At 38.7% G+C, this 144,179-nt stretch overlaps 1 protein-coding gene and 1 long non-coding RNA gene across 3 annotated transcripts; one reads left to right on the forward strand and one right to left on the reverse strand.

Annotated features, from left to right (window-relative positions):
* Window positions 1-21,219: 21,219 nt before the first annotated feature.
* On the reverse strand, window positions 21,220-38,305 carry LOC108698698. 2 transcript variants are annotated; one of them, XR_005963418.1, is made up of 3 exons: window positions 38,207-38,305; window positions 24,721-25,599; window positions 21,220-23,140 (listed from the first exon to the last, which is right to left on the reverse strand). It is a non-coding gene; the product is annotated as an uncharacterized LOC108698698 (long non-coding RNA). The 2 variants fall into 2 exon arrangements; XR_005963417.1 differs by lacking the exon at window positions 21,220-23,140 and having other exon boundaries at window positions 24,172-25,599.
* Window positions 38,306-38,879: 574 nt separating this feature from the next.
* On the forward strand, window positions 38,880-83,718 carry flrt2.L (fibronectin leucine rich transmembrane protein 2 L homeolog). Its single transcript, XM_018230387.2, has 2 exons — window positions 38,880-39,615; window positions 81,014-83,718. Exon 2 carries the CDS (start codon window positions 81,410-81,412, stop codon window positions 83,408-83,410), a length of 2,001 nt encoding a protein of 666 aa, XP_018085876.1. The 5' UTR covers window positions 38,880-39,615; window positions 81,014-81,409; the 3' UTR covers window positions 83,411-83,718.
* The last annotated feature ends 60,461 nt before the right edge of the window (window positions 83,719-144,179 follow it).

The raw sequence follows: 144,179 nt of genomic DNA on the forward strand, positions 1-144,179 counted from the left end.
TGACAATTGTATTAGAAGTCACTAAGGAATTCTGTGTCCAAATAAAACCATAAGACCACAGTACCTGTAACCAGTCAACATTTTCAAGTAAACGCTATTTCTTATAGTACTGAAAAGGGCAGATTTGGACCAATGGACTATGGGGCAGATTTACTAACCGGTGAAAAGTCGCCAGCAACCGATTCGCACCCATCACTACATTTTGCCAGGCGAAAATTTGCTCAGACAATGCTCATTCACTAAAATGCGGAATTTCATCATGGGCACCGAACGCTGGCGACTTTTCGCTATCATTACTTCAGCAATGCGAGCAATTGAAAGCGAAGATGCGCTAGTATTCATTGCTGCTTAGCACAAATTCGCTAGAGGGCTTGAGCTCAGGTTAATTTGCATACGGCTGGAAATTTAAAGTTGAATGGACATCTTTATGTTATATGTTGCAGCAAATACATTACATTTCCACTGTTAATTCAACATGTCCAGGGAACCTTAATAAATAGAGTTGTTATAATGCCTGCACATGAGCCAACTGTATAGTGAATGTTCCATATGGGGAAACTGATTACCCCAAAAAAATATTTAAGGACTTTTGCAGGCTATCAGCGTTTTTTGAACTTTGATGCTTTTTCCACTCACAGAATATGACGTAAGTAACAGAAGATTGAGGAAGATCTATGTACTCCAGTGCACTTCTCCTGGTCTGAGCTGGTGAAGGCAAGTCTGGCGAAAGAGGTAATGTTCAGTAAAATCCGCATTTTAGTGAATTTGCGGAGTAATGTCCATTTGCCAGCATCATAAATTTATACAGGTCATGCAATTCTGAGAAGATATCACTAATGCCCAGATTGCAACTATCTAGCTGTAGCAGAACTTGAATTCTGAGCATCTTAAAATGTGTTAGGCTGTGTGTTTGCATTTTAGTTTGAGGCTATATTATTATGTACAATGGTCACCACCAAATGTATAGTCCAGCAACAGCTGGAATAGTACCCACTCATGTCCCATATTTGGTCTTAAAGGAACAGTTCAGTGTGAAAATAAAAACTGTGTAAATAGATAGGCTGTGCAAAATAAAAAATGTTTCTAATATAGTTAGTTAGCCAAAAATGTAATATATAAAGGCTGGAGAGAACAGATGTCTAATAAAACAGCCAGAATCCAACTTCCTGCTTTTCAGCTCTATAACTCTGAGTTAGTCAGCGACTTGAAGGGGGGCCACATGGTACATTTCTGTTCAGTGAGTTTGTAATTGATTCTCAGCATTCAGCTCAGATTCAAAAGCAACAGATATGACCCATGTGGCCCACCCTCAAGTCTCTGATTGGTTACTGCCTGGTAGCCAGGGTAACCAGTCAGTGTAAACCAAGAGAGCTGAAAAGCAGGAAGTAGTGACATGTTACACATCAAATCACTCCAGCCTTTATACATTACATATTTGGCTAACTAACTATATTAGAAACACTTTTTATTTTGCACAGCCTATCTATTTACCCAGTTTTTATTTTTACACTGAACAATTCCTTTAAATACATCCATTTGTCATGACTTATATTATAATAAGCAAGTGATGTCTCTACCATGTGCAAGAGAGAAGATTGCATAAAACTGAGGAAAATGTAATATAAAGAATGGTATGCCTGCATTCAGATGTAATGTTATATGTAGAAGAAGGCTGGACATATCTTATTGGTACAGGGGCTACAACTGTAATGGGCTTTATAGCTGAAGTTGTTGAAAATAAATATCTTGAGTACCCCATAGGATGTTTCAAAATTCCTTGTTCTACAGGAGAGTGTCATTGGGCAAATTGTGTTTGCAAGTCAAAATGCAGATAAATAAATTATGTAATTCAATCCTGGGCTGGTAGAACCAAAGAAATACATTCAAAATGCCTGCCATAATATAAGAGGAGAGATATATGGTGGCTCAAGAGTATCATCTTATTACCCAATTACTGGTTAATAAATACTGTGCTATAAATATACCAGAGAGAGAGAGAGACTAAGTTTTTAATAACGTTTGTTATTGGGTCAGTTGCACTGGTACCATGCTTTCAGCTGTGACTCTTTCAGATGTCACTCAGAAACATTTCATGCTTCTCTCTAGGGAGCAATAGATTCTTTATGTGTTTACATTCCTGTCAGATCATGTGCAAACCGTGCCTTAGATATACTGCAGCTATGATTCCCCCTCATATCTAGATAAGTCTACCACAAGTTGCAATTAACAGCTTTATTCTCAATCAAAAAGAACCCAGTTTTTTTATGAAGATGGATATTTGTTAATGCCTGCTGAGACTACAAAGGATCACTTGGGAGTTTTCACAAATATAACCAGTTCTGAGGGTTGAACACCTATTTACTATCTGTGTTCTTTCCCAGGATGAAGTTACTTTTATGCAATAGTATAGTACTGTATAGCCTGGAATGGGGCCTTCCAGTCTGTCCCACTGACCTCCCTTATTATTATTTTGTGTTCACTGATGACCAGTCCTTGTGGACAGTAAATAAAATTAGAAGAATATTTTCATTGCCTGAGGCAAAAGGACATAAATGATCTAATTAAAGTCAAAAGAAGAAGATACAATCATTAGCATGTAAGATTGATTGAACACACATCAGTGAGTTGGAGTATCAGTCATTTGGCCCACAATAGAGAAGTATGACTCACCCACACCCAATTTGTATTGGATTATAATAATTTCAACTGTGTGGGGGTCCCATGCTGACTGCTTTGTGTGTTGCCTACTTACTGAGTCTTAAAAACGTATTGCCTAATTTAACCTGCTCCTCCTTTGTTGCCATGTCATTACAGCCCCTTACCCCACATTATACAGAAGATAACTAATTGGTCTTCCGACCTTTCTATTTCCTCCTGTATACCCCAAGTTGAACTTTCTATTTGCTCCTGTACAATCAAACTTGTTAAGCATGTTTTTGCTTGAAAAAAAAAACCATGAGGAAGCCCCAAGTGTGCTGTGATATAATAAATTGTTGATTATATAATGGTGACATAATGGTAACATTTTCAGCAATACAAATAAAGCAAATTTATTTAAAAAAAAGGATTGCAGTGTTTTCCCAAAAGTTTTAGGAAACAAGGAAAAAGGAATTTGTGGGTAATCTGTGAATGGGGGCAACAAAGGCAATGGAGACAAGAGTATAGCACTGGAAGAAGTACTCTGTTAATGTAAAACACCAGAAAAATAAAAAAAACACTGACAGAACGATTTGCTAACATAGGTGCTAAAGTGCCCATGGTCAGTTGCCCATAGCAACTAATCAGCAATTGGCTTTGAGCAGTCTATTATAAATCACAAAAAAGATTCCACTGTTGATGTTCAACCCCTGTGCTTGCAACCCAGCCCAACTGAATGCATTGTATGTAAGAAAATGTATTCTTTAAAAAGAAAAATACACTTTTACCCATGTATTATATATTGCAAACTGTGATGTTTTATTCTTTCATGACTTTTATTACATCCCCCCCATGGGTGCCTTATACTGTATATCCTGTCATTTTCACCTTGTTCAGCTGGGCACCATTAGCTTTATAAATTATATGGGAGGCATGATTTTGGGTTTTAACCTAAAACTGGATTCCTATTTTCTTTTGAGCCTTAGGATTATAGACTTATCCTGCCAGTGACACTGTTATTTTAGGTTTAGCTTGTGAAACAGCAGAGAAAAAAGCTTTTGGAACATCACTAAAACATTCATTTCTTTTATAAATTTAGCTATAGGGTTTGCAGAAACTTGCAGAAACTTGAATTTTTGAACTAGAATTTTTAAGCCCCAAAGTCATTTTTGTTGAGGGGACTGCAGAGAACATCTTCCTCCACTGCCTAAAGTTGTTTTAAATATAACCCCCCCCCCACACACACACACACACACACACTGCCCGAAATGGACTGCACTTCACACTTTCTAGATCAGTTGAAATCATTTTCCCTATGTGTGGATGCTGGGAGCTGTAGTCGATGAGGCACACCATGCTTAAACCTTTCCAAATATTTTATGCTTTGCTAACGGACAAAAATGGTTTAAGGAACGTTGTATATGTTTGGACTTGATTCTGGAAAAAAAAGGGGAAAACAAAGAAGTCTGTTTAGCTCACTCTGTTTCTAACAGTTGCAAGGTTAAATTTATCTTATTTGTAATTTGGCACCAGATCCAATCCTGCTGTTTTAATGTTTCATTATCTGTTTACACAGACGCTGTATGCATACAGAAGTGCAGTCCGGATCTAAAGCAGACATTCAGTAATAGAGTCAAATATTAAGAGAGCGGGTTATATTTGAAAGGATTCATGGGGGGATCTGAAATGGGATACAGTCCATCTGCATCTGGCCTGAATTAGGTGCAATATTCCAGGGATTATCTCAAGAGCTGGCAATGTCCATAAATTGTTAGTTGCCGAAAAAGATGAAGGTTCTGCAAATCTTCCTCCATCCACTGGAAATTCCACTCCTTTCTTATTATCGGAATGCCTCATTGATGGATGTAAAGATGATGAAGTGCCCTGCCTGTAGCCGTAGTACAGAGTCTCATTCACGAGTACAAATGTCTGGGCGCTCTTATTTCCTATCTTGATGCATTCAACTTTAGGAGTAAAATAGATTGCTTAAGAAAATTGCAAACAGGCAGTTGAGAGTAAACAGAGTCTACTCCATATAAAACTCGTACAGGGCAAATTTCAGGGCATTTTTTCCAAACTATAAAGGAAATCAGATCCAATAGCCTCCTTCATGAATATATTACATGTATTGTGATTATTAAACTCCAATTTAAATTCTGATTGTGTGAAGTAGGGTCACTCTTGCATCACATGACAATTCTCTGCATTCTATGTTTCAAAACATAGACAATTTTGCAGCATATTTATAAATGTCTGCAAAAAAAACACCAATATATATATGCCAAATTATTTTGTTGAATAAAAATGATTACATTTTGTTGAAAAGGCTTCTGTACCTCAGGAGTGAAACACTAGCCTGCTGGTACGGTATATAAAATACTATTTAAAGTTTTATTCTAAATCTTTAATAAACTCATTATCCATTCATTTAACAATTATGTGTAGATATTTAGGTATCAGTGAATCAGTGTCAATTCATCAAATATTCATCCACATTATCAACCTGCTTGTCTTAAAAATGGTATGGGAATGGAATGTGTTTGGTACATTAATGTATGCAAATTGTTCCAATAAAATTATACTACTGTAACGATGCGTGTCATTGAGTCATTGCCTTAACCCATTAACTCGTCAGTAAATAGATCCTGATGTTGCAGTTGCATTTCACTTGTGAAACTTGAGGCAAGCTGGAGAGCAGTTAGCAGATGAGCTCCAGGAATACAAGACTAGGTTATGTTTTTGTGGTGTGGTTGGTGATTCTATATACAGCAAGTCACACAGATCTAGATGAGGGGCCAGCAAGTGATGCTGCTAATGATCATTTTTACACATCACTCAAGTCAACAAAGGGTGGGTACTCCAGGCAAGACTGTATAAATGAATTCTGTAATTTGGCACAGGAAAGAATAGCCCACTATATACAGATCTTCTTCTATAATAAATCCATAAATGAGAGTTGCCATATTCCTTATGTTGTCACTGCTGTCACCAAGATCATGGCCTCTCTCTGTAATGATGAATTGCCATTACAGTGACATTACAGTGCACATCACACTCACCACCCCTGAAGATCTTACAAACTAGGGCACAGATTCTATACCTCCCTTCAAACTTCAAAATTCCACTTACTAAACACAATATTCAAATTATAACAAAAGAGCTAAGGTATCGACTAACATTTGGATTTCCTTTGTTTTTTACAAATCATATTTTTTTCTCAAAAAATTCGAAACTTCTCCAAGTAAAAGCAGTCAAGGTCCCATAGAAGTCAATGGGAGCTGCACTGATCCTAACTGGACCTTTTTTAACCATTTTTTAGAGGTTTTCATAATCACGAAATTGATCTTATAGTTTTATTAAACCAAGTTCCCATCTACAAATTTTATCTTATTTATCAATAAAATAACCTGAAAAGTCGCGTTGGGATAAAACTTGATAAAATCAAGAGAAAATCTTACAAATTTTTCACATTTTATGTTTAAATCGCTCATTTTTTTCAAGTTATCACCCGAAAACCCCACATTTTTTAGATTATCAGATGAAACCCAGATCAGATCACAATGTCTTCACATTGTAAAATGTCTCCTATTGATTTATACATGACCTTGACAGGTTTGAGATGGATTTTCAGAATTTTGCCTTTTTGCAGTTTTGGGGTATAATAAATGTCGGAAAATAGGATTAGTGTTTTTTCCATGTTTTTACCCCAAAACCCCAACCAGGAAAAATCAAGGTTTAGTAGATATATGTGTATAACATATTAGACTGAAATTAAGCACCAATAAAAAAGATTCAACATGGTTTTTATTTTTTGCTTTATTTTTTTATTATAAAGTTGTTCTGGTTCATTATAAAGTTCACAAGGTGGCTAATGTGCTAAAACAGACACAGCACTTCCCATTTTGGATGATTTAGAAAGACTTCAGGCAAATACAAATAATTTCTCATGTATTTGTCAGAACTGCAAATGTATTACTGGCAGGCATGCTGTCTGGAATGACAAGGCTTCTGTAGGTCACAAGAGATCAGTAATGTGATGGGGCAATGTTCTGGACAGTGTCTGCTTGTGCCTTGCTCATAATTTTTCCACACGTTTGTCCTCCCCTGCAGGACACATCATCACATTCACCTCATTAAAATATCTCTTCTGCAGCAGCATAAATCACATTTGGATGGGAAGCTTATCTTAAAGTTCCAAAGCTTAGCTAGGATGACGATGCTTGACGGTCACTTCGTTCTCCCAAGCTCTGCAGTAGTGCTTAGAGGACACAAAGACAGTTCATAGGTGCTGAAAATAATTACATTTAATAAGGTCACCCACAGGATATTCAGGACATATTTCAGTTCTAGGGACAAAATGAATACAATTCATTTTACAAATAAATATATAAAGAACAAGTAATAAAAGGTCATATGATTACTGTAAATAATGACAAATAAATTAATAAGTTAATAGGGCTAATGCTTGTGCTCTGCATCACTTTTTACCTGTATGTATGTGCAGAGAGAAACAGAGAGAACAATGTATAATAGTGCACTCAACAGGTCAAAACAAATTTATTTGTTGAATATATAGGCTCCTGTGTTGCCAATTTCTTAAAAATATGTCTGTGATTTTTGACCTTTGGTATGTTGGTAATGCTATCTACTACTACACTCAGTAATTCTACTGCTGTTTAACCAAAAAAGTGCCATCTACAGTTTATTTATTACTAGATTACACAGGCACAACCATAAATCCGACCATCAACAGATAATCTGGGTGCTCAAATCCCAATTGCTCAAATTCCATTGCTTAATGTGGAAAAAGAAGGGAGCCTAGTATTATTCGTGACTTTTTTGTCTATCGCGCAACATTGCCAAGCGACTTGGCATTGCATTCGAAACCCTCTACATGGCAAATATTTGGAGCCATTTCACAAAACCTTTCGCCAACATAGAAATTCACTATGAAACCATACATGGCAAAAAAATTTGCTCATCACTACAATTCACATCAGTACCTGCGCCTCATTCATTATTGGTCTGTATTATTTAAATATACATTAAGCTGCATTGCAAATAGGTCCCTCTCAAGCCTGTCTGTTTAAACTTTGTATTGTTTTTATGTGGGGTATTTTTAACAATTGGTTCAATAAATTATATGTTTTAATTGATATAACTCTTGTTTGATATATACTATATTCCTTTTTCATTTTGTGTTAGTGTGTCAGCTAAGGAATTGCCTTGCTAATACAGGTATGGGATCAGTTATCTGGAAACCCTTTATCCAGAAAGCTCTGATTTACAGAATGGCCATCTCCCATTGACTCTGTAGCCAAATCATCCAAATTTTGAAAATGATTTTCCTTTTCTCTGTAAAAATAAAACAGTACCCCAAGTAAGACATAATTAATCCTTATTGGCAGCAAAACCAGCCTATTGGGTTTATTTATTGTTTAAAGGGTTTTCTAGTTGACTTAAGGTATGAAGATCCAAATTGTAGAAAGATCCGTTATCTGGAGGACCCCAGGTCCCAGGCATTCTGCATAACAGGTCCCATACCAGTAATCAGTTTTTAGCAATACTCCCTAACAATATCTATACAACATCCACGCAATATGATTCAAATCCTTATTACGTATGTAGTATATATATATATATATATGTACTATGTAATTAATTATTGGGTAATTCATCTAACCAACCTAAACTGCATATCAGTATGATTCACCTGTCCAAAGACCATTGATGAACTAAATGGATCATTTCCCTGTAGTTTTATAAGTAAATGCTGAACATGTTACCAGACACACCCTTGTTGTTTCCTGTTTTGAAAACTAAATCAGATACAAAATGAATCATAGGGAATTTATTTCTCATTATTAGCATATGTATTTGTGTGATTCTGTCACATGAGCACAGCAAGGAAACGTAAGACAGGTTACTCAACCATGAAATTCCCTGTTCACACAGTCACTGAGAATCACAATACAAACAGGAACACAGATGAGAATACCTATTCCTTATTATGTGTAACATGACCACAGCATTAGGAGCAGACAGAAAGTAGATATAGCATTTAGAAACATGCAAGGACAGTGCTAAGGTAATTAGTGAGATTCAATATGAGTTTAGGAATTATAAATACAGAGTATGTGAAAAATTAGTCTGTTCCAACCTAGAAATGAATAAGAAATTAACTGTGTTTGCATTCACTAATGTATTGATATTGTGTGATAAAATCAAATAGCATCATTAACATGAAATATACATACTGTCAAAATAAATTATCAAAATAATTATCTCACAAAATGTTGTAATTGTTTGGCAAGGGAAGATTCACAAATTGCTGGCTGTATTAGGAATAAAGTACAATGTTGTTGCCTGTACATTTGTGTTGTTTACTGCACATTTGCTGCCATCACAAATATCTTGAGATATAATTAATTCCTTTGTGTGACCTTGAAACACACTTTATACTCAGGGCAACGTTCTCACAGAGATTAAGAATCACAAGAACAAATCTAAAGCAACACCCCTGTGTAAAGCTAAGTTTATGAGTGAGTAACAACTACAATTTTTATTGGAAAATTATCTGAATTTGTTAAGCAGAGCTCATCAAAATATGATCTGGCTATACTCAGAGCAGAATGGTAGAAATGTTTGTTAGTTTTCTGGTGAATTGTTCAACTATTAGTTTGCTTTGGGGCCTACAGAAAGGGGATTTTCATTATAGTCTGTAGAAAGAAAATCCAGGTAGATAATGCCTCCCACTGATACATAACAGATGTCACAGACGTCCCCCAAAAGCAACATAAGCCACGACTACTACTGGTTTACAATGAGGTGACATTGGTACTGTTAGAGGCACATTTATCAAGATTTGAATTTCGAATTAGTTTTTTTAACTTACATGAATTCAATTTTACTCAAAATGTTATTGGGGGAAATATATTAAAAAATTTAATATTTCAAACTCAAACTAATTTTACAGACCTAAAAACTCAAATCTAATTCGACTAATCTCGATTCAAGTGTTTTCTCCGAAAAAAACTTGAATGTCAGGAAGGCTGCAAATATCTCCAAATTGGTTACTGGACCTATCCCATTGACTTCTACAGTAATTCGGCAAGTTTTAGATGGTGAACAGTCGAATTTGAATTCTTAAATGGCCAGAGTATGAAAAATCTCGAAAATCGAATTCAATTTTTTTTTTAGAAAAATTTTAATCAAGTTTGGATAATTCCCTAGTTGAATCTGACATTTTTGGCCATACAAAAGAAATGAACATTTGAATTCAAATTTGAATTTTTAATTCAACCCTTAATAAATCTACTCTTAGTGAGCCTCGCCAGGAAACTTTGGGTGACTTTGGAAAATGAAGCTCTCTGTAAGCATTTTGGGGAGGTAGGGCAGATTTAACTGCTGACAACAAACCTCCTTGTGTGCCAGTACCCTTAGGCTACACACATCATAAGAAGACCAGCCTGGGTGGAGTCAGTTTTTCAAGTGAAATTTCAAGGTAAATTAATTAGTTATTAATTAGTCATTAGACCTACTAGGTTGTCTATGATAATAAATCAGCTTAGATTATCACTTCCATTTGGTCTCATATGGAAAATGGAGAATATATAAGAATACCTACACTCTCATACCCATACGCTGACATACAGTAAATGATAAATACATTGACATTTCCTTTTCCAGGAACTGCATTAAATAATGAATGGCTTGTGTGCAATTTCATTTTTTGTAGTTATTTAGGATAAAGAGGTGCATTTATGTCATTCTGGCCACTTTTATAGACAATGCATTGGATTAGAGGACTATGGAATTTCAGCTATGGAAATCTTTGTGCAACCAGTGGGTATAGGAAGCAACAAGATGTCAATTCAGATGAGGCTCCTCATAAAATAGGTGTGTTTAGACCTCACTCATACCATGAAAGAAAGTGAAACAGAATGATGTCAAACCAGTTTCCTACAAATAGCCATATAGAATACATCATTGTAATAGATGGTTTGTGTGTCTGCCAAACTCATATCTAAAATCCTTTTATCTTTTTTAGAAGCAGACCTGCCATGTGCTGAATCTTTCATAGTCCCAAAATACTAAACCATTGTCACTGTAATCTCTGCATGTGTGAAATCAAGGAGGTCTTCGTTGTAATTACTCAACCAACGAGGGTTATTTGTGTATTAAACTACATGTACAATAACAAAAACATACCGTATTTGTATATTATACCACATCTTTATTAGTGAACTTTTCTACCTTTTGCAGACAGAAATCCGAAAAAAACAAAGATAATAGAAGCAGCCCTTCAGTACAGACAAGCCCTGCCACACAAACATTTGTTGGTGGCACATTCCTGCTAGGAATCTATACTTGTGTGCATTCAGCTGAAATTGCTTCAAGCCCACACCCTGTGACAGTGATATCCTGCAGCCTGCGCTCAATTTTAAACTTTCACAGCTTTTAAAACTTGTAAAATATATTTAATTATCGATGTGCTTGTAGCTTCCTGGTTCAACACCAGTACAGTTTGAGGTGTGATCTATATAAAAATGACAGTAATTTATGACGTTTATGATTTGATGTTTGAACCCTGTGCGTTTCAGAAAAGCTAACCCTTTTTATCTGCAGTACAATAAGCACAGAGCGAAGACAAAACAAATTCCGACACATCCCCCTGGCAATACCTGGATGAATTGTCAGTTACCTGAGTCATGATATACTGTTTGCTTATTTTGCTTGTTGTAAATGGTGGGAAGGCTTCTTTTTATAGCTCATTTGTGCCAGGAAGTCTCTATAATGTAAAACCACTGTAAAAGCAACTGGCCTGAAGCTTTCTACTGGCAATAAAATCTCCTAATTGTGGACAGTTGATGGATGGGTGCCGAACATTTCCACAAAATCCAGAGCTTAGTGGGTTTTTCTTGAGCTGTGGTTTAACTACAAATCACAGTCAGAGGATGGCAGGCTACAGGATTTTGGGAGTTGGCTTCAGTAACAACATGGCTAAGTGTAGGTATTTCCTGGTTAGAGTAAAGAAAATCAACATATGTTAAAGAGCTTTATTAATGAATTTATTTTGTTTATAAACATAATACATTTAAAACAGGGTAGAACTCCTGCTACTAATTAAGTAGCTGTGATTCACGAAATCAAGAAATTGTCCGCCCCTGTTGAACAGCAGTACTAAAGGCTCAATTTTGGCATCTAATATAAAAGCTTAATGAATGGCCCATGAATCATGATGCTGTATCTAGCAACAACATTATTGTAAACATGCATTTGCGTTTCCTGTGTAGATTGTGAAATCTGCTCTACCAACAGATTATTCTTTACATTTATAATAGAGGTTTGGTTTGGTTCGACCTTTTTATGCACAATTTATAATATACTAGTCACGCCAATCCCAGCTACTTGATTTTTAGGTAGCAAATACAGGTAATATACCATCCCAATCTCATCTCCCCACCTAACAGTGTGTCCTCCCCCTTCCCTTTTGGCTGTGCAGTTTATTCCAAAAGCCAATAACTTAAAATAATAGTTTAACACATTTGTGTGCCTTTCACGTCTAACGAACGAAAAATAGTTGACCTGAGGTGAAACTGAAAATAGGAAGAAAAGTATCAGGACTCTTGCACTTACAGTTCTCATTAACTATAATAAGTATCTAGCCCGGCAATAATGTCCAATGCTGAGTAGATTTAATTCCCTCCCCATCAGCATGGGACATAATAGTGTATAAAACTGAAACACACTGTTGATACAAACAGAATCCTGCTGCAAACTCTTCTAATTACTAGCTACTGATATACATATTTAATCACTAGCTACTGATATACATATTTAATCACTAGCTACTGATATACTGATATACAAATAACAAGCTCACTATAAAATCAATCACAGACTGGAGCCAGGGGGTCAATTTTCAAAGATGTTGGGCAAATTAGTGCTGAGAGCATCACGATAACAAAGATATAGGTATGGGATCCATTATCCGGAAACCCGTTATCCAGAAAGCTTCGAATTACAGAATGGCACTATTCTATCCAAATATTCCATATTTTTAAAAATTATTTTCTTTTTTCTCTGTAATAATTGAACAGTACTTTATACTTGATCCCAACTAAGATATAATTAATGCTTACTGGGAGCAAAACCAGCCTATTGGGTTATTGATTGTTTACAATATTTTCTAGTAGACTTAAGGTATGAAGATCCATTATCCCAAAACCCCAGGTCCCAAGCATTCTGGATAACAGGTCCCATACCTGTACTAGGAAAGCTTCACTGCTGCCCTTCCCCTGCAGCTATGTTACTTCTTCAGCTGGCACTGGCAATGGTACAGAAATAAATTCTCCATGTGCAGGCCCTACATAGCACAATTTTGTACCCCTTATTATGTCGGGACATTAGTAAATGAACCCTGTTGACGGTGTGTGTTTGGTATATCCTAGTACAGTAGGGGGCATTGCTGTGTGTGAGGGTGGGATATATCTCATTACACTATTCTGCGTTTTACACGAATCACTACTATAAATCATTTCTAAGTGCAAGGCGTCAGTTTGTTACATGTACACATAAATCAAGTGACTTTACATTGTACAAACCAGACAATTATTGGATTTCTGAATATGTAATGTAGTGTTCTGCTGTGTGAGTAACTGATCATCTCCTCTTGGAGGACTTGCTGTGTCCTATTCCTCCAATAGAGAGTCAGCTCAATAGAACAGGCCCAGAGCTGAGTAGCGCCATCATTCAGGTAACTGAAATCATTACATGAGAATATCGTATACATAGTGAGTCTCACTATGTCACTTACTAACTGTCATCTTAACTGTCAGCCTGATTGATATGGCTTATGTGACTAAGGGTCTGACTTCTTTCTGTTGTAGGAGTTGCTACAAGTTGTTTATTATCTGGAGCTCATATATCGAAAGGATAAAACTAAAATGGGAAAGGACCTTATGGTAAGCTACAATAGATGATCCTTATAAACAATCAGACCGATTATCAGTGTGTTACTGTGTAATCATCTCATCTCTTTCTCTACTTTAATGTAGGACTTTTTCTTACAAGACATGCTCATCCCCATTATACAGGAGCACTTCTTATCATACTTGTACAAGAAATGGAGGGGCAGGAATGACAGAGATGCCCCTGCTGTTTGAGAGTGTAAAGGGGAACATTGTGCTGCTGAAGCTGAAGAAAAAGATGAGCAAGTGAAACCATTAGGGATGCACAGAATCCACTATTTGGGATTCGGCCGAATCCCCGAATTCATCTTGGAAAATTTGTCTGAATACCGAACCAAATCTGAATCCTTATTTACATATGCAAATTAGGTCCAGGAAAGGAAAAAGTGGAAAAAAAATTGTTTTACTTCCTTGTTTTGTAACAAAAAGTCACTTGAAATCCTGCCCTCCCCACAATTTGCATATGCAAATTAGGATTCAGATTCGGTTCAGACCGGCAAAAGGATTCGGCCGAATCCGAATCCTGCTGAAAAAGGCAGAATCTTGGCCAAATCCCGAACCGAATCCTGGATTCGGTGCATCCCTAGAAACCATTAAATGTGAGAGGAGGCCGAAAGAGGAAGCCTAGAGGATCAACATCATCTCCTCACACAGACCAAAAAAGTCTGAGCATTAATGTTAGAAAAGGTTTCTACCAAAGAGAAATGGAGAAGAGAAGGAGTGAGTGTAGCTCTTATAGTTCATCTGCCAGTGCTTGGCAAGAGATTTCTAAGGAAAAGACCTGCCTTGTATCTGGTTAATAGATTGAAAGTCAATATCTGCACAAATACTTGTTGTCAAAAGAACCCAAATAAGTGAACAGAAGTGGGTGGGAGGGTGGATTTAAACTTCTCCAGATTGTTCTTATATCTATATTTTGGAATAAAATATTAAGAATAAAAATTCAGATCTGAGTTTCTTTCTTCATCTCTTTGTGAAAATATTTCTGCAAGAGAATCACTGACAGGCATAATGCTGTGGGTTTCATTCTGAAATTGAATGATTGTTTTTTTTGTTGTTGTCTGTTGGTTGTTTGGATGCGGATAATATAGGTTTGATTACACAATTTAGCATAGGGTGAGCTGGGGGAGGCACACCAGAGCAGGGCCACCATTAGAAATCACAGGGCCACGTACAACAAAATCTTCAGGGCCCCCTAGGCCCCTCCCACCCCGGCCCCCAAGCCCCACCCCAGATCCCGCCCACTCCACACTACAGTTAAAAGACCACATAGACATCAGTGCTAAAAAAGGTAACCCCCCCACACACACAAATTATAAAAAGCTATTGATAGTTAGGCCCCCTCATAAATTACAAAAAAACTGTGGTGCCAGGGCCCCCCCAAATTTTTTTTTACAAAAATTGGTGATCAGGGCCCCCTACAAGTTAAAAAAAATAATTGGTGATCAGGGCCCCCCTATAAGTTAAAAAAAAACTTGTGGCCAGGGCCCCCCAATAAAAGTTTTTTTTAAAAAACATGGGTGGTAGGGCCCCCCTGCAAGTAAAAAAAATGCTTAACTTACTTGATTAGCCGGGCCCCCCTGCTTTCAGTGTGCTGCACAACAGCTCTTTAAACTGTCAGCTTTTCTTCTTTTAAGATTTCCTGTAACCTCGTGGTCCTTTAAGAATAAGTCCCGGTAAAGCTGTTCAGGGATTGGATAAGGGGATCCAATCCCGATGCAGATTTACCGGGACTTATTCTTAAAGGACCAATGAGGGAATCTTAATAGAAGAAAAGCTTCAGGGCACAGAGCTGTTGTGCAGCACGGTTGAAATAGGCGGCCCGGCTAATCAAGTAAGTGAAGCATGGCCACCCCCCACTTAGACACCAAACCCTGCGGGCCCGGGACAACTGTCACCCTGTGACCCCCTGATGGCGGCCCTGCATCAGAGCATCTTTGAAATAAGTGAGTTTGGGAGCACCAATGGGCATAAAGACCAATAGGGTCTTGTACTTAGCACCTTGACATAGGGTATGCTCCAGGCACAGGTGCTGTGTAAGTGAGCTCTAAGGTAAGTGATTGTGCTCCTTTAGAGCTCTAGTACATGCACTAGGGCTTTAAGAAAGGCACCTTAAAAGCAAATGAGGGAGAGGGGCAGAAGAGACATGTAAGATTGTGTTTTTGTGAGTGTGCTACAGAGAAAGAGGGAGCTATGTGTATGTGAGTGTTATTGTGTTAAAGAATGTACAACTGTGACACCGTGCATCTGTATTTGGACCATATATAAATGTGGCTTAGGGACAACTTCCAACTGGTCAAACACATCATCTTTCATCTTCCCATATCTTAGCCAGAAAATTGCCTCAAACTAGGGTTACTAGGGTTATTAATGTGCGACAGATGACCATAATGACTTATGTCTATGTTACATAAGCTATTTCAAAGGGGTTGCTAAAGACTATAGAACAATTATCAGTACTTAAATTCAGCCTGTGTGAATCCCTTTAAATACATTTTACAAAAATTGAGGTATTAGTACAGGTATGGGACCTGTTATCCAGAATGCTTTCTGGATAAAGGGTCTTTCTGTAATTTGACTCTCCATACTTTGTCTACTAAAAAAAATATTTAAACATTAAATAAACCCAATTGGCTGGTTTTGTCTCCAACTGGGATTAATTATATCTTAGTTTGGATCAATTGCAAAGTACTATTTTATTATTATAGAGAAAAAGGAAATCATTTTTAAAAATGTGATTTTTTTTTCATTATAATGGAGTCCATGCGAGGTCTTTTCATAATTCTGAGCTTTCTGGATAATGGGTTTCTGGATAATGGATCCTAAACCTGTACCACATTTTGGCCAAAATATGTAAACTCACATGCCATATCAAAGCTCCTCCTTTAATGAGTCTTCACTGCCTGCTGTGTACAATGTGGCTGATTATTATGGGGTTCCAGAAGAAAACAAAATCAATGTGTTTTTTTATGTTTTCTGTACTAGGAATGACAGAACCAGAAAGGTTTGAGGTAAGTCCCTTATTCTGTTAGTGATGAGTTGTTGAATATACATAAAACAAACAGATGTATCATTTATTTAATCTAATGCCAACTAAATGTTGAATTACAGGAAATACAATTTGTTGAATTAAGAATTTGGGCTGGTTCACAAAACTGGTATGTCTGGTGTTTGACCTCCAAGTTCATCTTGAGCTTTCAACAATTCAATGGGGGAAAGCACGCCTTCTCTTTATTGTGAAATACCTGTTGCATGGTGAAATAGTTTTGTGATTACTATTTGTTTTTACAATAATGGAATATTTAAGTAAACAAGAAATGAAAGTATTCCTTAGTCTTCATATCAGTGTCTGGTGCACACCTCAAGTTTTGATGACAACATGACACCTCAAACTAAAAGCATTGGTGTGATAGCACCATGGATTTAGGAAAAAACTACTCCCAAACAACCATGTAGTATCCCTTACAGTGTTATCCTCTTCATTGCCTTCTATAAACTAAAGTTGTGCACTAGGATCAAGTTTCAATCTATATGCAATGCATTATACAATGTATAAATAGTTTAGAAATGCAAGAAAATGTAAATAACGTACTTCATCTGGAACTAAAAAGTCATTGTTTTCCCCATAGGGAACAATCTGTGTTTTAAAGGCTTTGTGATTTCAGCATTTTAAATTATCTACAACTGAGAACAAAATTATTTTTTTCAGCAAATTAAGAAAATGAGTGCAGTTGCCACAATCCCATCAACAATACTGAACTGTTTAAAGCAGAGGAACAGATTTTTTTGTACTTGGTCAAAACTGTGGTTTTGCAACAAACAGCTTCCAGAACAGCCTTAAAGTGCTTAAGTAGTTTTACAATATCTGAACAATTACTAATTTGAGTCCACTGTTTTAGATTAGTCAACTCAGAAATCAGATAATTATGAGCTCCCTCCGTTTATCATCATTTAAACATAAAACTGGACTGAAATGTAGGAACTTTAAGGTGTGTGACATGACATGTTCTAAGATGTCTCCATTTGCAGTTAGTGGTAAATGCTGCATGAACAGTACAAAGACATGAACATCATGCATAAGTGAGGATGGGCTTGTTCCAGGTAGGCCGTACAAAACATAATTCCCATTAACTACAATTGGAAGTCATCTTATACAATTACCTAGAAATTTATAAACACCCATGACATGACATGACATTAGTTTTAGAATTAGACCCTTTAAGGTCGGGGTTCCCAACTTTTTTTCAACTTTTTATTTATTTTTCAACAATCCATTCATATGGTTCAAATTGTACAAAAAAAAATACATAAAAAATAGTAAATACAATTTGAGACATTGTGAGAAAACAGTCACATTCCGTTTGCAGGTAAGTTTGAAGGAACTCGCAAGTTCGTCTCACACCAAAGTACCCATGGGGTCCAAATTGCATTGTAGTTGTCCATGTTATGTTGGATCATTGCTGTAAGTTTTTCCATAGAGGACACCCACCATATTTTGTGTTTAATTTCCGGGATTGTGGGGATACTCCCTTTCCATTTACGAGCAATAGCACATCTGGTAGCCAAGCATATATGGGAGCAGAGCTTAAAGGGATACTGTCATGGGAAAACATTTTTTTTTCAAAATGAATCAGTTAATATTGCTGCTCCAGCAGAATTCTGCACTGAAATCCATTTCTCAAAAGAGCAAACAGATTTTTATATATTCAATTTTGAAATCTGACATGGGGCTAGACATATTGTCAATTTACCAGCTGTCCAAAGTCATGTGACTTGTGCTCTTTACTGCTGTACTGCAAGTTGGAGTGATATCAGCCCCCTTTTTCCCCAAACAAAAGAACAATGGGAAGGTAACCAGATAACAGCTTCCTAACACAAGATAACAGCTGCCTGGTAGATCTAAGAACAGCACTCAATAGTAAAAACTCATGTCCCACTGAGACACATTCAGTTACATTGAGAAGGAAAAGCAGCAGCCTGCCAGAAAGCATTTCTCTCCTAAAGTGCAGGTACAAGTCACATGACCAGGGGCAGCTGGGAAATTGACAAAATGTCTAGCCCCATGTCAGATTTCAAAATTGAATATAAAAAAATTCTGTTTGCTCTTTTGAGAAATGGATTTCAGTACAGAATTCTGCTGGGGTAGCACTATTAACTGATGTGTTTTGAAAAAAACATGTTTTCCGATGATAAACACCGAGTGAGACCCTGCTGTTCCTCAATGCCTTGCCTGGCAGTAACGACAGCTGTTTGAGACAAAACATGTCCTCACTATCAGCTGTTTAGGACACGTCATATTGCTGCAAATGAAGTCCCATGCTAATCTCTGGCTCTGCTTCCCACTGACAATCAGTATAATAGCATAGCAACATGATTATTCTGAACAGGAGGCCTATTTATTCATAAAAGGAGGAGCTGTCTACAGTTTTATTTTTGTCAGAGCTATGAGATTAAGCCTTACTCCACTTCACATACTGTAATTTGCCATTCCAAAGTGCCTGAAATATCAGTATTCCTTGATGAGATTATCCTGGAATTCATGAAAATAAACAAATTAATACTAATGCCAAAGTAGTTTTTGCAGATGGAATGGTCAAGGGGTCTGCTATATAGATTCACTTTAAACTTCCCCCCTGCCAAAAAATGAGAGCAGGTCTGGACTGGTAGTCAAAATAGCCCCTGACATTCCAAGTGCACAGAGAGCCAAACAGGCCCTACCAGCCTAATAAATATTGGCTTTTTATGTCCTCATATAGCAGTCCCTCTGGCACTTGCCAGAACCTAGAACCTAGAACCTAGATTGCCATTCCAGGCCTGATTTTTATTTCTGCTAGTAACAAAACTGGTATAGTATGGGTGCACTAGTTTTGTAGAGGGGAGGGAGGCCTTTCCAAGGTTACCTTTTATCTATACCTTTGGTTCCCCGTTAAAATAATTGTTACACACAAATGCAGTTTGCCATATGCATATTTACCATTATCATGCTGAATAGTAAATACATTTAGGTGAATATTGCATATTTGCTTAGTATTTAAAGCTGGCTATATATGCACAGATAAATGTTGCCAGTTCAGAAACCCCAGACCAAGTCAGCATCTTATTGGCCAGCTTATGGGGCCCTCTGAAGTACCTTGCCAACAGATAATTGCCAAAAAATTGGTATTATATTTATCAGGTACATTGATGTGGTCCTTGGCTAACCAATGGGCAGATTTACTAAAGGGCGAAGTGACTAAGGCTAGCAAAAAAACGCTGGCGTATTTTCCTTTTCTAGAGTGATAGCCTGCAAAAGTCCGTAAAAATTTTTGTTGGTTAACCAGGTTCCCCCATACATTTTCTAACATATGGAACAGAATCTATACAGTGGGCTCATGTGTAGGGCATTATAGCAACTCGATTTTATTTATTAAGGTTCCCTGGACTTGTGTAATATAATGTATTTGCTGTAACATATACGTGCATGCAGCTATAATTTCCCGCCATATGCAAATTAGCCAACGCTAGTGCAACTTCGCTTTGGTTGCCAAAGTAACGCTAGCAAAACTTCACCAGCGTTCGGCACCACTTTGCATTTTAGTAAATTTGCATTGTCATAGCGAATTCATGCCTAGTGAAGAGTTGCGATCACTGCAAAGCCGTCGCTGGTGAATTTTCGACAGTAAGGGGCACATTTACTATGGGTTGAATATCGAGGGTTAATTAACCCTCGATATTCGACCATCGAAGTTAAATCCTTCAACTTCATTCGAAGGATTACCGCAATTCATTCGAACGAAAAATCATTCGATCGAACGATTTTAATCCATCGATCTAACGATTTATCTTCGATCACAAATTGCTAGGAAAGCCTATAGGGACCTTCCCCAAATTCCTGGGGAATTGGTGCTCGGTAGGTTTTAGGTGGCGAAGTAGGTGGTCGAAGTTTTTTTTAAAGAGACAGTACTTTGACTATCGAATGGTCGAATAGTCGAACGATTTTTAGTTTGAATCGTTCGATTCAAAGTCGTAGTCGAAGTAGCCAAAAAAATACTTCGAAATTCAAAGTATTTTTCCTTCTAAACCTTCATTCGAGCTAAGTAAATGTGCCCCTTAGTGAATTTTCCCCCTAGTGTGACCAATACTTGACTCAAGGGTCAACAATTGGATCAGCTCAAAATGTCCTGGTCTGAGGGTGGCCTAACTGTACAAAGATCTGCTTGTTTGGCAATCTCACCCAATGAGGGGATATATGGCCAGCTTTATCCAATCTATAGTAGAATCTGTTTGAATTGCTAAGTAGCCATGTATCATGATAATTCTATCAATGTTATGTCTTTACAGGTTAACTGAAATGTCTAATGCCAAATGGTTATTTATGAGAATCTAAACAGCTTTGCTTTCATAGGAAGCTGTGCAGTGTTTTACATGTAAAATATTAAATAAATGTATTAAAAACTCCATGTACAGATTTTTTAATATGGTTAAAAAATGTATGTCTTCCAAGACATTCTGCAGCAGCTTCTGAAATGTTTTGCTACTAAGTCACTTACCATGTCTGATCAAACTGTTACACCCCCACCCCAGGTCAACCTGACCCCACAGAGTGGTGAACATATTGCAAACAGGAGAAGATGGATAACAGATTATTTTTACTCCTTCCGTTATTCCATATTGCTAAAGTGTTGTTTATATAACTGAAGTTGTTTCATGAAACACAATGGGATAATTCAGCAGTAACGCTATGCACAGGAATTTAGGTTTATTTTCAATGCTGGAGGAAATCATAGTTTTGTGGCTTTTTCAGTAATGCAAAAATAGAGATGAATAGAATGGGGTCTGCTAAGAATAGAACAAGCATACGAAGATTGCTCCAGGAAACCCAGCCACACACAGCTCTACAAAGAGAAAGAAATCCAGAAAAATGCAGCTTTGAAACGCCAGATAACACAATCCAGATGGCAGCCATGTTGGCACATGATAATGCAATTCCCAAAACAAGTAGTCTTATCTAGCAACTCTGATGCATTTAGATTTGTTTCTAAGATAATCCCATTAAACATTTTGCTGAGGAACTACTGATATAAATCAGTTAACAGAAACTTATAGGTGATTGTAAGATTTATGGATTACAATGCAAAATGGAGGACAAATGTCATGCTACAGATATATGGAAAGAAAAATAACTGACCCTAGTAATGCAGATTATCTTTGAGATAAAATGAAAAACGCATATAAAATGTTTACCTCTAGGTCTATGAGCTCACTATTACGAAGTTAATGCAAAAAGGTTGGGCAATTAAATAAAAACTGACTGATAAATGCTCAGTTACTATGACCTATTTTACTTTTATACATAAAAGGAGAAGTAGCAAGTCTTTATAAAGAAAAGGGGCAATATGAAGTTATTATTTTTTTGTAGAAGAACTGTGAAAAAGTGCACCAATCATAAGGCATATATTTTCTTATGTTTAGCCCCTTTGGCCTTTAGAGATGGGCTAATGATACTGATTTAGACCTGGCTTCCTTTGTTCATCATTAACACTTGCATGGTCCTAGCACTTGTGTTAGGGTCAGGGCACACAGGAAGATTCAGGGAGATTAGTCCGGCAACAAATCTCCTCTTCTTCGGGGCCACTAATCTCCCCTGAACTGCCTGGCTAAAATGCAAATTGTCGGTGGGTTGGCACTCGGCGCAATTCATTTTCCAAAGTCACTGGAAGTTACCTCAAGAGGAAACTTTAGGCGACTTCGGAAAATGAATCGCGCTGAATGCAATACGATCAGCGATTTACATTTTAGCTGACGAGAAGGCAGGGGAGGCAATTCGGGGAGATTAGTCACCTGAAGAAGCGGAAAAAAAAGAATTTTGTTGCACAGAAAAGATACATTTTACTATCAACAAAAATGGCAGCAGCAGCAGAAGTAAAAATTACTGTAGTTTGGTCCTGACCTAAACACATACCACCCATGTAAGTGCACAAATAGTGATTAATAGCTTTCAGGTAATAAACCCTTAGTACCTCAGTGAAATGCTACTGGTGGAAGTCCAGTCCTGAAACACAGTTACTTTATCTACTAGTAGAAATAAGCATATCGGCTGCTTTTTGCATACATATGTGCAAACCATAAAAACTACTTGTGAAACATATGATATAAGAAGATCTGTTCCACTTTTAACATAAAAAAGGAGTATAAATGTGGAGAAAGAGTCATAGATTACTCTTCCATAACAATATACAATTTTAGGGTATGCTAGACAAACTGTAAAGGCACCGATTAAAGTATTTTCCTTGATTGTTTCTTTTCAGATTCATTGTTTATCAAGATGTATTCTGTGTGACTGATGACAGTGAAAAGAAAAATTGTAATTGTGCACAATGGAAATGCGACTAGCACTGATTCCCTTCAGTTTTAGGATTAAACAACATTTACTCTGATGGGTACAATTTTCTCAGCAGGGTTGCAGGTAAGGAATATTTTTCCGTTAAAGCTAATGTAGCCCTTTTCTCGTGCTTTTTTTCATATGTGGATACGCGTACACTGCAAATCTCCTGGAATAAAAAGAAAAATCTAAATGATAGATAAATCAGTACAATAAACATTTAACACTGTACTTCTTTATGAAATCATACATGAAATGCTTGTACGTATTTATTTTGTTATTGTTTTTTGGGGGATGGAATAAATGTTTAGCCTTTCAAAAACAGTAGTTCAAATAGTTATACAGTCATTTCTCAAGCTCTCCACCATGTAATCACTCTGATTAGTAGAACCCCAAAATCCTATTCATGTATGGCAGGGGTTCCCAACTTTTTTTTACCTGTGAGCCACATTCAAATGTAAAAAGAGATGCGAGCAACACAAGCTTCCTGGAGAAGCCAAATAAGGGCTGTGATCAGTTATCTGGTAGCCTCTATGTGGACTGGCAGCCTACTGGAAGCTATGTTTGGCAATACACCTGATTTTTATGCAAGTTGCTTCTAAGCATGGAATTCAAAAATAAGCACCTGCTCTGAGGCCACTAGGAGCAACATCCAAGAAGCTGGTGAGAAATATGTTGCTTGTGAGCCATTGGTTAGGGAACACTGATCTATGGCATCACTAGAGATGTGCCCAGGGTAGTCCTAAATGTATAGCTGGAGACAAATGAATAAAGCTGGCCATAGACACAAAGATCGAGGATTTGTACGATTTTCAGACCAAGTGTGGAGAGTCCTGACATTTTTCATCCCATGGAGATCGGTTGTTTGGTCGATCGCCAGGTTAAAAGATTTCTGTCGGCTGCCGATAATATCTCTGCATGTATTTTCAGTGGGAGACTGTCTGTCACCCGCTTTGTAGGAGATATAAACTATCGTACGATTGCTGTTACAGGGAGAACATCGGCTGATCTGTTCTTTTACTACTTTATTTAAACTGAAGGTTAGTGGCAGGTCGGGAGATGGGGAAGTCCGATCATTCGAGGATTCGAACGATTGGATCTTTGCATCTATGGCCAGCTTTAGGCTGTGTAATATCCAGCCAATCTGATCTGATGGACCACCATTTAGGCAGAATATTCTTATCACTTGGGAAGTGCAAGCCAGATGTTGGTTGGAAATATAGACATAAACTCTTACAAATTAGATACAAAGTGATTAATGTGTAAGATAAGGATCATGTGTGCCTTTAAGAGACATGATTATGGTTATTAACTGGAAGAGTAGAGGCAGAGTATGCTTTGGAACTGGTTAATTCGGAAATATAGTTACTTGCACTTTCAATTTTTTTTCAATTTGCTGCCAAAGACTAAGATATGGCTCTAGAACTATATTGTCTTAGAGTAGGCCTGTAAAGCATCGTTTGCATTTTTCATGGGGTGTTTAATATCAGTCAGACTAAAAATTCTTCGTACAGCACCTTGTAGTTTATAAATACCTTTATTCACAATTTCATGGCAAACCTGGTCAGCAACGTTTCAGGCCGATGTGGCCTTTTATCAAGCTTACTTAACACTGGCCAATTTGGCCTTTTCGAGACAGCACTACGCCACCTACTGGTTACAAATTGTTACAATAATTTATATACAAAATGTTAAACTTGTCAATCCAGTAATGTTACAATATCAATAAGGAAAATAGAAACTGTTTACTTTGTACAGGTTAACCCCGATCATTTTGTCCACAAAGGTCTGGAAGACATAATACAATAAAAACAATTAAAAAATAATTAAAACCAAAGTTAGCGAAAAATAGCTTGGAGATCATATTCTCTATTCAGCCCCTGTGGAGCTAATGTATCTAATTTTCTAATCCAAATAGCCTCTTTTCTCAAAAGTAACTTCACTCGGTCTCCCCCACGTAGGTACATGATCAACTACTTGATATTTAAGTTGATGTATACCATGGCCAACTTCAATAACATGGGCAGCAACTAGTGTTTAATATCAGTTGCACACCAGCTTACCAGACTCAGATTGATCACAAGCAAAGGGTGTGCAAAAGAATGCAAAGAGCCTTCCTTTTCAGATAATACATGCCTGGGATAAAAGGAGCCAAGGTACCCAAAAGGGTCGCGTGCATAAAAAGAAGATTTAGTGGCATGTATTTCATTTGTAATGTAGCATTATATGTTGAGTTCCCTGTAAAGAATGCATACAGCTCAGTATAATGTGCTTGAATTGTTCAAGAACACGCTGTTTAATTCTATTTTATCAAGTTATCATTGATAGAGTGCCAACATATTGTGTGCAGCTAAACAACAGGGTACAAGAATACAAAGCAAGACATTGATACTTACTGTTTCACTGCATGAAAATACATGCTGCAAGCGTGTCGGCTTACCAATATGATGAGCGTTATTTACAGTATTTTTAAACTCGTGGGTGGTGCAGATCTAAGCTATGGCTGTTTCCTAAGCAGATCACCTCTATGTAATCTTCTTTAGAAGCAATATGCATTGATGCATCCTGGTATTCTGTTTCTGTCTTAGAAGATTATTCAACAACTGTACATCTTGTGACCCACAAGACCTTTAAAAAAACAAGAGTATATGTTCAGCAATTACTACAATAGCCCAATTTTACACCATGAAAAAGGCAGTAGGGTTATGGGACCTGTTATCCAGAATGCTTGGGACATGGCGTTTTCCAGATAGCAAATCTTTCAATAATTTGGATCTTCATACCTTAAATCTACTAGAAAATCATGTAAACATTAAAAAAAAAAAGACTTGTTTTGCTTTCAATAAGTATTCATTGGGGAAAGAGTGAAGTTAAAGATCGGCACAGTTCTCTAGAGTGAAATTCCGCCACTCTCCATTAATTTTTATGAGATTTTGAAAGGCGTATTTATCAATGGATGAACTTTCACTTTCACCCACTGATAAATACTCCTTTAAAAATCCCATAGAAATGAATGAGTGTCGGAATTTCACTCTAGAGAACTGTGTCCATCTTTGATTAATATCCCCCATTATGTCTTGGTTTGTATTAAGTACAAGATACGTTTTATTATTACATAGAAAAATCATTTTTACAAATTTTGGTTATTTAGATAAAATAGAGTCTAAGGGAGACAGTGTCTCTGTAATTCGGAGCTTTCTGGATAACATGTTTCCAGATAATGGACCACATACCTGTAGTTGCTTTGCTTGAAGTTTTATTTAATAATGAATTTTAGACTATAAGTTAAAATTCTATAAAAGTCTAAAATATAGAGTTAAAAGGCCAATAACTCAACCCAACAAAATGTTTAATTTGCATTACAATATAAGTAATATAAATAAACTCATCTGTTGATGAAAGTTAAGGCAGACTTGTTGGGTCTAATAGGACTGTTGGGTTTTTCATAGGCAATAGTATGTATGTTATTTAGAATATAATGGTGGTAAAGTCCTGTAAAAAAGGCAATAAATCATGTCAGATCTTATATTGACTATAAAGTTTAATTGCAGATGTTGTTCAATCAGATAAGCTATGAACAACATGTATAAAGCTGCGTGCTATTTGGTGTTACTGACATTTTAAAATGTATTTTGTAGCATTTACAAATATTTTGGTCCATGTCTGCTATTATAGATCAGTAAATAGAGCTAAATACACCATCTGACTGCCAAACACAGATAGTGAAGGACCATATAGAAAGAACTGGAGCGTGTTAACATAAGTCTGTATTTTATTTTCTACAGTGTAACTGCAATCGTATGATACACCCAGCAAAAAGGCATTGAACATGTTTATTCAACTATAATGGATTGCAATGAATAGAAAAAACCCTGGATGATGTATGTGTGTTTGTGAGTCTATTGTTTTTATGCTTCAGCTGAATACATTTATTCCTTTTTGCATACTTGATAATTCCACTTTCATTCTGGTTTGAGAATATTATATATATATATATATATATATATATATATATATATATATATATATATATATATATATATATATATATATATATATATATATAATATATAATATATAATATATATATATATATATATATATATATATATATATATATATATATATATATATAATTTTTTTTTTTTTCCCTTAAAATGTCCATGAGTCCCGGGGGAGTTAACGTCCCCCTACCAAGGGTAACATATTTAATAAGGAGATTTCTAGGCTCAATAATCACTTTATAAAGGAGATTCCTAGGCTCAATAATCACTTAAAGGAGAATAAAAGTGCTTTTATACTTGGTCCTTTTATAGTTTTACACTTAGTCCTTTTATATTTATAAATGTGATCACTTGGGGTGCCAAACTTTTGCCACCCCTAAGTAAAAAGGACTTTCCTTCTCCTTTAATTTTGCAGGGGTAAGCACTGATCAAATATAGGTGAATAGTTGTTATTACATTATATACTGGTTACAAGTGATGGGTGAATTTGTCATGTTCCCGTGAAATTCACGAACGCATTGAAGTCAATGGGAGTCAAAAATATTTTGACGCGCGTCAATTTCGATGGCCCAACAATTGTTATATTCCGCGCCTATTTTGGGCATTCACATGCATTCAAATCAATGTCTGTCTGAATTATTTTGACACGTGAAAATGTTTATGCGTGCAAATTTTTGCCACAGTTTCACAAATGTATTCAATGGCGCGAAACATAGAAATTTACGCAAATTTGCGCCAAATTTATTCGCCCACCAATACTGGTTACCCTACTGAGGGAATGCAAGGCCCAGCCTGAATAAAGCTAACATAACAGGGAACATTGCGATTCTCAGTCAATAACCATCCATGCTTCTTAAAGAGTATTCTGGGAACGGATTGGCAGCATATATCTGTGTTTTATTTGCTGTGATTTTTATAAAGCTAGTGTGCCAGACTGTAAATGACCTGCTTTCTCATTGTATACTTCAAGTGTAAAATAGGACAAGCAAAACATTTCAGTAGTTAAAGATTGCACATTGTTCACATAATATCTGCTTTCCATGAAAAAAGAACATTTAACGTTGACCTGTTTCCAAATATAATAAACATATACAGCCCCATACTATGAAACAGCAGTAAAGCACTGATCTTCACATTACAAACATTTTACCTAAAAATAAAAATCTGCATTATTACACTAACTAATCCAGGCACACTGCCTACACCAAAACTACTTAATTTCACAGAGCCAACAGCCAGAAACTCAAACCCATGCTAGTCCTGGATCAGTAATAACTCAAATTTTATTTTTTCCCTTAAAGCCACAAATATACAAAAACATGAAGGGTGTACCAAAAAACGTTCAATTTTAAATAAATTGGTAGTTGGTGGGGCCAAAAAGTACACTTTTGGGGAAAAACTGTTTACAATAAAATTTTGCCAAATAATGTTATGCATCATTTGTATAAATAATGGTCATGAGGGCATCATGTACAAATATAATGTACATAGCTTAAATGGTATATATTAAGAATTTGCACCACCTGTAAATTTGAATCAGTTGTTAGGAACAAGGTGCATTTTGCACCTACCCATGGTGCCCTTTGCAAATTGTTCATGAATACAAAATCTTTGTACCAAAGAAATCTTGTGCAAGTGAGGGGCAAATAATCTTACACCCATGGCCAGTGGCACAATTCATAAGGCAAAGATTGCTGCATTATGGGGCACAACTGGCAATTTGATCCTATGTACAGTAAGCCTCTACTGTAAGTTCTTTGTGAGATGCCATGTTTTAAAGGAGAAAAAAAGCTTAAGTAGGCTACAAATGCTGTACGTTAGGTTTTGGGCTTCTGTACCAGCCTAAGGCAACCATAGCCCTTTAGCAGTAAAGTTCTGTGCCTCCAAAGATGCCCCAGTAACTCCCCATCTTCTTTTCTGCTGATTCACTGCACATGCTCTGTGCTGCTGTCACTTACTGAGTTAAGGGACTGAGTCACAATATACAGTACACAGAAAATACAAATGTAATATAAGGCCGATTGGTAATTAATACAGATAAATACTACATGGCAGCGCAGAAAGCAGTGCAACTAGCATCATCTTATATTACAGGCCAGCCGAATTTTCTGCTTGATGATTTGCAACAACCCCTAAACTCAGTTTCTTAACAGCTGCTCAAAGTCCCCGAGCATGTGAGTGTTGCAGATGTTTCCAAGATGGTGACCCACTGTGACAGGTTTCAAATCCTGGATCACTGATGCTTTTGAGAAGCTGAAACTTTAGTCTTAAGCTGCCATAGACGCAAAGATCCGATCGTGCAAATCAACGTACGATCGGACTTTCCCATCTCCCGACCCGCCACTAACCATTCAGATCAAAGTCTTATCATTCAGATCAAATAAAGTAGTAAAAGAACAGATCAGCCGATCATGGGGGTCCACAGAGGGGGGCAAGAGGGACTGGGACTGTGCACATAAGTTTCCACCTGTTCGTGCATTGGCCCCAGCTTACTGTGGTTTCTGTCGCGATCCCTCGAAGATTTTTCTTCTGTGCAGCAAAGTTTTCTTTTAGCTCCTTCCCTAGGTGCTCGCTCCCCCCTCCCTTGTCACGGTGCTGCCAGATCATATTACTTCAGCTGTGACAGAGAGAGAGAGCAGCCAGGGAGCATCTGATTGGCCAGTAGCACAGATTGCAGCGCGGGAGAAAACGAAGGAAGGAAAGCCCTATCTATTGCAGTCTGCAGCCTTGTACTTGTGAGTTCTGGGGGTATTTATACAATTACTTGCCCCTGTACCATCTGTTTGTGAGTTCTGGGGGTATTTATACATGTACTTGCCCCTGTGCCATCTGTTTGTGAGTTCTGGGGGTATTTATACATGTACTTGCCCCTGTGCCATCTGTTTGTGAGTTCTGGGGGTATTTATACATGAACTTGCCACTTTGCCATCTTTGTGTGAAATAGGGTTGCCACTTGTCAGACAACCAGTATTTTGAAGGGTTGCCTGGGTCAAAACTTCCTGGATGGTTTTTCAAATTAGGGAAACTGTGCAGGATTCCCTTGATTGACCAGGCGATCGGCTGATCGCCGTGGCATAGCTCCACCCCCTGATGGCAGTGACACACCCACCTATCTCCCCAGGCGATCGGCTGATCGCCGTGGCATAGCTCCACCCCCTGATGGCAGTGACACACCCACCTATCTCACAGGCCCGCCCACAGATGCCTCCTTGCCCCACCCTGTAAAATTTTCTGCGGACACCCATGCATCCGATGTTCTGCCCCTGACAGCAATCATATGAAAGTTATGTCTGATAAAGCTGGTGACAGTCTCCCAATGAAAATCGTACGATTGGCAATACATGCAGAGATATTATCGGCAGCCGACAGAAATTTTATAACCTGTCCGATCGACCAAACGACCGATCTCCAACGGACGAAAAATGTCGGGACTCTCGACACAGTCTGAAAATCGTACGAATCCACGATTGGTACAATCGGATCGTTTCGTCTATGGCCAGCTTTATGCAATAACTTCAGTATATAAAATATGGCAATTTTAGCTATATTCATTTTTAGGGTTCAATTCTACTTTAAATGATGCCCCAGGTAAAATAGGGCCCACTGACCCTTATGGTCCTATACCCATGAAAATGATTATTTACATGGTAAATTTAGGGACATCTAATAAGGATACTTAACAGCCCCACCTTAAAGGCAAACTTAATTTAGTTTTATAGCCGTATGCATTCATAAAAGTACTAGTTCAAACCGAGTGAGGAAGAAATTAAATAAATATCGTTCACATGGAGGTCCGAGCCTCTCCTCCATTCTCAAGTGAAACTTGATAAATCCATTGCTAGCAATCCCTTTGTTTTCTCCATAACTTGATGAGCCTGTAAAAGCTTATCTTATCTAAACAGTCTCCAGGTGGAAGGCTCAGAGCAGCGCAGACAACAAAGTTATCTATTCAGTAGCTTGTTAAACACGTTTATTACCCAGGCTGAAGTGAGGGTTTGTTTGGATACTTTCACACAGTAAGATGTTGTGTTTGTGGCATTGTTAGCATTTATATGCTATGTTCTTAGCCTAATTATCATGACCACATCTAATTGACAAACTGACTGTCCTGGGGCAGTATTTCTTAGTCTCCCAGTTTTGCAAGAACTAAAATAGCAGCACCAGCAGCACAGTCCTTGCTCACGAAAGTCAGTGGGACCCTGTGGAACAAAGGAGCTCTTTTTTTTTTTTTTTAACTGTTTCTGAGCCAGACTGGAAAAGATAAGGAAATACTGATTTTAGAATATGGGTGGAATAAAGGACAGAAATAAAAAAAAGAATAATTGTTTCTCTAAAATACTGTGGTATACATTATCCAGGGGTACATATTTAACAAAGGGGAAACATTTTTAATAAATGCTAAACAGAATCTTGAATGATAGACATATGGTTCACCAGGGCAGAATGTTTCTGTCCCTATGTTTAAATAAATTTGTTTTTTTATTTTTTTCAGAAAGCAAACAACACTGCTGTGTGCAAAGGAAGAAACAGTTAATTGTTAAAGTGCTTTACTGTAATGATGCACTTCTGAACAATTCACAGGTAGAAGTGTTTCTCCAACGTACTTAATAGAACAATGCTTCCAGAAAGCATTTAGTCCTCATTTTTTAATTTACTGTCATAAACTCGATTTACTAAATGCACATTCAGAAGAAAGTCTGCTTAAAAATATAGTATGTACTCACTGGAGTAACAAAGTGCAAAATATCACACTCTGTTTGATCAAGAATATATATATATATATCTATATATATATATATATCTATATATATATATATATATCTATATATATATATATATCTATATATATATCTATATATATATATATATCTATATATATATCTATATATCTATCTATATATCTATATATATATCTATATATCTATATATCTATATATATATCTATCTATATATCTATATATCTATATATCTATATATCTATATATATATATATATATATATATATATATATATATATATATATATATATATATATATATATATATATATATATATATATATTGTGGGGAAATAGCTCAAAGCAGCCGGTAGGGCTCAGGTAAAACAGTTCTTACAGAGGAGACAGGAGGCTTAGGTTTGCAACAAAAAATGAAACAGGCTCCTGCCTGGGGTTTTATTGTTCAAACCGGACAACTTAAACAGGCACAAGTTCCGTGCTATAAGTCAATAATAAGGAAAACCTCACAAGTTTGCAGTGTTACAGTTTACAGGAAAATTCCTTGCTGCGGTCACAAACAGTCGCTCTTTTTAAGCTGCAGTCAAATACACAGTTTGTTCAAATAACTCCCCATTCTATTGTTAGGACTAATTGGGTTACCAACAAGCTGCTCTCAAGCCCAGTAGTTGAATTTATCAGACACCTATAAAACCTCAGACTCTTGAATCAGATTCTGAGTTTCTGTAATGTGAAGCACATTTCCCAGCATTTCCAGACAAACACCATGTGCCGTAACAACTAGTATAATGAAATAGATCCACTGCACACCCGGAAATCAGTCACTCTGCAGTAGTGGTGCTGGTTCTCCGCCGACCCGGGATGGTCCCTCAGCAACAGCAACTCTATATTCACGGATCCCCACTTCAGAAATTTGTTTGTGTGCGGATCCGTGAATATAGAGTTGTCGTAATAACTTTACCACATATTTTACCATGACAAATGAGAGAAATCGTTAAGGATGCTTACCAACAAAAACCTTCCATTTATCCTGCTGAGAGAATTGATGCTTTAGCTGTACAAAGACTTTGGCTACAAGATATGCATTCTTTGTGGTTCGTGAACTTTCATGCTGTTGTTATAACTGCTGTTTTATATTGGAGGAAATGAGAAGCCTCCTACTCACATTGCTCCCAGGTTATTTATGTTATGTATTTGTGTCACATACCTAAACTAAGGTGTAGAATGGGAAATTCTATGTGCTACATTGTGATAAGCATGCCAGATTTTAAGGGACAGTAACAGAAGCTCCTAGCAAAGTTTATCCACTGATTTCTTGGGTAGTAGCAGGGAATAGTTTGGTTCACTAGCTTGTGTCTTTGCTTAATTCCTTTAAGGGCAACATGGTCAGTGCTTTACTGTAACAGTATGCATGGCTGCTGCTTGACATGAATACCCCTTAGTATGGCTGCTGCGTTACATTAATATCACTTTCACGGGTGAACAAGAGACACAGCAGACCCCAATAGCTATAGCATCTTTAATCAGCATAGGACTGGGGGACCCAGCAGTGAAGTCTCCCCCCCCCCCAGTACCAGGGTCGCCATCAGGGGGGCACAGGAAGTACGGGTGTACCGGGCTCAGTCCTGAAGTGGGGCCCGGCAGTGCTGAACTTTTTAAAGAGCGAAGTTCCCCTTGCACTGCCGAAGCCTGAAGCAGCGCCGCCTCCTTCCGAAGTCCTGAATGCGGAAGTGGCGAAAAGCCTAAGTCCCGAATGCGGAAGTGCCAAAAAGCTGAACAGCTGAAGTCCTGAAGGGACGAAAAATAGCCAAAGCCGCAAAAATAGCCGAAGTCCCAAAGTGGTGAAAAGACCCAAAGTCATGAAAATAGCCAATGCCGAAGTCTTGAAGCGGCAAAAAGACCCGAAGACACGAAAACAGACGAAATTGAAGTCCTGAAGCGGCAAAAAAGACCCGAAGTCACGAAAGGAGGCGAAGTTGAAGTCCTGAAGCCACGAGTTCAATTACTCTGAACACATGTATGTGTTTTTTTTTTTAAATCCCCTGGCCACCAATGTTTTATTTTAATATTCTACAGGCCCCTGACACCAATGTTTTTTCAAAAAATATTCTTTGGGGCCCCAGTTTTTTTTTAACTTGTAAGGGAGGCCCTGGCGCCAATGTTTTTTTTTAAAAAAAAATATTCTTTGGGGCCCCAATTTTTTTTTTTAACTTGTAAGGGGGGCCCTGACGCCAATGTTTTTTTTTTTTAAATTTATAGGGTGCCCTGGTCACCAATAACTTTTTATAACTTGTGTGTGTATATAACCTTGTTTAGCACTGATGTCTGTGTGGTCTTTTAACTGTGATGTAGAGTTGGCGGGAGCTGGGGCAGGGCTTTGGGGGTGGGTGGTGCCCAGGGGGCCCCAAAAATGTTGTTGTACCCGTGATTTTTAATGGCGGCCCTGCCTTTATCTGTTGCGTTAGGAGGAACTCCACAATGCGGCTGGAGCTGACACGTCCCCATGTGATGAAACGCATTCATGAACATAACAGGAAGTGAAGGAGAAATTGCAGGTAAGAACTACATGTATCTGACTGTCGGATGAAAACATAGCATGCTCCAGCCGCATCGTGGAGTTCCTCTGTGTAGAATTCCACAGGAGATTTTGGCGCGATCTGACATGCTGCGCAAAACCGCAGGCGTCAAGTCGGATGCGACGGAAGTAAGGAAAGAGATGGAAATGTCGGATGAAGTTGCAGCGTTCATCCGACGCATCACGACTGTCGGATGCAGATGCTGCACTCTGTGTCTGCATCCAACAGTGGTGTTACGTCGGACGAACGCTGCGTCACCATCCGTTTTTGCGCAGAGCGTCGGATCGCACCGAAACCGTCCGTGGAGTTCTACCCTTAGGGACGCGGCCAGGTTCAGGGAGGGAGGTGAAGAGGAATCATCCAGGGAGCGGGTCTGCCAGGTTTTTTCCAGGTGTCCCGCTGGCCCAGTCCGACCCTGCCCTTAATGCAGTTCATCAGATTTTGCTGTGAAACCAAGTAACAGTTTCATCCACTATAGGATCTCCACAGTTTTCCTAATCAAACATGACTAACTGCAAGGCTGACGTGCACTGTATACACTGTATATGTATATGTTTGGTGAGTTTTACTTTGCCTTGCACAGGCTGCCTGATTGTTGAAGTAGCAGATTCACTGAAATAAAAGTAACCTGAAGAAATTGGTCAGACGGTACCCCCGGCATCTCTTGTTTCCACACACGTTTTCCAGAAGCATGAACAGGTTAATGCGCTGCACTAATAAAACCAGACGGACCAGAAATCAATTAGTTGAAAACAAACTCAGAACAAATACGAGCAGGGAAGCGACTGGGAAGCACAATGGAAATTCACTCCCATCGCCGATCGCAATCCCTGTGCTGCAGCGCCACCTGTGGCAAACATGAGGTACTGGCCCATTCCCTGCCCTATTAATCTTCTCTAATCCCTGAGAGAAACTCCTGCGCTGAACTGGGGATTAGCTGGAGAAGTTGCTGTGTGCTGGTGTCATGCAGTGTGAGTTTAGCGCTTGTTCCACCGCATCAGTCAGAGTTCATTTCAGACGGGTTTAATGATCGTATCATTTCCTTTTGGAGAGAGTAATTAAGATGCTCCGGATAGCTTGCACTCTAATTGTACGGAGGGTGGGGCTGGCCAGGAGTGATGACAGTTAGACACGAGTGTCAGTCACTGGTCTGTGCTGCTGCTGTCATTATTCAGCTGTGACTTGTCTCATTGTCAACCCTGACTGATTCATTCAGAGAGATAAGATCATTCATTTCTCTGGAATCTTTAGAAAACCCTTTTAAAACCCATTATTTGCCTCGTCAAGGACATCACTCCACCGCTAGGCAACTCCAGCAGCCTCTTTCTATTGACTGATCTGTCCCCAATATCTGCCCCATTAGCAGGGGAATGTGGCCCCAAAGGCTCTAATCCACTGCCAAAGCATTTACTAGAAGTGAAACAACAGTACAGACAAGACTGACAGAGAGAGAGTGAGTGTGTGTGTGTGTGTAAGGGGTTTTGGGACGAGTGTGTGACACACCAGACAACACTAGTGCATTGCTCTAAACGACACTTTACACGAGGGTATTTCAATGCATTCGTTGCGGTGAAATGCTCATGTTATATAGATGTGTATTTTCACGGCCCATTTCCCCAATAAAAGCACATTTTATTCTCATATGGGAACTTCTGTTCTCGAGTGCGAAGTCTGAGTTAATTATAGATGCAGCGCTGCGCTGTCACAATGAGCCTACGGATAGTATCGTATTACACGTGCGTGTGCCTCGTTCAATTGGCACTTTAATTACAGCTAATGTTCAACACATTTCTCATATATATTTATCACCTAGTACGTCATCACATGCCTATTGCAGTCGGTGGCCGTGCGTCTGTCTGCCCGTTGTCTGTGCTCATGTTGGAGCTGTCCCTTACTTACACAAGCCGAGTTTAGTGTCTCTGCGGGTTCTGAACTGTCCCTTACATCATCTGTAGGGTTCTTGCCTGTCCCTTACACAAGTCTAGTGTCTCTGAGCGCTCTGAGCTCTCCCTTACACGTCTAGAGTGTCTGGGGATTTTGAGCTGTCCCTTGCACAAGCCCAGTGTCTGTAGAGGTTCTTAGCTGTCCCTTACACAAGTCTAGTGTATCTGGGGTTCTAACACAGGTCTAGTGTATCTGGGGTTCTTCTTACACAAGTCTAGTGTATCTGGAGTTCTAACACAAGTCTAGTGTATCTGGAGTTCTTACACAAGTCTAGTGTATCTGGGGTTCTTACACAAGTCTAGTGTACCTGGTTCTTACACAAGTCTAGTGTATCTGGGGTTCTTACACAAGTCTAGTGTACCTGGTTCTTACACAAGTCTAGTGTATCTGGGGTTCTTACACAAGTCTAGTGTATCTGGTTCTTACACAAGTCTAGTGTATCTGGGGTTCTAACACAGGTCTAGTGTGTCTGGGGTTCTTACACAGGTCTAGTGTATCTGGAGTTCTTACACAATTCTAGTGTATCTGGGGTTCTAACACAGGTCTAGTGTATCTGGAGTTCTTACAAAAGTCTAGTGTATCTGGAGTTCTTACACAAGTCTAGTTCATCTGGGGTTCTTACACAAGTCTAGTGTATCTGGGGTTCAACACAAGTATAGTGTATCTGGTTCTTACACAAGTCTAGTGTATCTGGGGTTCTTACACAAGTCTAGTGTATCTGGTTCTAACACAGGTCTAGTGTATCTGGGGTTCTTACACAAGTCTAGTGTATCTGGAGTCCTTACACAAGTCTAGTGTATCTGGAGTCCTTACACAAGTCTAGTGTATCTGGAGTCCTTACACAAGTCTAGTGTATCTGGGGTTCTTACACAAGTCTAGTGTATCTGGGGTTCTTACACAAGTCTAGTGTATCTGGAGTTCTTACACAAGTCTAGTGTATCTGGGGTTCTCAGGTGTCCTGAACACAAGTCGAATGTCTCTGAGGGTTTTGGAGCTATCCCTACTGTACACAAGTGTAGTGTCTCTGGGGAGTTCGGAGCTGTCTCTTTTGCAATATTTTAGCGTCTCCGGTGGTGCTGAGAATTCCGTAACAAAAGCCTTGTGTCTTTGGTTCGGCGCTGTCACTTGTCCCCCTCTGTAAAGGTGACTGTCTAACACTTTATGTCTCTGGGGGTTGGGAGCTGTCCTTTACACAAACCAGCTGTCTATTGGGGTTCATGGCACCCACCTATGGCTTCTCTTCTGCATCAGACTGTTGGCTACTAAATCACCTTCCTAATGCTCATGTCTTCTCCCTCATCGCGACAACATTCATCTCTCTGTTTGCATTGTCGGGCAGATAAGCCCAGAGCCGTCTCATATATACGTAAGGTTGGCTGGGAGTCTGTCACACCCCTTGGGACTCTCCGGAATTCGATTGTGTCTCTGTGCATTGGCTGTGGATGGCCAGAGGTTAGCGATAGCAGCACTCAGTAATTACTCTGTAGCCCAAATAGAACGTGTCAATCTAGTGAGTGTTTCTTCTGGAGCAGGGTGGTCTTCTCATCAATACAATTGTCCAAGAAAGCTCCTAATTAGCAACTTAATTACCAACCTGTGGCCATCCAACTGTTTAGTCCAGCTTCCATTTTCAGTCTGTGCGCAAGGCTGGCTACAGGCAACAGCACTGTGACTTAGGGCTATTCCACACGGGGAGATCGGCAGGCGTTTGCGGTCGCGGCGACAAAGCGCAGCGCCAGTCGCCGCGACCGGCGCAGGCGACAGTTTTGTATGGGCGCCTATGTAAAAACGCCTGTGCTAACCACACGAGGCGATGCGCTTTTCAACAGTCGCCTGAAAATGCCTCGCCAGGCTTTAATCGCACACAAACGCGCAGCAGCAGCGCATAGTCGCCCTCTCATACATACAAACAATAACAGCGTATAACCAGATACACAATTCCCAGCAAATATTCACTCAGGACTTAATTCACTTACCTAACATTTGCGATAAAGTGCAGAGATCCCTCACGTGGCGCAAGGCGATCCTTCTAACGCAAACTTGCACCGAGCGCTTCTTTCTTCCAGTGGCTGCCTGAGCTGCCTCATACTGAGAGCGAGAGAAGGGAAGGGCTTACACTAGGGGGTTAATGCTGTCGGGACAAAATGAGTTAAACGACTTGCAGAACTTTGCAAAAGTCAATTTGTTCCTTATTGGATCGCACCCTTTGCCCGCTGCTGCAGGTGGTGCCTAGAATGGCTGGAGAAGTGAGAGGGTGACAGATTGGCCATGAGAGTGAGGGATTGGGGGAGCAATATATATGACGATGGAGGGAGAGAGTAATGTATATGAGGATGAGGGAGAGAGTAATCTACATGAGGTTTGAGGGAGAGAGTAATGTATATGAGGATGAGGGAGAGAGTAATCTACATGAGGATGGAGGGAGAGAGTAATGTATATGAGGATGGAGGGAGAGAGTAATGTATATGAGGATGGAGGGCGGTACTGGTGTCCCTGTTGGATCCAGTGACAAGTGTGAGACGCGGTGGGAGAGCAGCAGCAGCAGCGGCAGCAGGTAGAGCCGTACATCAGACAGATAGCAGGCGTCGCTCACTGCCGGGTCAGCCAGAATTTAAAGAAGTGACACATTCCATGTGCTCATTTGCATAGCCACGCCCCGAACCTTTTAATGTCTGCAGTGGTGAGCGCGGCGGGGATTTGGGAGGCAGGACCAGGGAGCGGGAGGCAGTGTGAGGCTGGGCTAATCTGTGCTGCGATCACACGACTTGTTGGGACAGACACACGATCGTCTCCGTCAGTGCAGTGCGAGCAGCAGCCAGAGAGCAGCTCCTTGAGAGCGCCCAGAGGGATTAGGGGCACCTACACTTTCTGAACGGAGCCTCCTAGCAGGGAGCTGGACTGGGATCCAGTAAGTTCTCTTTGTGGACACAGTGGGATCCATTGAATTGCTCTGGGTAAAAGTAGATCTGGGATCCAGGAATCTCTAACCTTTGGGATTAAAACCAACAGGCGACCTGGTTACCCCGTGTGTGTGTCATTGCGTGGATCAGGGGCGCGGATATGTCCCACTCGTGTCTGTTGAGGCGGACGAGAGGCGGCGAGCAAGATGCCCCCCTGTGCTAGGGCTTTGGGGCTGCATCTGGTCACCCCCCGCGGGAAACAACACGAGCCTGCGGGGGTGAACGCTCTGACTCCCGGCTGCCTGGGATGCGATCAACCGGGCGCTCTTCTTCTTCTTCTTACATCTGGATAGCGCCCATGAAAAACAACTCAAGGACCTTCAAAGTTTTATTGGAATTTCAATTCATGTATTTTGGTTGTTTGGTGAGAGGATCCGAATTGGGGATTATGCTGAAAGCAGAAGAGGAAAGAGAGCCCCAGTCAGGTACGGAATGACATATGTCTCTCTGGGTGCAATTCTGCGCAACTGTGGGAACACTAGTGGGGTTCATTGGCAGAAGGTGGGAATAAACCATTGGAGGGAAGAATCTTTGGCAGGGCTGGGGAGAATGTACCACCTGGGAGTTTCATTTGACGCCCATGGGAAATGTGCCATAGATGATAGATAGGAGATATACTTTGTTCTTCTGAAAGAATATGTCTTTCTGGGTAGGACAATGTTGCCTTTGGGAATGTACCACTGGTGTGTACATGTTTGACATACAAGCATACAAGCCATGGTGGAGTGGGGAGCCTTGAACCCTAAACCAATTAATATCTTGGTGAGAATGGGCCATTGGCAAGTGTGAGTGGACACTATTGTGTTGTGGTCCTCGGTCTTATGTACCACTGGAAAGTAGAATCTTGGCTACTGGACAATCATGTACCACTGGGGTTCTTAAATAGTCCCAGTTAGGGAGAACTACATAATCAGTGTCAGTGGGGAGAATGTATTGATGTTATGCATCAACAATGTGGGGTGTGAGCCAAAGGGGTGGTTAAATAGTGGCAGTTAATTGGGTTCATAAAAAGAGTCACTAGGGAGATTATGCCCATAGAACATGAATAGTATGACCAGGGGAGAATTTGTCACTGGGGGTGCATTAACAGTTTCACTAGGGGAGAGTGTGCTAGTTGGGTGCGTAATCATTACCAGTGGAACATGTTAATGGGAGAGAATGGACTGATGGAGCGCATAAGCTGCATAAACTTTGTGTGAATGGATAATTGAGGTTCATAAGTAGTATTACTGGGGGCCATGGGCCTTTAGATTACATAATTAATGTAACTGGGGGTGCAAGCCTGGTCCAGTGGGGGTGGATGACCATTAAGCATGAATGTGTGATTTCAGTACTTAATCAGTGTAACTAGGTGAAAATGGGCCGGTGGGATACATAACAGGAGGGAAATGGGTCAGTGGGTGCATTAACAGTGTCAGTTGGGAGATGGGGTGAAGAAATGCTATTACTGAAGACAAGGATAGTTGCAGTTTCCTTTTGGAGAAAATACATGGGTTGGGAGGCAACTAATATAAAACTGCTCACATAAGAATAAGAGTAACATAGAGGAATATAGATGCTGAAGCAAGATTTCTATGTGGAGGGTACAAAATGTGGAGGATTTCAAGGGTATGAGAGAGCACAGGGCTTTTAGAAAATATAACTAAGTAATGTCAAGCATGTCTGGTGAATAAGAATGTTATTGTATCTGGGAGGGAGGAATTGCTTAGTGAAGTTGTGTTGTTTGTTCAGTGTGGAACAGTGTGAGGAGTACATATGATTCGCAGTAGGGGAGCAGTCTGGGCAACAACAACTCTTCTCTTCAGAACACAGTGATTGCTAATGTTAAAGGGGTGCAGTGATCTTTCTGAAGGAGATCAGTGTGTGAAAGTGGCAGATTATTAGGGAGGGAGATGGTTGGACTACATGATTAGGATGTAGGTACATCAACATAGTATGATGATCAGTTGATCCTGGGCTGTAGGAATACATTAATAGCATGCTATCTCGAAAGTATGGCATGCAACACATACAATCACACAGCTGTTACCTTTTACATTACTTATTCATCTTAATATTCTTATTGTAAAGGGGGGACATATGGGGGACAGTGTCCTGCTAGCAACAAACATATATTTAAATACAGAATAAATACTAATTGCTGTGTCATAATGAGAATTGTGGTTAAAAAGGTAGAGCTATATATATATATATAGAGGAACAGTGTTTAAACACACTCCATTTTAATTATTTAAAGATTTTATTTAGCACATTAGCAAAAACAGTACATCAAAGTTTCGGTTTATAGTCTAAAACCTTTGCCAAGATGTATATAATATATATATATATATATATATATATATATATATACACACACACGCACAAAGAAATACAATAGCACAAACCAGCTTTTCATTTATGCAGAACAGATCCAAATATTACCAATAACACAAGCCAAGACTTGTGTAAAATGCTCTTTTCACCTCTCCAGCACTGGGCTGATTTATTCGACTGTCTCAGAGCTCTCAATACAGATTCTATTGAAAGGCTGCCTTAACTCACACCGTGCCTGCTTATCTGTTGGCAAGCAAAGCTTTTCTGTTGAATGCCTGGCAAAGAAACCCTTTGGAGCCTGTCCTGTTTAATTAGCCATCTTTAGCTATATCCTTAGTAAAACATAAATATAGACTCTTGTAACTTCACGCCCGCACACTCTCATTTGCATGTGTCAGAGTAGTGCATGCAGTAGTGGCCTGTGTATGAGCCCATCTCACCATAGAGTGTACCTTGGCTGCTGGATTCTCAGGGGACATTTAACAAGGTCTCTGGCCACTGTTTGCATGTTTTCACATTTTACAAAGCAATTCTTCTTGAATAAAACACGTCACTGATCTAATTTTAAAGACCGCCAGCAGAGTGTTCTCCAAATGGCAACTTTTACATTGCCAGTGAAGCATTTTTACTACTGGAGAAATCTTCTGCATAATCTGAGTTGCACAAGGTCTAACTTCCTTCTGTTGCCCAGCAAACGGCCGTATAATTGAACGCCATATGGGTCATTATCGCCTTAACTGTATCCAGCGGTAGCAAAATTCTTGCATTCTCCATTTAAGGCTGATATTCACATTATATTTAAGTAGTACAAATTGAAGAGATTACAGTATTATGGGTTATGAGGCAGAGGGCCGTCTTCTCCCTGTCTGAAGCTGGGAAGCGATTTACTGCTGTTAACCCCTGTGTGCAGACAGAGTGCTGCATTCATTCACATACAGATGAGGCATTTCAGTATTTCCTTTGGTTATAGAGAGATGTGGGAGAGGACTGCAGTACAAATATTCAGCTAGGGAGGTTATAATGCAGAAAAACTTGAATCCGTCTAAAGGTGATTTTCAACAACATTAAGGGGCAGATTTATCAAAATGGGAGTTTAGATTTTAATAAATAAAAACTCACCCACTTTCTATTCATTCCTATGGGATTGTTAGGATTGTATTTATCAATGAATGAAAGTTAGAACTCACCATTTGATACCGTTCTATAAATCCCATAGGAATGAATAGAATGTGGGTGAGCTTTATAGAAAATGAGCATTTATGTTGAATGCCACAAAATCCCACTGAGATGCATAATTGATCTTCATGTTCTCTTGGAAGGGAGTCGGGGGTTTACAAAACTGATCTCCGTCAATGGCAAATGCTTTGCATGCCAGTCAACTTTGGTAAAGGGTATCATTAACATTCAGTTACATTTCAGCCTTTCTGTGGCATCTTAACAACAGGACTTGGTATCTGAAAAGCCTTAGTTTGGAAGAATGTATAAAATAATCATGAACGTATTTTTAATATGATGGATGGGCTGTTGGTTTAGGGCATGTGACTTATACCCTTAAATCTCTGACTCCAGTAGGTTCAGTAACCTCGGTGTCAGAGGCCTATAAATTTCACAATTTTTATAGTTTTCTGTGAAAGGTGTATGTGCCTTATAAGGATGGCGTAGTTTTGTATTATGTTTGTCATAAAAACGAGAAGCCAGATCTTAAGTGTGTTTGAAATATGCTTTTGTGTAAGAATAGCTTTTGTCTTGCCTAGCTTGTATTGGAGAATACCAATCTTCTGTCCTCCCTCCTCCATTTTTCTTTTCTTCTTTTTGGGGAGGTGGGATGGTTTTAAATGGAATCAATTTCCGTTTATGATACCTAGAACAGAAAAAAAAACTGGGTGGAGTCATTACGCTTGCAAAGTTTAAGCAAACTCTTAAATGGTGGTCACTTCCCAATAAAATGTAGTCTGGTGTGAGAAGTTCTGAGCATCCTGCCTTCATCTCTGGAGAAGAGGCCAATACTTTTATCCAACACTCAGGCAAGTGCATGGATCAAAATGCGAGTGCAGCTGCCTAGAGAATGAAGATATATTACATATGTATATATAAATATATTCAACTAATCATATATGAGCAGATATAGATTTCTTTTGTGGGTTTATAGGTAGCTTTTCAAGTGGTTTATGGGTATGTGTGTGTCTGAGTGTTTATATAGTGGCAGAAGCTGAATTATTTGCATACATTTGTGCATTTACTAACAGTGTGCTATGGAAATTATGCAGACACAGGGCCCAAGAGAGAATCAGAAAGCCGAAACGAAATAAATTAGCCTTAATGGCACATCCTTGTTGTGTTTACCAATAACATTCGGGGTTGTGTGAATGCAAGATCCAGTCCTGCTGCTGCCAAGACTCCCCATTGTTAGTTTTAGAACATGAAAGGTTTCTGAAAAATGAAAATGATAAAATACATTTCAGTCGCATTATCCTCAAGGCACTAACAAAACCTGTACACTTAGATGTAAATCCATGATAAGGTTCATTGTCTTAAAAACTCACTTATTTAAGATATGTGTGCAAAGTTCAGTTAGTTCAGCTGGTTAGTAGAAAAGATTATTCTTTGAGTTAACTGCACATATTTTTTTTGTTCACTTTGAAGAGCTGGAACAGTTTATGCAAGTGATCAAAAAAAGACTAAATTTGATTTTCATAATCCCATTTTTGCCCAACTGGGAAGCAGAAATATATTTCTCCAGCTCTTGTGTTTCTCTCTTGCAAAGCTAGTTAAAGCTGTTTCTTGACTGAGCAGTTTGTACTGAGTTGATTCAAATTCAGTCCATTACTGACCTCTATCTGCAAGGACTGTGCACTCATTGTTTTTCAGGGCTATGGAAAAATGCACTTAAGAGACGCCAAGTTCTCGCTTGGTAACCAGAATTTGTATGTTTTTTTATTAATCCTGGACAAATTACACATTCTACTCTCTCTTTCTTCCTCTCTCTATATTTATATGGTTTAAAAACAGTCTATATATTGCCTTAAAATGAAAGCACTTAATTTCAAGATTCAAATCTATGTGAAATCGGAATACATTATTTACTAGGTTGTATAGATTTGTCTTAGGTTTTAAAGCTATTATCAATTGGTTTAGACATTAGATTAGTCTATTGTGTTTTTTATCACTAGAGTTGCATTTGGCATTACTGTGACAGAGACATTAGTTGCACTTAGCACAAAATTATAACAGGGGGGGGGTAGTCAGTGCCCAGGGTGCAACTGAGTGGGGGGTAAGCACAGAGCGGCCTAACGGCTGCACATTTAGCACAGTAGTGTCATGATATAACAGTTTGGTCAAGGCATCAGTACATCCAAGAACAATAGACATTGCTTGTTGTTTGACCAGGGCAAAACATGACGTTTCTTTCTTGGGCCCCAAAACATATTAAACAGATTGAACTCTGAGGCAGAGAATGTTATTTGTACAGCGTCAACTTATACTTCTCAGGAAAGTGTGTTGTAAACCCTTGAAGGGAAATGACACAACTTGGGGCTAATTTATCAACACTGGGCAAATTTGCCCATGGGCAGTTACCTATAGCAACCAATCTGTGGTTAGCTTTTTAAAGCCAGCTGCAAGTAGAATAATGAATGCAGCAATTTGATTGGTTGCCATGGGTTACTGCCCATGGGCAAATTTGCCCAGTGTTGATAAATGACCCCCAGTGTCAGGAGAAAATCCTGGAAAGCAATTATTGTTTTCTGCTTTTATGGGAGTGTGTTTTCTAATGATACATATTGGCAATAGCTTCATGTTTTTCAAAATAGGTTTTTCCCTTGTCACCTCTATGTGGAATCCCAAAGATTTGCCTATTGACACCAGAAACATACAGACTAGAGTAAACGAGAAACAAGTGAACAGGGACAACTCCACTAGCTACAATATGTCTATTTTTTTCTTAACGTGCATTATTTATAAATAGAAAAATGCATTATTTTATTTACATTTATTTAGATCACAGAGAACATATCAGGTCCAGGAAATAAAGAGATCCTGACACCAGAAATTAAATCTTTTATTACATCTTTCATAATATTGGCTCTGCATGCTACGTATAATTTTGCCATCAAAGTGTTTGCCTGATGTGTTTACATTACCTATCTGATCCCCCTTGTTCCTGTGTAAGAAAATGTAGCTGTTCAAGGAGGTAGCAAGTTTATTGCAGGCTCCTACAAGGATCTAACGCCCTAATTTGGTGTAAAAGAGGTGTTTTATTTGAATGAGCGGTAACAGAAATACTGTATATTATCGCATGGAATAGGCTTTGTGATAGTTTACCTTGCATTGCTTTGTTAGAGAAATACATTAAATATAATTATTGCAGAGTGCCAAGTGAGCAGAGTTAAAAAAGGGGGCATGGCCTTAAACTGTTAATAAACTAAAACGCTTAGCATCCACAGTAGTCAAAGGATGCTGGGAGTTGTAACTGAACAATACACGGAAGGCCGCAAGTTGGTCTTTCTCTGAGTTGAAGGGTGGAAGGGCGCTATTTAATTGAATAAATAGTAAATGTACATTTTTTGTTGCATTGATCTAAGTTTTACAGCTTTATAGAATTTAAAAAATACAGTTGGTCAAATTCAATTTGCGGAGAAAAATTCTCTCTCTTAATTCTAGACTTCCTCATACATTTTCATGACAATAGTTCTTCTCATTACATTGGATTTGGCTCAGTATGTGAAACCCATATGCTGTTTAAATTGGTTGAGCATGAAAAGTCTTCTATCTTGTCATATAAGCAGCAAACAATGCACTGTTATCCTATAGAGAAGGTGAACATTTGTAGAATTCTTTCAAGTTTACAGAAATATTCCCTCAGTTATAAGCAGCACAACTACTAAAAGTACACTCTCTTGTCTAACCAGTTCTTTGACTTTTCACTTAAGTATGGGTGAAAGTAAGTACTCTTAATGCTTTACTGTTACTTTAATTTTAAAAATACTTGATATAGTAAAAATCTTTTCATATTCATTAGCACTTGCAAAAAACAAATATATGTAAATGCACTTGCTAGGGGGGAAATGTGTCTAATATATTTCAGCTTTGTAGCAGCCTGAAATTGTGTTTTTGGGATTGCTAAAAGAAAAATATACATTATTTAATATAAAATATTAAATCCATATGGATTTTACCTCTAGTTTCCATTTTAAAGATGGCATCGATTGTCCTGAGTTTGAAGGGAATTTGTGTTTTAGATCCATTTTATGTAAGTGCAGTGCATTCTAAAGGCTGATTATGAGGACTGCGGGAAAGAAAAACTGCCGAGCAAAGGTCATGTCAGGGACTTTGAAATGTAGCTTTTGTTGGAAAAGTGTAATCTGGTTAATAGAGTTCTTATGAAGCCCAATGTAAATGACAGGCTGCCTTTCGGCTGGATTCATAACTCCTTCTAATAAAGAGTGTGCTAGCTCAGACACTTCCTTTTGTACTACAAAGTAGCAAGTTTGCTGTTCCTCTGCAGCTTCTTCTCTCACTTTCAATAGTGGGGCATGTGATCTCTGTCCTGCAGTTTCCTGGCCTCTGGGATCTAAGTACTACATAGTGATGGTGAGTTTATTTCTCATATATTTACTGGTATATCTTTTTTAAGATGCAAGTCACATTTTTATGAAAATATCATTATTTTTGCCCCTCAATAACTACGACTATATAAATGCATATTTATATATAAATATATTTTATATATAATTTATATATATTTATATATAGATCTATAATTATAGCTCTATCCAGGGTATGTGAAAGAAAGCTGCAGAAGGTTATGGTAGCTGTACAGAATTTAATAGATTTCTGAATCAGGCCAGGAAGTATTCATTCAGCTGTAGATGTGTTTTGGCTCCCAGTCATTTTCCTGGCCCATTTATATTGCTCTGCAGAACAATGTGAGAGGAAAAGTGAAAAGCCAAAGAGAGAACTATGGCTATAGGGGGAGAAAGTGATACAAACAGAATTGTCAGAGCTTAATGTAGCTATACAGAGTTTTGATTTAATACAAGATTGCATGTGTACAATGTACACCTAATTTGGAGCACTTACCTTGATTAGAGTTTTATATTGGAGCAGATTATCCATGGGGGGGGGGTTGCACTATAACTGCATGTGATTTATGACCCAATTTTTTTTTGGACAAAATTGCAAGCTTTTAGCTACCATTTGCTAAGATATTAAAGAAAAAAAAATCTTGAAAGTCTGGAATTTTAAACCCGCAGTAGCTGGAGGGCCACAAGTTAGACATCTTAAATTTATATGTTGCCTTTATTGGAGAGACAGGGGCCTTTATTACCTGAAGGACTGATTGTTCTGTACAGAACATTGTCAGCTCCTTTCAGTTCCATTTAACATTTCTTCCACTCTGTGCTTTAATTTTCTCCTTCCAGAGCTTCACATTTTATCTTATACAGGCAGCCGATTTGTCCTCATTATATGTTAGGATTCCTAATGCATCATAAATTTGGAAGGAAGGGATGAGCACAGAGCAGATCCAGTAGCAATGTGTATATTAATCAGAGCTAACTGCATAGAGGGCCATCACTGCATTTCCATCAAGGGAAATTTCATTAGGAGGGAAAAGACTGAAAAACATAACAATAATCTAATAATTAGGATTTTTTTTTATTTCTGTCTTAACAATCATCTTAAATCCCTCTTCAGTAATAAATATTTATTCAGCTTCATGTTCGATGTTCAAAATTTTACCAATATTTTAACGACATCCAGTCACTCTGGGAATTAGATGGCAGATCAGAAATATGATTTTGCCCTGTGAGGAAGGTAAATAGGATAATACATGAGCCCTTCAAAAAGTCTGTCCATATTTGTTTCCACAAGTTGGACGAAGGTGCGATTCTTACTCAAACGCATGACTTGGCTTGTACTGAAATGATCGCTATATGGTTGTCAAATACGTTGATTCTTATACATAACAAAAAGAGTATGTTCACTGTGATTTTTCCCTCCATTTTAAAAGGTCAGCTTTGCTGTAAGCCTAAAAGTTTTATTTTACAGAATTGGCATTACTGAAACAACTGCACTAAGTCATTTATTTAGAGACTATAGCTATTTTGTCAATATATAGGAACAGGCAAAATTGATGTGCCAATTCTTATTATATATATACACACACACACACATATATATATATATATTTATATTTACAACAAACCAGGTCATCCATATGGATCCAGCCCTGGCATTTATAAGATATTGCCCCACTGTTTGGACAGTTAAAGGCTTTGCAAAAGACTGATTGAATCAGTTGCAAAGAGCAGTTCATATTTTTTTTATTTACAGAAATGCAATTGCAATTTAATGGTTACCACAGCAAATATTTGTACAGCCCTAATAATAAATCCCAAACCTTGGAAAAGATGAGATGTCCGTTATACTCTCGCAAGTCAGGGCCTTAACTGGCTCGTTAATCATATATCCTGCAATATATATTGCCAATTTTTACCTTTTAAGAAAAAGCTTCTCTTGCACGTTTAGTCTAATAATGAAATTAGAAATAAAAGAGAGAAAGCATAGGGGGCATTATAGACTAAATGAAACAAAGATTTAATGGATCTTTTTGTTTAAACAACTGTCAGTGGGATGTGTTGCTAAGGATACATCTGTGATTAGCTTCAGTGCGATAAACTCTGAACAAATCTGGAATCTATTAGGCACCATAAAATACTTCTAGAGGGACTGGATTACAATTTATCAGTAATTGAGGGTTTATCTCATGGACCTCAAAGCGATCAGTGGTAATGAGTTACAGGTAGGGATGTAGCGAACGTCGGAAAAAAAGTTCGCGAACATATTCGCGAACTTGCGCAAAAATGCGAGCGGTTCGCGAACGGTTCGCGAACCCCATAGACTTCAATGGGAAGGCGAACTTTAACATCTAGAAAAGACATTTCTGGCCAGAAAAATGATTTTAAAGTTGTTTAAAGGGTGCAACGACCTGGACAGTGGCATGCCAGAGGGGGATCAAGGGCAAAAATGTATCTGAAAAATCTGCCTGTGTGTGCTTGGAAGAGATAGTGTAGGGGGAGAGCTGTTAGTGATTTCAGGGACACCAGTCCCACTCCCCAACACTGCTAGACTAATAGCACTGGGCTCTTATAGTAGTAGTAGTAGTAGTAGTAGTAGTAGTAGTAGTAGTAGTAAAACAACAAAAAAATAAATAAAAGCAGTCCTTACAAGGACTACTGTTATTGCAGCAGTCAGCAGATGAGATCTGAAGCAGGACAGCTGCCCACTGCAGCTACATACAGAGCACTGCAGTAGAAGGTAGATTACTAGCCAGCAAAGCTACCTAAGCTTAAATGTCCCTCAAACCCCTGCAGACTTCTGTCCCTACAATAACAGAGCAGTATCAAAACGATTACTAGCCAGCAAACTTTCAACTGTCCCTGAAATCACTAACAGGCAGCAGCTCTCTCCCTACACTATCTCTTCAGCACACACAGGCAGAGTGAAAAAACGCTGCAGGGCTTCGGTTTTTATAGGGAAGGGGAGTGGTCCAGGGGAGAGCTTCCTGATTGGCTGCCATGTACCTGCTGGTCTGGGGTGAGAGGGCAAAAAAAAGCGCCAACAATGGCGAACCCAAAATGGCGAACGTCGCGCGACGTTCGCGAACTTCCGGCGAGCGCGAACACCCGATGTTCGCGCGAACAAGTTCGCCGGCGAACAGTTCGCGACATCTCTAGTTACAGGCCTTCAAGGGTTAACCCTTTAGAGAGGCATGCCAGGGTTCATCAGCTCCAATAGTTATTTTAAAGATCATTAGGGATGTAGCGAACTGTTCGCCGGCGAACTTGTTCGCGCGAACTTCGACCGTTCGCGTCCGCCGAATGTTCGCGAACGTCGCGCGACGTTCGCATTTTGAGTTCGCGTTCGATTCGAATACAAATCGTTCGACCATTCGACCATTCGAATTCCTTCGACCGCTAAAAATCGAACGATTTCCATTCGTTCGAACGATTGTAAGCATTCGATCGAATGAAAAGCATTCGATCGAATGCTTCGATCGTTCGATTCGAACGATTTTAGCGGGTGTTCGAAGTTCGCGAACTGTTCGAGAACGTTCTCATTTTTTGCCGGTGTTCGCGAACGGCGTTCGCGAACACCAAATCGGCAGTTCGCTACATCCCTAAAGATCATTGCTTGAGAGTGCAGGAATGCAAACAGTTCACCATTGTGGCTTAGTTTATAGGGCCACTCCTGGGTGTGAGTGGTACAAAAGTCTCATCTAAAGGTGGCCATACACGGGCAGATTAAAGCTGCCCATACCGGTCCATAAAACCGATTTGGATTCACCTAATCTCTCAGCCATTAGTGGGCATATTGGGTTAAGATTCGCTAGTTTGGTGACTTTGCCAAACAAGCGGATGTAATATTGTATGGGCACCTTTAGGCAGTGGATGCTGGCAATGTCAACACAGTGGAGAGCTGTCTGTTGGTGGTGGTGGGTGGTGGTGAGGGGTGGGGGGTTGTTGGTGTAGTACATGCAGAGAGGAGGTTTAAGTAAATTTATGTCATAACTTGCATGTGAGTGAAGCTTAGCGAGAACAACAGGGTTGCAATATTTCTGATTTTAATAACAATGTACAGTAAAACAAAGCAGTCAAAGTTGCTTAACCACATCCTGCATTTTAGCCTGTAAATTGTATTTGCTAAGACTGTGCTTTCTGATGTTAAAATAATTTTAATGCGAATGAAAGCCGCGTGTAGTATGTATAGTGAATAAAGTACCCCCTTTTGTAAATTATAAGGATATTAGAAATTACCAAGGAGTTTCATGACCATATAAAACCACGAGGCCTAAGGCCGAGTGTTTTTATACAGGTCATGGAACTCCGAGGTAACTTCTAATATCCTCATATTTTGCAACTGGGGGGTACTTTATTTATTATAATACACAAGTTTCAGTGAATCATGTGACAGAAATGACATCAGAACTCAACGTTTATAACTGATGACATCAGAACTCACCGTTTATAAGGATATCATTTACAAGATATTCATAGCTTTTGTGTATTATATACACACACACATTACCCCTGGTCATTTTTTTAAGTGTTGGCTTCTAATTGTGCCTCTGCTGTTCTGCCTATGAAAAATGACCAGATGGTAATGTATCTTAGGAGCTGTAGTCTTTCTCAGGCTAGAATTCTTCAGCTCACATGATTGTTAAAGGTGGCCATACATGGAGAGATCCGCTCGTTTGGCAATGTCGGCAAACGAGCGGATCTCTCTCCGATATGCCCACCTAGGGCCCAACGATCGGATCCTAACGAACGGGAACGGGCGGTCGGATCGTGGGACCGCATCAACGAACATATGCGGCCGCGATCCGACAGGATTTTTTGTCCCATCCAATCAGCCAGATCTCGATCGGGGAGGCCCGTCGGGGGACCCCATACACGGCCCGTGTATGGCCACCTTTAAGAGTACGTATAGAATATTTGACAGACTAAACTGCTGTGGCTAATTGAATCTAACACCAGAGAAGTTGCAAGCAATTTCCATTTGGATAGCAGTCAATGCAGCAAGTACAAATGCACACACATGTTTTTTATTATGAGAGAAAATGTAACAATGAGCTACTTTCCAGTATACTTAAATTAAAAATTAACAGTGGATTAAATGTTATTTGTATATGTATTTACAAAAATGCATGTAACTGTATAGTATATATTTAAATAATTTATGTTGGAAAGGTGTTAGAATTTTATTTTCTTTCATTAGGCAAGCGTTTATTTTAGGGTTTGTATTCCCTTTAATATAATACATTATAGATGGGATTTTATATATTGGTTCTAACTCGAATGAGATGAGAAACTGTATATCACTTTATTTTATTTGCAAGGATATTGAAAATGACCTCAGTTCCATTACCTGTATTAATGCTCTCAGCCTTCAGCTTTGGAACTGACTGGGCTGAGAACTTCTCAATGACTAATTGTAGTAAATTACAGTAAAGTATGGTAGTTGTCACATTGTCCCATGTAAAGTTCTGCTAAAAGATGGTGCATACCTGTGAAGGTTACAGCATGTTCTTTTCAGGCCAACTTGTCTGTTAATGTAACAATTTCCCTTTGCAGAATTCGAATTTCTCCTTTGGTTTCTCAGTTCACCAGCTCCCCCTGTTGCTCCGTTCATGAAATATCTTCTCCTCATGAAAGCGATCATTGTAAAAGCAGCGTTCTGTACTCTTGCCTGCAAATGTTTTTTCATTTTGTGCTGAACAAAGACCAAGCCCTGCTGTAATTTTAACATTACCCTGGTGCTATTAATCTTTCTTCGCTTTCATTTTTATCAGCTAATGCCAGGAAAAATGATTTTGACCAGGGTCAGTGATATTTTCCAGCCACGTGTTTGTCTGGCAGAAAGTAACGTCACAGAAAATAAATGATAAAGGGTAGTATGTGGTGTTTGGTGAGGGAAAAACCTTTCTGCTGGCTAAAGAAATTATTACTTTTTTTGTGCAGTGTGAAGGTTGGTGGGTGTTGGAAATCCTGACAGATGCAGCAAAAGGCAATTATGGGCTGAAAATGAAATATAAGGTTAGATCATGTTCTAAAGCAAAAATTGAAGCAGGGAATTAGGCTTCTAAGAAATAGAATGAAGGGTTCTTTGATTGGGCCAAGCTTTCAGTTTTAATGTTGTTCTGAGATTGTACTGATGCGCTGGAAAACCAGAGTTGTTCTGGAGCTTTTATTTGTTCCAGTTGCCTTTTGAATTATTTACCAATAATTTATCTTGTTCTGCTGCTGTAAGCAGAACTAACTGTTAATGCGGCCTAAACACAGGCTCCCAGCTGCTGAGCCAGAGGGGAAGACTTTGATTAAAATATAGAGAAAAGGCAATTTCTGCTTTCATCCTGAAAGACAACCGCCTGCCCTCCAAAAAATATGCAAGCAGAATGGGACAATTTCCCTGTTTTTCTGTGCTTTATAAATGTAATTTTTTATTACTTTTTTAAAGTATTTTTTGCTAGATTTTGAAATGGATCTTGAAATGGCAGACTAGTAAAGTAATATATAGCTGAATTCTCTGTTTTCCTTTATTTCTTACCCACTAGCTTATAACTGCTCCTGATTTCCGGTTGTAAAAGTATTGTATAGTGCAGGAGAACTTCAGTCATTAAATTATCAGTGAAAAAAAAAAAAAAAAGGACTAATCCGTTTAGAAAGGCAAGCTGTAGACAGATATGATTCATAATGCAGCAGTTATGTAAAATACATGTAGACCAGCTAAGGAATGGTCAAGCTGTACAACAAAATCTTTCGTAAGTGGAATAGTCAAAATGAATAACAATACCGTGTGCAGTTCCCCTATGCTATATATAACTTGCTGGCCGCCTCCATGTGTTACGTCTATGGGAGGATTTGTGCTGCAGTACAGTTATTTGTGTGCAGGCTGAATGTGCAGGATTCATTATGATATTTTTGTAACCCAGCTCTCAGTAATATCAGTGAAGGGAATTTCATGCTGCGAGGGAATGAGGTATAAAGCAAAAATAAGCAACACAGAGAGGAATGTCTCCTGACCCTGCCTATTAGCTTACACTGGAAATAGAGTCTTCTTACTTCACTGCCATTCTTTTAGTGGGCCAGTGCCACTAAGCATCCAGGACCTTGTGGGTTAAATTACGTTTGGTTTCTGAGTTCTGTTTGTTCTGTGCTAAAGAGCTGTGACATTTTCCAATGCTCTTAGCAGGAATAATGAGCCTTGCTTTGTGCATATGAAAGTATGAGGTGAACTCTGATTCCCAAAGGGAGTGAGACTGCAGGCACTGTCCTCATCTAAGAAAGTGTCTGATATAGGGACAGCTTATTCCAACTCAGTTTGACTGTTTAATACTACCAAGTTATGATATTTCATTTGTCTATATATGTGTTAATAAGAACAAAGTGGTTACATGCTACCCGGGGGTTGAATGGGGTGTGGGAGTTCTTCTGTTACACAGAACAATTGTCAGTCTCACCCAGTCATATGAATCATTAGACTGCAGCCGATCACATGCTGTTGGTCACATTATTAAAGAGAACAGAGATTGTTGCTCAGTGCTATTATCACCACACAGGCTACAATCTTCCCCCAGATATACTGACCTCGTGTACCATTCCTCCCACTCTCTCACTGTACTTTGTGCAATACCCCCTAACAAGAACTGCTGCTGTTCTCCATATACAAAGTAATGGCATAGAGAATTATTTACTTGTTTATTACCATCTGGGCATACAGTAATGAGTTTTCCTGGCCCCAGGGTCTGTACTACCAGAAGAAAAAAATCTGTACCCCAATCAGGGTTGTATTAAAATTGTATGTTGCCTTGGGCTGTATTTGTTGCAAAATCCCCACCCCTAGTCGATAGGATAACTAATGAATCTTGCCTCATCCTATCTGGATTGATTAAATTAGCTGAAATTAGTTTTTAACCCTCCTTAACATTCTGCAGTCACTGGTAGTTCAAACTACAGGCTATCTAGAATGACATTTTAACGAGCATCACAACCCAACCTGTTTTATCTAACCCTTAAAAGAAGTGGATATTTGCTGTAGGAAAGTGATTAATGCACACTAATGGACACTAAAGTTTTTTTTTTTTTTTTAAATAAATAAGGAATGCAAAAAATACAAGTAAGTGAGTCTATTAGGGTCAACAGCAGCGACTGTGAAGACACTCATGTTTACGTTGGGACATTAGGAATTACCTTGTAATTGTAGCGATGCCTGCTAGGGCAAACTATATACAGAGATCTGTAAGCCAAAAGTCTAATGGCAGAACAGACATGGTGTAACATACAGGACTTCACACAGATTTGCATACCTCTCAACATTTTGGAAATAGAAAGAGGGATAAAACTTTTTGGACCACACCAATTTTTGTGGCCACACCCCCTAATTACTATGTTCATTTTACAAACTTTGGCAGGTTATGAAAGTTTGAACACATTTCTGTGTTTTTTTCTTTTACAGTCATTACAGTTTTGCTAATGAAGTTGAATTGCCCTTTAAGCTGTGGGTTTAACTACTCCCAAGAGACATTTTTATCTTATTAGTTACAATTACTTATTTGCTTATCTCAAAATTGTAGCAAAAGCATCTATGTGCACCTGGTGGCTGTTCTGGAAATTTTTGCCTATTAAGTTAGAAACTTTGTATCTTTTTTCTGGCTGTTCAGTGCATGAGATCAAAGAGAAAGTCGGGACATTTCAGTAGCAAGCCGGGACTGCGGGTTGAGCTGTCAAAAGTGGGACTGTCCCGCTTTAAACGGGACAGTTAGAAGGTATAGCTATGTAATAAGTAGGGATGCACAGAATCCAGGATTTGGTTTGGGACTTGGCCTTTTACAGCAAGATTTGGGCAAATGGCAGTGCTTTGTCGAACCAAATCCTTAAAATCACATAATTTCACCCTTCCGGGCCTAATTTGCATATGTATATTAGGGTTTGGATTTGGGTCAGTATTGAAATGATTCGGTGCATCCATAATCAGTACTTATTTATTTCTAGTACAAAAAGTAGAAATAGTGGAGCTCTCCAAACAATGGGGTGTAGATGCACATCTCCTCTCCAGTAGCAGCACTCGTGAGAGCTCACCGAGATTTCAACTCTCGTTACTCTGACACTAAATTTTAACCCCCCCCCCCCAAAATTGTGCTCTCTGAAGAAAATTAGTGAAGACGGCTATCCTATTGACATTGTGGCAATGACAGTGCATATATGGTTACGCATTTCTTGCCTCTACACACTGGCACTTCCTCAGAGCTAAAAAGGAAGGAAGTGCCAGTGTGTAGAGGCATGAAAGCGTAAGTGTATATGCACTGTCATTGCCACAATGTCCCTATGTATGCTTCAATAAACCTACTATTGGAATAGGATAGCCATCTTCGCTAATTTTCTTTGGAGAGAGCAATTGCGGGGAGCTGAAAATTTGTGTTTTATTTATTTCTATAATTATTTTCATTGTTATTATTTATTAATGAAATGCAAACACATTACACAGCACTGTTCAATTGGGAAATAAACATACATGCTTTATAATACAGGAACATGCCTTAGTAACACAAGCAATTTATACCATCGTCTTTTTTTAACCTGTAATAATGTTCTCACTCTGTGCCCACTATATAAGGAGAATTTCCATGGTGTCCCAGTTACAGTAACCTAGTGCAGTTTGTGTAACAGCCAGTAGGAAAAACCAGACTCCACAGGTATTCGTATGCACCAGTTCCTGCTTTGACTCCTGCCACTTTCCCCTTCCCTTCTGCAGTTTTTGTTACCAATCACTGTAAATCTCCCAGGCCGCATTAAAAGAAGCCGCTCACTGTTCCATTATCTACAGCTTCTGAATTGGCTGAGATGAAACTACATTTTTTAGAGCAAAGTAGAACATCCATTTACAATTGTAAATGGAAATTACGGTGCTATAATAACAGAGAAACAGATTTTCTTTTTCTGCCCTGAGCTGGCAAACGTGTCAGTGATGACTGAATGCAATGCTTTTCTTTCTTTGCTTAAAGGCATGTCAATAACTGCCTCATATCTAAAGCTAAATCAATGTGTTTTGAGACTTCGTGTACTTTGCACAGAAAAAAAGCAGGAGGAGAATAAAGCTGCATTATGCATTTTACCCTAGAAGCACTTATTTCCAAAGCTAGAGGCATTCCACCTGCATGATAAACATGTTTGTGCTTAACTGACTTCTGCTGTGATGAGCTACACGAGGAACAAATTATGTGACATGGAAATAGTTACCAACACACATCATTTAATTATAAACCAATATAACTTGAATTTGTTCACTCTGCAGGAATTTCAAGCATTCTTTATCAGCAGTTACTGAACTACAACCTCCCAAACTATCTGATAAAAGAATTTGAATCATTACATGCTGAGGTCTATTTGACATCCTTTTTCTTAAAAAAAAAAATGCCATATTTATATAGAGGTGATATTTATCTCTGTTCAGCATGAAGCAAATAAATCAAATCAAAAAAATATGTTCTGCCTATTCTTTTTCTTGAAATATACCATATAGTCGGTTTGTTTTTTTATTAGAAAACATTATAAAGTACTAATGGATAATTGTTCTGTTTTCATCCTTTCTACCTCTCCCCCTGAAATAGAGAGAATTAACTTCAATAGAAAAAAAAGCTCTCAAAAAAAGTCCCTCTCTTTCCCTAGTCGATGTCTATGACTCAGGTTTACAGATAAAGTGAAGTTCATAATAAGGGTTTTAGATGGCAATTTATGAACTACCTTTTCATTCTCTCGTTGATTGCTCAGAACAAAAGTGGTGGGATCAAGTGAAAAATGAAAGCATCTTTGATTCATTGTTCTGGTTTACTTGTGCAAGAAACAGTACTTTCTTAAAATAGTAGGCACAAAGTATAACCAAAACAAGCCATACTGAGCTCATGTTGAATAAAGGTGTGTATAAATATATATATGTATATATAAATACACTTAAATACACTCATTGCAATCACAGACCTTTTTGAATGCCTAAAAGATAAAACATGATTGCTAGGACACTTTAAACACATAGGGACAATTAAGCCTGCACATGCTTTCTCTTTATTTTTTTCTTCACCATGTTTATTTCACTTAAAACTGACACTGCAAAATGTTGATATATGTATAAAAAATTGTCGTTAAAGTTTGCAATACAAATTGATATATCGAAGATTTCCTTCCTCTAAAGCAGATCATGTAGTATTGGCTTCCAATTTTAGTAAGGTAAGAGAATCATCTAGACAAATCTAAGGTTGCTAATGGCTTCCTTGTAATTTCTTTTCTCATATATACATAACTCATTGAGATCTAACAACATGTGGTAACAAGCAGAATGGCCATTTGATGGATTGCTGTCCAGGAATGTCTTTGGTGGCAGGTGCAGGCATGATTGGGCACTTCTTATGATTGACAGGTGACATAGCCTATCATTACAGAGACTTTATGGAAATTTAGTCAGGCCGCCAACTATTATCACTGAATATTTAGAAAGTGGCTGATTTAATCGTTCGATCTAACAATTTTTCCTTCGATCGTACGAACGAAGGAAATGCGGTAAATCCATCGACTTCGATATTTACTCAATGGTCGAATATCGAGGGTTAATTAACCCTCGATATTCGACCCTAAGTAAATGTGCCCCTAAGTGTTATTACTGAGATTGATTTATTTTTTCACTTTTGTTGCCCTTTAAGTCAAGTATAAGTAATAAATATTAAACCATTTACTTACAGATGTTGGTTACTTTTATTCCTTTTTCTGACCAAACTGGAAGACCATATGGGGCAAATCATCATTTCCCTTATCAGTATTGATTTCGATTTATTCAGTTTGATGCTGACAGACTGAATAATTTAGCCGGCTGTATAGGCTGTCCATGCTTGACCTAGATGCACAGGCTCCATGTTCAGATTGATCAGATGGGTGTCATAGTTGAGCCAGGATTTGCTTGATGTTGAACTCAGCTAAAGAGGTTGTCTTTGTACTGTATGTGTCATGACATTGGATTTCTGTTCAAAGTCAAGGACTGTTATCTAAAGGGTAATTTTGTTCAATAAATGTACTCAAGATACAATGTTTTCCAACTGATGTCTATTGCTTCTCAGAGCACAGCCTTTCTAAAATTGCACTGCAATCCCAAATAAAAAACATTGTGATGGTCAGTTTAAAGAAGAGAATCCAATTTTGTATTAACGTAGCGGCTAGTCAAAACACAGGAAAGTCCCTGCAAGTGCAAGGAAGTAATATCTAAAACCCATTTACAATTAGTTTTTTATCATATAGGCAGCTATTTAGCAAGACCGTTACACATTATTAAAATTTTGTATATACATTCAACAAGCAACACAATCATTTTAAAAGTTAATTTACGATTTGATGGTCTAAAGTGAAAATGTTCTCCTATTTAAAGTATACACCTTTATAAAATCGGGAAAACATGACCGATTGCATCTTCTAGTTTACCAGAAATGTTATTTCACCATTGTTTCACTTCTGCACACAATTTAAATAACAGCTCTGTATTACAATTAAAGGGGAAAAATGTCACTGCTAGACTTATCAAAGCAAATACTTTCCACACTTTATATCCTTTATGTATTTTAAATAATCAGAGGCAGCTTAGACCATTTGCTCCACAATGCACCTTTCCTTCACAGACAGAAATACGGAAAGAATAGTTTCCCTGGACTACATTATAGCACCATTTTTTAAAAAAATGTTACTGGTCCTGTAACCCTTTGTGAAGAATTAAAATAAAAATGTGAAATGGTGCGTTAATAGTGTTCATTTAACAGAAGCTTAAAGTGTACTTTCACAGGATTAATTTAAGTGCTTCCCAGCATTTGTAGAGGTACCAAGTGCTTAGAAAGTTGAATAACTTCATCAAAATCTATGTAAGGGCTGACCTCCTGGCTTCTTTTTTTTTTGCTTTTCTGATCCTAAACTTGTGATGTAATCCCCCCAAATCTACCTTAATCCATGTCAGTGTGGGTTCATCCCTCTATGATGTTACCGGAGTTTCCTGATAACATCGGAGAGCAGGGATATGTAGTGCTTCTTGCCAAGATAAGTATTTCCCATGAGGCTTTAGGACAGTGCTAGAGAGGCATAAATGAACTGCTGAGAGCATTGCTTGTCTTAGCAAGGTCATCAGAACCATCAGGGATGAATTCCTTTTACTCGTGTGCATCACTCCTTAAAACTATATGTTATACCATAGCCATACTATAATTATTCTAGCAGACCATACTTAAAAGTCATTGAAATACATTCATGCAAGAATTATAAAATAGATATGCATATAAAAAACAAAGCAGTAGTAAAGAAAGAAGATATTGATGATAAAGTGGCCTAAAGCATAAAAAGAGTAAGCCTTGTTTGGGTTGTGGCGTTAAGTCTCATTATTACACTAATATGCCACTTCTTATCTCTCCCACATACTGCATAACCCCCAAAAGGTCTTTCCTATCTCTGAACTATTCCATGCAGGGAATGGAATGGAAAAATAAGGAAAGAAAATTAATTTCTAAGCAACTGTACATTGGCCTCTTTACAGAAGAATTCTTAGGCTGCCATAGGCTTATAGAATCTCTCTGTACAGGTTATGGACAGACATAGTCAGTTCTTCTGCTGACATTTAACCAGGAGAATTGTGGGTTTGGCTGTTTTTATCTAGTCGCCCCTAGGATGACATCCTACCATAAACCTTGACCTCTAGGCCTAATCTCTATATGGCTTCTTGTCACACAAGAGGAAGGGTTTGGATATGCAAGACTGTGGTTAGACAGTTGCAGTTTAATAAAGTCTCTTCGAGCTAAATTAGTAACACCTGCTTAAAAGCTAGTGAAAATAAATTCAAAATAATAAGGTTTCTTTTGTAGCTATTTATATTTCCATACAGACAGACCATTGATAATAGCAATTCTTGAAATGCTAATCTTACATGAATATAGAAATTAGAAAGAATCTTATAAAAAACAGATTACTTGATTTCTAATAACAATAATCACACAGGCATTTACAAAAAAATATTGAGTGTTAATGAGATGTTGGCCGTTGAAAGTTGGCAAGTATTAAACAGATTACAAGTTCAAATTATGTACACAGGAACAGCGTAAGGTGAATATTTGTTTCAAGCACCTAGTTGAGTTCTTTGGTAATATAATCCAGAAAAGGTAACCTGATCTATTGATTGTGTTGTGAATACTTCATTAACTTTTGCTTGCCCAACTAAACCCACTACATAGTTTTTCTGCAGGTGATTATGTTTGCAGTTGGCCCTTCCATAGTACCTATTGTCCTGCTTTTCCGACGTTCATCTCTGTTGTGGAGTGATTTCAATAAGCTCCTCTTTCATATAGAGTGAAAAGTTTGTCTTCCTCGATTAAAGCCTTTTGCTCCTACTAGGAGATTGAATGTCCTTTATGCCTGAGAAACACCTGTGACCATCTAAAAAGTCCTTTGAAAGGGTGTTGCAATAACCACCTATAAGGAATGTTTGTCTATTCTTTTCTGTTGTTACAGAAATCAAGTGTTATTTTATTTCAAGATATATTCTACTTGCATGACACGTTGTCCTGAACTACCTATCAAAGAACTATATATTCTATAGCTTAATAGTCCCATACTGTAAGTTACACAGTTGGGCTTTCCTTTATATAAGTGGGCCCAACAATCAGGTTCTTCTGCTGTCTTTCCCATATTTATGTATTTTAAAACAAGGCGCAGGCCCTCACTTGTAGATTCATGAAACCCTACCATATAAACTTTGTTCTCTAAACACAAGGCCAAAGGCTACTTGATGTTATTTAGCTATTTAGTCTAATAGAACTGTACCTTGCATTGTCTCCCTGACTCAGCTTATGTGACATGGCTGGAGGCAACTTACTACTTAGCAACGTATATCGCAATTGCAACAAACTAAATGCGTTCAAGCATGTAAGACAAAATTTTCACAGCTGCCTTAAAATATATCATTTTCATCTTTGACGGAATGAGGTCCAAATCAGAGCTAATAATAATCCATTTCTGACAGACGGGTTATTAATGTGTTCCTGTGCAAAGGCCACATAAGATTAATTCTAAATTTGCTGCCTTTTTTCCCCCATGGATCATCTGTCAAACTATATCGGAAAATAACTTTGTTTTAAAAGATGCCATTTGACTGTACTTTTAACTTTCTTATGTTCTGTTACAAGATCATGGGTGTAACATCAGGTAAATTGTATTTTGGTGGTGGGACAGCTAGTAACTTGCCCCAAGGAGGTATTTTACCCAATTTTCTTGCAGTGGATAGGCCACTGCTTAACCTGTTCTGATGACTCAAAGCCATTTGCTCGTTTGCCAGGTTACATATGCCAGGAGAAGGCATGGCTGCAGTTGATGAGTAAGATTCATGCAGGAATTTAAGGTCCTGCTGTTCCAGTCATACTGCTATTTGAGCACATCCATACTGACATATGAGAATGTCAGCGTAACCCTTTGCTGTCTCATTTTAAATCCAGAAATCTGGCTTCTTGTCAAATCCTACCCCGATTGTGCTTGCAAAGAGACTTGAGACTGACGACATTGTTCTGACAATATCAAAATATTTTGGCATAAGGGTCAGAGGATGAAAACATATATAGGTGAATAAGGATGTCTCAATCAGAGGGTAATATTTTTATGCTGGACAGTTGAGTAATGGGAGAAATATACAATGAATGTCACATTTCCAGGCAGCTCTACCTTCCTGGAATGTAACAACCCATGCTGTTGAAAGCATTATAGCAAAATAAGTTGTGAATAAAAGATGCTCATTCTTTAATGGAAATCAAGTATGTGTGTGTGGCACAAGGGCATTCACACTTTAGGACTAATAAAACATTTTATGGTGCATTATTACTCTAAGGCAGTGGCCCCAACCTTTTTTTCCCATGAGCCACGTTCAAATGTAAAAAAAAAGTTGGAGAGCAACACAAGCATGAACTAAGTTCCCGGGGTTACCAAATATGGGTTCTGACTTGTTCTTAGTACCTATGTGGACTGGAAGCCTACTGTTTGTCAGTACACTTGTTGTAATGCAACCAAAATTTGTCTCCAAGCCAGGAATTCACCAGCCACTGGTTGGGGATCATTACTCTAAGGTCATGACACATATTATTCTCCTGGTCACAGGTGGCTTTCATGCCAAAAATGCACAATTTCTGGCAAAATCTGGCTGCCGCTAATGGACCGAGCACTACTCCTATTGCTTAAGGCAAGCAGGGGTCAGGTCTCCAGGCATCACAAGTGATGTGCAAGCAGTGTACTCGCAATGCACACTGTGTATTTGTTACCGCATAGCAATTCATCTGTCGACATCTACGTGACTGGTCACAGAATATCTCCGTCAAGGTCACGTTTTGTGTTGCTATCATCAAATCAGAGCTCATCCGATAAACTATGAATTGTCTGTGCCTATGACGATACATCACTGTCTGCTAATTTCATTTCATTTATTCTCCTGCCGAGTTGACACCTCTACAGGAAGTGGAATATTCAAAAGGATTTTCTTGAATAAAAATGTTAATTACTCTTTAAAAAAATGTGTTTTTGTGTTAGTTAAGGAAGCCTGTGTTATAAAGTTGTATTAAGTTGTTCCCAAAAACTTGTGCTTACAGGGGGAAAGTCCTCCTTAATGTTAGCATGAAAAAGCTAACCATCAGCCTCCCCTGATACATTCTCGAAACTCTGAAGATTACAGAAAACATAACAGTAGGCTCGTTTGTGTATTTAGCTTTTTCTGGTGGTGTGAGATTTGTTATCAAACATGACAAGCTTTGCGTGTTTTAATCTGGTATTTTGTATGTGAAGGTTGAGGTTATTTATCTTGAGTTCTTGCTGGAACAGGGCTTTGGCATACAACACTTCTTTATACTAGTCATTTTTGTGGTATTTTCCATTTGTGCTAACATTTACTAGATAATAGTGTACATAAATTGAACCATAGATTTAACAAATGTTTGAGACCACTTATGTGTGTTATATATTGAAGTACAAGCCATATGTCTATTACTTGGGTGAGCCAGTGTGTGTTGCTCGGCAAGTAAACATGACAGCTGATTCTCTTTTCATTGCATAATTACCATTGCATAATTATCTCACAGACATTCAGCAGAATCTACTTCTACAAACCATTTAAACCAGTCCTTGGTGCCTTTTATTTGGGCAGGCCTTTGGCAGAGGCCCACACTTCCTCATAGTGCTGCCTCAAGAAGGTCCTATACCTTATTACTATTTGTCAGTGCTGTAAGGGTCTTTCTTATAAGCTATATGTAAGAAAATTTCCCCAGCCCTTCAGAAATGTTTAATGTTGACCATTTATTAGGACACATAGTTGAAAAGCAAAGTTTTTGGGGAAATAAATAAATAAATCTTCTTTCTTTCTCAAGAGGCCTTTTACTGTATGTATCCGTGGCCATTTGCTTTTTTTCTGGGATTTTCTCTTATACATACCAAACCTGACCAGCTTTATCACTTACTAATGAAAGGTCTGGGTGGATGAATTTCAAGTCCTAGTTTTAAGTTTGTGTTGCCTTACTGTACATCAGATAAAATATTGTCTAATAAGTCTGTGGCACAACAGAAGTGGATATTTTTTAAACCTCAGACATGTGTCCTTCTGTATGATGTGTTTTAGCTGATGGTCTAGGTGTACTGGCATATAGCTTCCACATTTTTTTAAGCCATAACATTTCTACATTGGAATTATTTGGGGATCTACATACTTAACAACACTCAAGTGCATTAGAATGGCAGGAAAGTCCTTAGATAAACCAGTGACATGGGTCAGGATTTACTGATTCAGAAGCCAGTTTTGACTCATGTATGGCTACCTATAGACAAAAGCCAAAGTGTTGCTATAAAATACAATCTACGGGACATGGGATCAACTAATAATAATTAAATAGTCATGCTTTTGTTTTCTGTCTCATACTACAAACTGGTCAACGAGGCTTACAAAGTCAAAGTCTTGACGTCAAAACTTCACGATGAGGATTACTTTACCAGGTCATATTTGTTTAAAATACAACAACTGAAGAAAGTTAAAGTCTCCAGGTGCTTTAAAATATTATATACCAATATAATTTAGTTATCATTTGGTGAAGCTAAACTCTCAAACCTTTATAATTCTCGTCCAATGCAGTGAAGAATACAAGAATAATATGATTTCTGAAATTATCAATTTCTGAAATTGCACTGCTGTAATGGAGGGATAAATACTTATTGGCATGTCTCTTTTTTAACTGTTGCTATATAGAGTCCATGAGCTAGAACTTATAGTATGCACCAAACCATAAATATATAAATAAGTGATTACCCCTAGGGCCAGAAATGTGCTGTGTTGGAAGCACCACAGTGCAGGTAGTTAATGTGAGCTTCCAGGAAACATAAACTCCTTACTGGAGCAATCAACATCTGATAAGAAAGTGTAGGTAGGTGACTTAGCTGGGCATGTGGCCCTGGTCTTGTGCACATTTGTATGTATACATATGTATGGAGCTGCCATATTGCCATATTGGCTATGTTGGTGATGCTACTATTCAAAAAAGTTGTCTTCAAGTGTGTCGATATCCTAGAGAAAGAAGCATCTTTGGGTTCAACTTGTACTTCTACATTGCAGAGAAAACAAAGCTGTTTACAATACAGGTCTTTTACTTACTCATTCTCTAATTTGGATTTTCACAACTTAAGTCTACTAGAAAAGGCTGGTTTTGCTTCCAAGAAAGATTAATTATATCTTAGCTTGGATCAAGTACAAATTACTATTTTGATTTACCCCTAATGATCAAATTAATATTACAGGGGAGTTGCCCCTCTGTTTCTGTTTAATATCCGTAAGACAGGTTCAGATAGGGCCTAAAATGCCATTACTTAATAAAAAATAATTTTTTAGGTCATAAAACATTTTGCTAAATCCTGGCTTGCTAATAAAGATTATAAATGAGGGAGCTTATCAATGGCTAGATATTTAAATGACATGGCCTAATCTTATATGTTGTTGTAATGACTGCCTTTGTCTTTCTCACTGCCTGTAATTATTATTACTAGATTGACTTTTGGTGTTTTCACTCTGTTCTCTTTCTCTTCACCCTGAAATTTTCTGCTTTAGATATCTTCAGATATCTTTTCTACCATCCCTATAGCTCTTCCTATTTACCATACTGCTCTCCTTTCACTCATATTCTCCTGTTTCTGTCTGTCATTATTCCCTTTTTGTTGCTGTCCTCATGTAATGTCATCTGTGTAATTTTTCCTCTCCTCTTTATTTCCTCTTATCAGTTACAGGGTGGTACAATATCCACAGATTTCCAGTCTTGCAAAGAGCCTAAAACTTGCAAGAATATGTCTCACGCTAGAGATAAATGTCTTAGTACCACACATTTACTGCAGTTACATTGACAAAAACAAGAAATATTAGGTGGACAGCACAATATTTGATGCCTTATACTTTAATCTCCTCATTTTGCTTTATAGTCTAACATTTAGAACGTATTCTGCCTTCCAGCTAAGGGTTATGGCAACCTAACTGCACATTATTCTTTGGGACAAAAGACCAGCGTTTACTTGTAACTGCAGACCTTCCTATCTGTCCTAATGGTGCATTACAAACCTCCAGATATCTAAAATCACTTTCAGCAGTGTCTGTGCTCTCTGAAAGCCATCTTTCAAATTATCTAAAGACACATTTTGCCTACATCTCCCAAGATAAAAGCAAACTGCTAGCTTCATTGTGCAGAATAATACATATGGGGAGAGCAATTTACTTACTGAACTGCAGGCTGTCTGCAGAAAACACTAGAATACTGCATCGATATGAACTTCTACTTTTAAAACCTATTGTTGTTTAGTGAAGTACAAGATGAACATGTGCTAAATATATGTCTCTTTAAATATAATGGTTAAGATTTACTGATTTCTGATACTTTTCTTTATATGTGTTTCGAAAAAGATATTGTTCATGCACAAGTTTTGTGGGACAAGCGGTGGATGGTGTGGAAAGTCTGAAAATGGTGATACAGTCGGGGTCTTGATAGTTTCATTTGTGGCACATATTTTTAACAAAATATTTTTAAAAAAATGTTTTTAACAAAAGTGAAAAAGTTAAAAGATTTGATAAATACATAATTATACAGGGAAACCTCCTAATAATGTGGAGCTACACATATCAGCCTAACTTCCCAGGATTGTAAGGGACATAATGTGGCATAAGTCAGGAATTCCACCAGAGATCTTCAAGGCAAAAGGAACATATAGGCTAGTATTAATGCACTATAAAAGCAGTTGCCTACACCCTATCTAATCTTTAGATTTTCAGAAACTGGAGGACAATGAATGTCCCCCTGTTCTCCATTGATCTGTTACCATTATGATGGCAAATTATCACATACACCATTGTTTACTTTTTTCCCCATGATCTACAGGGCTGGATAGAAATAGGTGATGGGTGCTAATAGTTTTTCTTCAGTGATACATAGTGGAACTGGTGGCACTGGAGCTACGGCTGTCTGCCAAGCATGTCACACCTTATCATGCCATGTCCTGCCTTCTAAGTTGTACAAGTACTTAGGTTTAGTAAGTGTCTACCACTATTAAGAAAGCTACATGTCTGTATAGTTAGCCATACTCGGCAATTATACAACTTCATGTAATTCAGGACATGAAAAAAGTGCCCTAATTAAAATTTCAAAAACATATTTTAAACGGACTACATTACATGAATCAATATTCCAGTTAAAGTAAATGTAAACATTAAAACCTATGTAGTTATTTACACTGACTGTTAATTTGAAACCCTCTTGATGAAAATGGCACCCACACAGTGCTCAAGCATCAGTTTCAGGGCACAGGAAATAGTGTTAGATACCCAAGACATGCTTATTACTAATGAAGCACTTTATCTAAGCTCAGATTTTGAAGGCATGTTGAGTGATAGTTACTATTTGGCTGAGAATTTTCTTTTCACTGGTTGGAGTAACTTGATCCACAGCCCAAGCAAAATGTGATAATCTCCTGGTGACTGAAACTGAAATGTGGACCAGTTGTCCCTGCCACAACAGCTGTGGCTCCAATTTTATCAAGGCTGGTATCTTGAGCAGGCATGGAATCACAGCCTCATCTGGGACTGCTGGCATTTTCACAGCAGTGGAGAGGTGACATTTTCACTACTTCTATTCTAGAATTTACATTGTTTTGTACTTATAATAAGAATTATTTCCATACTTTGCAAGTGTATATATTTAGATATCCCCCCACTCACTGTTTAGCAAAGCTTGTAAAGAGATAGCCGAACTCTCATATGTGGTTTTTCTAGTTTAGAACAGGTGGCCTGAGTTCTCAGTTACACTGCATACTGTAAATAGGCCTATAATATAACATTTTGCCTCTATAGGTGTGTGGCACAGTGTTTTGGGGGTTTGGAAAACGTTCATGATTGGAATTAACACTTAATTGACATTAATTTAGTACACATATGTCAACAAACCAAATGAAGAGGCCTTTGAGGAAAAAAACTCTGTTAGGCATGTACGGTGAACAGTCTGCAGTCCTACTTAGGAATAATCTATGTGTTTCCCAGTAGGAAGTAGAGGTTTGTTGAACTGTATGAAAATGCTTCTCTAATCCCTAGAAAATTGTTTATATCAGTCTCCATGGGTAAATTCATACTTTCACCATGAGAATAATCCCAGAATCTGTCTTTGTGAGCATGTGTGTTTATTGTCACAAAATTCTAAACTAAACTCTGTAGGGCTTAGTAAAGAGATTCTAAAAGTGATTTATTAGAAAAAAGTGTTTTGTGTGTTCACGGACTCCAGAGTATATTTGTTAGGAATGTTTATTATTGGTGCTATGTAAATAAATATATTTTTTGCATATGTCATATACATCAATATATTTCATATCAAGGCAAATTGGAGTCTTGGCTAGAGAAGAGATGACTGCCAATACAATATGTGAATGGAACAAGTAGTCAGAACAAACAGTAGAAGGAATAGTAAGAGACAAATACTGTCTGTTTTCAATAGCAATTTCCTTAACTAAGAACCTTTTTGAATTTGTATTGGAAATTATAATACCGTTTTTTCTTTCATTAAAAAGAAAAAATGAGTTGTCATTGTTTAGGTGAACATCCACTTTAATACATATAAACTTATGAAGACAATTGCGAATGGCAAATGCTCTCTAGAGGGCTTTATTTGTTTGCAGCAGTATACAATCCCTTGCATCATTGTGTGTATTTTCTAGGTTCCTACAGCTTTAACCTCTTTGTCTGAAAATATGGCATTGGTGATATTTTTGTGTATAAGAATCAACTCACTAATGCACTCTGGTTTTATGTCAAACAAAAAGTAATGGCATGCCTGGAATGTTTTTTCATTCTCTCTTGCAGAGAAAAAAGCTGTAAATGTATGCAATTTTCACAGTTTCTGAAATCCCTTTGAATATACAGAGAAGCCTGCTATAGACAGGGCTGCTTGGATGTGCAACGGTACTATTCTGCAGAGGGAATTGTATCAGAGTGCAAATTAAGCATGATTATGTTTTAAAACAAATAACACATATGATGGGCTTTGGGATTTAGAAAGATCAGCGGAGGCAGGATTAACTAGTCCATTAATAAGCCATGCCCATCTCTCTAAGGCACGTTTATCTAAGGGGAAGGGGGAAATAAATCTAAGCCATTTGTCCAATGATTTAAATTATGCAGACAGCAAAGTATGGGGCATGCCCTGTAATGTGCACAGGACCATTATTCTGTATTTGCAGTTCTGCATCTCATTGGGACCTGTCATACTGCGTTGTTTCCTTAAGTATGTTGACATACTGTCTGTTTAAGGGGAGAAAAAGGGCACTTCCTTTAAAAGGGATATATTTCCCTTTAACCCCACGCAGCTGCTACATATGTTTGTTTTTTCAAGTCAGAGTCACCTATTAGAATGTACCAGTAAACCCCCGATTCTCTAAAGAATCGTTAATGAAAGAATGGTAACAACAGTGAGGCAGCAAAATGCGATGGGTGCTGATTCACTCGGCATCCCCAGGCAGCAACTGGCGACGCTAATTTGTGGGGATGTAGAGTGAATCTGTGCCTATTGCTTGTTATTACCTATCTGCTATTAGAATTCTTAAATTTTGAGTTTATTGGTAGTAAAGTGTTACTGAAAAATTTCTTTATAAACAACATTTTTTGTGAAAATGTTCTCCTGTCCTTGAATGAGTTCTCCCTGGTGAGCTGTACTTAAAATCTTGACTTTAACATCAGATGAACGCTGCACTCTTGAAAATGCAACATAAAGTTGACCATGACCAAACACAGGCTCAGATAGGTAAATGCCGACTTTATCCAATGTTTGTCCTTGTGATTTGTTGATTGTCATGGCAAATGCAGCCTTAATGGGGAATTGTCGTCGTTTAAGTTTAAAAGGTAATTCCTGGTCAGAACTGGTAAGGTCAATTCTGGGAATCAAAACAGTATCACCGCTATGGGATCCTGTAAGCACTTCTGCCTTGATAACATTTTGTCTCATGCTCTTCACAACCAACCGTGTACCGTTACATAAACCTTGCTTAGTGTTAGGGTAGGGGCACACGGCGCGATTTCGCCGCGATTCTGCGCTGGGCGAGTTGTCGCTGCGTTTTTTAAGCCGAAATAGCTTTGCTAACTTTGGCGCCTGCGTCAATGCAAATCGCGGCAAAATCGCTGCGCTAATTCACACGCGGCGATTCTTTTTCTACTGTCGCCCGGAAACGCTCAGCGAGGCAACTTCGGACGACAATAGAAAACGAATCGCCGCGTGTGAATTAGTGCAGCGATTTCGCCGCGATTTGCATTGACGCCAGCGCCAAAGTTAGCAAAGCTATTTCGGCTTAAAAAACGCAGCGACAACTCGCTTAGCGCAGAATCGCGGCGAAATCGCGCCGTGTGCCCCTACCCTTAAGGTTTCTTAACAGCATGACTATTGTTCCTACTTTGAGTATAAGATTGTGTTGTGGTAATCCAGCATTGTTGATAGTGTTTAAATATTCTAATGGGAAGTTAAGTTTCTCACTTTCGTCTTCAGAATCAATACAGTCAGTACTCAGAAAGACACAGCTTTGTCCAGGAAGTAATGCAATCACTTGGTTGTTTATCATGTCAACATCAATATTTTTTGGAGATAATATAGCCCGTTTTGCTAAAAATGGCCACCCACGCAGGTACGCAACCGGTTCCCCTCCTAGAGTGACGCTAGCGCCGCCATTAGACAAACTTGCAAAGGAGTAGCAAGATGGCCGACGCTTATACAGACTTTAGTGGGCGGATGACAAACTCGCAGAGGAGTAGCAAGATGGCCGACGCTTATACAGACTTTAGTGGGCGGATTTGGCAGTGGGCGGATGACAAAGTCGCAGAGGAGTAGCAAGATGGCCGACGCTTATACAGACTTTCGTGCAGGTACGCAACCGGTTCCCCTCCTAGAGTGACGCTAGCGCCGCCATTAGACAAACTTGCAAAGGAGTAGCAAGATGGCCGATGCTTATACAGACTTTAGTGGGCGGATGACAAACTCGCAGAGGAGTAGCAAGATGGCCGACGCTTATACAGACTTTAGTGGGCGGATTTGGCAGTGGGCGGATGACAAAGTCGCAGAGGAGTAGCAAGATGGCCGACGCTTATACAGACTTTCGTGCAGGTACGCAACCGGTTCCCCTAGTGTGACGGTGAGCGCATCTGCCTCCCTAGATCCTAACCTTCCAGCGGTCGCCGCCTGAGTGAGCAGGAAAGAAGAGGCGGCGGGAGGCAGAAGGAGACTGTGAGCGCATCTGCCTCCCTAGATCCTAACCTTCCAGCGCATCTGCCTCCCCGATCCTAACCTGTTCTGATCCTAACCTTCCAGCACATCTGCTAATCGAAGGCCGCATCTATGTCTTTCGGCTGAAGTTGCGCGCGCATCTCATAGATCCTAACCGAAGTTGCGTGCGCATCTGCCTCCCCTCCACTCGGGACATAGATAGGCCTTCGGTTAGTATATAGGATGTCATGTTCAGATACAGAGCTAAAGGGCACATGATTAAAAGGAAAGGCTGTGATCGATTCTAGAGAATTCTGTTATTATTGCAGCTTGTCTGGGGATTTCAGGATGATTTCAAAATTAGACGTTTCATAGGAATTTCCTAAATTTCCTAAACTTTTGTTGCTAGGATAAATACAGGTATGGAATCCATTATCCAGAAACCCATTCATCCAAGCTCTGAATTATGGAAAGGCTGTCTCCCATAGACTCCATTTTTATCCAAATTTGTCAAAATTATTTCCTTTTTCTCTGTAATAATAAAACAGTACCTTGTACTTGATCCAAACTAAGATATAATGAATCCTTATTGGAAGCAAAACCAATGTATTGGGTTTATTTAATGTTTACATCATTTTCTAGTCGACTTAAGGTATGGAGATACATATTACAGAAAGATCCATTATCTGGAAAACCCCAGGCCCGAGTATCCTTAATTACAGGTCCCATACCTGTACTCCCCCCCCACACACACACAATTTGTGAATGCATTGTAATATCCAACCTGCTAGTATACCGACATGTACCAAAGATGCTGCTGAGAGTTGGCAGTCCAACAACAGCACAGCAAATTGCAGAGGAATCGAAATCTACAGCAGGGATTGGGAGTTAAACTAAATGCCAGGGGCGTAACTATAGAGGAAGCAGACCCTGCGGCTGCAGGGGGGCCCAGGAGGTATAGGGGCCCCATGAGGCCCTAATTCATATACAATTTCAATAAATATTGGAGAAACAAGTCAACCTCTAAACATTTTGGGGGCCTGAAAAATAATTTGCTGTGGGGCCCAGTAATATCTAGTTACGCCACTGCTAAATGCTGACAAGTTATGGAAACCTGTGCGAGTATTTCACAGTGTGAGCAGAGAACACTAGAGGGTATGATGATTGACATTCTTGTCTTTTTTTTCTACTTTTACTACAGAGCATAGATCAGGGATCCCACAACTGGTATTGGTGAATGATAATTTTAACTGGTGATTCTATAGGTTGCATTTCAGCAATGGCTTAAACGCAGTGGCTAGAATATTTTGTTAGAATATAATCTCTGACTTCTGTGTGGCTGTGTGTTGATCTTGCACCCACTGCAATGGGTCTGCTGCAGAAAAACCAGCTCTGTAAAACCAGAAGCTAATTACAGTAATCTACCAATGATATATGTGTGGCCAGGTTAGGTCAGGAAACTTGGAGGCAGTTATTCAGTTTTAATTATTTGATGTTTAAAATGTTGCTTACTTGCTGGATCTTATGTACAGGAAAAAGAGAGATATTGTTCAGTGGATGTCTGCATCACTGCAGTGTATGACTTATGCTTCCTCATGTGACCGACACCATTGCTAGAAGCTTCTGTGTTCTTGGAAGCCTGTCTGAGGTTTGCAGCTCATAATGAAAGTGCCGCGTAGAGTAGGGGAATCGTTGGAGCATCTCTCTTCATTGTGTAAAAACCACAAAACCACGTGTAATTACCATGTGATGTCATTCATATCTGATGGTAGTAGTAGCAGCGTGTGGTTTCAGAGATCATGTGAAAGTATTTCAAAGACAGATAATGGACCCATTATCCTATGCATTCCTTATGGTCATTAATGGCATCATAATTGCATCTGTATTTAAAGCTTCCATTAGCTGAAATAGGCTAGAGAGTTGTAGTTTCACCTGGATAACCATCATTTCTCTAAACTACAAATCTACAGAAAACTGTAGGAAGTAATTGTTTGCCACATTCCACAGGGAAATGCACAAAACAGTTTCCCCTGATATGTGTGGTGTCTGGTACTTAGCAAACTGGTCTATCTTGTCAGTTTGGCAAAATCCTAATGTTGAAGTTTCGAAGCACTGCTGACATCTGCTGGTAAAAAATATAGTGATAATGCTAAAAATGCTATCACAAATCTGGCAGATTTAATCTAAGCAGGACATGTTATTTATATCATATTTTACATGCTTGAGCCCTCCTGTAGAGAGTTTCTCCCCGGCAGCTGGTATTAGCATGGGTTAAAGCAATCTGTAGCATATTTTCCTTTACAAGAGAAAACATTCTGTTAGCAGACTGTTGCAAAAGGCAACATATCAGATTTTACGATGTAGGTCAAATTATCAGTTTATTATCTCAGTACAGGTATAGGACCAGTTATCCAGAATGCTCGGGACCTGGTAACGGATCTTTCCATAATTTGAATCCTCATACCTTAAGTCTACTAGAAAATCATGTAAACATTAAATAAGCCCAGCTAATTTTGCTTCCAGTGATGATTAATTATATCTTAGTTGGGATCAGGTACAAGATACAGTTTTATTATTACAGAGAAAAAAGGAAATTTTTTAAAATTTGAATTATTTGGATAAAATGGAGTCTATGGGAGATGCCATCCCGTATTTCTGAGCTTTCTGGACAACGGGTTTCTGGATAACGGATCCCATACCTCTACTGGGTACTTGTAACTGACATTTATGGATATTATTGATATTTTTCATTTGGTTCAGACTGTAAGGGGTTAACGTCTTTTTACATTTCTTTTTTTTTTTCTTCTCTCTATTCATCCGTAGGTTCTTAGATGTTTCCCCTGGTGTTCTTGTCTTCTGATGGAATTTCTGAAATGATAACCATCAGGGAGGTTGCGCTATGCTGGGATTCCTTTGCAGTGTGTTGATTAATGTTGAAAATCAGTTTCATCTGACATTCATCAGATGAAAAGACTTGTGTAGTCCTGTTCTCTCTTCATTCTTTCCAATAGCCATCACTCACCTTACCTATGGAAGCCACTGGTATACTAAAACATTTGTTTTTTTTAATACTGTAAAATATAACACTTGGAAGTTCTAAAACATTGGTTTCAGAAGAATGTGCATTGGGGCCGTTATGAGTCTAGATGAGCTACAATGCTTTTCAAAAGAGCTTTACATACACAAAAGTTGGGTTTGTAATTTATGTGAAACTGTATTAACTGCATCAGACACACAACATTAAACAAAAGGAGGGTAAAGTAATAAAAGCTGCACATTTCGTGCTAAGTCTAGTAACCCATAGCAACCAATCAGCAGGTAGATAAATCACCTTTTAAACATCGATTGGTCAATATATATTACTACAACATACCATGAAAACTTTTACATTGAAATTCTAGGGAAATGCCATGCATTTAGGTAAAAATCATGGTAATTTGCAGTAGCAATAGCTAATGAACTCTCATAAACAGGATCCGATCTCTAACAAAACCCACCTTCTTGCAGCCTGAACCTGGACTGAAACCTAGTGAGTTACCAGTTTTATGGCCTGAACCAGGTGGAAGAAGGATGGTGCAAAAAGCTTAAGACTAAAAAGGGATATGTCTCCTGGGAGATTTGACCACCTCTGTCACTAACATGGACACATTCAAATCTCACCTAAATTTGACATTGTTTAACTAGGTCCCATCAACCATAGCGTTTGGGTTCTGCAGCACTAAACTAATTGGGATGTCTGAAATGTTCAGGACTAGGAGATGTAAATATAAATGGAATATTCAGCTCTGACACATATCGCACATTCTGTTCTATCAGATAAATTATAAGTGCACTTAACGGCATAATTAAAATGGAAATATTTGCCATAGAATATAAAAGCCCTTATGATATCTAAATTGTCATTCGGCTGTCAGTGGTAAAGTCATAAAATCCTTATTACAATTTTCTATGCAGTTTGCTTAAAATGATCTGTGGCTCTTTTCTGACAATTTAGATTTTCCCTGCCTAGGCTTTAATGACCTCTGTATATTTGGAAGAGATGGAGTTGGCCTCTAAAGGGAGGTTTGAATAAATGAGTTAAAGTTTAATGAACTACAATCCACTTATGTAGAAGGTCATAAAACCATTATTAATGCCAACATTTGTTGCAAAATGCAATATTTGGGGTGACACTAGCCTGTTTTTTTGCATTAATAGCTATGGTAATACCCCAAACACAATCTAGCGAAAAGGACAGTTTACTTTGATAGGGCAAGGTCTGCCCTGGGCCTTTAATTGAAACACAGATCTCCATTTGTGACAAATTCATGGATATTTTAAAGTGGGTTTCAATTCAGTCAAATTCAGGAAAGTGGCATGATGTTTCCAACTTTTACATTATTAACAAAAGGAAATGTGATAGTAAAAACAATGCAAAGTCTAAGTAAGTTGTTCTGACCAGTTGATGTTCAGTCTGGTTGGTGCAACTAGTACCTTACCTATTGGTATTAAACCTCACATTATCTACTGCAGTTGCTGCTTACAGAAACTTGCAACTTTATCAAATCAGGGTTTTCCAGTTATGTTACTCAATTCGTTTATCACATGCATTGTTTTTTTTAGATTTTTGTTATGACTCTATGTAGCAGTAAATTGAAGTGTATTACCTAATAAGAGTGAATGTGTCTCAATACCTTCAATGTCCTCCTTGCAATTGTCAGCTGTTGCTAAGCTACAAGCCACTACATGTTTTATATTGGGAAGGGCTGTGTAAACATATATATATATAACAAGAGAAAGTTGTGTTCACTACTCATTTTTAAAAACATTAAACGAGGGTGCAATGAGGCTGTGACCACAAAATTCACATATACAAATACAAGAGGTCCTCTGCACTCAACCCATTAACAATATATTAAAGACATTGAAACATTTTGTGCCTTAAGCTACTAAAAAAGCCTTACCCTTTAAACAAAACAGGGATTGTTTGTCCATATATTGCAATATATTTAAGCTGACCAACTACGTCAAAGTCATCCCCGTTATGGCCAGTCCTATACTCAACTTTCATCTGATTTATTATCCAGAATGCTCCGGACCTGGGGTTTTTACGGATAACAGATTTGGAACGTCATACGTAAAGTCTACTAGAAAATCATGTAAACATTAAATAAACCCAATAGGCTGGGTTTGCCTCCAATAAGGATTCATTATATCATAGTTTGGATCAAGTGCAAGCCACTGTTTTATTATTACAGCGAAAAAATTGGATAAAATGGAGTCTATGGGAGAAGGGCTTTCTGTAATTCAGAGCTTTCTGGATAATGGGTTTCTGGCTAACAGATCCTATACCTATATATTTGAGATATATATATATATATATATATATATATATAGATATATACAGTATATATAGATATATATATATATATATATATATATATATATACAGTATATATATATATATATATATATATATATATATATATATATATATATATATATATATATATATATATATATATATATATATATATATATGTATATGTATATGTGTGTGTTGCTGTTACTTCTATTAACACATTGCCCTCTGTAACTTTGTATCTTAATACAATAACATATGCAGTTAGAGGAGAACTGGTTACTATAAATGTATTTTTTCTATTTCAATCCAAATCCAAATTGAAGCTCATATCTGAGGACTGCACTGTTGTAGAGCCATTAGCTGTTACTTAAAGTGACCCAGAGGGATAGAAGCTTCAGCCTGATATAGCATGCTGTGATAAGGAAGAAGCCAGTGTGGAATAAGTGCAGTATTTGGGCAGATTTATCTGACAGTGCTGTCAGTGTTTTCCTTGCTGCAAATGAGAGTTACAAGGGTTAGGCTACAGGCAGCATTCACAATCAGCTACCTCACTTGCCATTCATTGGTTTGACTGCAATCTGCCTGACTAACATGCATTTTCAGTTATATCTTACACTATTTACTATAGTCTGAGAGCTGGCAGAGCCCTGTTCCAACTAATAACTGTAGGTTGGTATAGCAATAGGCAGAGAATCTTATAAGTCAAGTGCTTTGCATGTGCACAGAGTGATCCAGCTAGTACTGTGGTTTCCTCGGCAACAACTGTGCAGTTACACCATTAGGAGGGGGAGTGAGTCGGACACCTCTCATAATGAGAACAAATATCCTTAATAAATACCGCCAGAGTTTTCTAATGTTTACAAGTTTTTGGTCATTTGTTTTTACTTGATGTGTTTGGGTGTGTAACAGAGGGCATGCTGGGTAATTAAAGAAGTAAACATTATTTCATGTAGTGAAGTATATCTCAGTACTTTGCAGTTGATCAGTAAATAATATATGTATCATTTTATACAGGATATATATACATATACGTATGTGCTACGGTATCATTTATTTAATGGAAAGCGTATTTTTATCAGCCTGTTTCTTTAAAAACTCTCCGATTTGCTAAACTCCCTACGGATAATGAACTGACAGTGCAAGTGAATAGAGTAAAGTGAAATTTGATTTGTCCCAGACCATGAAAGGAGAGAATGAAGAGTGAATTGTCTCTCAGTCAATAAGCAGTGCGATGTGACTGCACAGGGAAGTGTTTTCTTGAGGCTGGAGAGGTGCTGCAAAGCTGGATTTACAGCTAAAGCTTTCTTGGGAGCTAATGCTGCACCTGCCTTGGCTATTATGGGATTTAGGGGGTGACATAAGCTGTGAACTTTATTTATCCTTCTGTGACTTCTCTTACTGAAAAGCACAGCCGCCCTTGGCTGACTGAGTAGAGCTGAGCAACAGATCTAAAACAAGAGCAGGGTGGAGACAAAAGGTGGTATCTGTGAAAAAAGAGGCAAATATTGGGGATCGTTTGTGGGGAACCCTTAATCTCCTTTGGGTGCAAAAAAGGTCTCAGTAGCCAGGGCAAAGGTATTAAGACTGTTATTCGTGTGCCCTATGCCACAACTGCAGTTTATTGGTTAACACAATGTGATGGGCAATGAGAAGACCTTCTGTACAGCGAGACACGGTCATTGAGATTCAGTTCACACAGACAGATGAAACCGTCACAAACAAGACAGCACGATCGAGACACAAACCTCACTGCGTTAAGAAGGATAAACTGCGACAGCCAGAATTGAGTTAGAAACCTAATCCAGTTACAGAATCTTTTTATGCAGCCTCACGTCAGTGGCAATAATTGGAGCCACACTGTCCCTGATCAGCCAATTGCCACGTGACAGCACTGCTTTGCCTAATTCTTCTATTTCTGGAAAAAGGATTAAACAGCATGTTTTCTACATAGGGTTTCCAATTTTTTGGTTCCGTAAGTCCAGCCCCCCAGCCATCCAGAGATAGGTAAACTACAACTCCCAGATCCCCCGACAGTCAAAGGCTCAAGGGTTTTCCAGAGTACAAGTAGCAAGTTCCTGTGTAAGGGCCAACATATTCTTTTCAACAGACTGAGATGATGGGCGCTTCAATTAAATCCTATTTTTCTACAACTGTCATGTTTGAGAGCACATCAAATGAGTCAGTCATTACTTTCACAGTTTGCATTCGTAATTATCATCATTGCTTTAGTATTATTACAGTTATATTTTCCCGGAGGGTGCTCACTGTATATAAATGAGTTTCCTTTCTGTGAATATATCTTGCCTCCTCTAGAGTCTAGAATACATCAGTGTTTGGAGAAAGCCCACCACCCTTCACCCCTGTAATATTGTGTGAGATATAACAAATCTTCCTGTGATTTACCGGTGATGGTTGGTTAAATAGACAGGCCCAGTAACATGCAGCTATTGTACGGTTTTAGAAAATTGGCTTCTTGTCACTCTCAAAAAGCTGAATCTGCACCAGCCTGATGTAAAAATATTGAAAGCAGCTTATCCTTCGTTTACCTGTTTTATTATTTTTTTTTATTTATAGATAGATACCTTAATAGTCTAAAGTGACAGCTGAAATGTAGGTTATTCTTGATCATCTCTGTCAGTGGCCTGTATTATTTTTAAGGAAAAGGAAAGATGATTTATTATTTTGTGAAAGCCAAGCTACTGCATGAACAGGGAAAGAATAAATCTATACTGTTTTCTAGTTCAGCATAATAGCTAGGGTACAAGGCAGGCTTTCATGTCCAATCTGAAGGAATTCACTACAAACCCTCAGGCTACATCATTCTCCACAACCGACACCACATATAGTAGTTTTGGATATGCATGCAAATCCTAGGTCCCACAGTGAGTGGTAAAAGATGGCGGTAACTGTAAGTCCTCAAAGACCTGTAGAAGAACAGTTGGGAACCATGGCTGAAGTGACCACTTGAATACTCACATATAAACATAGAACCAATGCTAAACATATGTAAATACTTGCATTGAAAACATTATTAAACAAACCTATTTTGCATCAGGGTATCTCCACTAGTTGGCTTCACTTAAAGGAGCATTTTGCCTATATTGCATTTGTCTAAAGCATAGAGAACTATTACTAGTGCTTCAGGCTCGGGGGTTACTGGGAGTTGTAGTTATGCAGAAACTAAATTAGCAAAGGTTACCGGTGCCTGGATGTATTATAGTCTGATATCCTAGTAGGGTTATTGTAGTAGGGTAGCATCATCTTACAGAATATTTTCTAATGATATGAAACAGGATTACGAGCACTGAAAGCAAAGCAATTTGTCCATGTGCATATATATTTAATTTCTGTCATACTCACCCTTTAGTAATACAACAAATAACCATTAGGATATAAATGTGCATTTCACATTGCCATATGTTACATTTTCGAGCTGCGCATGGATATATTTGGATATACTTATTTCAGCTGGTGCCAAATAACAGCACGTTCCATTTTACTTTTTGTGTGTGCCTTGCACTTTCTGATTAGCAAGCCTACAGGAGCTTTTGAGAGGAGGCAGGACTGAATTACAGGCTTACCCCAGTTATCCTGTTGCTCGAAAAATAGACACTTTTTATTTCAAATAACTCAAATTTGAAAGCAAGATGTTTGATTGTTAGATTAGGAGTTTGCTCTTAGAACTACTTTTATCTGAGCCCTCAAGTCTTTTTTAAACTGATTGCCATTTATAGCATTTATTCAGTGTTACATTTTATGTGTTTCACCAGGAGTTTTATCTATTCTGACATTTTATTTCTATTATTTCTCTACACAGACTGTTCAGCTGGAGGTTGAAGAAGATGAGATGAGAGAGCCCATGTCTAACAAGACTACCCCAAAGTCTACCTGAAGTTCAAGGAGGACAAATTCAAAACCCTTCTCATTTTTACAGGACTTTTAAAAGGCTGTTTACTTTAAAAGAACAGAAAAAGGAGTGATTAATCAGAACAGCGCTTTGTATGGATGGGTGCCATCCCGACTAACAAGACTTCAGCAGCCTCACCAATGATAGAAGACATACCAGTATGAAAGGATTACACTACCTTTAGCTGCTAGGATATCGGTGATTGCCAGATGGCTGAACAAAAGCACGTTAAATGCTGACATTTGCACTTCATTTTTTTCCCACTTCATATTTCTACAAAGGCCTTTTTTGTTTTGCAAACCAGAAATGGGCCTTGGGACGGTAATTTGGCCCAAAACTTGGGTATCGTTTTTGAAGTCATGGCTTGTGTTTTCATTTGGACTCTCTATACATTTATCCCAATCTTTGGCATGTCCAAGCGTGTGCCGATGCGACCGGAACTTTGTCTACTGCAATGAGCGGAGCTTGACCTCAGTGCCTCTTGGAATACCGGAGGGTGTCACCGTGCTCTACCTCCATAATAACCAAATTAATAATGCTGGATTCCCATTGGAACTGCACAATGTCCAGTCAGTGGAAACGGTTTACCTGTATGGCAACCAGCTAGATGAGTTCCCTATGAACCTTCCCAAAAATGTCAGAGTGCTTCACCTCCAGGAGAACAACATTCAGACCATTTCAAGGGGAGCACTAGCACAGCTAACAAAACTGGAAGAACTGCACTTAGATGATAACTCTATTTCAACAGTAGGGGTGGAGGATGGTGCATTTCGGGAAGCCATTAGTTTAAAGATGCTATTCCTATCCAAAAATCACTTGAGTAGTGTGCCAGTAGGCCTTCCATTATGTTTGCAAGAATTACGGTTGGATGAAAATCGCATAGATACAATTTCAGATCAAGCCTTCCAAAATCTCACTAATGTAGAACGTTTAATTTTGGATGGCAATCTCCTCACTAATAAAGGAATTGCAGATGGTACCTTTAGCCATCTACCAAAACTTAAGGAATTTTCAATGGTACGTAACTCGCTCACTAGTCCTCCTACTGATCTCAAGGGCACTTATCTGGTAAAGCTAAACCTACAAGACAACCAAATTAACAACATATCAGTGTCAGCCTTTGCCAATCTGCACAAGCTTGAGAAATTGGATATTTCCAACAATCGCCTCAAGATGTTGAGTAAAGGAGTTTTTGATAACCTAACTAATCTCAAGCAGCTAACTGCAAGAAATAACCCTTGGTATTGTGACTGCAGTATTAAATGGGTTACAGAGTGGCTTAAATCTCTTCCAGCAGCTATCAATGTTCGTGCTTTCATGTGCCAGGGACCAGAGCATTTCCGGGGAATGGCTGTTAGGGAACTGAATGTGAATCTTTTATCCTGTCCAACAACCACTCCTGTTCTGCCACCAGTTACACCTGCCGCTCCAACGATTGCACCAACCACACCACTATCTACTGTCTTCATCTTACCACCCACTGAAGCACCTACAGAACCAACACCCACCCCATCATTACCCCCAATATCGCCCACTTTACCTAACCGGGTAATCATTATTGACAAGGTGACTCCCATAAGTCACGATCGTCTTCAAATTGTCATTTATTATGTCAATGACACCTGCATCGATGTCAAGTGGATTTCATTTATTTCAGTAATATCCTTCAAACTCACTTGGGTTAAAATGGGACATAGCCTGGTTGAGGGTATTGTCCATGAACGGATAGTTAGCAGTGAAAGACAGCATTTCAATATAGTGAAGCTGGAGCCTAAGTCCACATATAGGATTTGCTTGGTTCCACTTGATGCTTTTAATAACTATCAAGCAGGTGAAGAGACAGTGTGTGCAGAGGCAACCACAAAGGCTTCTCTTTTAAATAATGGCAGCAACAGCCCATCCAGTCATGAACAGACAACCCCTCATGGCATGGGCTCTCCATTTCTGCTGGCAGGATTGATAGGGGGGGCTGTCATTATTGTACTTGTTGTTCTCCTGAGCATCTTCTGTTGGCACATGCACAAAAAGAGTCGCAAGACATCTCAGAAGTGGAAATATAACCGTGGGCGACGGAAAGATGACTATTGTGAAGCAGGCACAAAGAAGGACAACTCCATCCTGGAGATGACGGAAACTAGCTTTCAGATTGTCTCCTTAAACAATGACCAGCTCCTTAAAGGAGGTTTTAAACTGCAGCCCATTTATGCCCCAAATGGGGGTATTAGTTACACAGATTGTCACATCCCCAATAACTTGAGGTACTGCAACAACAGCAGTGTTCCAGACTTGGAGCACTGTCACACGTGATAGATACTGTAATGCCTTGGACTCTGGGAGATGCTAAGCAACAATTAAATACAGACCTTCCAAACCAGAACGAAGACACAAAGTTACATTTGATATATGATAGGCAGATGCGTTTATGCATCAGAATACTACATAATTTATACAATGTACTATATAATGGAATTTAAAAAAAAAACAAACAAAAAAAGCGCTATCTTTTCTATTTCCAGTTCATCGCAAACAGTTTTGTAACTCTTTGCTTTTTAAATCTTTAAAAATGCTGAAGTACTGTACAGGGTTCTACAATAATAACCCCTTTGCCATGATAAGGAGGCATTGTGTGTGTGTGTTTTTTTTTTCTTTAATATTTAAATGCTCAATGGCTTAAATGCAGCCATTAAAGCCATTATTACAGTTATAAAGCAAATTGGTGGACAGGTATGCCCTTAGAGGAAAGGATCCCCTAGCAGAAGCTCTAAAGCTTTGGCTTATTCAAAATTCCACATCCTCTGCTCTACTTTTGCTGCAGAGCAGAAGGAAAAATGCTGCAGGCTGGAGATTCAGGATCTGAATATGATGAGATATAGTTGCCGCTTTTTCCAATATTGATCTTTATCTCCTTATATCCAGTTATATAATATTGGAGCAGATAACTATAATAGCCATGTGTTTATTTGGTTCCTCTGCTTTCTGCGGCCTGGAGTGTATATTAAACAGAATGAAAGAAACAACTTTGGTACAAATCAGGTTTCTTCTCTACCTGTGCTTAAATTAAGCTAAATTCTGTTTGATGCAGTGGAAAGAGAGGTGCAGTGAGTCTTCTCATCACCTGAGGGTTCCTTAAAGCTATGGCACAATTCTAAATGATTATACATTCCAAATAAATTCATCCTAAGGGTACATATCCATGGTATGTGTTTGGTTCTTATGAGTTCCACTCCACTCAAATGTCAGTCGATTGAATGATGCACAGGGACACTGTGCCCACGGGATCGGACATCACCACTGAACACATGATTATATCTATGTTCAGCAATAATGTCTGTTCCAGTGAATACAGAGTTGGCAGACTGCAGTCAATTAACACAAAGGCTATTATGACGCGGAAAGCATAAAAATCAATCACAAGTAAAAATGAAAGTCAAAATGCCCAATAGGCTGGGGTCTGAAGGTTCAATTCAGCTTGGAAGTTAATGTAAATGGTTGGACCATGAGCTTTACTAAAGGGAACCAACATCAACACTAAACACAGAAAACATTGATTTTAATTATTTACGCAGAAATGTTTCCTGCATTCCATGTTGATGTCTGTGACCCTTGCTACTGCAGCAGTTCTTTAGAAAGTACCGAGAAATCAGACACACTTATCACTCAGGTAGGCCTAGCCTAAAGTGAAGTTCGGCTAAGAATTAAAATGTGGTGTTTCTTAGCTTTTGCTTAGACAGAGAACTGTCTCCTAAATTAAAGAAATTACTCTGGAGAATGGTGGAATGTATTTATATTAAACAATACCAAATGATTTCAACACAGGCTTCAAAGGAAAATGCACCCTATCTATAAGTACATTTCACCTTTACTTTGTGTTCTTGTACATGTACAGTAAGGCACTTTTGCACAAGTGATGATGACCAGGAAGCTGTATATAGCTGCATATTTTGTGTATTCATATGCTGATGCTTGTCAGAGCAACCAGTTTAAAGGGCCACAGTACCTTTATTTTTTCCCTGTAGATGTAAATTTAACTCATAATATATTTATTTCTCATTTGTTTTATTGGCCCTAAGCTTCTGTGAAGGTATTACTGGCTCAACCTGCAGTTTTTGCCTTACTCCTGCTGCAGCCATTGTCTCTCAAGCAGGGTGGCCACAAGCTTTACTATAATCTCCATAGTACTCCTCTTGTGTTATAATCACATAAGAAAAAACGGGGAGTGTTCTGGCAATCCAGTAGCACTGCAAGACTTTTTGGGGGGCATGAATAGCCCATCAATTTCTTAAAAGGCACTTTCTACAGTATATCAACAGCAGCTCATATAAGCTTTTACAAAAAAAATAGAATCTGCGTCAGCATAATTATTCCCTGGTATTAATCACTAGGCTATTGAAAAAACAAGGGTATAGTGGCTCTTTAAGTCTCAGAGTCTCACAGACTTAAGTCTCAAGTGGTCAGACTGCAAAAATGGTAGAATGCTTGTTTAGTACCCAAGCAATTACTTTTGACATAGGAACACTCTTGTTTTACACAGCAAGAAAAAAAAACGAAATAAAATTTCAATTGTTTTTAAAATTCTCAACTGATCACTTGTGTTGTCCATTTCTCATGACAGATATCACTTATAGTGCTTGGTTGCTCTGCTTCAACAGAGACCTCTTATCTCTGCCACACATAAACAATTCTAATAAAGAGAGATATATTCCATGTTATGAGAAAGGAATCATGCTGCCAACAATTATATGTTCCTTGGTCTGAAATTGAAAAGTAAAGCATTTTTTTCCATTTTTCGAATTTTTTGAACATGTAATTTTCAAATGCATATATAAAATACATATTTTATTGAGAGGTCAGTTTTTTTTTACCTTTGAAGAAACTACATCAGAGACACTAGTGCTTATGTTAGAAATAGCTAGAGAATGACTTTTTTATGAGAATGGACCTTTATAGCCACCCTTGCCATACAGATCAGTATCAGTGGAACATAATCATGCATTTTCCAAAGAACAAAATGTTCCCATTCTGATTATGTTCCAGCAACAAGCACTGTGAGATTTCTTGCCTTGCTTCTAAATAGGTTTTGCTCATCCTTTGTTCATTTCAGCCCCAAAATGCTGATGATTAGCTGGAGAACTAATATGTTCCAGTTAATGTGTTATTAAAGTCTTTCCAGCACAACGGGGGCACCAATATTCTCATACATTACATTCTTCCTGCTACTCTTTGAACCGAATATATGAAATGTCTAATAGGTACTACTTGACTAAGCCATTTTGGAAAGCCCCAGCTGTGAACCCTACAATGAGTAAATCAGAGATATTACATTTGTCCTTTCTGCTGATTTAATGGATCCATTTTCAAAAGCTGTGAGTTTATATGAAAAAATTAAAACTGGCACAAGCCTGGTGACCTATTGCTGGCACATCTCCTAGCATGCTTTGTGAGACAGAAGCTGTACATCTAGAGTGCTGCAGCATGATTGTTCAAGCTATACTTTTAATGCTCTTTTTTCCTATTGAACTGCCATGGACGTTTTGAATGTTTCCTGATTGGAAAGGAATTCTGGTATTTCTGAAAGTGTTTTTCATAATTAAATTATTGAGTGGATGAGGAACATGTGTTAACTGTCAAACCACTGCATGCTGCTCCATCTTTCTTTTCAGGTCATACACAGAGATGTAATCTCTGAACCACCTACTGTGCCAACTGCCAAACAGAGAATAATGTATCTTGGTCAAGTTTTGTTCATTTTACAATGGCCTTTTTTAGTGGCAAAGACAAACACAAGAGAAAAAAATACAGGACAAACCTTATGCAAGTATGGGACCTGTTATCCAGAATGCTTGGGAACTGGGTTTTTTTTTGTAATTTGGATAGTCATACCTTAAGTCTGCTAGAAAATGATGTAAATATTAAATAAACCCAATAGGCTGGTTTTACTTGCAACAAGGATTAATTATATCTTGGTTTTGATCAAGAACAAAGTACTGTTTTACTATTACAGAGAAAAAGAAAATAATTTTAAAAAATTTGGATTATTTGGATAAATAATAGAGTGTATGGGACATGGCCTTTCCATAATTTGCAGCTTTCTGGATAACCTGTACCATATATTCATGTTTTTGAGTCTTTGAGTTTCCAAGACAAGTGGGAAGATAAGTTGCAGTAACTATTTCCAGTTAGTTAATTAAGAGAGGGTTATTTATCAACACAGATGCTAAACCTCTTATCCACAGCAACCAATCTACCATTATATTTGATCAGCTACAAAAATATTGCTATGAATAAGTGCACTGCTGCAGTTTAGCACCAATTTGCCTGCAGTTCAAATTGAATTTGATTTGTAATAAGCAGAGGCGACTTCTGTACCAGGGAATACCAAAAAAACATTTGTTACTCATGAGCCCAATGTGAAAAATTATCACATACATGGGACTTGGGGCCCATTTATTAAACCTTGATTTTTTTTCTGGTCAAGGTTTTTGTGGGGAAAAAACTAAAATTTTTAGAGATACACCAAAGCTGTTAAAAATGCAATCTCAAACCTGTCAAGTTCAATGCCGGGTTTCCCTCAAGTTGTTTCTTGATATTGTGATCTGCACTGGACAATCCAAAAAAAGTTGGTGTTTTCGCCAAATAATACAAAAAAGTTGAGTTTTTGGACAGTCAAGCGTACGATACAAATTGACGCTCTATTTATTGTTGAGTTTGGTCGGTGTTGTTTTCATAAAAAAGCTGAGATTAATTTGAGTTTTAAAAAATAAGCCCCTTATTGTTCATAGTAGTTGTAAAGATTTTATTTGGTTCCTTGTTTGCTCCCATTAAATAGATCAAGGTTAGACTCTTCTAGACTTTTGTTACCCTAAATCAGTGGTCCCCAACCAGTAGCTCATGAGCAACATGTTGCTCTCCAACCCCTTGGATGTTGCTCCCCTGTATGTGGCCTCAAAGCAGGTGCTTATTTTTGAATTCCAGGCTTGGAGGCAAGTTTTGGTTGCATAAAAACGAGGTGCACTGCCAAACAGAGCCTCAATTTAGGTTTACAATCCACATAGGGGCTACTAAATGGCCAATCACAGCACTTTTTCATGGTAGTGTTGCTCCCCAACTCCTTTTACTTCTGAATGTTGCTCACGGGTTCAAAAGGTTGGGGATCCCTGCCCTAAATCAAGGATGAACCATCACTTTATTTTGAAGAATGGTGTACATGACCGGTGCAAAAGCTGACTGCTAATGGGATATCCATTTACAGGTACAGACATACCTTGGCACCACAGTAGCAAATCAATATTCCGGATGAAGAGCAGTAACACATGTACAACAGCTCTGTGATTACAGTACTCACACTTACATTTGAACAAAAGCAGTTAGAAGACCACTCTCTACACTACATACACTACATTTCCTTCTTTACTAAGGCCTTCTAAAAGAAAGATGGTATTTCATACCTTGTATACAGTTAAGTCACCTGACAGCAGTTTTCCTGGTGCTTATTCTGGATACCCATTCTGCATGGGTATCCAGTACATCCCCACATAGGCCTAACTCCAAGGATTGATAACAATAATCTGTAAAGGCTTGGTCCTGTTCATCTGTAGCTCAAGAAATACATCTGGTGCCAACCAAGTCTATCACTCCAGGAGGCTGCTGCAACAGCTGGGCTAAAAATATTGCTTTAATTCTTTAACAATTATGTGCTTCATGTTCACAGTACACATACAGTTGGAGAATGGGCCATCTGGTATATAAAAACAGTTTTGCCGTTTATGGGTTTGAAATGTACTATGTATACTCTAGTACTTTCTATATATTCTCTTAATACCAGATTGATTGATGGTGTTGAAAGGGCATTATTGGCATTATTTTACGAATAGTGATTGACATACGCTTGTTAGATTCTTTAGCAGGAAGCAAGAATAAATATTAGGTATAAAGGAACAAAACAATTTAATCCTTATGAGAACCCATCTGCTTTTCTCAACATGGTACTGTCAGTAAAAGCTAAGACTTCATTAGTGCTTGTTTTTCTGTTTCATGCTCTGCAAACCTTTGTATCTGTGCTTGGGGTTCTCGAATTTCTTTCTATTAATGACTAAAGGTCCCCATAGACGCAAAGATTTTTCGTTGGTGAACGAACGATTTCAGTGCAATCGGACCAATCTGTCAAATTATTGTGAGGTTAGTGGGAATCAAACGATCTTGCATCTTACGTTTTTTCATCCAACATCTGTCAGAAAATGTATCAGACAGGTTAAAAAAATGTTATCGGTCCCAGTGCAATATATCTATGTTTGCAGGGCCAAGCAGGCAGCGACCCTCAGTTTTGCTGGCAGTATCGCTTGAAATGATTATTTTAGTTGATGGACACATCATACATTTAAACTTTTGTTTCGAGAAAATCATGGTATCACGATCACAAAAAGATCTTTTAAAAATCTTTACATCTATGACCAGTTTAACAGTATCATTCTTATATCAAGAATATACAGAATCAGGAGTATAGGCCAGGTCTATCTCCTTGATTACAAGTATGCAAATGATATATGAATTTAGAAGAATTACACATTTGAAATCTCATCTCCAGGGCCTGTCACACAACATCTTATCTGTGTGTGTGTTTTTTTTATTAATTTCAGTTACGTGTAATCCACAAATGATTTGTAGTTCTACAGTCTGTTTCAGACACTGCTGCCTAGAGATTTTTTGGGTGTTAAAAAATCACAGGGAACAGTCTGTTCTAATTATATACTGGTAAAGGATAATCATCCTAAAAATAACCATATAATGTAGACAGTGCTACATATATAGGATCCCTTATACATGTAAAGATATAGCGAATTGACGTTACTCTACTTGTAGCTTTACCCAACCATGGCTCTAGATGAGACCTATATTTCTCAGGGGGTGAGCCTTCACAACGGTATGGAGGCAGGGTGTTGTACTACTGTAACTATATGCAGTGCACAATAATTGGGCGCCAGTGGTTCTCGGAACAATAACTTAACTGATTTATTAACACAGATCTACATGGGAGAATAGCACAAGGATACATATTTACAATAGTGACCAAATGCAGAGTCTTCTATCTTTCAGTGCTTGTGAGAGGAATATCAGTCTACCCAGAGTTTCTCTGTTAACTTTGGAGACACTTCTTATGTGGAACCCAGGTGGGGGTCTATCTATGTCCCGATTATGTCTCTGGTTTCCTGACTAAGCAACAATGCCTTTGGGATCTAATCCCTTCTATCACTCCTCGGTGGAGCCAAAAGCTGCTCAATATAGGTAGCCCTGATCTGACTTTCTCTCATAGAGAGACTGGTTGCAGGTTCTAGCTATACCTTACTAGTCCTGCACTAATGATGGCTCCACTGGAGACTCCAATCATAGGAGTGTCTCTGGCAGAGACTTCTGGCAAAAAGCCATGAGACCCCATGGCATTATATATTACACAGTGCCACCTGGTGGCCAAACTTGGGATAGCTCAGGGTCATACTGGGAATTTGGGAATGACTCCCTTCCTTAGACTAACGGTCCCCTTTGTTAGCAGAGAGCTGATTTGAACTGCATGTGCAGCTTCTCTGTAAGTGAGGACACACCGACTTTTGTCTGAACAGTAACTTGGTTGCTTTATAGAACTCAGCTTAAACACGTCAGCATAACATGTCTGCAACTGGAATTTTTCATAGAGAGCATATACAGGAAGAGGAAGAAGAAACTCACACAGGGTTACAGGTTAAACATGACATCACATTGCTAAGCAACAATAGACCCTCCCTGCATTATGTAACATGCACTGGAACAATCTCGGTCTGTTGTTTTCCAATCATTGGGGGAATGCAAAGTAAATGGGGATACATTTATCAGTCCCCTACATACAGAAGCCTATTATTAAAAAATGAAGGCCATATCCCATTGAGTCCATTATAATTATTTTTTTTTTAAATTGCTTTCCATTTATCTGTAATAATAAAACATACAGTAATTTGTATTTGATGGTAAATAATCTGCATAAATCTGGATTTATAATAAAAAATAACCCATAGTTTAGTTAATGTCATTCTTACATTTATTTTAGTAGACTTAAGGTTAGGTGATACAAATTACAGGTATCTGGAAAATACCTTGTTCCAAGCATTCTGTATGATAGATCTTTTATCTTTGTTAAAAGATAGAAATGATAGAAGGCATGAACAGAAAGATAACAACAGATAAAAAAAAATCTTGCCTTACCAAATACCCACAGACACACAAACAACCACTCCATTCACACACACGGCAAACCCACACATGTTAACACTAGCTAAAAGCAACTGCTCATCTCTCCACTGTTGTTACTTTTATGCCTCTTATGGTCTTAATTTGTTATTAATGTTGGGTTACTAAATAGTCATATATTACTTGTCCACAATGTGCGGCTATCTAACCCCAAGGGGCAAATTTACTTACCTCCGAAAATTGCGCCCGTGACGGTTTCGCTGACATCGCAAAACTTCGCCAGGCGTAGAGTCACCAGGACAGCGCTAATTCATGAAAATACTAAGTTGTGTGATCTTTTTCAGCCTATCACCCTTAAAAAAATAAAAGACGCCAGCGTTTTTTGGGACTTAGCAAAAGTGTAAACTTTTTTTGAGGAAGTCCTATCTATTCTATTGCACTTCGCCTGGTCTGAGGTGGCAAGGCAAGTCTGGCGCAAGAGGTAACGTTCATTAAAATCCGCAGCCTATTGAATTTACCTAGTTACGTCCATTTGCCAGAGCGAAAATTCACCTAGCATTAGAGTGCGAAGTTGCGCTAGAGTCTATCTCCTTCGCTAGCGCCCGTTAGTAAATTGCCAAATTTCCGAAATGACGAATTTTTGCCAGCGTTAGTCACTTCGCCCTTTAGTAAATTTGCCCCCAATTGTTAGGCATGGCAAGTGCATAATTGGCTTTGCATTATGAATCAAAAAACGCTAAACATGTATTTTATTTATAACAGTTTTGCTGAATTGCAAAGTAGAATATAAATTCAGAAAAATGTAGCAAACCCAAAACCCCTACAGAATTTACTAGAACTTGGTGTCCATCAGTGTGAAATTAAAGAAGCAGTTGCACACAACACTGGCGTGAAAGCACCTTAACATGGACATGCAGTTCAAGATGTCGATAACAACACTTAAAGGCACAACTAATGCCTCCTTAGGGCTACGGAGCACCTTTTGTCCCCTCTGGTGCGCCATCCTGGTGACAGACAAAGCATTATGGATAAAAAAGATGGAGCTCTTTGCCTGATAAATAAAACATTGGATTTTTAGTACCTGAAAGTAATCTCCCCTGAAACTAATCAACAGTTTCTCTGAAATACCCAGTTTTGCAATGGGCATTATGCTAATTTGTTCTTAAATCCAGACCATAGCTGAAATAAAATCATCCACAAATAAAAGAGCTGTAAAATCATTGCAATTTAAGACTATAGGAAGTATTCTTTCCTTGAGAATAGTTCTTTTCCCTTTATATTCTTTCAGAGAAATTACATCCAATTAGTGGGGTGGCCCAGTAGTGTATCTCTGATTCTGTGCTTTGATTTGCTGAAAGCATATTAAAATTTTCCCTTTGTGTAAGTAATTGGAGAGAATAAATGTTATCCGTTTGTGGACTGAGAATATAATTCATGCTACATGAAAATGATTCGTAGCTAGAAGATATCTCTGTCTTAGAAAAAATGCTACAAACGGAAATGAAACCTGCCCTTTTACCCCTTGAACACTACATGTTCCTGTTACATGATGAAAGCAACCACAGCCTTTACTAACAAGTGTACATAATTGCTTACACCAACATTAGAACAACTTATACGGCCACCCCCACACAGAAATGAAAGAAGGGAGCACTTACTAATTCAGGGTTAAAGGAGAAGGAAAGCTACAGAGCCATTTTATTGGCAATAGATTAGCCACAATAGTGCAAGCTTGAATGCTATATTTATTCTGTAGAATGTTTTACCATACCTGAGTAAAAAGCTCTAGAAGCTCTCTGTTTGTTTAGGATAGTAGCTTCAGTATTAGCTTGGTGTGACATCACTTCCTGCCTGAGTCTCCCCCTGCTCACCTATAGCTCTGGGCTCAGATTACAGCAGAGAAGGGAGGGGGAGGAGCAAACTGAGCATGCTCACACCCCGGGGCAACAAGGTTTAAGCTGAAGGCAGGAAGTCTGATACAGAAGCCCATGTGTACACAATAGAAGGAACAAATTGCAGTGTTTCTTTTGACAGAGCAGCACTACTTTGAAGGTTTACTGATATATTCAGGTGGACCTTTCTGATAAGGCTTACTGAGTTTTAACCTTTCCTTCTCCTTTAAACCATTTCTCTGATCTGTGCAAGTACAAGCATGCGCACCTCTAGCGTAAAATATCGAAAGCTTTTGAGCTTCTGAGGAACTGGCTATTTGCTATAGTATGTGTTAAGCTTATTGTCCTGGCGTAGAAATATTCATTGTTTTTAAGATGTAATAACGGATGAAAACGTTTTATACCGATTGAAAGCATCCATTCATGGATTGTTTTGGAAAGCGACACAAGGATCCAGGTGTGCTGAAAAAGCCTGATACATTACACCTGACTGTCTTTTATACCCAGTATAAGCCTGGCACTTGCTAGACATTCCATTACCTCACCCCTCCACATGTCAAACAATTTACTGCCCTAATACCACTCTTCTGTATGGGAGTGAGAGAAGCATCAGATACCACTATTGACTTCCTTCCAGACCTCCCTTGCAACCCCCAATACTTAATACCTAATCTTGTCAGGGCTACTCTGCTTACATTGGGGACTACAGGAATGGAGCTCCCTCTAAAGAAGCAGCTTGCTTGGTTAGCATTTGCATTATGACTAAGATTCTAGTTATTTTTATTCACTTAGAAAGGTTTCAGATCCTGTCTAAAACACAGTAGGGTCAATCATGACTGCAAGCTCATTAGCATAAGTGCAATTTCTGATGCAGTCATAGCAAAATAAAAGAAAATCAAACCATAGTATTTTTGCTATGTGTCCTGTGTCATGCAGATACCTATTTCTTACTTAAAATGTCACACTGTGCAAAGGAAAGTTGCAGGAAGAATCCAAGCCTGACAGATGCAGGTTTTACTGTGCTGCAGGTTCATTTCTACCAAAGCCCTTCCGCCCGGCAGGTGCTTAGAAAACCATTATATATAACACGACAGAATATCTCAGTGTGCAACATGAATGTTTTTCATTATTTATAAAATGTTCGGTGATCGTCAACAGCTTGGAATAAACATTTCCTTTAACCACTGACGCAGTGATGAACAGCAGTTTTCAGGATGACAGTCCGATTCCTTCATGAATAATACAATGACATTTCAAGGTTTCTGTCCTTTTCTTAGTGACTGATATTGCTGCCCAGCCTGCATGTTCTGAATGGAACTCAAGTTAGGGGTGTTCCAGGGGGTGCAGAAAAGAAAGGCTTGCCACATTTTTTGCAAATGAATCCTGAATCTCTTTCTAGAGTAAATATGCTTCAATGTTTTGGGAATGTATGCTGTATGTCAGCATGGCTGGAATAAAATAGGCCCTGGCATTTTAAGCACACAGAGGCATAAACAGCTCCCCACCAGCTCAGCCCACTAAATATTGACTGTCTGTGGCTTCTTACAGCAGCCTCTCTATTTGCTAGAATCCACAGATTACCAGTCAAGGCCTGCTGTATGTCGCATTTTTACACAGCTATAACCTATATTACAGATACCTGGACTTTCTACTCAATTTATAAAAAGTAATGGTAAATTTATGTGTAGCACCGCCATTTTAAGCAAGAAGGACTTTGTATGGATGAAATACAACCCACTACAACAAAAAACCTGTACTTCTATCAGTGGAGTTTAGATGGATAGGTAACAGGATTACATTTCCCAGAATGCAGCACAGATATCACCAATCATAAGATTTTCTTCAAGGTGTAAAGTGCACTTGCACTAATTCTTCAAGAGCCAGGCCAAAACCTCAGGGCACCCCAGCTGTCATCCACCCAGCACCTTGTGACCCTCCCTCCTCTGTGCATGATCGCTACTCACTGCCTCTCTGCTTGCAACAGCTCCCCCTGTGCAGCAACTCTCATACCGCTCCTGCTCCTGCCAACTTGAACCCCTGAAAGCTACTGTAGACCCTGATTCATAGGGCTGGAGTTTAAGGAGTCAGCAGAGGTACATGCCTTGGGTTCTAGCACCTCCCCATCTTGCCCCCAAGACATGTACCTCTTCTGTCTACCCCTAGCTCTGGCCCTAAATTCTTTTATTTCTGTGAGAATCTGCAAGCATACTTGCAATTGGACTTGGATGATGTTATAGTTGTTCTTGCCACTGACCCTCCTGTTTTTTGAGAAATCTGTGAGCAAAAACATTTTAAGACAAGTCTCTTTCTAGTTAATTTTCAGTAAAGACAAATCATCTTCTTGATTAACCACTAAAGGATATATGTTTTTTCTTTGTGAGTGATTTTATGGTGCACTTTTAGCATGATCTTGATTGCTTCTGAATAATTTGACACATTTTCTGCATAGTTGATACATTTATTTTTACTTTATAGAACAAGGTTCTTCCACAAGAAGAAAAGGGCCAAGGGTGATAGTAAAAACTAGATTACATAATTAAAGATTAAATAATTCAAAGCTATTAAACACATTAAGGAAGAGAAAAAAAAACAATGCAATACAAATAAAACTATGAATACAATACAGGCATAAGGTGGAAACCCCTGTTATATACTTATGTACTTATATGGCATGTTTTCAACATACCTTAGCAGAATAGTAATTCAAGGGGCCAATATATTAACATTCAAGATCACATTTTTTATGAGCTTTGAATTTATTTGAAATACACATTTTTCAAATTTAAATGTTCAAAATGTGAGAATCAGAACAAGCAAATGTTACTAATGCACTGATTACATTATTTGGGACAGTGCTGTCCAACTGGTGGCCGTACCCCCCCCCCTTGTGTGGCCCCCCGCATGAAAGTCTTCCTGCTGTCTCAGCTTACCATGTGTACCATCCTGACAGGTTTCCCTGTCTCCTGCTCTGTTCTGCCTTCCCTATGCTCCCTATGTGTGCCTTACTCTGCCTGCCCATGCTCCCTGTGTGTGCGATATTCTGCCTGCACTATCCACCATGTGTGTGCCATACTCTGTCTGCCCTGTGCTCCCTATGTGTGCCATACTTTGCCTGTCCTACTCTGCCTGTATGTGCCATACTCTACCTGGCCTGTGCTTCTTGTGTGTGCCATACTCTGCCTGCTCTATGCTCCCTGTGTGTGCCATACTCTGCCTGCCCTATGCTTCCTGTGTGTGTAATACACTGCCTGCCTTATGCTCCATGTGTGTGCCATACTCTGCGTGTCCTTCTCTGCCTGTGTGTACCATACTCTGCATGCCCCACACTCCGTGTGTGTGCTGTACTCTGCCTGCCCTATGCTCCCTGTGTGCGCCATACTCTGCCTGCACTATCCTCCATGTGTGTGCCATACTCTGTCTGCCATGTGCTCCCTGTGTGTGCCATACTTTGCCTGTCCTACTCTGCCTGTATGTGCCATACTCTGCCTGTCCTTCTCTGCCTGTGTGTACCATACTCTGCCTGCCCCACACTCCCTATGTGTACCATACTCTGTCTGCCCTACACTCCCTGTGTGCTGTACTCTGCCTGCACTATCCTCCATGTGTGTGCCATACTCTGTCTGCCCTATGCTCCCTGTGTGTGCCATACTCTGCCTGCCCTATGCTTCCTGTGTGTGCCATACTCTCGCTGCCTTATGCTCCATGTGTGTGCCATACTCTGACTGTCCTTCTCTGCCTGTGTGTACCATACTCTGCCTGCCCCACACTCCCTATGTGTACCATACTCTGTCTGCCCTACACTCCCTGTGTGCCATACTCTGCCTGCACTATCCTCCATGTGTGTGCCATACTCTGTCTGCCCTATGCTCCCTGTGTGTGCCATACTCTGCCTGCCCTATGCTTCCTGTGTGTGCCATACTCTCGCTGCCTTATGCTCCATGTGTGCCATACTCTGACTGTCCTTCTCTGCCTGTTTGTACCATACTCTGCCTGCCCCATACTCAGTGTGCTGTACTCTGCCCGCCATATGCCTCCGTGTGTGCCATACTCTGCCTACCCTATGTTCCCTGTGTGTGCCATACTCTGCCTGCCCTATACTGCATGTGTGCCATACTCTGCCTGCCCTATGCTCCCTGTGTGTGCCATACTTTGCCTTTCCTATGCCTGTGTGTACCATACTCTGCCTGCCCCACACTCCCTATGTGTACCATACTCTGCCTGCCCTACACTCCCTGTGTGTGTCATAGTCTGCCTATCCAATACTCCCTGTGTGTGCCCTGCTCTGCCTGTGTAACATAAGCCTGGTATTTGTTCTGCGGGTTTGTTAGCATTTGAAAATTGTTGTTAGGGGCCCCTAAGGTGTTTAATCATGTGCTGCGGGTGCTGTGTTAGCCACAGGGGAGGAGGAGGCATATGGATTTATTGGTATGTCTAAATATGACTGAACCTGCCCACATTTACCACCTGTTCACACACATACAAACTGCTGAAGGGGCAACAGCACTGTGTTACTGTATGTAGTACATCTTAGAGTGGTCCTGATAGGTTTCCCTGTCTCCTGCTCAGTTCTGCCTTCCCTATGCTCCCAGTGTGTGCCTTACTCGGCCTGCTATGTGCTCCCTGTGTGTGCTATATTCTGCTGCACTTTGCTCCCTGTGTGTGTCATACTTTGCCTGTCCTACTCTGCCTGTGTGTGCCATACTCTGCCTGCCCTATGCTTCCTGTGTGTGCCATACTCTATCTGCCCTATGCTCCCTGTGTGTGCCATACTCTCCCTGCCTGCCCTATGCTCCCTGTGTGTTCCATACTCTGCATGTCCTATGCTCCCTGTGTGTGTCATACTTTGCCTGTCCTACTCAACCAGTGTGTGCCATACTCTGCCTGTCCCATGCTCCCTGTATGGGCCATACTCTGCCTGCCCTATGTTCCCTGGGTGTGCCATAATCTGCCTGTCCTATACTCCCTGTGTGTGCCGTGCTCTGCCTGTGGAACATAAACCTGGTATTTAAAAATTGTTGTTAGGGGCCCTAAGGTGTTTAATCATGTGTTGGGGGTGCTGTCCTCCACAGGGGAGGAGGAGGCATATAGATTTTAGGGTATTTCTTAATATGAACTTTTTTCACCTGAGTAATGAGCGATATCCCTGCAGTGAGCACCAACCATTTGGTTTTTTTGTATGCTAATACAATTAATGTGGGCATGGTCTTGTGGTAACTTGGGTGTGATGTAAAGTGGGTGTGGTTTAAGAACAGGGAGTGGTCAACACTTGCTTTCATTTTTGGCCCTCCACCTTGTAGGCCAGAAAACTTCTGGCATCCACCGTGCAACAACACCAGCGCCATTCCCGGGCTTCACTGTAATTGAACAAATAATAGATAGGATCCACCTCCAGCGGTATAATTCGCCTGAGCTCCCCACACAGGATGTGTATTTCATTCAGGAAAATATGAGTCTTACCCCATCAGCGTTGTAACCCGGCTGCCGCTGCCCCGAGTCCGTAACTAAGAAGAACGTTATCAGCACATCAATCGTTGTAGCAGCACACTCTGGGACCTCTTTGAAGAATTGCATGCTTTCAGACCTCAGATGCTATCTATTGTAAATCGGATGTTAAAATAAAGATTGCTGTTTTTTAACCCTAAGCTGGAAGTGTGCGATTCTTCAAAGAGGTCCTGGAGTGTGCTGCTATAACGATTGCTGTGCAGAAAACTTCTGGCCCTTGTTACCACAGAAGTTGGACAGCATTGATTTTGGAAGTCATCTTTAGGAGGGTGTTCTGCCCTTGCTTCCCTTACCCCCAAAATAGTCACACCCTATAAACCAACATTTTAGGCAATAATGGGCTATATTCAATTCAGTGAGAAAAACATTTATCATGTGAAAAGTCGTAGATGAGATGCAATTTCAGATGCAATTCAATTTAGAAAAACTCATCTCAATGTTTATGACTTGAAAACTCTATTGACGACTATGGAAAAAAACTAGAAGTGAATTTGGAGAAAAGTTTTTTCTCCTCAAATTGAATACCTTAGTCATCCATGACTTTTCATTATAAACCAGAAGAGAACTTTTTCTAACTGAATCAAATTTGGCCCAATGTTGGAATTTTTTAAGGTTTTGTTACAGGAAAGTCAGATTGCAATGCAGTAGCAACGGCAGTCCTAAATTTGAAACACTAAGGCACATTAGAAACATCTCCGATAACATATTACAACCAGTCATTTTTGGGCTAGTAGAGAAATTGTGTAAAATCTATACTTCCCCCTTAGATAACTAATAATCATGGGTAAATTGCTGAATTGTTTCAGGTGGAATCAAGAACGTTTGATTCTAGTTCCAAGGGGGCATTTGTATCAAATCCTATTCACTTTTATAGGAATTTTTGATATTTTCTCAGGGAGAAATTAGTGCAGAATTGCAACATGCCCAACTCCCTCTGAAAAACAAAGGATCTGGAAGATTATTCCTGAATCAGACATGTACATTTGTCCTTCTAGTACCTTCAGTATAATACCAGCAAATGAACGTACTTTAATACTATTCACCTGAAACATTTACTAAGGGGCTTATTTATCAACATTTTTGCACAAAAAATTTGAGGTTTCAATGGTATTTTTCAGTCAAAACTCGAATTTTCTGGTTATAAAGAAAAGACTCCAATTTTTCGAAATTTGTTAGATTTATTAAACCATGAAGCTGGAAATAGCTTGAATCGGAAAATACTCCAGCTTAAACCTGTTGATGTCATTTAGAAGTCAATGGGAAAGGTCCCTTGAACCATGTGAAGATGTTAATAGCCTTCGTGATGTTTGAGTTTTTCTCAAAAACTCGATGAATTCAAGTGATTCGAGTTTTTTCAACTCAAATTCACTGATTCGAGTTTTTTCCATTTGAGCTTTTTCTTCATTCGGAAAAGCTTTGAGTTGTGAGTTCATTCGAGGTATAAAAATCTAACAAGCTCTTAAATTTGAGTGTCAATCTGGAGTGTCAAAGGACCTTTGATATATGTTATTATTCCATCCAGAATACTTCAATAAAACAATGTCTTATTTTATGTAAATAGTAACTATTTCTGTACATGGTGTAGTAGTAGCCAATGAAATGGAGCACCACTGTGCACCAATTAAACAACACAACAACTTGTTAATCTGCTACTTTTGTGCAGTGAATACCATCTGTAGAAAATGACTACTGAAAGAAAAAATGGCTGTTAAAATGAACAAAGACTGGCATCTGTCATATAAATATTTGTTAGAATTATGGGCCCATTATTCTGTTTACCATAGGAGTTTTTACATGGTGAGCAGCTGCAACAAGGACATAACAAGAAAAGGTATAGTTTGTTTTATTACTCTGAAGAAGAAAAGCCATACCTTTTTTTACAATTTTCATTTTTCAAACTTTTTTATTGGCATTCATAAGAATAAACCACAAGATTAACATAACACAATGTTAACAAAACAAGATCTTAATACACATGTCACAGATAACACATGTCAGTGGGTATAGATTGAATTCAAGTTGTATTAGTCAATGACAGAACATTATGAATGTAATAATACAGTCCATGAAACTTGCAGTATCAATAAGGTAACATGAATACACTTTCAAAGTAGATAAACAGAAAAGGAAAACAAATAACAACTAAAACAAATCAATGTCATGACTAAAATGAATCTCAACTTTGTGGGGAATAGCTCAAAGCAGCCGGTAGGGCTCAGGTAAAACAGTTCTTACAGAGGAGACAGGAGGCTTAGGTTTGCAACAAAAGTGAAACAGGCTCCTGCCTGGGGTTTTATTGTTCAAACCGGACAACTTAAACAGGCACAATTTCCGTGCTAAACAGTCAAATAATAATGTAAACCTCACCGGTTTGCAGTGTTACAGTCCATAGGAAAGTTCCTTGCGGTGGTAACAAACATTTGCCGTTTGGAGTTGCAGTCCAACACACAGTTTGTTCACAAAACACTTCACAGCGTGTGTTCAGAGGTTCTCTCTGACTCCCAGTACAACACACACCCACTCCCCGCCAGGCTCCCTTAAACAGCCCCACCTGCGGACTAATTGGGCAGCATACTGAACTATATCCTTGCTCCAGGGTCCTAACCTGTCTTACCCTGGAGATTTAAAGGAGCCAATACCTCAGGCTGGGTGCTATATACCTCCCATCATATACAGGCAGCCTATTGGGACATAGCTCTTTGTCACATACCTCCCCCCTCTGTTCGAACCCGGGGTTTCGGACACCATTAGCTACCATACAGTGGACCCTTGACAAGGCATCTGCATTACCTTGCAGTTTGCCTGCTCGGTGTTCCACTGTAAAATTGAAATTCTGCAAGGAAAGGAACCAACGTGTGACCCTTGCATTTCTTTCTTTTGCCTGTGACATCCAGGTTAAGGGAGAGTGGTCCGTAATGAGCACAAACTGGCGGCCCAGAAGGTAGTACCGCAAAGCTTCCAGTGCCCATTTAATTGCTAAGCACTCCCGCTCAACAATACTATAATTTTTTTCTGCAGGGGTCAACTTCCTGCTCAAGTAGACCACTGGATGCTCTTCTTCCCCAACTAACTGTGACAATACCGCACCTAATCCAACACCAGAGGCATCAGTTTGCACAACAAATTTCTCTTTGAAGTCTGGTGCGACCAACACTGGATCTTGGCATAAAACCACTTTCAAATCATGGAATGCCTCCTCTGCCTCTGGACCCCACTTAATCATTGTGGACCCTTTCCCTTTGGTCAGGTCGGTCAAAGGAGCAGCCCTGCTTGCAAAATTTGGAATGAACCTACGATAATAGCCCACCATACCAAGAAAAGTACGAACCTGCTTTTTAGTGAGTGGCTGGGGCCAGTCTTTAATTGCCTCCACCTTGTTCACTTGAGGCTTGATAACACCTCTCCCTATAGTGTACCCCAGATAACGGGCTTCTTCCAAACCTAGGGCACATTTCTTGGGATTTGCCGTCAGGCCTGCTTCTCTAATGGAATTTAGGACGGCCTGTACTCTGGGGAGGTGACTTTGCCAATCCCTGCTAAAAATGACCACGTCATCCAAATAAGCAGAGGCAAAATGTTGATGAGGTCTAAGAATTTGGTCCATCATTCTTTGAAACGTGGCTGGGGCCCCCTGGAGGCCAAATGGCATACGAACATACTGGAAGAGCCCTTGTGGGGTAGAAAAGGCTGTTTTCTCCCTAGCTGTTTCTGACATTGGTACCTGCCAATACCCTCTAGTTAGGTCAAGAGTTGTTATGTACCTAGCAGGACCTAGTCGTTCAATCAACTCGTCAACCCTTGGCATAGGGTAAGCATCAAACTTTGAGACTTCATTTACCTTCCTGAAGTCATTGCAAAATCGTATAGACCCATCTGGTTTAGGAACAAGCACAATGGGACTATTCCACTCACTTACAGACTTCTCAATTACCCCCAAATCCAGCATCCTCTGCACTTCCTCGTCGACTGCCTGTCTACGGGCCTCTGGGATCCGATAGGGCTTAAGGCAGACCCGAACCTGAGGATCAGTAATGACATCATGTTTTATCAAATTTGTACAACCTGGTATGTCAGAAAACACCTCAGTGTTTCTTTGCAGAAACTCCCTGACTTCTTGCTTTTGTGGCTCTGACAAGGTTTCAGCTATTTTCACCTTTTGTATACCGTCCTGGGTAGGAGGAAGGGGTTGAATTATAGCCGTGAGGACTTCTCTGTCCTTCCAGGGTTTTATTAAGTTTACGTGGTAAAGCTGTTCTTTCTTCCTTTTATTTGGTTGGTAAACTTTATAGTTCACCTCACCTATTTTCTCGATTATTTCATACGGGCCCTGCCACTTAGCCAGGAACTTGCTCTCAACTGTTGGGACAAGAACCAATACTCGGTCCCCAGGGTTGAAAGTTCGAACCTTAGCTGAACGGTTGTAAACCCGACTCTGGGCCTTCTGTGCTTGCTGCATGTGTTCCCTGACTATGGGCATGACTGCAGCAATTCTATCCTGCATGAGGGTAACATGTTCCACCACACTCTTATGGGGTGTTACCTCTTGCTCCCAGGTCTCTTTTGCTACATCCAAGAGACCCCTGGGATGACGACCATACAATAGCTCAAAGGGCGAAAAACCTGTGGATGACTGGGGCACCTCTCTAATGGCGAACATAAGGTATGGCAGGAGACAGTCCCAATCCCTCCCATCCTTATCTACCACCTTCTTTAACATGTTTTTCAGGGTTTTGTTAAAGCGCTCTACCAACCCATCAGTCTGGGGGTGATAAACAGAAGTTCTTAACTGTTTAATTTTCAAGAGCTTACATAGTTCCTTCATAACCCGAGACATAAAGGGTGTACCCTGGTCTGTGAGGACTTCTTTAGGAATGCCAGTGCGGGTAAACATATAGAACAGCTCTTTAGCAATATTTTTGGAGGCTGTGTTTCTTAAAGGGACTGCCTCAGGATACCGCGTAGCATAATCCATAATTACGAGAATATACTGATGGCCCCGAGCTGACTTAACCAGTGGCCCTACCAAGTCCATTGCAATTCTTTCAAATGGGACCTCAATGATAGGCAATGGCACTAGAGGGCTACGGAAGTGAGGTACCGGGGCAGACAGTTGGCATTCTGGGCAAGAGTCACAATACCCCTTCACCTCCGCAAATATACCGGGCCAATAAAACCTTTGTAAAATTCGCTGTTGGGTTTTCTCCTGACGTAGGTGACCACCCAGGGGGTGAGTGTGGGCCAGGTCCAAGACCATTCGCCTATAGGGCTGGGGCACTAACAACTGCTCTACCACCCCCCCTTGGACTTTGTCAACCCGATACAGTAAATCTTGACTGACAGAAAAATGAGGGAATACACTCTCAGCCCCAGGTTCCTGAGGTTCACCATTAATTACCTTAACATTTTCCCAGGCCCTATTCAGGGTAGGGTCCCTCATTTGGGCTGTTCCAAAGTTAACCCGAGAGACCTCCAAGTCTGGCATATCGGATGCTTCGGAGGGCTCCAAGGGCAACTCTGTTTCACCTGCTAGTACCTCTAGGGGAAAATTATCTGCTTCAAGCATGGTCTCCCCTTCAGTTACTACCTCTGAGTTAGGTTTACAAACCCCTGGTGCATCCTTAGGAATCCCTTTCTCAGACCCCTGTGGAGAACCTTCCTTTCCCCAGAGCTTCCAAAAGAGGGGAAAGTCTCGTCCCAAAATTACACTATGCATCAAAACAGAGGAAACACCCACTTCATGACATGCAGTACCAGTAACAGTTTCAAATGTCACTATAGCAGTGGGATAACTTTTACAGTCTCCATGAATACAGAGCACCCCAAGATTACGTTCATTAACTTGGTCTGGGCTTACCAAACTGGCGTGCACCATTGTGACTAAGCTCCCGGAATCCAACAGAGCTTGAACAGACTTTCCACCCACCTTTACCACCGCCATATGCAAGTCAGTGTCTGCGGTGCACGCAGGGTGAGCAAACAACGACACCTGCTGAGCCGAGTGACAATCCATGGGCTCTGCAGGTAGTGGGCACCTGGCAGCAACATGACCCCACTCATTACATCGCCAGCATTGCACTTGGCCTCGACCCTTGGTTGGAGGGGACAGCTGAGTTTTGTCAGCTCCTTTAGACCATTCTATAGCCTTTTGGTCAGCCCCAGTATCCTGAGGCAACGAATCACTGGCTTTTCCTGGGGACCTTGCAGATGGATGTTTTGTGGCTGGCTTGCGGTGTTGTGGAAACGATCCTAAGTTGTCCTCAGCGGCAATATAACGTTCCACCATTTCCACCAGGTGATCGGCTGTCTGGGGATCTGCATGACTCACCCATCTCCTCAAGGATGGCGGAAGAGCTCTCAGAAAGCGATCCACAGTGACCCTTTCCACGACTTGAGGAGCTGACAGAGATTCTGGCTGCAGCCACTTTTTCACAAGATGAATTAAGTCATACATCTGGGCACGGGGAGACCTCTCTTGCTGGTATGACCACTTGTGCACCCGTTGAGCTCGCACGGCTGAGGTGACACCCAAGCGGTGGAGTATCTCCGTTTTTAACTTGTCATAGTCTTTGGCATCGGCTATGGTCAAATCAAAGTATGCCTTTTGCGAATCCCCAGTCAGAAAAGGCGCTACCAGACCTGCCCACTGGGACTTGGGCCAAGACTCCCTCTCGGCAGTCCTTTCAAAAGTATGCAGATATGCCTCAACATCATCATGTGGCGTCATCTTTTGCAGAAAACGACTGGCCTTAATGGAGCTATCTGTGTTAGGGGCCCCACTCGACACATTGGACCCCAGTGCAACCATCTGCTGTACCACATCCGTCAAGAGTTGTCGATCAGCCTCAACCGCCTTTGCTAATGCTGTCAGTTGAGCTGCAAGCAAACAATTAGTCTCTTGCTGGGTGGCCATACTCTGCCTCTGGATGGTATTGGTCTCTTGCTGGGCAGCATTTGCCTCCTGCTGACTAGCATTGACTTTGGCCAGCTGCAACACAAGTTCCTCCATGTTGTTGAACTACAACTCCCACAGTCTGCAGCAGATAGCACTGCCCTTTTAACAATGGTTGTCCTATTATGCTCACTGTCTCTCTGTTGCCCGCATCCGAAACACCATTTGTGGGGAATAGCTCAAAGCAGCCGGTAGGGCTCAGGTAAAACAGTTCTTACAGAGGAGACAGGAGGCTTAGGTTTGCAACAAAAGTGAAACAGGCTCCTGCCTGGGGTTTTATTGTTCAAACCGGACAACTTAAACAGGCACAATTTCCGTGCTAAACAGTCAAATAATAATGTAAACCTCACCGGTTTGCAGTGTTACAGTCCATAGGAAAGTTCCTTGCGGTGGTAACAAACATTTGCCGTTTGGAGTTGCAGTCCAACACACAGTTTGTTCACAAAACACTTCACAGCGTGTGTTCAGAGGTTCTCTCTGACTCCCAGTACAACACACACCCACTCCCCGCCAGGCTCCCTTAAACAGCCCCACCTGCGGACTAATTGGGCAGCATACTGAACTATATCCTTGCTCCAGGGTCCTAACCTGTCTTACCCTGGAGATTTAAAGGAGCCAATACCTCAGGCTGGGTGCTATATACCTCCCATCATATACAGGCAGCCTATTGGGACATAGCTCTTTGTCACAACATTTATAGTTAAATCCCAAATGAGAAATATTACCTCTCTCTTTTATTGTTCAATAAACCAAAGTATTGCAACCACTTTATCATATACAGTCATATGAAAAAGTTTGGGAACCCCTCTTAATTCTTTTTTGTTTATCATTGGCTGAGTTTTCAAGGTAGCAACTGCCTTTTAATATATAACATGCCTTATGGAAACAGTAGTATTTCAGCAGTAACATAACGTTTATTGGATTAACAGAAAATATGCAATATGCATCATAACAACGATTTGTGCACTCTTAACAGAAATATTACATCAATTCTTAATTGAGCCTCCTTTTGCAAATGTAACAGCCTCTAGACACCTCCAACAGAAGGTTCCACAAACAGCCGGAGTATTTTCAGATGTTAGTCATGGAGAAGGAGAAAGCCGTCTAGTATCAGAAAAGTCCAAAGCAGCACTGCTAATTTACTGCATTTATTCGATGCAGCCAATAGATGTGAAAAAATGTAAATGAAGATGCAAAAAAGAATCAGTGATAACAGTTTGAAAAACAATCCATACATTTATAGAGACAAAAGAAAGATAATGCACAGTTTTGATAAGATGAACTTTGCCTAATATTTCCAAAGAGACAGGAAACAAGAAAGGGCATTATTTTAACCAGAAGACTATATTTCAGAATAATATTCATCTCTTCCAGGAGCAGATGTGTGTGACCTCCTGCAGAAAATATTTTGTGCACAAAAGTGGTGCAGGCCATAGGAGAATGAACATATACAAATTTCAAGTAAACATGCACTGAATTCAGGCTGAAGCAGCGTTAGAGTGCATGTATACAGTTGTGGAAGCAGTTAATATGTTTGAATAAGGGATGTGAAAGAGTTAACTTCTCCCTACTGTGTAAAGTGTAACCTATCCCCTCTGCGAGGGAAGTGTCCCCAATGGCCCAGGGGTGTCATGGTAATCCCTATTTATATGGTATTTGTATGTTATTCTTTGCTTACTAGTGGGTGGGCATGACAAAAAATTTTATAGCAGAAGAGCTGGTTCTCGTGTTTGTCATAGGAGGGCAACAGTGGTCAGTGCCCTTGCATTTCACAAACGAGTAAATTAAGGCATGCATATCACACACCAATAGTATGTTATCCTCAGGGGTCTTCTAGCTATGCAAGGCCCTATATGAGGTCAATGCTTGGTTTATAGGTGAGCCTGGTTTCATCCCCAAAAATGTTCCAAATAGAATGAAAGCTGTGACATTTTTCATGGCATTTTCACTGATCTGGCACTATGTGCAGCACTGCCCTTTATCTGCCCATATTAACCCATCTGAACTCAATCCTTCCCCCTGCAGCTGAAACACTACTGAATCTATGGATAACGTTCAAGTGAATTTTTATATCATTTAAACACCAAGGAGAAACATATGGTCAGTGTATAGTAACTCTTTTACACAATGAACCCTTACTTAGGTACATGCTGTGACTTATGCAGTAAGGCCTGCTATCATGATGCGTTATAAGAACAAAAGGCTTTTCTAAGACTATACTCTGGCAATATTTAGCCAAGTGAGTTATTTTAGTTAAATTGTCATAACTGTTTATTGTGTCACTCTTATAATAAATTGCCTAAATTGGTAAAGAGAGAAAAACATCCAATTCCTACATTTTAGCAGAAATTTAATGTGATGCAGATTGCTAAAAGTGTCAGCCTATATCCAAGTGCAAAAAAATATAAATATTATGGGTTTCTATTGGAGACATATGAAAACATAGTGTAACTATTTTGTTCCTTTTGGAAACATCAAGTAAACATATATTATTTTGCAGTGGCTTTTAAGTTTAAAATACAAGCAGTTCAGAGTATAGCAAAGTAGCACTGCATGGTTGCATTTTTGGATATTTGGCGTTATTATCTGCAGGCCCAGATTTAGGGAGAGGCCACCAAGGCCCGGGCCTAGGGTGGCAGGATTTTAGAGGGTGGTATGCTGCCCAACCACACCCTCATTGGTTCAGAAACACTGGGCATGTACAGGAGATCCGTGTACCGATCCCCATTGCTCCAGTTCCAAGCCTAGGGGTGCCAGCTATGTAAATCTGGCCCTGATTATCTGTGAAATTGGTTGACGGCCTTATTAGCTACCAAATTAGTGTTTAGAAGAAAATGTCTTTTATGGAACTTTTTTAGTGGAAATAGTGGATACTTTTATTCATCCATTCCATCGAACAAAGTAATTTCCACCAAACATCCACCAATGAAGGGAATTATCCCTGCCCCCACCTCTGCTTAGTTTTTTTTGCCATTTCTGACTAGTAATCTTCCAAAATTGCACTAAAATATTTCATAGTAATCCCCACAAGATGCTTATAGGTCATACCATACTTGGATCTTCACACATTGTGAATAGCTCAAGAAGAGATAAGGAGGATTACTGGCCACTATAACCACTCTCAGGTTATCTTGTAGAATAGTAGATAGGACTACCTATACTTAAATAAGACTATGATTTCTTTTCAAACAGGCTTTGAGAAACTCAGTGGTGTTTTACTTGTTATAGAGTACCATAAACTATGTCATACCTCCAATGACAGTCCATATTTCAAGGCTATTGGGCTACGTCCCTTCTGGATTCTTCATAGAAGATTCAATAGAAGATTCAATAGGAGGGCTATGGATTGTGATATGGAATCATTTGGCTACCCACTGTAAATGTCAATGGCAGCTCAGGTCAGCCTAAAGTCACATCCATACAAGCCAATAATAAAAATAATACATTTACATATGGTATAACTTTGTGGAATGATGAAACACAACAACTGCAGAGTCAAGTAGTGTTGAGTCAATTTTGATGGGCCGATTTGGATGCGGCGACAAAATTTTTTAGACGCCGGTGAATTTTCGCCATCGAATTTATTAGACAGCTGCGAAACAGGCAAATTCACAGCGAATTCACGCTTGGTGAATAAATTCGCCCATCACTAGAGCCAAGTTCTATTGGCAAGCAAAATTATTTAAAAAATCTCAAATAGAGAGCAAAAACATAATGATGAATCCTTTAATATTTCCCTTTTACAAATACAAAGGGAACATAGAATAGTAAACATTAACATCACTTTAATTAGTTTTGAGCTGCTGAGTAAAAGATAAGTGAATATGGTTTTACTGCTCAGTTAAACAGTGTACACTGTAGCCTTGAGCATTAATGATTTAGCACCCCAGCATGCACTATTGGGCTCATGTGAGGCCTTTTGTTGTGGTTAACATCTAATTTTTGCAATTTATTTATTTCTATAGATATTTACACAGAACTTATGTGCTGGCAATTCCACTTTAAACAGTGGAATTGAAGAACTGATTCTTTTACACATACTTTTATCTCCTGGGCTCTTCAGAGTCGGTGCGATGGAGACATTTCCCTTAATTAATCCCCTGTATAATAAACTCCTCCTTATTTATAATGTCTAAGAACCTGGCAGTGATGAGATGAAGCTAGGAACTCATTATACAGTACAAATTATTTCTCCTAACACTAAAGTGTCAGGTTCCAGTGGGAGGAAGTATGTTTAAAAATAAGCTGTGATCAATGTGAACTGTGTAATAAAAAAATGTTTGATTCTGATTAAAATAACAGAACAATTTTTCATTAAAAACCCTGTGGGCTAACAATGAACATAGGTTATCTGGCCCTTTAAAAATTGTGTCAGACATAGGGCCAGATTCAGTTCAGTGAGAAAAAGTTATCTCATGGTTTATTACGTGAAAACTCATGAATAAAATTTAATTTCAAGAGTAAAAACTTTTCTCCAAATACACTTCCAGCTTTCTCCCATAGACTTCCATAGAGTTTTCACGTGTTAAACCATTTGATACGTTTTTCTGAATTGTACTGCACCTGTAATTGAATCACGTCCATGACTTTTCACGTAATAAACCTTTTTCTCATTAAATTGAATCTGGTCTATAGTCATATCTTGTCCTTTAAATTTCACCTAACTTGGGATCAGCTTTACGAGATCTCTGCTAATCACTAATACTAATATGAATAAGAAATGCATTTCTAGGTGTACAGTTATTAAAAATCCAGGCACAATGATAATGCCAACTGTAGATGAAAAGTAAATGTCATTTATTTTGAGAGCAGAGCGCGGTCGGCTGGTGTCTGAAGTTAAAATTTGGGTTTAATTACAGTTTTGTTACATGGTCGCAGGCTGTTATTTATATGTAATGTTTGCCACTAGCAAAAGAGCCCAGAGGAGAATGAATGTGAACAGAAACAAATGCAGGACATTTATCTTGCCATCACAAACAGCAATATGGGAAATAGCTGAGTGAATCTTGTCCAAAAATGGCAAGGACAATTTAGCTGTAGATTAAGATTTACAATGTCTAGATTAAAAATTAAGCAAAGAAAAAAAAATTGTCTCAAGACTATTGTAAGACTAATGAGATTGCTGCCTTGGACAAAGAGAAACACAAGGACCGCTCAAACAGAAATTAACCCTATATAACCCTATATTTCCCCAGCCATGCCCATTACTTGAGTATCTGAGACCTATTCGCAAGTAGGTTTTAACCACTCTGCATGTGTTTGTTTCATGCTGTGTAGGAGGAGAATTTAACCTACTGTATGTAATGTTTTTTGATGCACTATATTGTATAGGATTCCCCCCATATGTAATAAAAGACACTAAGTTTGCCCAGTAGCAATAACCAATAGCAACCAATAAGATGTTTGCTTTTAAACAGTTGCCCAGGAAATTCTATCTCCTGATTGATTGCTATGAATTACTGCTCCTGTGCAAACTTAAGATGGCCATAGACGCAAAGATCTGATCGTACGAATTGAGGATTTGGACGATTTTCGGACCTTGTGTGAAGAGTCCTGACATTTTTCCTCCGGCGAAGATCGGTCGTTTGGTCGATCGGACAGGTTAGAAAATTTCTGTCGGCTGCGGGTAATATCTCAGACATATAATATTACCTGGCATATTAAAGAATCTTGCCAAACTGGAATATATATCTAAGTAAATATTGCCCTTTTATTTCTCTTATCTTGAACCACCATTTGCTGTTGGTCTGTTTGGGATTAACCAATCACATATAATACAAAAAAAAGTATATTCTTACGGAAATGGTTTATTTACACGAGGCAGGGTTTTACATATCAATATATAAAATATATTTTTATAGAGACCTACATTGTTCGGGGGTATAGTTTTCCTTCAACTGAACTCTGTTGATCTTTATTTATTTGAATTCTATTTTGCTTCTGCTTCTCTTACCCACAAATTCTAAGGTACTTCCTAATTTGGGTGAACAATTTGCATAACGTTGTTTACTCTCTCTTTGGCCAGATAACAAATAGGGGATAATGTAATAAAATTTGCAAAGTGCAAAACTTTGCAAATAAAAATCTGCATGTAGCAATGTAGCATTCTTCTTTAGGCCTTTATTACACTGCTATTCTTAATTGCACATTGCAAATTTTTAACACCTGCTCTTGAGTTTCGTTAAATATTTTGCCGCAAAAAAACGGTTTGCAATTACGAATTTTTATTACATCCACTGTGCACTATAAAATCGCAAACTATAAAAATCGCAATCACTATCCTACTGCCACCTGAGGGGCAAAGTGCTCGCAGAGGCATTGCAAACTAATTGGGTTAGCGACCAAAATTACATTACCCCCTAAGCGCTTTTAAATTATTATAGACTGAAACCAATCATGCAGGGCTCTCTATTTTCTTTCAATTTGTTTCTGCTCCGTGCATTGTTTATTATTATTTTCTAATTTTATTCTGTACAGTAAAGAACACAATGGCACATTTAAAATGAACTATAATATTCTGTGAAACCTCCCCAAACCATTTTAGTCCTTGCAGTTATACCTTCCCCCAGTGGGGCTTTTTACTAACGGAATAATTCTGGTGCATTGTTCTTTCTGACATTGCATTTGCTGAGTTTCCCCTCTGTCTTCCGATGAGGCTTGCTCTTTCTTTCCAAGACTTATCATAGAAACTGTAATCATTTGCCATTGCCCTTTCTTGGCCTCCCCACCCAGCCACCACATTTTTCAGACCTGCTTTGTAGAACTGAGAATTGGGAGTGCTCGTAAAGTTAAAATTAGATGTTTCTTCCACGATGAAAAAGGAAAGGTATGACTGGCTACCAGGGAGCTTCCAATTCACTCACTGAACTATATAAAATGTGCAGTCAGTTACGGCAGCAATAATGTGTATTGCTATTTGACAGCCCTTGTGAGCTGGGATCTAATTATCTTCTCACTGGCTACCAAGTGAGCTGGATATGATTCATAGCTGTACTGGTGTAAGGTTCAGGATATATTCCCTCCCAAGGGAGCAAACAAAACAAGGCTTTGAAGGCAAGCAAGAGTGGGAAAGTACAGTAATTTATACTCAACTGTCCCACTGAAGACTGATTTTACAGCAAATCAGACTCCTTTTTTCTTTGCTGTCATGACACATAGCAGGAGGCTGTAACATGGGCAATGAGTACATGACATGGACACACAAGTCCTTCCTGTTGTAGTGCAGGTGTGTGGCAACCCTTTGTTTCCAGTGAATTTTAATAAAGCATTTATCTGTTTAATCAGAAACAACTAATCAAATGCCTCTTTAATGCTCTGTCCATTGTTACAGATTTCATTATATCCATACACTAAAGGGAAACCAACCTTTATATAAATGCAATACTGGCCCAATAAGTTTGGCATGATATAAATTTGAGGTGACATGTAAAATTGAGATATTTGTTCTCGTTGGCCAGCTCAAAATTAATACATCAGTTCCAGAATGTAAGCACAGTAAGGTATGAATGCTTTATGAGACCTGTATGGTGTATGATCAATTAGCATAATATAACAATTAGTATATATACATTGATGTTATGTCACTGGAAAACATGTTTTTTTTATGAAATGCTTCATTTAATAGAGGTGCTCCAGCATCTTCCAGAATACTGCATTGAAAACCTTTTTCAAAAGAGCAAAACAGATTTTTTTAATATTTAATTTTGAAATCTGATGTCGGGCTAGACATGTTCTTAGTTTGCCAGGTGTCCTTAGCCATGTGATTTGTCCTCTGATAAACTTCAGTCACTCTTTACCGCTACACTGCTTGTAGCCCATCAGCAGAACAATGAGAAAGTAATGAGAAAACAGGTCCCTGATGCCTGCATTGCTAAAAAGTGCTCCCACCTAGTGGTAGATGTGAGAGTAGCATTAATAGTAAAACAGTCAAGGCCAGTCATGATTCCTCCAGTTATATAGTAAGTAGGAGAAACAATGGCTTATCTCCAAGCCTTTCAAAGTGTAGTATATCCAATAACTTTAATGAAGACCTATAACTTTGACTTGCATCAAAATAGAATAGACAAATGAAGCCACTTGGATGTGTGTGAAATGTAGGGATGCACAAAATCCACTTTTTTGGATTCGTCTGAAACCCCGAATCCTTCACAAAAGATTCGGCCAAATACCAAACCGAATTCGAATTAGGGGTGGGAAGGGGAAAACATTTTTTTCTTCCTTGTTTTGTGACAAAAAGTCATGCGATTTCCCTACCCACTCCTAATTTGCATATGCAAATTAGGATTTGGTTCGACCAGGCAGAAGAATTCGTCCGAATCCTGCTGAAAAAGGCTGAATCCTGGCCAAATCCCGAACCGAATCCTGGATTTGATGTATCCCTAGTTAAATGCCTTATGACATATGAGATAAACTGAAGAAACTGACTTTTATAAAGTCATGTAAAATCATTTAACTTTAACCTTTCCAAGAGCATACAATACCATCATTGTTTATATGAGGGATCAGAAAAAAATCCTTAATAAATGGGATGCTGTGATGCAATTTTCTGTGTTAAATCAGATCAGTGAGTTAAATTAATTTAGTTATATTGTGCTAAGCACATGAACAAAATTGTCTTCATTTGTAAAACAAGATGGTGCATTATAAAACAATGAGGACTATTTAAGAATCTGCTATTGGGGCTTCCTCTACAAACGAGCAGTTTAGAACTCGGTTTGTATCTCCATAGTAGACTTTGTCCAGAGAGAATTTGCCAATGACAGAGAAGTACCTTGAATCAATAAAAAGTTGTGTAAATCCGTGGGTGGAAGTGGAACTGTAATTCTGCCTCTTAGTGCTGGTAAGATGCCATCTAGTATTTAAAGTGCAATTTTGGTATCTGCTCAAAAAGGGAGTAGAGTATATATTAATAAAATCCAGAGAAAGTTGGTTTGTTAATAGTACATTAAATATGTTATCTCAGTTATAAAATAGAGACTTGTGTTTTAGGAGTGTTTACATTGTATAAGGCATGTTTCATGGTTGAGCTATCAGGTAGAACCATAGCACTCAACATGTTTTTTTACTTAATTGAGAAATTCAAAATGTCCTATTTCTCAGTGGCTACCCAGTGGATAATGGTGTTTTTCAGGCACAACCTTTTATATGTGAATCTGAAAATGAAGAACTTCACTTTGTTAAAATCCTTATGGTAATAAAGTGTTAAAAATGTGTACAGGAATGTGTCATTAGCCTTAAAAATATTCCTATAACTACTTCAATGTGTTTGGATTTTGCCCTATCCCCAAGAACAAAGTTGCTGCTAAAGCAGCCATGGTTGAAAACACTACAGGTAATTGATAGGGGGTTGGGGCAGAAAAGTTGGTTTGGTTAGACTACAACTCAGTAAACAATGGCTCCAGCTTATGGGAAATAAGAGTTGAAGTTGTTATGTGTAGTAAGAACAGTTTACATTACTTGTCATTGGACATGTTTCAAAGAATCTCAGATAAGATAGATCAACTCATTTAAAAAAAAAAACTATTTGCAATTAACCTATGTGCTAAGTCAGCTTTTGCTGTATATCAGCTTCTGTATGTCACCGAACCAGCATATACTTCAGTACCTACATTACTGAAGTGTGTGCTAGCCCGAAACTCGCAGGTCAGGCATGTTTGGCCTGACTATCACACACGATTGCTGGGTCATGGGCTGGTTAAGGTTGAGCTCTTCCTCCGTTCTCCCCACCCGCGGATCTTACTATGCTGACTTTTGCCTCCAGTGAATGCTTTTTATAGACTTGTGCTCCCACCCCTTTCTGTGACATCATAGTGGGGTGGTGCAGGCATGGATATATAAATACGGAGTGGTGGAGCATAAGGTTAGGGTTGGGTACAGGTTGACATTTTGTCGACCTGTACAACACTAACTAACATGTTAATCAATGTAATTATAAAACAAACCGGCAACTCTAGTTTAATATCTTATTGTAAGCAGTCATATAAAGAACTTTCTGAAAACGTATATTGTTTGCCTACAATTTGTTACATTATAATTAGCTGTACTTCTTCTAGGGCATCAATCACAGGAACTGGGGAAAGTGCAAGTGTATACTATCCACAAAAGCACAGGTTACTGATTCTTGTGTGGTAATCTTCTTTGGTAATATTAAGCAGGTGCTTTAACCAAGAAAAAAGGTATATCTTTGACTTTCAGAACCTGCACAAATAATCAAATGCAAAGCCACCTGGAATATTAATTGTTTTTATACTAAAGAAATATAACAAACAGCTGGTGCCCATTGCCCCCTATGGCGGCTTGGGCTGGCAATAGTTCAGTAGCAAAAGCTAGAATGAGAAGAGAACAATATCATTTTTCATTTAAGAATGAAGAATTGGTCTTGCTATAACACCAAGGCTTGAAGTCAAATAAATCTGTAGGTCAAGAAAATGTATAGTTATACCAACCACTATTTTGTCAACCTGTGCAAATATAAGTTTGGTGCTGCTTTCCGTTCCATCTTCCAAGGCATACATACACACCTCTAGACTTCCAGGACAAAACTGTGACCATGCAAGTTTTATAGAATCAGAAATCTAAAGGGGCTTTGTGATTTCATCCATACTTTCTGTATGGAAAAACACAGTAAAATGACTCAGTTCACATCCATTACATGGATGTGCACTTTCCTGTATATAAAGGGATTAACAATTTTATTCATATAAAAATAAATCAGGAAACGTGTAGCAAAAGCTAATAAAAGCATAGCTAAAATTATATCAATAGCAAACTGACACCAAATTAATTCTGCATGTTCCCCCATGAACCTTCTGGCAATGAAATCCCAGAGAGCTACTGGTGAAGGGCTTTACATCCAGCATTAAAATGTGTCTATTAATCATTTTGCATCATGGGGAGTAATTATAAGAATAAAGGGCTGGGGCAGCTATTTATTGTTCGTGTTTATAAATATATAGGGGAGTGTATGAGCCAGGGAAATAGACTCTGCTTCTCTGAGACAGACACCAAGGGAACATCCTCTGACAGAGACAGAGCGGTCACAAGTTTGGATCTCTCTGCCATTCTTATTAACTTTCCAAAGTTTTGCATACTGATAGGGGCACATTTACTAAGGGTCGAATTTCGAAGTTAAAAAACGTCGAAATTCGACCATCGAATTTGATACTTCGATAGTGGAAGTATTTTTTTCAATTGAAAAAGGCCGTTTTCAATCGAAGTAAAAATCGTTCGATCAATCGTTTAAATCGTTCGAATCTAATGATTCGAACGATTTTACAAAAAGATACTTAGACTACTTAAAATCTAGCCAAACACTCAGAAAGGTTATAGGAGGTCCCCCATAGGCTAAACAGCAATTTGGCAGGTTTAAGGTGGCTAAGTGAAATTTGAAGTTTTTGAATTTGAAAATTCACTTTGAAACTTAGTAAATGGGCCCCATAGTGTTGGGGGTAAACGATTTTGCCACAGAAGTTATAGGGTATATTTTTTGCACCTCTAATGAATTTCAACCAAACATAGATTACATCTGTAAATAAATGTGAACCTTAGCAACTAGGTTCATGCTGTTGACACTGAAGACATTGGTATAACCCAAGGGAAAAAACCCCCAACAATTTTTCTCTCTGTACCTTTCACAGCAACACCCCAATGGGGTAATAAACAGGAAGGCAGGGTGCAATGTGCAATCTGCCATGCTTTTGAACTTTGTACCCTGCCTTCCACTCTAGATGCATTGCCGCAGGACTCTGCATTTGACAGCAATGCATTCAAGAGTGGTGGCAGGGATAGGAACATAGGTGTCCCCCATCCCCTACTGTGCATGTCATTCAGTTCCACAAGTTAGGGTGTGACAGTGGAAACAGGCCACAACAAGACCTTGTACTTTTTGATTGCCCTGTGGCAGGTAGTAAGGACTGGTCTGGCCTGCACCCATCAATGCTTCACTCTATACCATGTGACAGATTTTTTTATGTGCCATGAGGGGTAGAGTGCAGTAAAACCTCAATCAGATGTTAAAATAAAGATTGCTAATTTTTACCCGTAATCTGGAAGTGTGTGGTTTTTCAAAGTGGTTCTGGAGTGCGCTGTCCGCTGATGGAAGGAAAAAGCATCACCTTGAGGCAAGTGAGCTGCTTCTAGTTTTGCTGTGTATAGCTAGACCCACTTCCCTGCAGATTTTCCTCATTGCTGCCCGACAAACCCTCTTTTGTAAATTTCTAAAATCTTAGGTTTAGCATTATTTTCCGGGGGAAAAAAGAATAAATGGAAAGAAATCTCATAGAAGCAAACTGCTGAAACTAATCTATAATTCAGTTCAAAGAAATGAAGTTGAAAGTAAAATCTAGAGTGCGAAACCTAGAGTTTGTCCAAAACCATGAAGACATTATTTCTTCAAAAGAAAGACAAGGAGTGTTTTTGCAGCATTGTTATCGCTTTGAAGGCATGTGGTTGTAGTCCACTGGGAAGATCAAAATAAAGATGCTATTTCCTCTTTTGTGCTTTCTAGCTGAGACTAATAAAGAAGAAAATCCTCTTTATCAAAAGAATTATTTAACCATATAGGTGGAAAGGACCACTGCTTTGTAGTCTTTAAGCTCAACAGTCTTAAGTTCTTCACTAAGGATGTCTTTCCTACAAGGTGAAGAGTTGTTAGATGGGAACTTTGACACTGAGCTGTGGATGAATTGTGCAGAGAAGTATTGTTGCCTCATCCTTGGAAAAAAAATTATTGTATCTTTAGTTTAATGAACTCAACTAAGCAAACGCTATAAATGAATTATGTTGGTCTAATAAAGCCTAGGGGACAACAACTATCTAGGCATATTGCGTAATGTGAAATTAAACATTTTTAAATTATTCAAATTTTATTTACAAAAAGACAAAAACAATAATAATATACAAAAATATCCCCCTAAATGTCATATTATAATTTGGTATTTGATCTTAAGCTTAGGGTTAGGCTTAAGATTCTGTTACAAAGATACTTTCATCTTGGATGGATAAGTACAAAATTGTGTTTTTACACAAAATGCTTTCCACAGTTTATTAAGTTCGCATAATTAGTGTGCATGGCATAGAGAGAATATCTCCTGCAATGTGCAGTGTGTTTCATGGCTAATTCCCCAGCAGCACTTGCTTCAGGGCTCTTGAGTTGTCCCTGCCCAGCATTTCATATAGACAGTGGGGCTAATTTATAAACTTTGTGCACGGCAGATTTGCACATGGTTACATTTATAAAGCTAAATTAGAGTGCAAACAGAATTGCACATTTTTTTCTGTAATGCAAATATAAGAGATTTTTCAAAAATTGCAAATTGCGAACATTTATGTGCACACTTATGCAGTACAGTTTATTTCTCAAAAACTCAAAAAGGAGATTACTGAAGTAGAGTCTTGAGAAGAGCAACTAAGATGATAAAAGGTATGGAAAGGCTCAGCTATGAAGAAAAGCTTAAAAAGAGGTTCTAAAATGGACATCATAACTATGCATACCAAAGCTAATTACCAGCAGCACACTGAATAGGTTGCAATCGTGCAAAGATTGACTTATTTAGCCAAGAACATAAAAAAAGGGCAACGTTTTGAGGCCTCAAAACCCTTTATCAAGCCTTGAGGGCCAGTAACGTTGCCCCCGTTGTATGTTAATTCATTTTAGGATTTATTAATGGCTCTGTGGCAGGCGTGGGACCTCTAGTACAGCACCTGACCCCACCATCTAGTTTGGGAGTTTGAGCTCTTCAGATGCATTGTCTATACATAACTATGCATAAGCATAAAAGGGAATCATACAATATTTAAAAATATATAAGCGGGCTATACAATAAACTAACTGAACTTAGGAAGGTTTTCCTTGGACATATTCCATTATGTAATTTGAAAAATGCCTATATCTTTTTAAAAAACATTGTTAACTAAGTGATTCCCCATTTCCATATTGACAATGAGCTAAGAGTCAGTGTATGAACTTTCATTCCCTTTTCAACATGGAGACATAAAGTGTGCTTAGAACCTTTTGTAATAAAATAAGTAATATTCTTTCCAAGTGGGGAGGTGCGGCAATTGCAAAGCACTATGGTAAGTAAACCCGACCACATGCATAAAGTTAGGGATATTTTATGAATTATAATCCCTACTCCAGTAGTTATAAAGCAGTGGAAGGTGGTTGAAAGGGCATGTGTTAGGTGCATCTGGCTAGTGATGGGCGAAACGGCGAAAAATTCGCAAAACGGTGCCGGCGTCTTGTTTTTGACGCCGACGCCCATTTTTTCGACGCCAGCGCCCGTTTTTGACGCCGGCGTCCGCTTTTTAGAAAAAAAATGTTTTGACGCAGAGAATTTTTTCCGCGAATTTTCGCGGGTGTTTGGCGAATTTATTCGCTGGCAGCGAATCGCGCAAATTTGCCGCGAATTCGCGCCTGGCGAATAAATTCGCCCATGACTACATCTGGCCATTAAAGATTAAAATGGCAATTGTGCATTTTTTATTTAAATTTACACTGTAAGCAGCCAGAAAAGCCTGATTATGGTTTGCAACTATACTTTGAAATCTTGAGGTATTATTTATATAAAATAGATGCATAACCTTTATAAAAAATACATCTCCCAAAATACTAAATTGTGCCACTATATGTAGATAGAAAATAGCAGCAATGGATTGTGAGATATCTGAATCAGTTCTGTGTGGTGTCTGACTGGTACAAATCTTTCATCCAAATAACACTTTGTTGTATTATGTATATTCCTTGCAACACTTCAGTGCTTTAACTCCTTTACATAAAATGCACATGAATAATAGAAAGTTCAGCCTTTCTGTATGGCATTGAGTTATAGCTCCAATATGTTACTGTGTTTCAGAGAAGTATATAGCATGGTTTACTGTGCCCCAAGAGGGGATGATTTTGCAAAATGAAGTAAGAGCTTTACAAAAATGTTAATCTAGTGGAGTTTACATATGCATTCTAAAAAAATATTAGTACAATGTTAAAAGGGTAGTTCTTTTAACATTTAGGGACCTATTTATTATACCTCAATTTTTTCTGGTCAAGTTTTTAAAGAGGAAAACTCAAATTTTTAGAGTTTTATTATACCCCAAAGCTGCTTAAAATCTGAATCCGAATACTCCATCTGAAACCTGTCGAGGTTATGTAGAAGTCAATGGCAGATGTCTCTAAAGATGTTTCTTGACATTGTGATCCGCGTTGGTTTTCATCTTATAATTCCGATAAAGTCGAGTTGTCATGGTGTGATTCCATAAAGTCTTCGGAGCATTAACTCAAAAAAGTACGATTCAAATCAATGCATGATTTTGTTGGGAGGTTTTTTTCGCACCGAATTATTGATATGATATTGAATACCTCTCCTCTTGTAGAAGACATTTATATATCAAAAAGGTGCCAGGTTTTGCTATTTTATATCACATCAGGGTTGTCAGGCACTAATTACACTTCACCCACGGACATCTACATTGGGGATAGTGAGTAAAATGCAACATGATCTTGCAAAATGATTGCTCTATGTTTGTCAAAGTCATAATATCAATTATTTACATGGTTTTATTTTTAATATAGATACAGAGAAAAGAAAGAATACAGCTGATTTACAAAGAAAAGTGTTTAATTGCTCAATTGCATTTGCCCATTGCAACCTATCAGATCTTTCATTTTTCTAAATTCATTACAGCTCTAATATTTGTTCCCATTTTAGACATAAATAACAAACTTTCTGAAACCCACTAAATGCTAATAAATGATCTCCGCCATGCTTGGAGTTAAAGGACCAGTAACATCAAAAATTTTTTACAAAAAATGAGTTAGTATACAATGAAAAATAAACACCTTGACAAATGAAACTTGTAAATTGCAAAGCCTTTATTAAGGAAAAATTTACCGAAACTTCCTTCCTGTCCTCTTCAAAACAGGCGATACGGCGACCATCCATCCTGCAGTGCTCGATTTCTCCTCCCTGGCTATTCTAGTGACAGCTGTGAAGGAGGTTGAGGCTCCGCTCTCGAGTGTTGGCTGGTGGAGCAGGGTTTGTAGTGGGGTTCCTGATGTGCCCCGAGGCTGCCAGTGGGCACCTCACCTTCCCCGCTGCCTCCCACTCTGCTCTGCTGCTGCTGACGCTGATGTTGCACTGCTGCAGGCCCTACATCTGCTCCCCAAAAAGACTGACATCGATGTGGTGGGAGAAGAGGACGAGACGCGGGCAGAGGAAAAAGAGGATGGGGAGCTGCTGATGCTGCTGATGCCCCGCTCCCCGCACTGCTCCTCTGCTTAAGACCACGATCACCATGTTCATCCTGCAGAGGCCAAAGAAGCGCCTGACCCTCAGTGGGATCTGCGACTTCATCAGCAACCGCTTCCCCTACTACCGGGATTAGTTCCCCGCCTTGCAGAACTCCATCCGCCACAACCTGTTCCTCAACGACTGCTCAATCTGGACGCCGGACCCAGAGTCGGCTGACATGCGGGGAGGGGATACTGCTGACGCCTTCCCTCCCCACATCACTGGAGAGACAAAACCCGGTATCTCTGCTGTGAGCTTACTGCCATCTGGCCAGTTTTCTCCAAATGCCAGTCCCAGAGCTCACACTACAGGTGCAAATCGTGGTCTTTAGCAGAAGAGTCCCAATAAGGGCAAAATCAGTCTGTAGTTGGAATCTGATCACTGGCTAGCCATACTGTTCTATTATAAAGAGAGGTTAATTTGTATTGTATAGAATAATCTGTACTGTCTTTTGATAGGTTTAGGGGGTTATTTACTAAACTCTGAATGGAAAAATCTAATTTTTTTCAGAATTTATTAAACCCTGAGGATAGAAAAGTCAGAATCTGAAAATCTGGCATCTCAGACCTGTCGAAGTTGCATATAAGTCAATGGGAGAAGTCCCAATGATTTTTTGATGTGCGCTGGGTATTTGGCAATACTGCAGGTTTTTTCAGGTGAAAAATCCGAAACAATCGTGAACATCGGATGAAAAAATCCCCAAAAAATCGTGCAAATCAGATTTTTCCAGATTTTTTCCTGTAAACAAAATTTCCGGGAAAGTGTATTAATAAATAAGCCCAAAAACCCGTGCGGATTAGGTCTGAGTTTTTTTCAGAAAATATTAAGATCAATTCAGACTTATAAGTGTGCACAATTGGTTAAGTACCTACTAGTTTCAGCCTTAAATTCTGAGAAATCCAAGCTGCTGATTGACGGTGTCTGTGTACCACCAATGAATGTATCAAAAGTGAAAAAAATACACAGCTCAAAGCAATATTATAAGACGAAAAGAGAATTTAAATTTGATTATATTGATTTTTCTGGTCAAGTTTTTTAGGGGGAAACTCGAATTTATAGTGGAAAAATCTAAATTCATGTTGTTAGAGATTTATTACTAGAGATGTCGCGAACTGTTCGCCGGCGAACTTGTTCGCGCGAACATCGGGTGTTCGCGCTCGCCGGAAGTTCGCGACGTTCGCCATTTTGGGTTCGCCATTGTTGGCGCTTTTTTTTGCCCTCTCACCCCAGACCAGCAGGTACATGGCAGCCAATCAGGAAGCTCTCCCCTGGACCACTCCCCTTCCCTATAAAAACCGAAGCCCTGCAGCGTTTTTTCACTCTGCCTGTGTGTGCTGAAGAGATAGTGTAGGGAGAGAGCTGCTGCCTGTTAGTGATTTCAGGGACAGTTGAAAGTTTGCTGGCTAGTAATCGTTTTGATACTGCTCTGTTATTGGAGGGACAGAAGTCTGCAGGGGTTTGAGGGACATTTAAGCTTAGGTAGCTTTGCTGGCTAGTAATCTACCTTCTACTGCAGTGCTCTGTATGTAGCTGCAGTGGGCAGCTGTCCTGCTTCTGATCTCATCTGCTGACTGCTGCAATAACAGTAGTCCTTGTAAGGACTGCTTTTATTTATTTTTTTGTTGTTTTACTACTACTACTACTACTACTACTATAAGAGCCCAGTGCTATTAGTCTAGCAGTGTTGGGGAGTGGGACTGGTGTGCTAATCTGCTGCTCCTAGTAGTTCAGCAGCACCAACTTTAATTTTTTTTTTTAATATTCATTTTTTTTTATTTTACTTTTTTTTATTTTACTACCGCTGTAGTAGTGTATAAGTTGACCTTTTAGGCATTATTTGCCCTGTAGGCATTATTTGCACACTGTTTTCTTCAACCCGCCATCGAGCTGTGTGACCTTGTTCCCATTCTGTCTAAATATCCATAATATTACCGTCTCCAGAAAAAACACCGGAGTCACTTTTTTCAAGCAGCATTCATATATTTTACGTAATCCGTATCCACCGCTGTAGTAGTGTATACGTTGGCCTTGTAGGCATTATTTGCACACTGTTTTCTTCAACCCGCCATCGAGCTGTGTGACCTTGTTCCCATTCTGTCTAAATATCCATAATATTACCGTCTCCAGAAAAAACACCGGAGTCACTTTTTTCAAGCAGCATTCACATATTTTACGTAATCCGTATCCACCGCTGTAGTAGTGTATACGTTGGCCTTGTAGGCATTATTTGCACACTGTTTTCTTCAACCCGCCATCGAGCTGTGTGACCTTGTTCCCATTCTGTCTAAATATCCATAATATTACCGTCTCCAGAAAAAACACCGGAGTCACTTTTTTCAAGCAGCATTCATATATTTTACGTAATCCGTATCCACCGCTGTAGTAGTGTATACGTTGGCCTTGTAGGCATTATTTGCACACTGTTTTCTTCAACCCGCCATCGAGCTGTGTGACCTTGTTCCCATTCTGTCTAAATATCCATAATATTACCGTCTCCAGAAAAAACACCGGAGTCACTTTTTTTCAAATCCCTGCAGACTTCTGTCCCTCCAATACAGAGCAGTATCAAGCAGATTACTAGCCAGCAAACTTACTATCATCTGTCCCTGAAATCACTAACAGCTCTCCCCCTACACTATCTCTTCCAAGCACACACAGGCAGATTTTTCAGATACATTTTTGCCCTTGATCCCCCTCTGGCATGCCACTGTCCAGGTCGTTGCACCCTTTAAACAACTTTAAAATCATTTTTCTGGCCAGAAATGTCTTTTCTAGATGTTAAAGTTCGCCTTCCCATTGAAGTCTATGGGGTTCGCGAACCGTTCGCGAACCGCTCGCATTTTTGCGCAAGTTCGCGAATATGTTCGCGAACTTTTTTTCCGACGTTCGCTACATCCCTATTTATTACACCCTAAAGTTGCTAAAAATCTGAATCCGATAATAATCCATCTCAAACCTGTTGAGGTCATGTAGAAGTCAATGGCAGATGTCCTTGAAGTTATTTCTTAACATTGTGATCAGCACTGGATAATCCCATTAAGTCTGGGTTTTTGTCCAATAATCCGATAAAGTCGAGTTTTCGCAGTGACAATTTGATAAAATTGAGTTTTTTGGAGTGTCAATCATACGATACAAAAATGTTCACTCCAAATTTTTTGGGAAAAAATATTGATAAATGATTTAAATTCATGGAAGGGAGTTAGGTCGACTTTGTTTTTTTTTTAAATAAAAGAGACTGATTTGAGTTTTAGTAAATAGCCCTCTATAAGTAACTGGTAAGCCAGTCATTGTTAACTATGATCATTTAACGCAGTGAATATTTAAACATGATATTTACTTTAAGTTACTGTTGTTCACAGACTGAAGACTGGCATAGTTTAAACTGCTGGCTCCTTATACATATGATTTGAGAATATTTATTTAATAATTTGTTTAAAGAGCAAGTAAGAAATCTCAGAACAATACATGTCTACAACGAGAAGGGTAAATGTCAGACATATGTTTACATGAATCTACATTTTTATGACAATAATGGCTCAAAGTCTAGAACTGTATTTGCAGTGAGTGACTTCAAGCAGCACAAGATCTTAATTTGTTATTACTAGAACAAAAGCACAATTAGTTTATGACTTTATACAGAGGAGAACTTGTCTTTTTAGAAGTTGGTAAAACTATTCATTGGTGTCATGAGTATCCTGCAAACCTTTTTACAAAGCCAGTCTGCTTAACCCAATTAAACTGTTGTTTTGACAGGTGGATTAACGAAATGAACTCAATTGGGAGACATGCTGGAAAGATCAGAGTAAAATGTTATGAACATATTTCTTTAGAAGACATAGAATAATCAACGTCTTTTTTTTGTGCATATGCCAATTTGATGGGTGATAGAGAGATGTGACATGGTTATAACCATAACTAATTTGCCTAGCCAAGGGAACAAAAGCTTGCTAAAACTTACATTTGATGAGTATAATTAATGTTGTAGATGTTTTTGTATGTTTGTATGCCTGCCCTACTCATACTGTCAAACTTTCTTAGTCAATCATTATCATACTAACATGTAAGTTGCTTAATATAACAGTATAGTTAAAAATCCACATTTCTAAACAATCACACATTTAGGGGGTTATTAACTAAACTCCAGTTGGGCTTTTTATGGCAAAACTCAAATTTTTAGAGATCTATTAAAGCCCGATGCAGCAAAAAACCCAAATCCAAAAAATCTGCCATCTCATACCTGTCGAGGTTGTTTATAAGTCAATGGCAGAGGTCCTTATCCTAGGTCTGCACTGAAATTAGTCCAAAAATCCAGCCATTTCAGGCTTTTTGGGTAAAATTCGAAAAATGCAAGCTTTTGGGATTAAATCAAGCTCTTTTAATAATAAATAAGGTAAAATCGGGTATGGGAGTTTGGTTGTGGGTTTTTTTTTATTTAAAAAATTAGACAAATTCAGATTTTAGTAAAGTAAGTAAACATTGGGGGTCATTTATAAACATTGCACAGCACATAGTTATTTGCATATAGCTGTTTTGAATGTTTTCCCCTAAGGGTTAGTTCACACGAGGAGATTCAGGCGACTATGGAAAATGCATCACCGCGTGTGCTTTAGCGCAGGCGACTTTTGGTTATAGCCTATGGGAAAACATGCTAAAGCAGTTCAGAAGATGAGGCGATTAGTCGCCAGGCGACAAAACCTCTAGCCCTAAATGTTTACATATTGCACTGCCGTGCCTGTTTTTCCTTTTTTGCGAATCGCAGTGAGATGCGCATTGCACACAGATGTTCGCAAATGGTTTGCAATGAGATGTGTGTTTGCGTGACGACTGTGCATGATCATTGTGTGTGAAGATAGCATTGGTGGTTATTTTGCAAAAATAGATTTGCCAGTTTTGGTGTAACAAACACAGAGTATGCACATTAATATTCACAATTTGCAATTATGCCACATTTAAAAAGCTTGTAAGGACAATTGTAGCGTGACTAAAATAAAATCACAATTATGTCTGCAATTCAATACATCAATCTTGCCAAGCTTTATAAATATAAACTCTCGCAGGGTAAATATGTTCACTGTGCAAATCATTCCCCATGGAGCCCCATGGACTGAGGCTTAGTACTGAGGCTAGAGATAGAGCGTTTATAAGCACAGTGCAACTTTTAATTTGTGTGTATTTCTCATCTAATGTAACTATTATTTTTCTGAAGATAAAGAAACAGGGCTGACGGATCCACAAGACCAGAGATATTCAGTTAAAAGATAAATTTATTAGTAGAAAAATTAAAATATTAGCTCCATCTCCATCCACCCTACGAGTTTCACACCCCTCAGGGTGCTTAGTCATGGTTAGTCATGCTTTTTCTACTGTTTGAGTGGCAAGAAGCAAATGGTAGTCAGTCAGAGCACTAGAATATTAATCACTGGCACAGCTATGTGGTGGCACCCTGAAATATTTGGAGGGGCACCCTTCCTACCTCCTTGCCCTTTGTGACGGTGCGCCTGCCCATGCGCCATGGCCCTGGACCCACGTCCTCCAGGTTCCCCCATGACTGCGAGGTCTGCTTACCACTGATATTTATAAACTGCCTTATTTGTAAAGGAGTATCAACAGAAATGGACGAGGGTATAATTCAAGTATGCTGTTAGTTGGCCAGTCTAAGGAGCCCTTTTACTAACAATCAAATTTCTTTTTTTTTTTCACACATCTCTAAAAAAAATTTAGTTTTTCTAAAAACCATGAAAACCACTAATACAAAACCTCACCAGGTAAAAGTTGTGGAAGTCAATGGGAGCTGTGCTGATCTTATTGGACCATTTAAATCAATTAGGACTAGAAATTTTTGAATTTTTGTGCTAGGAATTGTCAAAACCTGGATTTTTAGAGGTTTTGGAAATATTTGTATTTTCTAGCATTTTATTTGCCATTTGTACTTTTTTTTATTTGGAATAAATGTCATGATATTTGTAGTTTTATTGTTTGTAAGTTTAGTCATGGTTTAAAAAACCTCTAATATTACTAAGATCCGACCTTTGATAAATAGGCCTCTAACACCTCTCTTAAATTAACCAATCCTGATGAACATACTAGAATATTTAGAGAACTCAGAGGTATGGAATATGATTATTTTAGTGAGTGGTCTTCAGAAGCATCAGTCTGTCTGAAAAAGAGTTTCAGACAGACTGACTTGGTGGAATAGACATAATTGTGTTACAGCACAACAAAAGTCTTGTTGGTGGTTATGAGGGAGAAAGACAGCATGAGACAATGATGGGGCCTTGAAAAATGTTGGAAGAGTATTTACAATGTTGAACTGTAAAAGCATGTGTCTACAAGTGTAGTAAAGACCGCCTAAACTATATGTTCTCAGACCATGAGAATTTATGCAATATGTCACTTTTGGAAATCCTAGGGACTTGCCTGTGCAAGAAACATACAAACCAGTGAATTTCTGTTTGTTAATATTCTGATTAATATGAAATCAGGAGCAAGGCAGTACTGAAAGTAGTGAGAGTGATGAAGGTCCTTCTGTGTGACAAGGAGAAAAGGAACTAGACTTTTTCTTCCAGATACATCGCTTCTTTTTACATCACTTGGCTGCAAACACATTTGCAAGTAACTCTAATGATTTTGTCTACGGTCTTAATAAGCTGCAAGTTCATTTTTATTAATGGTGACCTTTGCAGTGAGCAATTAATTACAGATAGAGTGTACAAAGGCAGGCAGGCATCATAAAATATATTCTCCCTGCACAGGTTCACCATGCTGCCATCATTTGTATCAGAGAAGCCTGGGAAGGAAATGATGTTCATTATGTACATATCATTTCTCTACTTCTCAGGAATACGTCCAGCTACTTTGACATAGTTCCATACTACAGTTGGCTGTTCCAGGAGCTTTTTTGCTTATCATTGGAGATGCAGTAGTTATTTCCTGCTAGGAAGACAATGATTGTTTTTGTGTAGAAGATATGGGATGGGAAAGGTGAATTACACAGTATTCTATTTCTATGACACATTGTTTTGTTTTTATCATTCAAGGAACAACAATTTGTTAGGATCTTGGGTATGTCTGGGTAGACATAATTGCTGATTCATTTATGGGCACTGCCATTAATAATATGGTTCATTATAAGGTTCTAATAATGAACACTAACAGTTTTAACTACAAGCTGAATACAAATAAAAATATTCAAACAAGGGCAAGGGAAATTAAATGCCAGTGTACATGTAGTGATTTATTCTGTGTAATTAATGCTTAAATACTATAGGAGAAAAACAGGATTCAGGGGAATAAGTTAACACTTCAAGGAAGTTACAGGCATGGGATCCTTTATTCTGGAAACCTGTTATCCAGAAAGCCCCAAATTACAAGAAGACTGTCTCCCATAGACTCCATTTTATCCAAATAATCCAATCTTTTTTTAAAAAAAAAAAAAAATCCTTTTTCTCTGTAGCAATAAAACAGTACATTTTACTTGATCCAAACTAGGATATAATTCATCTTTTTTTGGTGTATTTAATTTTTACATAATTTTCTTGTAGACTTAAGGTATGAAGATCCAAATTACGGAAAGACCCCTTATCTGGAAAACCCCAGGTCCTGAGCAGTCTGGACAGCAGGTCCCATACCTGTACCCAGGGCCACTATTAGAAATCCTGGAGCCTCGTACAACATTTTGCCAGGGCCCCCCATCAAATAAGCCCTCCCCAGATCCCTCCCACTCTTCACCACAGTTAATAGACCACACAGACATCAGCACTAAAAACTTAAACTCCCCCACACACAGGTTATAAAAAGCCATTGGTGTTCAGGGCCCCCTATAAGTTTAAAAAAAACTGTGGTGCCAGGGCCCCCATAAAAGTTTTTTTTTTTTTTTTTTTTAAAAACATTTTTGGTCAGGGCCCCCCATAAGTTAAAAAAAATGTTGGTGCCAGGGCCCCTCTTATAAGTTAAAAAAAATTGGGACCCCAGAGAATATTTAAAAAAGAAACATTGGTGGCAGGGGCCTGTATAGTATTAAAATAATACATTGGTGGCTAGGGCTTTAAAAAAATAAAAAAACACACATTGGTGTTCAGTAGAACCATGACTTTGGGTCTTTTTGCGACTTCAGGACTTCAAGTTTGGCTCATTTCGTGACTTTGGGTCTTTCCGCGGCTTCTGGACTTCAAATTCGGCTATTTTCGTGACTTCACGACTTCGGCTCTTTTTGCGACGTCAGGACTTCGGCAATTTGGCTCTTTTTGGGACTTTTGGCTTTTCGGAGGTTCAGGATTTTCGAAGAGGCAGCATGTTTTCAGCGCTGCCAAGGGTACACTTGTACCCCGTGCGCCCCCCTAATGTACCTGTAGAAATGTGTACATTGCTATATGATGCGCTGCAAGAAGGAAATTCCTTTTTCACAGCCACAAAATAAATGCAAGCCAATCACAGTACATTTATTATACTATACAGTATGTCAGAGGCTGATTTGGCAGTAGGGACTTGTAAGATGAATATTCACAAAAGTTAAACTCATATGTCCACAAGTGCAGTTGTGGGCCCTGCAATGTCCCCACAGTCAGTTGCACCTAAAACCCTCTTTCATCAAAGGTACTTGCACTTCTGTATAGTGCTCTACTGTACTGTATATACAAATCATATGTGGCACACCGCTAAAATACTTGGCCCAGGTGCTACAAAAAAGACCAGAAACACTGAAATTCCTTTTGTAAAAAATCAAGATTGTATGTAAAAAAGCATGAACAGCCAACTTCACAGTCCAGTCCTTGTCAGGACATCCAGGATGAGCACTACAGATATAAAGGTACACTTCAGCTTGGATGGGTGTAGCTGAAGCAAAATTCCATGAGTAACACATATCTCCTAATTCAATTCCAAATTTCCCAATAGACTTCTTTGGGCTTTCATGAGATAAACCACAACATGTTTTTCTCACCTAACTGAATCTGGTCCAAAATATCCCTGAAGAAGATTACAGTTAATGATTGAGGGTTTTTTTTTAGCAAAGGTCGAATTTTAGAGAATCTGGTCCAAAATATCCCTGAAGAAGATTACAGTTTATGATTAAGGGGGTTCTTTATCAAAGGTCTAATGTTAGAGAATCTTGTCCAAAATATCCCTGAAGAAGATTAAAGTTTTTTATACATCGAATGAACTTCCCACTAGAAAGGTTTCCTATTTAAGAAAAATCTTGAATAGAAAAAAACTTGATTCTGTGAGTTCAAGTTGCGAAATTCTGAAAACTCAATTGATTGAGTTTTCGGCTCCAAAAAACTTAAATAAATCGAATTGATTGAGTTTCTTATCAAAACCCTCAGAAGAAAACTCTAAACATCCTGAAGGCTATTAACAGCTTCAAATGGTTCATTGACTCCTACATGACCTCAAAAGGTTTTAGATGGTGTATTTTCGGATACCAGCTAGTTCCAGTGTAAGGGTATAGAAAATGTAGAAAAATTCAAGTTTAAAACATAAAAAAACTTGAAAAATGTGAGTTTCAACCAAAAAAATCAACTTGAAAACTTGAATTTTCATTTTTGACATTTTTGTTTAAAATAAATCAGTTTCAAATAAATCATAGCTCCTGTTTAGTGCAATGCTGTGCTCATATCTATCTTTTTATCTATCTATCTTATTTAGCTATTGTTGTGTCTCAGATATTTCAATATGTGGAACCAACTCTGGTGGAGATATAAAGCTAAACAGTCTGAGAAGGCATATGATCTGGCAGCAGCCATTCTCTTGTGCATCACATTGAAGGTAGTCTCTTCAAAATGACTCCAATGACCATTTCATCTAATCAGATCTAGCCTTTAATTTTACAAGAAGTCATTACTCAAAGGAGACATCATTGTCTGGCTCCAGCTTTATCTAATATCTGTATCTGATAGAGTGTCATATCGCCATTGTGTCCCTGCCTTGCTGTTGCTTTATGATGACTGTTCCTGGAAAATCACTCAGATCTCTTTAGACATAAATATAAGTGCCACTGATGGACTATTTCTGTTGCTTGTTCAATTTAGTGCCTGGGATGGGTGAGTTGTGCAAAATTCTATTTTGGTTTGCTGCTGTTGTTTATTTTGCTAGCAAATATTGTATTTTAACAAAAGGCTTATATTTAAGAGTAGTATCTAAACTGAATCAAAAAATTAACTGATGTACAGTATATTACTGCAATTTATATTTATTTTCTATTTTTAGCTATTTCCAAGATACTTGCAATTTCTTACTTCTACTACCAGGCCAATGGCTTAATTTAGCGTTCCCAGCCCTAGAGTTAACTGAATCAAGGAAGGGCATAGAAATGCATTCTCTAGGACCTTCCTGAATTCAAGGATTTAACTCTAAGGACAGACAAGCAGTTAGGGTCACCAATCTTCAGAGCTACTAAACTGGAGCTTGCCTAGCAGTAAATTGCTAATATCTCAGAAACCACTGAATATATATAATATGAATCTATATTATAATAGGTTAAATCCCCTTTAGATCCTCTAAAAACAATCATGTGACATTTGTTTGACAAGAACATAAGTGGATTTCAGAAAGTCATATTGCAAGGTATCAAAAAGCAGATATTAGTACAGGTATGGGACCTGTTATCCAGAATGCTCAGGACCTGGGATTTTTCTTTTCTCTAATATGGATCTTCATACCTTAAGTCTAATAGAAAACCATGTAATCATTAAATAAACCCAATAGGCTGGCATTTTATAAATTTGGATTGATTGTACAAAACAGAGTATATAGGTATAGGAGATGGCTTTTCCATAAGTCAGAGCTTTCTGGATAACAGATCCCATACCTGTAATAATTGGTATATTTATTTGGATTTGTTGATGCTTAAATCAGAATTAGAAACTAAGGAAAAACAACAACGAGATAAATAAAAAAGTAATTTTTATAGTAGGTGCTTCAGAGTTTAGACTGGGTATGCATCGTCACAGTTATTTTCACAGACCTATTTCCTTACCTCACTCACTGTACTGATATTTTTCACTCGCTATTTGACATTCATATTGTGTGAACAATTGGGTCTGCCCCTTCTGAATTCATGCGCAAGCATCTGTAACAGAGCCCTTGTTTTTGTGTGTAAGATAACTTCCTTCCACAAAACTGGCTGAAATCTATGGGCAGTGCAGTATAATTAAAGAAATACTGAAATGCTATCCCAGAAAAGACAACCAAGACATTGATTCTGCCGATCAGACCTCTGCATGAAGCAGTATTTTAGTCTCGGGTCAGTTCTCGCATGATGTTAGTGAAACGCTGCCCTCAGAGATTATTTCTTAGATCTGATGGGATCAGGTAAGCGTGGGGGTACGTGCAGGAAATATCAAGGCATACTAAGAGTCAGAAGCCAAACAAACTACACTAAACAATTAGCAATCCTCTACTTAGTGACCACCCGACTAAATTCCATGTTTGATGCGTGCATGGTTTTAATTTCTGAGGATATATGAGAAGGCTCATTCCTATGTAAACGGAACAGCTTGGTGTAAGTAATGGGCTCTCGCTTGTGCGTGCCAACTCTGAGACAGCCTTTGTCCAAAGTTCCAGCATCTCCAAGCAGAACTGAATATTACAAGCCCCGAAGTCTTACACCGCTGCAGAATCATAACTGGACAATTTTTAGAAGCTCTTGGCAAAGCCTGAAGAACAGTTTTGATTTATGCGAACAAGATTTCAATTATGCTTAACTTCTGTTACTATGGATTTGCATATTTTCCACTTCAGGGGGAAAACCGATTGATTACATAGATGAAATGAATTCACTATTTATACAGGTTTCTTCCATGTTAGAAGAGCTCACGGTTTTCAGCCAAAGTACATACACAAAATTTTAAAAATTTCAGAGGATTCAGTCTCATTTAAAAATATTTTGTGAGGGATAGTGAATAAATGTCCAAGTATGCCTGGCAAAATTACCATTTATATCCCACTGCAAGGAATGTTTATACAGAAATAGAGCTAAGATATAATCTGCTCTTAACAGAGAGTAGTTTGTAACATTCTCTACTTGTCCCTCTATGTCTCACTCTCTCATTATACCAATATATAGGGCAAAGTTATCTTTAGGGGGCTCATTGTGGATGCTGTGGGATGGAATACTTTTGTATAGAACTATTTTGTATTATATTATTATTTGTAATATTTTATTTGTCTTTTTGAGTAGGTAGTTTGGTGGTGGCCATAGAGGCGGAGAAGGTACTGTGACTACAGTTGCCCACTCTGTTTCTGTAGTAGGCTATCATGTGGTGTTGTCAGTTCAATAATATCGTAAGGATAGCCAGTTAGTAATACAGGTAGGCCATCTGTTGTATTGAATGATTGGGATCTGTGGTTTTCCTGCTAAGTGGGGTTTCCATAATGTGGAACACCATGAAAAAAATAGGGAGCATTAATTTGTGCTAGATTAGGTAACATCAAGTATAAGGTAATTTCTTATTATTATAAAGAAGCAAATCAGTCAATAGAAAAGAAAATAGACGCGACGATTCTTCTTGCCGAACGACTGATTTTAGTGAAGTCCGACCAATCCTTTGAAATTATCGTGCGGTTAGTGGGATTCGAACGATCGAACATCTTACGATTTTTCGGCCGACATCTGTTAGGAAATTGATCGGACAGGTCAAAAAATCTTTGTCGGTCCCAGTGCAATCTATCTATGTTTGCAGGGCCAAGCAGGCAGCTCCCCTTTGTTTTCCTGGCAAATTGGTCTTTTTAGTTGATGGTCAATTCCTACGATCGTACGATCGTTCCGAGAAAATCATGGTCTCACGATGAGGATCGGATCTTTTAAAAATCTCAACATCTATGGCCAGCTTAATGTGAGATGTCAATTGAATCTGCACTCCCCTCAGGTGTCAAAGCTACTAAAATACCTTTCAGTTGCAATGTAGAAGGTAAAACATTTGAATAGCTTAATTGTGGGAAAATGCCTTCCACTGCATTTACTCACAAATAAGCTGTTCACATGTCTTAATTTCCCAATTATTTTTACTTGCAATAAAAGCATTTTCTTATGGCTATTATGGACTTCAGTGGGTGGTAAAAATATTTTGAGAGAGGAATAAAAAAAGTGTGAGCCTAAAGTAAAAAACTTGAAATAACCAGGTATGTGTTTTCTATAAATAAAGGTTACAGGTCGTTACTTTTTCATGGCTTGTAACACCTCCCGCATGTTCCTTCCATCTTAACAGTAATATCCCTATTGCAGATTTCAGGTGGCAGAAAACACTTAATCTAAAGCCATTTTATAGGCGTATTAAAGAATATTTCGATTTCTGTAGGAAAGCTGGCATACAGACAAATGTCTTTCCATTTTGAATCAATAGGGATGTTTTGTACAATTTTCAGTAGGACAATCCGATGCGAGAACATTATGTTAAACAAACGAATTAGAATATTTGAGGGTCCTTTTCTTCTATTTTAAAGGGGACATTTCATATAACCTTCATATTCAGATATATTACTCATCCTTCCTCAAAACATGTAATGATGCATGTAAGGATGTTTTGAAAGCATTTTACCTCCTAGAACTGTCATCATATCAGAGCTGCAGAGAGAGCCTCTCTGCTCGGTGTCTAGGCTGAAATGAAGAGTGGGAGTGTCTGTTCATTCTCTCACAGGAAGTGGCACTGACTGACAGGCTGAACTCTGGAGCTGTAGCAGCCAAACCCCTCCCCTCCCATCCTCTGTCCTGTGTGTCCCAGCCTGCACATAACCATCTTAGGCTGCTGCCTAATCATTCACTTATAACAATATAGCTTAAATGTATACAAATAGTACAGTATTTTCTTTTATTTAAAGTAAAACAGTATGCTCCTGTGTTCCACAGCAAATAGGCATCAAATGTACCTGCCCAACTGGACATAATTTATAGTCCATAATACATTGTTATACACTATCCATCTCCCTGCCTCTATCACATTGTAAAAGTTATACCGACAGTGTACATTAGTATTTACTGTTATGATATTGCAGAACAGCAGATGTAGATTTGTTTTCCTTCATGATTGATATGATCAGGTGCAGGGAGTTGCAAGGGAATAAATGCAGCAGTTCTGGTACAAATTATGTTTAATTGCAGGGAGTTGCATGGGAATAAATGCAGCTGTTCTGGAACAGTTTATAATCGTGTGCAGGGAGTTACAAGGTAAAATGCAGCTGTTCTGGTACAATTTATGATCAGGTACAGGGAGTTGCAAGGTAAAATGCAGCTGTTCTGGAACAATTTATGATCAGGTGCAGGGAGTTGCAAGGGGAAATGCAGCTGTTGTGGAACAAATTATGATCAGGTGCAGGGAGTTGCAAGGGGAAATGCAGCTGATGTTCTGGAATTGTATAACATATAATAACATATGTGGGGACTTTAAAAGGAAAACCCAAAAGGCGTTGATTGCTTTTTGTATACAAGATAATACTGTATATAAAATGACAGTTACACTAACTGCTCAAACAATAAAATACTTTTAGTAGCAGATTATGTATTATTTATACAAAAGTTTGCTTTTCTTTCTTTTACACAATTATTGCAGGGCAAGAGAAAGGAACAAGCAGTGAAGGGAGGGGGAGGAAAACAAACAGGGCAGAGAGGGGGTTAAATAAATAGGCCAGAGAGGGAGAGAAAGGAGCAGTTCAGGAAAGGGAAAACCAGCAGTAAGGGTTAACAGAAGTCTGCAGGGAAGGACTGAGAGTGACATCACAGACACGCCCACTCCTTCCTCACTGGCTGCTGCTCTATAGCTTATACAGAAAGAGCCGTTGGCTGCAGCTCAGATACTGAAGAGTCTTGGACAGGAAGTTGAAAAGGGGAAGGGCTGAGAACAGTTTTCAGGCTAATACAGACATTTTTTGATCCAAAAGGTATTAAAATAAAAACCATTTCTTCTATTTTACATTATTTTACATGGTTTGATGCATTGTGAAAATGTATGCTATTTGTCCCCTTTAAAAGTGTCTGCTGAATATCCTGTTGAATAAAATGAATAACACAAGTGAAAAGAATTATATAGGGGGGCTTGGAAATTACTGGAGCAATCCCAAAAATCCCAAAATGAATAAAGCTTTTGTTAACAGTAGCAAGATTTATGTAAAGGTTGTATTCACACCTAGTTGTGAGATATTGTACATTTCTAGAAAAATAAAATTAGCACATATTTCCTTTTCTATATATGTATTTTGTAAGTGCTAGTCATCCAGATCACGCTTCTAAAAAAAATGGAAAAGTAATGTTAGAGAATGTATTATACATATTTCCAGATTCATTTATTTTATCATTAGCTGTCTTTTCTATAACATTTTACTATATGTTCAACTCAAGCACTAAACTGAATTGTAGCCTTTTCTTTGACTCTCTTTATATATTAATGTGATTCTGCTAAATCTACTTAATCCAACGTCCTTTGTTAATTTCAATATTTAAAATGAAAACATTTTATCAAATAATTCTACTCTATGGGTGATTGTATATGCATATAAGTGGAGAAATAGTATTTTGGCATCAAATTGGCACATATGTATCAACAAAGCTTTAGCTTTTACATATTTTACCTAGAACTGTTTATTTATTAATAATACTCCCTGATGTACAAGAGGTTCTTACTATAATGAGAGGATGAAACAGAGAAAACGACACAGCTCTGTCCATTCTTTGTCGGATGTAACCTTCTGTCCTTGGTTTGTGTGTGAGCAGAAGCCAGAGGGACATTAGTATTTAAAATGGCACTGTTTAAGACTGTTTATCCAATGACAAATACTATTAGAAAAATTCTATACAAAACAGAGCTTTACATAGGGTTATTTTTATGTGACAATGTTCAGCAACATGGGTCCTCTTTCATGCTAATTCAGAACCAGAATAGTACATACACAACAACAGAACAATTGGAACATTGGGTGAGCATTAAAGCCAGCTCTTGCACTGAAAAATAAATTCCTGACCCCTGTTAACCTCATAAGTAGGTAAGTGACCTATTGATAGATAACTCCATTATGGATCACAGAATGAAAAAACTTTGGGATAGCTTTTCTTGATGAAAACATGTTTTGGCTGTTGTCACATGCACACATGCTATTGTCACATGCACTTGCATGCACTTAGGTCTCAAGATAAGTGGGTGATCTGGGAGCAGGTCTGCATTATCTAAAATACAAGGGGCAAATTTACGAAAGCACAAATCGGCTAACGTTAGCTCAAAATCGCCAGCGTCACGTCATTTCGTTACTTCGCTGATTTACTAACGGGTGCTGGCGTAAATTCGCTAGCGAAGTGGACCTATTCTAGTGCTACTTCGCACCCTTATGCCAGGCGAAGTTGCCATATGGCGAAGGGACATAACTACGCTAATTCACTAACTTAGGCATTTAACTGAACGTTACCTCTTGTGCCAGACTTTACTTCGCCAGGTCAGACCAGGCAAAGTTCAATACAATAGAAAGGAGTTTGTCCAAAAATAGTTGAAATTTTTTCTAAGTCCCAAAAAACGCTGGCGTCTTTTACTTTTTTTAGGTATGATTGATAGTATGAAAATTAGCGTACATTTTTTTGGGGGTACCCTCTTCCCCCCCTACATTTCCTAACATATGGCAACTCAATGATACAGTGGGCACATGTGTAGGGCAATAGAACACCTTTATGTTATTTTTTAAAGGTTTCCTGGGCTTGTGTAGTATAATGTAGTTGCTGCAGCATATACGTCCATTATATTTTAACTTTGCGCCGTATGCAAATTAGGAATTGCTAGCATAACTTCACTAGTGCAAATTTGCTACCATTCGCCTCCCTGAGCGCAACTTCGCATTTAGTGAATTTGCGTAGCACTGGCGAAACAACACCTGGTGTTGTGTGGCAAAGTGTGGCGAAGCTGTCCCTGGCGCAACTTCGGATCTTAGTGAATTTGCCCCATGGTCTGCTATGTGTTATTGTATGATAAATCTGGTCATGTCAAATATGGGAATATTTTATTTATTATTTTAAAAGCATTCCCTATGCATGAACTGATATGGATACTGGAATTATACCCATTGCATAGCATCTGAAATACTCTCTGACTGTACAGTAATGAGACGAAAATGCAGCAGTGATTTCTTATTCAGATAATAAATCTATTGCAAATTAATTGTGAAATGACTTTGCCAGCAGTATGAAACCTACTGCTTACTGTTGAAGTGCAATAGTGCAATGGTCAATGCATCAACATTTTTTGGGGGGGAGGGTTAACTCTTCCTTTGTCAGGGACTACGGGAGGGTTAATCCTCCCGAAACTTTGATGCACAGGTGGTCACAATGAAAGGGGTAAGCTCCCCACCTGCAACAAAGATGGTGTCTGTGCGATTCTCTTAAAAAATGACTTACATTGTACTGACATGTGCCAACCGTCTAAGAGAGATCTGCACCACCGGGGCAGGAACAACATAGGAAAGGTGAGAGGTGCGGTTTATCTACATACAGTACTCTATATGCCGTACCACCACCAATTCAACAGATGACTTTTTTTTCTACATGCTTTAAAGCCCTCAACCTACCTATATTCAGACAAAGCATACGGCACACAATATATTTCGGCGAGAAAGGTGAGTAGCTTTGTATGCTCAATACTTTGGTCATCTGGCTTAATTTGTATTAAATATGGCATATTGCTGCTTGGACTAAACTGAGCAGATTTAGAGGCCCATGACAAAGCAAAATTAGTCTCTTTGGCGCATAAGTGCATTTAAACCATTATATAAACAAAAGGGTCTACATATACACACACAACACAGCAAATCAACAATCTACTTCCAAACAAACTGCGCAATCAAAATGTAAAGGAGAAAAGCTGAAACAAATTTGTCAAGGGTATGGCAAAACCTAGGTGCTTTTAAGGATATCAAGATGAGGAACATATGCACGCCACTAAACATTATGGTATGTATGCTCCTAATGCAGGCTTACATGTCACATATATTGCACCAGACAATATGCCTCTCACAAAGCAAGAAAAGTAAGCAGAGACCTTGGAAAATGTCAGTTCTTCACATTTTAGACTTTATTAAAAATGTTGATATAAATCTTGAGTTTTCTACTCTAATTCTCATCAAGTGAATAAAATAAGATTAATCAGATAAAGTTGTTTAAGTTGTTCTTGAATGGCTGCCTGCGTCTGAGACATTTCCCTACTCTTCTAATCTTAGGTACATATAACTTGACACATCAAAACAGTGAAAACCTCTTGAAACAAATCTTAAACTGCATTGAACTTTGGCTCACTTTTCCTTTACTGTGGCACTCTGGAATTGCCGTCGAAGGACGTGAAAGCAGATTCTATTTCAGAGATTATTATTCAGCATTCAGAAATGTTTATGTTGTGTTTAAGTTGTTATAACTATAAGGGGTATATTTACCCTTATAGAAAAAACAGCACAGACCCATACACCATTGTAAGTAGCAGGGTGAGAGTTCAGGTGCATCACACTGCAGCCCATTTGTCTTTCCTCTAATCGCATTCCGGAGTGCCTTCTGAGTCTAATTTCTGCAAAAGTGTGGGTTAAATTAGGGTTTTACAAATAATGATTTGGGCTTATGATCACATGAGCTGCATATGTAGACCCACTGGAAACTGATGGGATTTTCCAGCCTTTCCAAATAATATCTTAGTGAACCAAAATCTGACAGCGACCAAGAAAACCATTGTTTTGACACTGTACATTGGCCATCAGGTAGATTGGAATCAGCACCTCAGAATCTCATATTTCCTACATATATAAATGAAATCCTCTTTCAAGTTAAATGTAATATATTCTTACCCTGCATTTGTGAAAATGATGTGTCTTCAGAAAGACTAGCACTGTTTATATAAATAATGTGCTGGGTTGCCATGGGGGCAGCAATTCATGTTGCAGATAAGCTGCACAGAAAACAATGGTTCTAGTTCTAAAACTTGAAGATAAGCAGGGTTCAAATGTCATCCATGGCTTTATATAGGACTATGGATTCAAATGCGATCTCATATAAAACAGGGCAATTGTTGCCAAGAAATAATGTAGGTGCTAGATGAGCAGATACAAAGGCATTACTTAAAATTCAAATTTCCTCATATTCTTGTATCATAAGATAAACCATGAGATCATTTTTTGTCATTGAACTAAATCTAGCCCAGTATCTATGGTTATGTGACCAGCTTTAAACTGGAAGATTGTATTCAACATAGATTTTTTAAGTTACTAGCATGTCTTTTTATAATGTTGTTTAGGAGGTAGGAACAAACAATTGACGCATAATTTTAACCACGTTGAAGTGTGAGATCTACCTTTATTATTAAGCCAGTTAGGGTGGTGACAGAATGGAGATTGTCTTTAAAGAGATGTTGATTCCTATCTTCGATGTGCTTCGAGCAGCACAAACTAAAGCATTTTCTTTCCAGGGCTTTTGGCTGTAATTATGTGAGAATAAAACACAAATATGCAAAAAGTTGTGATGGAAACTAGAGACTAACAGTTACTTAACAAAACTCCACAGCAAAGGCTTTTAGAAACAGCACAACAGTTTCAGAGTTGTTATTAAAATCACATTAATATTGGGGCTGTCTACATTGTAGTTCTCTTGGGACCCCCCGACCGAGCAATATGCATTCAGATTCTACACATTAGACTCTGCAGCCATCACACTATGTTTTATTTCAAAGAGAAACTGAACACATTGCCTCCTTAGGCAAAAAAAAGTAGCAGGGAAATCTTTTGCTTATTCTGTAAAACATACAGCGGAGAGATTGAAGGGACATCAGGAAATGAGAGAAAATAGTGCTAAATCCATTAGTAAAATGCAAATGTAATTCAAAATTAAAAATTCAAAAAGATATATACCCAGTCAATTTTCAAAGTTTAAAAAATCACTTTTTATTCATCAAAAATATTAAAAAGGCATACAGACCAATTGATGCTTCGCCCTACGCGTTTCGCACCCACAGGAGCTTATTCATAGGCATTACTGTTGTCACATTTGGCCACAGAATTTATACCCCAGGAAATCCCTCCCCAAAAGTTAAAAACCAATCACATGTTGCCACCTCACATTGTTTCTTAAAGCAGCATATACATCAATTCGGTCCTATTTAACAATGTTTCCTGCCTCTACTCCCTTTTATCTCACATCATATTAGGATACATATGCATAAAATAATATCTAAAGGGCAGTCACTGCTCCCATTACATTATATAATATTCACATTCCTAATATTACTACCAGTAAATTTCACATTTTATTTTCACATTTTATTTTCTGCCCCATATAGTTCTATTCATCCACCTCATTGAGGTCAATATCGACCACATTACATTTTACGTAAAACATGTTACATCAAACTCGTAATTTAAACCAAGTGGCAACCGAGTATGCAAATAAAAAATCCAAAATAGTTCTCTTTTGGCCAGTAACCCTTCCAGATTTCCTCCCCTACTTCCCAATCTTACTTTTTCTATTCCTTGTACTGAGACAAATGCTAGATTACTCCCATTACATTTTGAGAAGTGTCTCGTTATATTACTTTTTTCAACCATTTTTGGATTTTTTATTTGACTCAAATGTTCTCGTATTCGTTCCTTTAGCGTTCTGCTTGTGCAACCCACGTATTGTTTCTGACATTTCAAACATGTTATCAAGTAGACCACTGTGGATGTATTGCAATTGATATAATCTTTTATTTTAAAGCTAACATTTGTCACCGTAGATTTAAATTCTTTTGAAATTTTCATATGTTCACAAGTTATACATCTGCGGCTACCACATTTGTGGCTCCCTTTTACCCTCAGAAAACTTTCATTCCTTTGATCTCCCCTATTACTTTCCTTGTACATGCTTGGTGATAAATGGTCTCTCAATGTGTGAGACCGTCTTGGTATGCTATTAACTCCTCCTTTTAGTATCCTATGAAAATCATCATCTGCATATAAGATCGGTATATATTTCTTAACTATATCTAGTACCATATAGAACAAAAAAAAAAAAAAAAAAAAAAAAAAAAAAGGGAGCCACAAATGTGGTAGCCGCAGATGTATAACTTGTGAACATATGAAAATTTCAAAAGAATTTAAATCTACGGTGACAAATGTTAGCTTTAAAATAAAAGATTATATCAATTGCAATACATCCACAGTGGTCTACTTGATAACATGTTTGAAATGTCAGAAACAATACGTGGGTTGCACAAGCAGAACGCTAAAGGAACGAATACGAGAACATTTGAGTCAAATAAAAAATCCAAAAATGGTTGAAAAAAGTAATATAACGAGACACTTCTCAAAATGTAATGGGAGTAATCTAGCATTTGTCTCAGTACAAGGAATAGAAAAAGTAAGATTGGGAAGTAGGGGAGGAAATCTGGAAGGGTTACTGGCCAAAAGAGAACTATTTTGGATTTTTTATTTGCATACTCGGTTGCCACTTGGTTTAAATTACGAGTTTGATGTAACATGTTTTACGTAAAATGTAATGTGGTCGATATTGACCTCAATGAGGTGGATGAATAGAACTATATGGGGCAGAAAATAAAATGTGAAAATAAAATGTGAAATTTACTGGTAGTAATATTAGGAATGTGAATATTATATAATGTAATGGGAGCAGTGACTGCCCTTTAGATATTATTTTATGCATATGTATCCTAATATGATGTGAGATAAAAGGGAGTAGAGGCAGGAAACATTGTTAAATAGGACCGAATTGATGTATATGCTGCTTTAAGAAACAATGTGAGGTGGCAACATGTGATTGGTTTTTAACTTTTGGGGAGGGATTTCCTGGGGTATAAATTCTGTGGCCAAATGTGACAACAGTAATGCCTATGAATAAGCTCCTGTGGGTGCGAAACGCGTAGGGCGAAGCATCAATTGGTCTGTATGCCTTTTTAATATTTTTGATGAATAAAAAGTGATTTTTTAAACTTTGAAAATTGACTGGGTATATATCTTTTTGAATTTTTGACTTGGGCGCCCTTTGGAGTTGGGGGCTATATCCCAGTGTCTTTGGCCCTTTTTGACTGGCCTATATTAGATTGCAGCAGTTAAGTACGAGTATTTGTCCTTAATTCAAAATTATACAAGGTTAAAAGCTAATAGGGAAATTCAGCGTCTTAACAATACATTTTTATTTCTCCCAGGATTATGGCTTTCCTTCATAGTATTAGGTTCCTATTTTTCCAGATGCAAAATGTTGACATTAATGGGAATGTTTTATTTAAATGTATTTAGCAGGTTATTCA

The sequence above is a fragment of the Xenopus laevis genome, chromosome 8L (assembly GCF_017654675.1).
Source record: "Xenopus laevis strain J_2021 chromosome 8L, Xenopus_laevis_v10.1, whole genome shotgun sequence".
Lineage (NCBI taxonomy): Eukaryota > Metazoa > Chordata > Amphibia > Anura > Pipidae > Xenopus > Xenopus laevis.

Excerpts from the sequence above, each read along its gene's own strand:
- flrt2.L (XM_018230387.2), top strand. The coding sequence starts at position 81,410 with ATGGGCCTTGGGACGGTAATTTGGCCCAAAACTTGGGTATCGTTTTTG.